Source organism: Chelon labrosus (assembly GCF_963514085.1).
Source record: "Chelon labrosus genome assembly, chromosome: 22".
Classification (NCBI taxonomy): domain Eukaryota; kingdom Metazoa; phylum Chordata; class Actinopteri; order Mugiliformes; family Mugilidae; genus Chelon; species Chelon labrosus.
In genome coordinates, this window is record NC_140355.1 from 6809881 (window position 1) to 6934851 (window position 124971).

At 41.6% G+C, this 124971-nt stretch overlaps 4 protein-coding genes across 5 annotated transcripts; 2 read left to right on the plus strand and 2 right to left on the minus strand.

Annotated features, from left to right (window-relative positions):
• Positions 1-30181: 30181 nt before the first annotated feature.
• On the minus strand, positions 30182-41482 carry pigo (phosphatidylinositol glycan anchor biosynthesis, class O). Of its 2 annotated transcripts, XM_084572739.1 has the most exons (11): positions 41285-41482; positions 40536-41014; positions 38417-38560; positions 38175-38298; positions 37680-37839; positions 35709-35891; positions 33992-35588; positions 33708-33911; positions 33050-33234; positions 32739-32809; positions 30182-31975 (listed from the first exon to the last, which is right to left on the minus strand). In XM_084572739.1, the coding sequence occupies exons 2-11, from the start codon at positions 41011-41013 to the stop codon at positions 31846-31848; spliced, it is 3276 nt and encodes a 1091-aa protein (XP_084428865.1). In that variant the 5' UTR covers position 41014; positions 41285-41482; the 3' UTR covers positions 30182-31845. The 2 variants fall into 2 exon arrangements, with proteins under 2 accessions (XP_084428865.1, XP_084428866.1); XM_084572740.1 differs by lacking the exon at positions 41285-41482 and having other exon boundaries at positions 40536-41198.
• A 790-nt stretch (positions 41483-42272) lies between these two features.
• LOC311508175 (stomatin-like protein 2, mitochondrial) lies at positions 42273-49905 on the minus strand. The gene is made up of 10 exons (XM_084572859.1): positions 49641-49905; positions 48747-48899; positions 48425-48524; positions 48226-48284; positions 48036-48137; positions 47811-47945; positions 44359-44503; positions 44085-44164; positions 43846-43974; positions 42273-43648 (listed from the first exon to the last, which is right to left on the minus strand). The coding sequence occupies exons 1-10, from the start codon at positions 49680-49682 to the stop codon at positions 43529-43531; spliced, it is 1065 nt and encodes a 354-aa protein (XP_084428985.1). The 5' UTR covers positions 49683-49905; the 3' UTR covers positions 42273-43528.
• Positions 49906-51184: 1279 nt separating this feature from the next.
• unc13bb (unc-13 homolog Bb (C. elegans)) lies at positions 51185-121655 on the plus strand. Its single transcript, XM_084572564.1, has 39 exons — positions 51185-51278; positions 62672-62701; positions 70752-70851; positions 73498-73615; positions 73805-73928; positions 77226-77299; positions 77471-77528; positions 79672-79885; positions 92409-92702; positions 92813-92903; positions 100162-100208; positions 100405-100483; positions 101341-101415; positions 101561-101780; positions 102050-102277; positions 102381-102522; positions 102796-102965; positions 104455-104570; positions 104992-105155; positions 105672-105822; positions 106021-106089; positions 106236-106325; positions 106483-106620; positions 107179-107309; positions 107534-107619; positions 109709-109835; positions 110019-110115; positions 110528-110671; positions 111191-111268; positions 111494-111571; positions 115747-115835; positions 115925-116071; positions 116264-116387; positions 116470-116523; positions 116689-116766; positions 117179-117326; positions 117824-117916; positions 118008-118167; positions 119089-121655. Exons 1-39 carry the CDS (start codon positions 51257-51259, stop codon positions 119372-119374), a joined length of 4734 nt encoding a protein of 1577 aa, XP_084428690.1. The 5' UTR covers positions 51185-51256; the 3' UTR covers positions 119375-121655.
• LOC311507454 (uncharacterized protein) lies at positions 96930-99240 on the plus strand (the record flags this gene model as incomplete). The annotated part of the gene is made up of 1 exon (XM_084571791.1): positions 96930-99240. The coding sequence occupies one exon, from the start codon at positions 96930-96932 to the stop codon at positions 99129-99131; it is 2202 nt and encodes a 733-aa protein (XP_084427917.1). The 3' UTR covers positions 99132-99240.
• Positions 121656-124971: the final 3316 nt, after the last annotated feature.

A 124971-nucleotide genomic window follows, 5' to 3' on the forward strand; every position in this document is an offset into this window, starting at 1 on the left:
TTTCTCTCCCACTTGATTTCCCTGCATTTCTCTTTTTCTTCCATCTCTCCCTGTCTTTTTCCAAATTTCATGGTCAAATTTCATGGTCAACATTTTGCCGTATCCTGTATTGCTGTTGCCTTTCTGCTGCCGACACCTTCATCTTCATCTATCTAGAAAATAATAACATTTTCTTGACCTGGAAAGCGATATCAGAAATCTTGCCTAAATAGCCCAGAACCCACAGTAAATGTCTAAACTAAATCAAAATGCTTAGAAGTGATTGGGAACATCTGACTCTGTTAGTCACTGTCAACTCTGTTATCATTAAAATTTTGACACATGTAACAGAGTTGACATTTTCCACCATTTTGTGCGTTAACTCCACGTGCTAGCTTAAAACCAGATACCACATGTCATGAATAAAACCATAATTTTATGAATTTTCATCATATAATTGTTTAAAAAAAATGATGGACAGACTCACTAGAATATCATAGTAACAGAGTTGACATATAATTAATCTACTGTTGGTGTATTCTCAACATTTTGTACAAATTCATGAGAGAGAAAGTTTAACATACCATAGTTCCCTCCAAATCTTTTCTGCAAGACGAAGTGACATCACTGGGTGCAGGTCACATGTTTTTATTTGAATGCTGTAGGGTTTTTTATGTGGTTTTATAACAGAGATAACAGAGTTGACCGGATCATAGGGACAGATAAAAAATATATATTTTTAATGTTGAAATCCCAGGTATTACAGAAAATAAATACTCTGTGCAACTGACTGTATAAGTATTTATAGAATTAGCACATAAAAACTGCAAATTATATTGAATTATTTCATGTTAATTCACTATGAATGTGTGAATCACAAGCTGAAGACAGTCAATAATTGGGGGGGTGGGAATCATTTAATGAATATTTTACATATAAATTGTGCCTAAAATACACACTAAACATTATTATTGGTGAAAATTCAATATAATTAGCAATATTATTTAAAACAGATCCCGTAAAGGCTTTTTTAGGGGGAAATAACCAACGGTTTTTCTGGGAGACGCGAAATGTACCCGCAATTCTGAAATGACCCGGCTGCAGGGATTGCTCCATTCAGCCATAAGGCCGTAAGCGAGGTGATGCTGAGTTGAGTCCAGGGAGTTATAGGAGAAACTTGAAAATATGAAGACAGAGGTATCTGTAGCAATTAGCTTAGCTTACCTCAAGGATTCTTGAACCTGTCCAAAACCTCTTGGGGGAAAGCTGGCCTGGAGTGGCTCCGCTGGGAACTGATCATGTTCTGCCAAAGATCTCCGGGGCCAATGAAACAGTTTGAGCGGACTTTAGAAGAGTAAGAGCAACGCAATTTTGCAGCAATCTGTACTTTAATCTGAATTTGTTTTCTAATAAATGGATCTGATTGTTTGGAAAATTGTGCGCAAAGGTCTCATATACTGAGAAGAACTGAGTGTGGCCATGCCAGGCTACCAGTCTTAAAACCATTTTGAGCAAATGTATAAAGATGTTCAGTTTACATGTACATGTACATAGAACCACTATAGCTGCCTTTTAGCTCAATTAATAACACTGGAGTGACTATAAATATACTTCAGAAAAGAAGGCGTACTTATCTACTCTACCATCAGTACTTTCTGCTTACAGCAGCGTGTATTGTGATCAGCGGCTACCAAGGTAACCTGCTTCTGCTGCTGGGGACTCTGACAGGACCCGGCAGGCTTAATTAATTAGACATGAAGTGACAGAAACAGAACAACGTCTGAGACCACCCGAGACAACAGGCAGAGTCGGGTTCACTCTTCTAATTTCTGGGAAGTTTTCCACAGAGTTTTTCTTCCTGCCTTTTATTTAGACTTTTAACATGTGGAGGTTAATTTCTGTGCACTCAAGGAAGGCAGTAATGAAAGGAAAAGCCATTAGCTGTGCATATAAGAACCAACTCCCTCACTCTTTCACGAGCAGACAATCGGCCTGAAATCAGAAGTGGATAATGTTTGGAGCACAAATGCACAAATGACAGTCCATATTTCCATGGCATCAGCCCAACAGAGCATTTTAGCACAATTTAATATTTATAGTACCCCTCCCTGTAATGGAAACACCATGTTTCAGATCCAAGTGATGGGAGAGGATACCAATAACATGAAGAATGTGATCAGCACTCAGCACATCAAAAAAAAAAAAAAAAAAGATAAATCTGTCATCTGTAATTTGCTGGTGGGTGAAATTCATCATCACCTTAACCTTCTCTTAATATGAATTCAATTTTGCTTATTTGAGTCAAAAACAACCCCCGGGGGGTCATCGTGTACGATCCATTGCCGTGAACAGCCATCATTCAATGCCCAAATAATCACGCACAAATAAAAACGTAATTGGACTTCTGTACTGACGAAGAAGGAGGGATCTGACAAACTCATTTAGGAAAAATTAATGAAAAACAGACAGCTGCAGGCAAAACACAGCGTCACAATGATCTAATTACTTTCTTCCGCACATCCTCCACAATTACAGTACAGCTGCCTCCCCAAATCACTGGGTATGTTAATAAGTAAAATATCACATGCAACAAGTCTATTACAGTGAAACAAACAGAGGTCACTGCTTGAGCAGCCTTGGTAATTGAAACTCAACGTGAAGGTGTTTATCTCAGTCTGTCAGGTGTTTAGTTAAGAAAAATATTAAATCTGCAGAGATTAGAAAAAGTGGGAGCGAGTCCCTGCAGCAGGTAGAAATTGATATTTAGTCAGATATGCAGGGCTTTCAGTGCCACTGGTGGTGGCCAGTCACTGCCCATCTCCTCCTGGCCCCTTGCTCAACTCCTCCCTCCTATTCCAAAGCCAACAAGATGCTCTTTCTGCTGCCTCCCCTAATCTACGGACATGCTGCCTTCCTCTCCGTTCCTGCTATTTCCAGAGCTGTGAGCGTCTTCCACGCGCAGTGTGCCGGGAAACCCCTGCAACCAACCTCAGCAGGTCTGCCATCCCTTGTCCCTGCACTGTTCGACGAGGTCCTGATACTTGGAGGTTTTCCTCTTGTGGGCCTCCTTGCATCAGTTGGAATTAGGATGATCTTCTTAGCTTCCTCAGACCACATGAACAAGACTGGCCTCTGTGATGTTTGCACGACGTGGGGGAAGAGTAATTTCCTTCCATTGCTATTGCAATAAAGACTGATAGGCTGTGTCCAAAAATCTGAAATTTGTGAGAGATGCTGTCACAGTTACTAGAGCCCAAAGTAACACCTTCATAATGCTTGATTCGTGAAACCATGTGTCATCAAAATTATCAGCAAGGAAGAACAGGTGTTTCAGTAGAAAGTGGACTGAAAAGAAAACATTACAATATAATACAAGTACCTCAAAATCATACTTCGATACGAGACACCAAATAGTGAATAATCAAAGTTCAAGATTCACTCAAAAACTAATAATCTGCCTCATCAGGGGCACCGTGGGGATGTAGCTTGATTAGGTTTGACTGGCAGCGTCAACATAAGCAGGCTGATTGTTTTTGTCTAAATGAGCCCCGCTCGCTACGAGCCAGTGACAAGACAACAGAAACACTCTGCCACAAAATGCAGGGAATTAAATTTGAAAAAAAAAAAGTGTGTTTATTCCATGTAGAAGCCACTCACTTACTGTGAGGAGCTAATTGTGAAAGGAGGCTTTCAGGGCTTTTAACGTCGCCATTAAGTCTCAGATATACGACGGCACTCGGTTTATAAATCCCTTTGCAGCAGTCTTTTCAGCCTCAGCGAACATGGCTTTTTACACTTCGAATTTTGCGGCTTAAACGCATCCAAAATGTCAAGCGGCTGAACAAACCGCGAACTTCCGTGGCGGACGCGCGTATGAGCCGAAGGCGTAGCCACAGGCAGCGGCCGGTGACACCCTGTTCACAGCACGCGAACACCTTGGCGCCCGCCGCATCACCATATCAGCCGTGAAGCTCCCATGTACTTGAGTAAGAAAGGCTGCATGCATAATTGATCAACTCTCCGGGCTGATGAAAGACGGATATGCTGTTGTGCACAATGAGAAGACGGAGGGAAAAAAAAAAAAAGGAAAAAAAAAAAATAAAAACACGTTTCCCTTTGGCCGAGTCCTAATGTGAAGGGAAATGGACTGCCACTTATCTCAAATGCACTGTTATGGATGTCTTGTTTCTTGAGCGAAGCCGTTCTGGCTGTTGCCAAAATGGATGCGCAATGGGCAAAAGGTTAAGGGGCTGGATTTATAAATAGGACTGTATATCAAGTCATATGCAGAGGATCTGAGCACTTATTTGATTATGGAGAGAGCTTACTGGGCCGGGGACATGTTTCCATAAAGCATCTTTGAATCCGGTTCCTCCATCTGTCCTGGATCAGTCCCCTTTAAGAAACTGCAACATTTTTTTTTAAATATACTGGAGGTTTATGACAGTAATCAAAATCCTGTGATGACTTTTTTTTTATAATTACTACAGCAATTTCAAGTCAGACTTGCAACATAGCTTTCTTTAAATGTACGAATCTGCATATGTGGAAAAGCTGACATTGCCATTTTTCCTGGTAAATCTGTCACATTACGCCGATTAATGAGTGACTTGGAATATTTAATGGGGTTTTGTAGCGTAGCCTGTGTCCATGGCGATCACAGTGGGGACACACTGGGCTTTCCTTTCCATCTGCGGCATTTCGGTTTCACGATATCTCGGCCATCTGCGAATGCCCTGTGTCGTTCTAAGAAAAGGCTTCTAGCGGCAATCAAGGACTGCTCATTTTTTTTTCTCCCGAAGTTTCATTTGATACGTTATTGAAGCTGCTTTATAACTACTCGGAGGAATCTGTCATCTTCTGTCCCCGCTGGCTCCGCGTAATCTGTCCGTGTAATGCTGAAAAATGGATTGTGGAGGAGAGTTCGATAGGCATCTTAGCTGAAGAAAAATCTCAAAGACATCAAAAGTTGGAGAGCTACAGTTTCCACCATCCTTTTTCTCTGTCTATATTTTCTTGTTCAGTTGACACTAGACTGATGTTTACTCTTTTTTTCTGCAGACATGTGCAACGATCTATTGTTTGCAGGCCTAAATGTACAAATAGAAAAGTGGCATCCATCACACAATTTCACCATGTTGTTTTACTGCTGCTAACTGATGATCTTCAGATAGAAAATAGATGCACAATGGCATTTGGTGACAAAAGAGAACATGGTCCACCTGCTGGGTGGCCTTTAAGTTAAAATGGTCCCCTTATTTGATTCCTCCCACACTTTCACCTTTTATGTGGATCAGCTTAAAACATTCTGGGGTAGATTACACAAAGCAGAATAGACAGGAGGCAGCTTAATCAGATTTATTGACCCCATCAGTTATCTGTCTATTTAGGGGATATAAGTAGAATAGATATGTATTAACAAATGATTGTGAAACTGTCTGTTTCGCCGGTTCCACCTGTCCCTCGTTCACTCCCTGATATACCTGTTGTGTCAGTGTTGTTCCCTAAACAAGTTTTGGGTTTTTGGTTTTTGGATTATTTGGGTTACTCATCGAATCTTGCTTCCTTTGTGTGTCCTACCTTTGGGTCCTACCCCTTGCAATGCATCTTGGTTTTGGTGTTTTCATGCAATTTCTTGATAATAATACAAAAATATAGTTCCCTAAATACACAGTTGTCATGAATTGGCTAACGGAGTGATCTTCGTTTCCACGTATTTGTGAGCCAGCACCACTGAAAACCAGCACTGTCAAGTATCATGACCGGTTTCAAGCGGGACTGGTATTCCCGCCAATAGATGTGTATCACCATGGTTGTGTTGCATTTGGGTGCACGAATCGGTCCAAGAAGGGGCTCGACCCGACCAACTTGAGAAACAGAAGTGTGTTTTACTGCCATGTCATATAATACCTGGCTGCAATAAAATTGTAATTGACAGTTATGAAATAGTATCTGGAATGTGTGACAATTAATCTTAGTCTGCAGGCACATTTTACCAGAACTATTTCAACAAAAAAAGGGCACACTGCAATTGAGGGCAGATGGTGCTGCAACCATATCTATGCATACCCTGGAAACAAAGAGGAGGGTGTACCACAGATCCTCCAGTACATCCTCATGCAATAGCCAGCCAAATTGTGCTAAATTTATGTAGCGAGCGATTTATCAATATGAAAAATGTGTAGCCATCATGTATACAGTATTTCACATATTAAGCCACCAAATAGAGTGACAACACAGTTAAAAGGGCCACAAAACTGTTCTGCCACAGGCTCACAGCTGCAGCCTGCTTCACGACACGGAGATTCCTCTGCCTGACATCAGCACCCTGAAAAGCAGGCTGCATAATATATAGAAGGAACTGGGAGTATAAGTGTTCGACATGCTGAAGCTGAAGGTGCAAGAGAGGTGCAGAGATAGAAAGAGAGCATATGCCAACTCTGATCATTGAGATACACTTGGAAACAGGGAATCTTCATGGTGACGGAAGCAGCAGCACACCACTACAGCGAAAGTGGTCCAAGTACAAGACAATCACTCTCCGGCAATCACTTTCTTGTGGTAAACGCCACCGTCATGGGCATATGGAAGGTCTTTGGAGTGGGCCACAGAAAAAAACTTGTGTTCCACGTACAGCAAGACTACACAGGAGGTTATGCTTCGTACCCCATGCACCGCGTTCTGGGAAGAACTTGAAGAGCGCCCTGGTTTGTGGACAGACGTTTATGACTCCAGATATAGGAGAGAAGAAAATCCAGATAGGTTTGAGCTGGTCCCATGAAAGCTTCGTTGTACTTACAACACAATTAGAGCATACAAATAAATAGTACGTTATACAAAGGTAGGGCAATATATGGAAATATATTTCTTCCACTTCCTCCAAATTTCATCGAGTTTAGCCTCCTTCAACTTGATGGAGAAAGTGATTCTTTCATGGATCATTTTATACCAGTCATGTAAAGATGGCCAGCCCGGTTTAAACCACTTCTTAGTGTATACAAACTGGTATTTTTATATTATATTATACCGGGTTTCTATATTATTTAGAAACCAGGTATAAAGCATCTTGTCTTTGTTTTCCTTACATCAATCTTTTCCTTTTCATTTCAGAATACCTGCTTTTCCCACCAGCAGAGTCACCTAACCAGCCTCCCCCAACCCTCTCACCTGGTTCCACTTCCCCAATCAGCCCCTGCAGTATTTATACCACCATCTTACCATGCCCAGGTAGTTACTTAAAGATCTGTCGTAGCTTTCTAGCATTTTGTGTCCTGTGTGTAGTCTGCTCATTTTCTTAATTTCACCTGAATCTGGTTGCTGCTTCTCCTTGCTCTCTCTAGTTTCATTTGCCTGCCTGTTTCTTTCAACCTTTTAAACCCACTTTTTTCATCTAGAGCTTGTTAAGGCTTTTATCATCTTGCCTTTCACGCTGAACTATCACGCTTTTGGTTCCCAGGTTTCAAGTGGCATTATCCGCCCGCATCGCAAAAATCACACATTGTAACCCCTCATTAGGAAAGTGTCCTCTACCCAGTGTGCTCTTTCTCCTCTCTTCAGAGGTGGATTTAACAGCTCCGCTAATTGGCAGCGTGTTTGTTTCAGTGTGGAGAGTCTTTTTAGTAGTCGAATGTTTCAAAAGCTGCCGCTGAAAATGAAGTGGCCGGTAAACAGCTGAGAAAACCTCCAAAAGCAGATGTGCCTCTATGATAATTATACAGTACAAATGTAAATCATGAAAAGCTGTGGATAGCTTCATCGTTACTTAAGCTGCCATCTTTAACGTTTTGCACTGATATTAATGAGCACAGATGTAATGTACAGTTGATATTTGTCTGGAGAAAATGAAATGCCTCTGCATGCAAATAGATAGTCCTACAACCAGTCAAAGACATTTTGTTGTAAACTATTTCGTCCCAATGGTGCTCAGATGATGTGTATAATAAACAATCGGCATCAGTTTTTCAAAAGAGACGGCTTACACCCAAACTCATATGGGTCACGCTTCCTAGCTTCCAACATCGAACTGACCCTCCGTTCCTGTGACTCCTGACTCGCATTGCCTCCGTATGGCTCCCCCTGTCGGCGCAGCGGTCTCACTGCACCGAAAAGCATCCCAGTAAATGTGACAAATAAACCATATAGATCACTTCACATCACATTCATTGGAACATCCGCAGTCTCCTCAGCCGTCAGAAATTGGATCATGTAAACGTATTAATTGCCCAGTCCCAGCCTGATGTCTTAGTTCTCACTGAAACCTGGCTTAAAAAATCTGTCCCTGACTCTTCCATATCCATCAATGGTTTCAATGTTTTTAGAAGTGATAGAGCTGGTCGTGGTGGTGGTGTCGCCATTCTCACCAGATCCTTTCTCTCTGTTTCTACTCTATGTGCCATAACCATACCCAAATCCCTTGAGTTTATTGCTTTAAAAATTCAACTTGGACCACATAATACTATCATTGTTGCTGGAGTGTATAGACCCCCTTCCGCAGATGCTGCCTCTTTTGATCATCTTGCAGAATTAATATCCCTCCACTGTACAACCGAATCCATTATTCTTGGTGATTTGAATTCAGACTGGCTAAATAGTTCATCTAATTATTTAAAGCAGATTTCTGCCAGCCTAAATTTCTCCCAGTTAATCAATGAACCGACACGTCCCAATCTAGACAACCCCCTCAAATCCACAGTCATCGATCTGATTTTCTCAAATCGTCCAGATCGAATCTCCTCAGCTAGTGTCTTTGATTTGGGAATCAGTGATCACTGCCCCATTGCCTGTGTCAGGTCATGTCATTTAAAAAGAACCTCTTGTAAAATTATTTTAAAAAGAAATTTTAGAAATTTTAACGAGCAAGCCTTCCTTGGTGATCTTTCCCACAGTGACATCCATCGCACCTCTGATATTCCTGATGTTGAATCAGCATTAGATTTTTTTACAAAATCGTTCCTCTCAATTATCAATAAACATGCTCCACTGAAAAAAGCCAGAGTAAAAGATAGATCCAGTCCCTGGTTCACTTCTGAGCTTTCAGACCTACTCATTAAGCGTAAAAAAGCCTGGTCCTTAGCCAGACGTACTAATTCATTGTGTGACTGGACCGCTTTCAGACAATTACGCAATAAATGTACTGCTTTAGTCCGCAATACTAAGTCTAATTACTACATTAACCTGATTTCCAGCTCTCGATCAGACCCCAAGAAATTTTGGAAAGCAGTAAAAAGCATTAATAATTCTACCACACCTGTACCTATGCAGCTTAAGCTTAATGACCTTATTCTTAAAGATCAACCTGATATCTGTGATGCATTTAACAGACATTTTTCTGCTGTTGGCAACCTCTCTGATAGTGAGACTGGGCTTTCTCCAGCTGTACCACCTCAATCTCTGGTTAATGAACCCTTTTTATCCCTACCTTCCTCCGATCGTCCTCAGTTCAATTTAAACCCTGTTGACATAAACTTTGTATTGAGGTCTCTTCGCACATTGGATACAAAGAAAGCTACTGGTGCTGATGAATTAGACCCTTTTTTTCTCCGTCTTTCAGCTAATTTGATTGCTAAGCCAATAACTTACATACTCAATCTCTCCATCTCATCAGGTTCCATTCCGAGTATCTGGAAAATAGCAAGCGTAGTCCCCCTTCACAAGGGTGGTGATTCCTGTAATCCAGATAACTACAGACCCATCTCTAAATTGTCTTGCTTGGCCAAACTACTAGAGTCCTCAATAAACCTTCAACTCAAAAAATTTCTATCTACTAATCTCATTTTGAATCCACACCAATCTGGCTTTAGGCCACAGCACAGTACTCTCACTGCCACCACTCTGGTCTTGAACGATATTATAACTGCCCTGGATAAAAAAAGTCATTGTGCTGCCATTTTCGTTGACCTCTCCAAAGCCTTCGACTCAGTCGATCACACTCTGCTCCTGGAAATATTAATTAAGACAGGCTTTGGCCCCGTGACTTGCACCTGGTTCAAAAATTATCTATCAGATCGACAACAGTTTGTTTCACTTGGCTCTACTCATTCCCACCTCTTACCCATTACTAAGGGTGTGCCGCAAGGATCAATTCTGGGCCCAGTCCTCTTCACATTATACATAAATAACATATCTTCATCATTATCAAACTGCTATACTCATTTATACGCAGATGATACAATCTTATACTGCATCGCAAACTCACCTGAAATAGCCATAAAAAATCTGCAAACTTCCTTCAATATTCTACAGACAGCATTTTTTAATCTTAAACTTACCCTGAATGCACAAAAAACTAAATGGATGTTCTTTTCAAATTCTTACAACACATGCTCTAATCTTCACATCCGCACTCAACATGGTTCCCATATAGAAAGAGTCTCTGTGTATAAATATCTTGGCATTTGGATTGATGATAAACTTACATTCAACTCTCATATCGATCATCTTGTAAAAAAACTAGGTCAAAAAATTGGTTTTCTTTATCGAAAAAAAATCTAATTTTCCATTGGCATGCAGAAAGAAATTAGTTGAAGCTGTTTTCATGTCCGTTTTAGACTATGGTGACATCATTTACATGCATGCCTCTGCCTCCACTCTTAAACCCCTAGATACCATTTACCATGCTGCCCTTAGATTCATTACTGGTGCCACCTACTCCACCCATCACTGTACTCTGTATGGCGTAGTAGGGTGGACCTCCCTAGCTCAAAGACGTGACTCCCACATGTTTCTGTTCATTTATAAAGCCCTCATCGGCAAACTTCCCATCTACATCTCTTCATTACTTGTTGAGTCCACAATCACTTACAATACCCGCTCTAGCAACTGGTTGCAATTGTATATTCCCAAAATTCGGACTGAGCTGGGGAGGTCTGCCCTCTCAGCTTATGCCCCACACATCTGGAATCATCTACAGCTAACTCTTAAGTTAAACTCACTCGTCCCATTCAATCACTTCAAATCATTAATTACTAATTCCCTGTCCACCGTTTGCAATTGTTTCCTCTGATCCTTTTTTTTCATTCTGTTCTTTATGGTATTTTATTGTGAATATCTGTTGTGTATTTTGTCTGTTTTGCTCTGTACTCTCGTCTGCACTGTAAATGAGGCTCGCCTCAGTGTACAAACGAGTTTAAATAAAGGTAAAAGAAAGAAAGAAAGAATAACTACGTTGCTGTTTCTCTTCCGTCCATCACTACAAAGTCCACCAAAATCATTTGATTGGCCCGACAGATCTTTATCGAGGCAAAATCTGTTCCCAGCGGAGTGACTCCAGACCAACATTCTCCAGCTTCCGTGGAACTACAGATGATGGATTTTCAGTCACGGAGGCCCGAGACGGTCAGAATCCACGGCAACATTTTCTCAGATTTCTTTTGCTTCACTCTCACCACCGGGAATCCCCCAAGGCTGTGTCCTGAGCCCTCTTCTCTACTCACTGTTGAATTATGACTGCTCAGCCAGACATCTAGGCAATTACATTGTCAGGTTTGCAGATGCCACGACAGTGGCGGGACTCATCACTCACAGTGATGAATCTGCATGTAGGCTGCATGCGGAGGCAAAAGGAACCAACCGCTCCATCAATACGGACAAGACAAATTAGATGGTCATAAACTTGATGAGACCACACGCCACTACTCATTGCAGGGATCAAGCATTCAGGCCTGTATTGTTTTCTTAGTATGCGCCACTCATGTACTTTGTACTCATTTGTTGAGAACATGGTGACAGATGACTCATTTCACCATTCCTTCCCATTTCCCAATTCCCATTCACTTTTCCTGCCCTTTTTTAGTCCAGTGCCCAAGGGTTTTGCACCACGGAATTCTTAAATGTGCAGCTGTCTTTGTAAAGAGGGGTTTACGTACTGCAACCTGACTATAATGTCGCTATGTAATTGTCAGTCTGATCACTTCCTGCATTGAGTAGGAGGAGAGCTGCTCTGTCTAACCCTGTTTACTTAACTCTTCAGATCCAATTGCAGATGTCACTTCATTCACAGGTCCCAGTGAAGCACTAATGAGCCCTTTCTTTGCCAAGTCTTCACCAAGTTGTGTATGTACTCTGCTCTACCAAATGGAACAGTGATCAGTCCTCGGTGGGAATCCACTAGTTTAGGTTTCGAACTAGCCTAATTGTTCATGATGCCTGGAACTGCAGTTGAGAAATCAAACCAAAACAACTGCCTGTCGGTCAAAGAGCCTTGCAAGGGACTGAAGCTCCTGCTTTCCATGCCTCTACAATGAACCCAAAGTCACACAGATCTTTTCATCTTGCCAGCTTGATACAAAATCACGACAGCTGGCAATGATATGCTTTTTTATACATTCTACAGAGCGTGATTGGATGTTAATTGCTCTGTTAATCCAGGCTGCGCACCTGTATGGAAGCATCTGCATTTGTTGTGTTTGTTCCCGCATTCCCTTTGTATCATTTTTCAAAATGTATGCACTTTCTTTCAAATGACTATAAAGTTTCTTGTTCTTGAAGTGACTAAGAATAAAACAACACTAAGTACGAAACCCCAAAATAAAATGAGTGACAATTTTTGCGTGGCCCAACAACATTTTTAATGGCTTTTGCAATTTTAGAGACAGCAACAAGACGGACTAAAAGAAGAAAACACTGTCCTCCTCCCACTGCAAATGGTCTTTCTCCTCCTAGCTGTAGTAAATCTCACTAACTCTATTGATCTTCCCTCCATCTGGAAATAAGTGGCTGAGACGAGAGAGCGCCTACACTGTGTTGTTTTGCTCCACCGTCGGCTGCCTACAGCTGCAGTAATAATATGAATGTGACAGACCCCCTTCCCCAGTGCATGGACTTCGTCATGATTATAGTCCCCCGAGGTCGTGTGAGACTCAGATTGGCTCTGCCAAAACCATGTCATGACTTCTCAAGAGCACTTAAAGGAGGTAGGAGGAAATAAGTGACTAAGTACCCATTTTCTTCCGAACCCTGACCTGTAATTTACTGACCAGCAACATGAAGGAATTTGTTGCGGTCCAGTGCCACCGTGACTTTTGACTCCTAAGTGTAAGACATTCTAGTGGTTCTTAAGAAACACTTTTAAAGCCAAGGAACTTGGCTGCTAACAACATACAAGCGGGTTGAGGGAAAGTGCACTCTTGGAATGTTGACATAAGCGACGACAGCCTGTAATCACAACGGGAAACGAAAGCAGAATGTGATGATTGTGTCTAACTGTGGCGTTGCAAACAGCGAGACGCGTATATTCCTGCTGACGAGCATAGTCATCAATTTAAAAACCCTGTTTCGGTATGTCAGTGTGGATGTTATCCTTTCCGCAACTGCTGCCCAAACAGGTTAACCACTGCAAGTGAAAGCTGTTCCAAGTCTTTGAAAGTGAGGAGCTGTCACAAAATGAGCTCAACACAAAACCTCGCATCAAAGTCTGGCTGCAAATGTTGTTTGCCTTCCATAAACCTGTGACTCTTTTTCATGGCAACAGCTTTTTGAGAGGAACCCCTTCGGTGGAGTATTTGTTGCACGAGCAGCTGTCAGACCACCTTGAATCAAGGTGAATTTAGCAGTGCTTTCCCTTTGGTATGTCACCAAAACTAACCGCGTATCAATATTTCTACTCGGTTTACAGAATCCCGAAGGGGCTCGGCTGTCGCTTAGCTCTGAAACAATCTGATGTCTCGTGATTCCGCCTTTGTCCTTGTCTTCACTGAGGAGGATTTTGTTTTCTGTTCCCTTATTGGAAAGCTTTATTCTGTATATATGGTAGGCTTGAAAGCCTGGCGCTGATGTTCTTTCAGTGTGGAGAGCTTCAGTCAACTCGCAACAGCTGCACGGGATTCTGAAAGTACAACGAAAAAATGTCATCAACTTTTCAAGTGACTCCTGCAGCATAACCCAATTCTCTGATCATGTTTTGTACATTGAGTCTAGAGTCCCACCACACAGCCCTGTGATCTTTTGCAGTAGCTTCAAAGCTAGCAGGCAACTTTTTCCTCGGGGAAAAAAACGTTGGTTCTCGAACCCGAATATCCTAGAAAGGTGTTGGGCAACAATTACAGCTGCACCTCCAGGTATGAGGTACTTCCAGGTATGAGGAAATCACATGCTTGGCTCTGCGACTCAAATTTAACGTGTGAGGCCCAAACTGGGGCAAACTCATTTTGACATGTGATTTGTCAAAGTGACCGATATTCTAAAAATAGGAAATGGATCCACTGACATCTGTGTTCTCCTTCTAATAATGAGCTCATTTGCGGCTGACGTGAACCTTTCTCAGACTTGTTTAGGAGAGGATTCTCTTCAAAAATGCTTCCATAGAAAGCATCCCCCTATAGGATAGCCATTGTCCAGCCCGCCTTGAATGGGTTGATGCATTAGTGGCGGAGGTTACAGATGGAGTTTGGAGACTCTGAGGGTTGAAGAGCATTCCATCGGCTTCATCCATTAGCTTAATGTGCTCTTTTCCACTCAATACCCAATCCCCTCAATGCCCCAATGACTACTTTGTCATGCTTTTCTCTTTTCACCTCTCTGTTGTGTTTGGGGAGATGGAAAAAAAAAAATATATCACACTGCGTTATGTAGTTATCCCTACCCTTGTGTTGTTTCCTTCCTTCCTTCAGCCTCCGAGTACTCAGGAGATGAAAGATTCTGTGGCCGACTAAGATGCTAATGTGTCCAGCTCTGATATCATTATTCTCTTTCACGCAACACATGTTTACCTCTTTGCACTGGCTGATGTTTTCCCCAGACATGGCTGGTTCATCACCAAGGAAATCCAAATATTGAAGGAAAATATACACATCTCATAGTGTTTGAAAGTAGAAGTAAAGTTACAGAAAGATATGAGCATAAATGAGTCAGGGTGCTGCTATTAGCCAAAATGAAGACTAACAGTAATATTAATATTTGTTGCACAAAAAGCTTTCAGGAGCTGATGTAGCATCACAACTAAGTTACAAATCCCCTTTTTTTTTTTTTTTTTTTTTGAGAACAAAATAACGTCCCTAATTCTGATCCCACCTTCATTCATGGCCGTTTGAGAGTCTTCATCTACCATCATCCAAATGATACGTCGCTGTGTGTCCTGGCATCTGCTACAGCCACGGCAGCATATGCCCTGCAGCTGCCTGTGCAGATGAAGAGTCCAGAGCTCGCTGCTCCAGGTTGTAAATATGCAAACATGTGATGATTAGCCATGCAAAGCAGAGACATCACACATTTAATGATACAAGTGTGAATACCCTGCCAACTCCTGAAATGTTCAGGCACCACCACTAGAAACTGTAATGTCAGATCCTTGTGTTTTTTTTTTTTTTTTGTTTGTTTTTTTTGATGACGTATGCAGTTTCTGTGCACAGTTGCATGACATTTTCTCCAGACATCCATGGTGCCGATCTCATGACTTTAGTGATCCCTTGACTCAATTTCACCGCATGACATTCCGAGCAGCCTCATTTGTAATTTGTGTTTAGTGCCAGTTTGATTAGTATTGTCTAAATGGTGAACATGAAACTTACGCCTGATAATCATCCAAATGTTAGCACCGTAACGGTGCCTGTTGCCATGGAAGCGTTAAAAATTTAGCTCATCCTGCTGCTGTCACAACTTGAAAAAGCAATACAGGTGACACACACACCACCTGCAGCCACACACACACATGCTGTAGACGCCAGCCGCCAAGTGCATATGTCTGAAAGTAATGAGTGCCATTAGTTCAGCCGACAATTACAACCCGCTCGTCCAGGTGGGCAAGAGACGAGCCCCAAACATTTGGATCTCTCCGGGGAATTTATTCTCAGGAACCTCATTAAACCGGTTCTCGTGTCCGTAACTGTTGGCACCTGAGGAAATGTGAGGCGAGGAAGATTTTTCTTGGCTGAGCTTTAAAGATGTTAGGTGTATGTTAGATCCAAACAGCTGTTACAATAAGGCGTCTGCAATACCACCTGGGTGTCTATCGAGCTTTCCGTTTGATTAGATATGAGGAAGTAATTGAGCCAAAGAACAGTTTTAATTGCTCTTTAATAATTGAGGTCTGTCAAACTAGTGATATTGGCGCGTTAATCACTCTAGGCTGTGGTTCTGGGACACGCGGGAGCCATATATTCCCCCAGAGAAGAAGAAGGAACAGCTGAGACTAATGCTTCGGATTAGCTAGCAGTTGGGTGGGTGTGGGGGTGTGTGGGGTGTGTGTGTGTGTGTGGGGGGGGGGGGGGGGGTGACACACCACCACCCAAGAGTTTTACTGTGGAATTACTTTAATTTGCAATTCATATTTGCATGTGCTGTGTCAGTTGAAAAACATCATTATTTCAGTTTCAGGGCACGTCTCTTTACTTTGCAAAGTGAAGGGGGTTTTGGGATATACAGTATATATATATATATATATATATATTTTTTATTTTTTTTTTTCTCCTGCCAGCACGATAGACAGTCAAATAAAACAAATGCAATGGCATGCTACTGAATGAGATAAAAGGTTGTTGTTTTTTTGCAGAAGAATAAAAGATAGGCCACTTGCATTAACCATAGATTCATAGATTTCCAAGCACTGGGAGAACTCAGTTTTTAAAGACATTAGGATAGTTTAAGTAAAAAAAAAAAAAAAAAAGGTACCATTGAATTTAGTTTTCTTGGCCAGTCATTAAAATAAGCTATACATTTTGACTATATGCTGTTTGGTCCCAGTTTCGCTGCACAAAAAGCTGTCTGTGATGTATCCGGTTTGATGCGCACGTGCATTTATATCACAGTCTGAGCTTAGAGGAGTCTAACATCGAGGATCGACTGTGCAATCCATTGCATATTGAATTCCTGGACGAGCACAAACGTCTGTGCATGTAACACTGGCAGTGTTGTTATAGTAACTGATGAAAACTTCTCGGATTCGTTCAGACGGCTTGTCGGCATCGAACCCTCGGTGAAACGGCAAGTTCAGCTAATTTGTTGGCCTGATCAGACGGGAGTTCAGGCTTTTATGTGCAGCAGTACTGATGAATAAATGCAACAACATGTTTTAAATGTTTTATATTTATGGTTGTACATCAACCCCTTGGTCTAAATGTTGCCTAAACTTAACTAAACAGCAACCCCAAGCGAGTGAAAACGGGGACATAGATTGAAAGCACATGGAGAGTGAAAGTGTAATGGCAAAACCGGGGCTGAAATGCTTGCCTGTGCGACACTCCTAAGCCAACTTTTGTTGGTGTCCCCACCTCAAAACTACAACTTACATACAATAGAACAGATTGCCTTTATTGTCATTGTACAAGGCAATTGAAAACGCAGCCCTTGGCAGTGTAAACGTGTTGTGGTCAGTGTCATGAAAAAAAGAAACCACTTGGAAAACCTGGTAATTGAATTTTGTGGCAAGATTTTGTGTAAGACTGTGTGACATGGAGGAGGCACCAAATGAAGAAAGCTGTTTTGTAGTTCATTCGTTCAGTCAGTCGGTGAGCCTTCAGCAGTCGTCGTCTTGAAATGTTACTTGAACACTCATAAGAAACGCACACTGTAATAATCATGTCAATCACGTCAAGACGGATGAATAAAAGATTTTAAGTTTAAATTAAAAGTATGAAAAATGTCAAAGGCTGGTTTACTCATTCTTTGTACAACCTCAAAACACTGCCTGTTTGTTGCCAGAAAATTAAATGTGTGAGAGACAAATATACACCAATCAGCCACAACATTAAAACCACTGACAGGAGAAGTGAATAACATTGACCATCTTGTGACAATACAATGTTCTGCTGGGAAACTTTTGGACCTGGCATTCATGTGGATGTTACTTAGACATGTACCACCCACCTAGACAAGACCAGGCACCCCCACCCCATAGCAATGACACTCCTTGATGGCAGCAGCCATCCCCAGCAGGATGCAGCCTGACACAGACACACACACGGAAACGGTTTAGGAACAACTCAAAAAACATGAAGAACAGCACAAGGTGTTGACCTGGCCTCCAAATTCACTAGATCCCAAACTGATCAAGAATCTGTGGGATGATCCACAGAGGCCCCTCCCCTCAACCCATAGGACCCAAAGGCCCCCACTAACGAGATTCTGTTGCCAGACACAACAGGACACCCTCAGAAGGCCCGTGTCCATTCTCTGATGAGTCACAACTGTTTTGGAGGCACAAGGGAGACCAACACAATATTAGGAAGGTGGTCATAATGTTATGACTGATCGTGTATGTATCGGGATGCCTCTCACTCATTTAATTTGTCTGGCTTTAATCGTCTGTCTTTCGTAATGCTCGTATTCACAGGTCAGAGTTTCTTTACAGCTCCACACCTTCTCTCAAGGTCCATCTACACTGCAGTTAAAATGAGGTCCCTGATCTGTAAACGCTTTGCTAACATGTTCTCAAGTCCTTTACCACCTCTCCACTGATCCATCCCAGCTCTGTTCCAGCCCTTTTCAGTTGTTCTTCCTGCCTCGCTCGTTTCCCATCCTTTACCCGCCCTTTTGGGTTTCTGTATTTTTATCTCTGCTCTTTCGGACCAAATTGACTGTTCTGACTGCCTGCCCTTTTGCAGACCTTCTCTTCTTTCTTGACCGTTAAGCCCTCGCTTTTACCTTTACTGCCTGTGACTCATACGGCAGTGTATTACGCCGTGTGCTGCTGAGCTTCTAGACGGAGACTTTTAAATCTGGACCGTGGTGAGCTTAACAGCAGAGCCGCAGTGGTTTGTGTTTTTGAATGCATTTATTTAAATGCCTGCAATACAGCCGGTCAGTTCAGTCTCCACCCAAACAAAACAAAATGCAGCATTAGCTTTAATTGTAACCCTGAGCCCACTTTCTTCTGACTGGCAGGCTTTGTAGAAGCCTTTGATTCTGAGCAGCATCTCTTCCTCTCGGCCTTGTGGACAAACAAACGGTAAACTTGCCAAGAAAACTAAATTCCTGTTTTTGATTGGAGATGGCAACTTCTCCAGTCCATATTAATGTTATTGAGCCCGAATCCAACACAGAGTATGAGAAGACAGGCAAGGACGTCTTATTTTGGATCTGGAGTACAATAAATGCATACAGAACTATTCAGGTTAGTGAGAAGTCCATACATTTACCTAGCAGATTGGATTTGGGTGTGTGCCATGCCTTAGGGAGATGACTGAACGAAAGAGAATCGAGGCACAAATAAGTTGGATATCGAGTGTTCAGAGTCTGATGACTGTGATTTTGAATTGCAGCCACTTTTACATACGTTTGTTTGACACTTTGGCCAAAATTCATGTTAATATAACCCTCCTACATTGTAACATTATAAGGCATACAACCATGATAAGACCCCTTTTGTGATGAACTGAAACACTCTGCGGCGCATGCATCATTGTGCTCTTTAAGATTACCTCGATAACAGACTCCGAGATCGGCACTGACCAACTTAATGCACAGAAGTACTGACGATTTATCACCATTAAACCACTACCAGCTTTCTCTGAGCTCTGGCTCAACACCAAATTTAGGCCCATCTGTGTGCCCCGATGGAAGCAAGCAAGCAGCTCAATACTTCTATCCAAGCTGTGAGAGAGTACCCCGAGAGCATTCTGAATCATCCCTGACGAAGACTGTGGTTTGTTTTTAGGGTGGAAGCGCTTTGATATCACCTGAGAAACGCTACGTTTAGAGGAAGCTGAATCTACTTGACTGCTCTGAAACACAAGGCCCCTGAAAAGTTTCATTAGTCATACGAAAATCAGGTCTGAAAATAACTTTGCTGCGGTGCTGGGTATGGATTTTTAGCTCGTTTCATAAAACCAGAGGCATCGATTCTACTTTTAGGAGTAGTTAAACTTTCAACTTCTTGGATAGTTTTGAATACTAAAGAAGAGACCATGAATAGTCAGATGTGTGTACCCTGTGAGATTTTACTACAGGTGTACCCTGAAAGCCAGATCACCTTCCCAGACATAAATTATTTTTTGTGGCGGAACCTTGGTCTGGAACCCCTCCAGTGGGAACCGATTATGCTGTGGCAAAGGTCTGCTGGGCCAGACGGGCTTTATGCGGTGATAGACAGTGATACATGCCATCTGTGCACCGTTGAATTAGTTTATTCACAGCAAGCTAACTGTAAAAGATGTAGAATTAACAGCGATTGATAGTCGAAAATAATGTCACATACTTCATCGCTGTGATATGTTGTAGGATCATCCAATTGCATCGGATAGGTTGAAAAAACACGCCACATACTGAAATCCAAATGGTGTTATCAGCTATACCAGGCTGCTACAGGTGTACTTGATGACTTCTCTGAAACTCTCTAATTTGGCCTGATTCAGTGAACTCGTTCGGTTCGGTGCATCATGCCGGCGCTTTAAGCTTAGAGGCTTACTCTGAGGCTGCTGGACCTCAACTCGTCGCCTTTTGTCCTCAAGGGTATCGACAGAAAACCACCAGGTCGCTGTTATGCCGGCATCTGATATAACCGGCCTTTCTTCCTCTCCACACACTGGTTAAGGAAAGCTGTCTCCCCGGTGGATTTAAGCAGCAGTTCCGGAGCTCTGTAACCTTTTAAAAAGTAGGGCAGAGGCAGAAGACAAGCTGAGGACTCCCACAAGCACGGGGACCTTTACCATCTTTTAAAAGCAGCAGTGAAACCCTCCTTTCGTATTTACACCAGGAACCTGGACGAGACTGCAGTCTTATCACAGCCAGTACTTCTCTTTCGCACCTCAGACGCCCACAGGCGCAGACAGAACCATAAGCGCTTGCCCAGTCTTAAACCTTTTGTCTATTGTAAGTCTGTTTGTGTTTTGTTTTTGTGCCCTCTCCCGAGACAGTCAATTTATAGAGACAAACTGGATCTTGTGCACAGTGCATGATAACGCGGTTCATAAATATACTGGACCTTTAGAACAAAAACTACGGGAAAACCCTTGAGATGTGGAAGGATTGCATACACAGAATGCTGGCAATAACTTTCCCCTCTCACAGTGGCAGTAAGGGGTTGATTTTGGCATTCAAGCATCAAGGGAGTACAGAAGCTGTTCATTCTCAAGCTGCAGCAGACAGCCTTGTGTGCGTTTGGAGTCAAATGGGCAATCAAGAGCATGGGTATTATGTAGTTTCCGCCCATCTGTGTTCACCATCTGTAACATCAAATTCACAATGCAGTAGTATTCCTACTCCAGTCTTGGCCTCCCTGTTTCGGTTTTCTTCTGGAACCTAGGGCTCCTGGGCTTTACAACAGTGTTAGCATACTAAACGGACAATTATGTAGGATTTAGGTGGATCTATTAACAAAAATGACCTTAGAATTAGCTCTTATATACACAAGGAGTGGGTCTTCTTCCACAGATTCTGCAGCGTTGCACCACAGTGGACAAATCAAGCACTAGCTCTACAGAGGGAAGCTAACGCGTGTTGTCCCTGGTCAAATATCCAAATGTAGGTAACAGGCCGCTATATTTCTGTATGTCAACCAAAAGCTTTCTGACAATATGTTACAGAAACATCTTCTGATGCACATCATCAGTGTTGTCTCCTGGGCCCATGGGGTGTGTCGGGTCTTGCAACACACACCCTCCTCCAGACACCATCCCCTCTTCAACCAGAGCCATCTGGATGCTTTCTCTGCTGCCTCCACGTTGTTGCTTATGGCTCTTCTTCGGCTGGCACCTGTTATGCCCCGTGTACCGTAGGCCTTGCTCAGGGTGTAGCTAGCAAATCCCCGACTGCCCACTTCCACTGGCATACACCTGGTCCTCCACCCATTCGTCCGACACTGCTCCACCAGCTCCTGGTATTTCTCCCTCTTTCTCTCTTGAGCCTCCTCCGTCCTCTCCTCCCAGGGCTGCGGCTGTTGTTGTGTTTGGAAGAAGCTGCAAACATATGGCGAACGCACAATGAACTTACCTATTTACAGGTCCAGCAGACAAGGTGCTACATCGACATCGATTTGGTGCCTTCTTTGTGCCCAGCTGGCAAATGTAAGTCCGACGTTAACCCTCCTTTTAGCTGTTTCTGGACTCCTGAAACCGCTGAAAACCGCCGCCTGCTTTGAAAAAAGGCTGATGAGAGCAGTAAACAAAACACTGAAGTTGCGGGGCACAAAGTCAGATCGATGAGCTGAAAGATACTAACTGCGTAGGAGAACGAGCCTGTAAGCCAGACCAACTTTCAACTTGCTACAAAACATTCGTGGGCGGGGGAATTGGTCTGGAACCCCTCAGTTGGGAGCTGATTATGCCCCGGCAAAGTTCTGCAGGGCACAATCGCATTGTTCAGGTTTGCTCAATGTGGCGACAGACAGAATTGTAAATAGCGGCATATTCATTCATGTCTTCTGATTGCCAAGGTGTTGGATTTATTCACAACTAAATGGCTCTTCGTTGTAAGGCTATCCAAGTGTGTTAGGGTGACTCACCCAAATCTACTCTCTTTATTTCCCTAGACACTCTTTATCAACTTTTTTAATTCTTTTTCTGGCTTGGCTATACAGTATATTCTATAATAAAAAAGCTATAAAGATAGACATGACTGAACTTGACTTTGGATAATGTGTTTTTCTACTCAGATCATTCGAGAAAAAAAATAGTTTTCCTTAGCGGTTGTACACATACTCCATTTTGTGGAGAAAGCCTCGCCTTAAATCACCGAGATAGAGCTCACCTTCAGATAAATGCACAGAACAGAAGTGGAAATACATCATGTCTTATAGCTCCTCTGTGGATTTATCTGTTGCTTATGTGCGGCTGCTGTAATCCAGCTGATTGGCCGGGTCTCGGCCCACTGCTATATATCCCTTCAGCCGTAAGACTCACTCATTCTGGTGAGTCAGGTTCCGAGTTGGAGCAAGTGAAAGGCCATTAACACTCAGCTGGAATGTGTCCAGACTTCGTTTTACGTTGATCATTCTGTGTGGCTGCTGCAGACAGAATAAATAAATTAAAAAAAAAAAAAAAAAAGAAGAAAAGTTAATGTTGATTTGTACGCTGAGAGGAAAGGGCACATTCCTCCCACTCATCTGATCAACATGTACAGTATAAGAGCCTTGAACTGATGTTTTAGAAATACATGGCTACTTGTGTCTATATTAACTGTGTGAATATTTGTCCTTTTTGGGTTATTTATTTATTTTTTTAAATCAAAGCCTGTATTCTTCTTCTTTCTTCTTCTTTCTCAGTCACATTGTGCAACAGAAAAACTCCCACACGGTGATTAAAAACACTGAACAATCTAAGGTCAAATGTTTCACAAGCCTCCAGTACAGTCTAGTGTTGCATGTATTTAGCAATCCCTACAAGACGAGGACTGGGCTGGGTTGACGTGAACATCGTTTCTCTGCATCCTTTGTGACGTGATTTTTGAATAATATATAAATGGTCCTAGTAACAGTGTCCCATTGCGCTCTCAGAGGATAATCCAGAGCATCACTACTGAGCTGATGTTTTTCTAATAGAATCGTTCAGCCACTTTCAGACAAGCGCCATACTCTACTCACTCAGGGTGACCTGCATAATTTCGGCGAGTGTGACTTTGATATTGCTCCTGTCGCTACATTTCATCGCCAGGACTGCACAAGTCAGAGGATGGCAGCACCTTTGATCCTCGCCCCCCCCCCCCCCCTCCTTTCCAAAGTCTGAACGGAGACAACAAAGGACGGAGCAGTGTCATGAAAAGTTTTCACACAATCAGTACACATGGATTAGATGCTGCCTTGGACTATCAGCCTACTTAGGTATATTCCACATGTTCCGTAGTATTCCTGTGTTCTTTCAAGGCCTGTGCCATAGCTGAAAGGAGTGAACAATGTGACCTCCAGTAGATAAGAAGTACTGTATATAATAGATCTACTCTGTGTGTTCTTTGCTCATTTGCTACTCTAAATTATCTGTGCTTTCTTCTGTGCTGTGAGCCCATCTGCAGATGCTGAATTAAACACACATAAACCCCAGAGTGTTCTGACTTCCTTATTTCCCAGCAGATATTTCCACTACACTAGCAATGCTAGTTAAATATAATGCACACACCAAGGCGGGGGTGCACGCTAAGAGGAGGGGAACTTTGACCTTTCTGGACAAGGAAGATCTTTGTTTCAAGACAAGTGTGATTGAATAAAAGAATGATCTCTATTGAAATTCAGTTTAGCTACTCTCTGGTCATCAACAAAAGACTGTATCTTTAACTTCAGAAGACTGTGTATAGTGCTGTCCCGCTGTGACACAACGACCCCTGCCAGTGTTGGCTGTTTCATTTAAATAGAGTAACTCCTGCAGTGTTATGAGGATTTAGATGCTCTGAGGCAAAGTTCAGTATCGATATCAGGGTCCAATGCTGGCAAAATGTCTGAATTACATATCTGAAAAAATAAATAGTTTAATCTGATTCAGTCTATTAGCCTAAACTATTACGTAACAGCTTAGTTGTTTAAGAGCAGAGACTGGATCAAACTGGTACCGGCAGATACACATAATTATTATATCAAACATGAAAAACTGGTATAGAGGCATCCCTAGCTGAGACATTCAAGCATTAATCAAATCACTGCTTCAATACCGCATGGTCCAGAGTGCGTAGGAAAAAATAAAAATGGTCATTAGTGGATGATGGTGATGAAGAGTGACATGTATAAACCGGGCACAACCTTATGAATGCAGATGTAAACCCCGCTGGGGTCTTAACATGTTCAGCAATCGCAGAGTAAATTCTGCACTAATGTGTTCCTGTGGGGTGTCAGTTTGTACCGACAGATGACAAGGCCACACAAATGAAAATATGCAGCAAAAATTGCAGTCGACACTAGTTTGTGTGCAATTGACCCAGTGAAGTAATTCATTGAGGATTTGATTAAAGACTGTCAGTTTGTCTTATTAAGTATAACATATTTAATACCCTGCTCTCTGTGGAGGTATATTTGGCCCGTCTAATAACAGCAGTTTGGCCGATGACACATAGTAACGCAGCATCTCCCTGCCTCATCATAATTTTTCCTGTTTACAACAATGGGAGTCTCTTTCATGCGTTGATGCAGAATGCCCAGCTTTACTGTGCTGTCCTCGATTCTTCGACTCTGTCTGCATTCGGGCGCGCTTTCTCCTTCCTCTCTGCATCAGTCAGACGAGCAGCAGATTCCCGTCTTGTGGGTTGTAGCTGGTAGTTCACCGACAGTTCAGGAGGTTTATTTCCTCCCAGAGGTGACATGCACTGCAGTGTTCTGTCCAAACCCCCATTTCCTCGTGTTGATGAGTTTCCATCTAAACCTGCAGCAGGATATCCGAGGACAACATCCCTACACGTGTCCTTGTCCGAGCCTGGGTTAAACCATTTGACTCAGTTTGTATTTAACCTGACATTTGATTGTCAAAGATAAGGATGATTTAATCATGACCTCTCAAAAAACAAGTCCTACACAAATAATAATGTAGTAGTTGTAGCACATAAAAAGCTTTACTGAACTCTTGGCAAAAGGTACACTTTCCTGTGATTGGAATTTGATACTGTTTGATACTGTCACCTTGTATGTGATCCTCATGTGTGAGGAGAAAACCACAGATTTATACAAAGAGTTAAACCTGAGAGTTGTCTTCTCCCATCCATTTGTATTTGTGTATTGCTTTCAATACTCAGCCCATAATCTTTCCTTTTTACAGCAGTTTTGTGCAGCATTGACGCAATAAGGCACATCACACTATGTCCAAGTAGTCACAGGACTGATAGCATGAGGAGAAATATTATGTGATGAACCAGAACTTAAGGCATTTTGCAACCTGCTATTACCATCCCTACAGTAAGGCACGGCGGTGGCAGCATCATGCTATGACGGTAATTTTCAGCAGCAGGGATGGGGAGACTGCTCAGAGAACAAACATAAATGTTAAGAGGGACACAGAAGAAGGAAAAAAAACAAAACATTCAAGAGTGTAGCAACATGACGGCGGGCTACGGTTCATCAGTGACTCGAAGCGCACAGCCAACGGTCCGGAGTCTCTGACTGTCCTTGAATGGCCCAGCCTAAGCTAAGACTGAAACCCTACAGAACATCTGTTTGCTCGGACCAGACGGTGGCAGTTCCCAGACACATCTCCTTCAATCTGAGGGAGTTTAATTTAGAGGATCTAAAGGAAGAGTGCGATAAATGTGGCCAAATCTTGGTGTGAAAAGACTTATCAGGGAGACTCAAATCTGGAATTGCTACCAACAAGGCTTCTGTTTGTTTTCACATTGTCATTGTAAGTTCTATGGTGTAGAGTCTGTTTGTCTGTTTGTCCATGTTTGATTGATTGAACTGAATACAATACCTGTAGAGTTTTCAGTAGTGTACTGTATTGTTGCTGTGTCCGCCTGTGTATAGATTGAGACTATAGTAGGAAAAACAGATTAGCAGCTTTATTCCACCTATTTACTAAACTAATCTGATCAGCATTTTCCGAAGCAAAGTAGATCAACCCAGTGAGCCTTCATCAGAGGCCTAATGGCTCAAAAGGCTCCTACATTAAATTCAGTGAGTCCAGAAACTCGACTTCCTCTTTCATCCTCATCGAATCAGCGCCAGAAAGTGGTGATGGATATCATCAAAACATTTTTATGTTGGATCCCCCGTGTAAAGCTCAAGGCCTGCTTACCAAACATCAGAGAGCAGCCATTTTTATTTTTTTTCCCCTCCACACGATAGAAATTGGTCTGACTTGATTGTTGTCCAAAGAGTTGATAATGATGAGCAATTAGAGCAGCAGTGACGCTCGGAATGAAAGCTTGGCCGCCTGCTCGGCAGCTCCGCAGTCATAATGGCGTTTCACATCCGAAATAATAGGAGCTTCAGGCGGCAGACAGCAGCATTATCGGGGGATGTTGCTGTGAAGTTGCTTTTATGCCCAGGACCACTTATCGGTTGGTTGATGATTACAGATGGTGGCGTTTTTCCCTCTGGTCACTGTAACCAATCACACCACAATGACACAATGTGTCCAGTGAGCCACTGACCTCACTTTTAATGTGACAAAACAGCATAAATCACGACAACTGAATTAGAAGCATCTTTATCTTTCATGTGGTTTGAATTCATGTTGGACTGGCGACCTGTCCAGGCTGTACCCCGCCTCTCATCCAATGACAGCAGAGATAGGCTCCAGCCCCTCCGCGACCCTCCAGAGGACAAGTGGTTACAGAAGATGAATGAATGAATGAATTCATGTTGGGTGATCCTTCGATATCATTACACTTGGTCTGAGCAACGCTCAAATCCTTGTAAAGAGATATTTATACTGTGCCTTTGACTGAACAGCCATAATAAAACACCACTCCAAGAATGTCTCTAGTCAACTTTTTTTCTTTAGTTTATGTTCTGCCTGAATTTCTCTCAGTAATTTTAGCATTTGTTGAAATGACACACATTTATCTGGTGGCAACACAGAAGTTGTTTACCTGAGAGGAAAACTGCAGAACCTCCAAAAGGTCACAAAGGAGTTTTTTATTTTCCTACTTTTATGTTCCGCACATTGAGCGATTGTTTTCACCTGTAATATATATATATATATATATATATTTCCTCCTCTCATATGTGTGCTACTCCAGTCCATTTATAATACACTTGTATTTTATGGAAACGCTCTGCAGATACGAGCCCGCGTGGTGACTTTATTGCTCATTTTTCATGTTAATAAGAAAAACCCATCAAACTGCAACAGTATACAGCCACTTTCCTTTTTTTTCCCCCTCAGCTGTAACTGCCCTACCTGACAGTGCAGGATGAGGCTTCGGCCGGCGACTGGATGTATTTTCTGCCCATGCTGCCGCTGACATGTCCAGCTGTACTCCAACTGGCCCAATTGAACCTGCAGTGACATATGTGTTACCAGTGCACTGCAGGAGATCAGGAATACGTGGCTCCAAACGGCACCTCCGTCACTCCACACATGCAATTGCTGCATGCAGCTGGTGTTGTGCCTCTTAGACAACAATGTGTCACAGCCAGAAACATAACCAAAGCACCATGTAGTTTTAAATCTCCGATGTGTAGGGTTGAGAGGGATCTGTTGGTAGAAATGGAATAGTTTTCATAAATATGGGTTCATTAGTGTGTATGATCTGACAATCAAAATTGTCAGTTTAAGCCCCGTCCACATATAAAATGACTCGCTTGTCATTCACTTTGATCACTTTGTAGCTGAAAGTTGGTTGGTGCACGATATTCTAGGATCTGGTTGCCTGGGTAACCTTCGAATACATTTCCCACCCCAATAGTTTTGGGGTAAAACAAGAAGAACACAAAGACGCACCGATCAGGCATAACATTACAACCACCTGCCTAATATTGTGTAGGTCTCCCTTGTGTTTCCAAAACAGCCGTGACTCATCAGAGAATGGACATGGACTTTCGGGTCCTATGGGTTTAGGGGAGGGGCCTCTGTGGATCAGGTTTGTTCCAGTGCATCCCACAGATACTTGATCAGTTTGGGATCTAGTGAATTTGGAGGCCAGGTAAACACCTTGTGCTGTTTCTCAGTCTGACACAGGCACACACACATTGTTATGAGGTGGGGGTGTCTGGTCTGGTCTAGGTGGGTGGTACATGTCTAAGTAACATCCACATGAATACCAGGTCCAAAAGTTTCCCAGCAGAACATTGTATTGTCACAAGATGGTCAATGTTATTCACTTCACCTGTCAGTGGTTTTAATGTTGACGTTCAGTGATGTTCAATGACCCGCTCCATGGGTTTACTTGACTATCAGCATGGTGGACTTGATGACCGGCGTCATGTCCTTCAGCAGCTTCCCAAAGTTGAGACCAGATCCCTATGCTCAAAAATCAATTCTCAAATCAAAATATTGATACTTTTGATACTTCAGTCATTTGAAGTAATCTATATCATTAATAGGTACACAGTGGAAAGTAACAAAACTATTGAGATCTTGTCTAAAGATATGTGGTTGGTGAGGACTACTTTTTCTTCCACCTGGGTAAGTGCGCAATGTGTAAGCGCAGCAGCACGCTGCTCAATCAGTCAATCACTCAGTTTATAGACACAATGACAGACTGAAACGGAGTCATGTGTGGAGCTATTTCAGCATTCTGTATTCTTTATGAAGCAATGATTTGAAATACACTATTTATTTATTTTTTTTAGATTAACCAGATACATTAGGTGTATTTGCACAAAGTATCGGATCGGTATCGCCGATACCAACCTGAATTTTACTCAGTATTGGATCAGAAAGGAAATTGATGGTATCGAACATCACTAGAGCCTGTCTACTGTACACAGGGAGCAAGTTCTCTTGACAGAGTCCGCCATGTTGCACAACCCTAGAATGGACAAACCAAACACTGACTGTTAGGGAGGAGATTGAGTACAGGTCTTTCAATTGGTTGTACTCTGCATCTTCATTGCTGGATGTCACTAAATTCTACAGTTTCCCAGATTCCCAGAACATAAAAGAAAGTTTCTCAACAAAAAAATCATTAAGAATTGCCCAACCCCCCATATCCACCCACTGCTCCAAACGAATTCTGCAGGAAACCGACCCACACTGACCCCACCTGGTTTCCCAACAATGCAAAAGACAGTTTTCATCCATCATCCATGCATCCATGCTCCCATATCACATAATGACCTTAATATATGACCTTAAAAAGTGTTGCGGGTCCATACCAATCGCTTGGCTATTGCCATTGAAAGGTTGTTTTAATTTCTGTCTTTGCGAATGTGATTTCATTTTATCTCCAGCATTCTCTCGTTGTTTTCTTTTTCTCCAAAGCTCGAGGTCTTATTGATGCTGTACCGAAGCCAAGCCTTGCGTTACTTCATTTCCTTTCAGCTACACTTTGTGAGCACAATCCAATGAGGGAACATTCAATACTGTAATTTATGAAGTTTCACTATGTGTCTGGTGGTATACAGCAATAACAGCAGTCACTGAGAGGAGACCCATTTTAACCGGAACAACTGTCAGAAGCTTTTTATATATTTTGCCATTAAATATTACTTTTCAATTTACTTTTTTCTTTTCTTTTATAAGTTAAGGCAAGCTGATTGACAATAGATAACTTCATGTGGAAAAAAAAAAAAAGAGACTTTCAAGGACTCAAGAGTTATGGGCGCTGGAAATGTAGAAAGCCCTGGTAAATAATGAATGAAGGAGCTTTAGTGATGGGCAGTAAAGTCTTATGACAGCACCCATCTCCTCCACCGAAGCCTCTGGTCAATAAACAAAACATTAAATACTACTTTTATGTCCCAAATAAATGGTTTCCACTGCGACCATAAATAATTATAAAGCTGTAAGTGGACGCAGGCTCTTTAATTCGACCTATCATCTAATCCTCGCCATCTGAATTACCATCAAGCCAAGACATCAAGTAGAAAAGTTTTATTACAGTTTCCAGAGAATGTAAAATCATTTTTAATTAACCGGTTATTTATATATTAAACATTTTCAAACTGAAACAAATGTGCCCCATCATCATCATCATCATCATCACACAACCAATCCAAACCCTCACTACAGCAGCAGAGCGACTGATCACGCCCATACAGCAGCCTGAGGAATTCAGTACAATTGCACTGCAGCTAATTCAACCTGAGCTAAACATCCCTTCGATATCCTGCATTAGCTAATTGAGCTGCTGACTACAGCTGCAGTGCGGTAACATATCTACACATGCCGGACACGGACTCAGACGTGCCGCAGAAATAAATTAACGGACAGTGTTTCTAATAATCCCGCCAACTTTGTGACATAAAAAAAAAAAAGGCGTCTGTTAAAGCTAGGCATCTATACTTGTCAACGGTGTATGGGATCTAATTAGAACAAAAGTTTGATTTGAAATTAGAATCTGTCGTTAAAAAAAAAAAAAATCTTCATTATAAACATGCGTTAAGGGTTAGGAATTAAATCCTACAAAAATTAAAGACAGATTAACTGTGTAAAAACTCTAATAACTACACAGCAATAGGAGTTGGCAGTAACCAGACACACTGGTTAGTTCAGTATATTGAGTGATACAAAAAAAAATAAAATAACTGTTCTCTTCCAGCGGAGGAGAAATGACAGACATGCTGTAATGCACTTTGATGGATTTAACCAAAGAGACAAGAGCACCTTGTGCACCGATGATGAAGTAGCTCCAAACCCTGGGAGGCAGCTTCGCTTTAGTGTTCTGTCTGGAGCTGAAAAGCCAGTTGCAGATTCTGCAGTAAGACACTTAACCTCCACCTGCTCATACGGGTGGAAAACTGAAATTTAAATGTTGTTTTACCAGATTTAGATAGAATTTATTTATCTTTTATCAAATCGTCAATAAAGCTGTTGTGTTGCACATAAGTAGTAAACAGTCTCAATTATGAATTGGGAAAATGTCAAATATCACAGGCCAAATCTATTTAAATGCTATGAAAATGTCTTAACTATTTGTGGCAGACAAGTGGAGTCTGTAAACTGTACGTTGTCAACAAAGCTTTTGTCTCCAGCACGATGAACCCCTTCCAAGACTGACTGGCTTGGAAGGGTTCATTCATAAGTTAGAAAACATGACTTCAGGAGGAACATTCAGAAAAGGCTGTTATTTCTTTAAACACAAGCAGGACTGGACCTCAAAGGCCTTTAACCTCATCACACATATTATTTTTTTTATGAAAAACACTGTATAAAAAGTCCCAACGCTCACAGTTCGGTTAGACCGAGATTCAAAGTCTCTCACTAATGCCCTCAAGAGTTACAGCAAGAGGCCACCTCACATATCTGTCGGATCTTTATCACCAATGGCAATGTTTGTTTTTTTTTTTGTTTTTTTTTAAAATTTTATTTAGAAAAATCCTTTCTAGTGACCACCATGGCAATTTTCTCTGTGGCACAGTGAGCTCTGGTGGGCTCCGGTGGAAAAGCAGAAGAAGCAGCAGCAGCAGCAGCAGCAGCGCCGTCGCTACCTGGATACATCTGGGATGAGTCTCTTAAACCAGCGGCCCACGGCCACGTCCACTCTCAGCACTAACGTGACCCCGATCAGTAGGAACACGCTGCTCACCAGGAACCCTGAAGCCTCGAACATTAACCTGCAGGGACAAAACAAAAACAAAATGCAAACGTTCAAACTATTCTAAATGAATTCTTACTTTAACCTTTAACTGAAAAACAGAACCTGTTAATGCTTATTTAAAACAGATGAAGTCTATATTTTCTAAATGTGAACAGTAAACAGAACAAATAAGAAAAATTGTTTCAGTATGCAAATATCAACTTAAAGTTCATTTACTCAGAAGTTACTGCACATTAACATTAACTAATATAGAATTATTACATAGCAGTAACACACACTAACTGGCCAATTTACAGTTCACATCCCTGTCTGTCCAGACTCAAACGATAATTGTAATAAAGACAATGAAACTGTGCTTTTACAGACCTTCAAGAAAGACTATGTCACAGTGATGCAGACCTTTTGGGTATAAAATGTCATCACTTCATTATATCTTATGACATTTCAGTGATTCTTTTGTCACAATTAGAGAGCGCCTTGTTTAGTTTTGACCAAAATCAAGGTTTGAGTCTCAAGAAGCTTGACTTCTGATATCTAAAATGTATTCAGTTCAATGTGAACTAAATTACTGTGCCAAATTTGATGAAATTCCCTCAAGGCACTCCTGAGCTATTAAGTTCACAGGAATAAGACGGATGGACAACCCGGCACAAGACAAAGAGTAAACTTGTAGATTTTTCAGAGCTGTGATAACAAGAGAGAGGCAGTGCGTCCATATTCTCAAAAGCCTTTACTGTCAGTGAGTTTGTGTGAGCTAGGAAATCCATTCAGGCACTTACTTGGGTGCAAAAACCTTCCACACCATTAGGTGTCTCCTGAGGATAGCAGCCGCACAGACTGATGCAAAGACCTGTGAAGAGAACCGAGACTCGAGAGTGGTGTGATGTGATACTGATACACATTTAAAAGTGGATCTGAGCCAAAGAACTGGAAGAAAATGTGCCAAAACCTGACCACAACACTAAGAAATTAGAAATGAGTTAATGTCAGCTAGTTGATTCCTCAGTTCAGTGCGATTATTCATTTATGAACGACAGTATGTGAAGCTATAGAGACTGAGACGAGAGCATTTCTCGGGCTGAGGACGAACCTGTGCTCCGTGAATAAAGAGGTAGCGTGTTGTGAGTTGTAGAAGAGCAGCGCTGAACTGCTGAGGGTTTTCTCTCAGTCTCATCTCCATCACAGCGTCCTCCCCGTCTTCGCCGCAAGCTCGTCCTCCTCTGCTCCCACGCACTTCACACACCAGTGGCCAGAACAGTAACAGCGGGCATCCCACTGAAGACAATGAGACAGGGACACGAAAAGGAATCAGCAAGCTGCAGGTTCACAATTCATTCCGAGCAGTGAGGAGACAAGGAGTTGCTTGACTTGATTTCTTTTGGTATTCGATAGCTCTGGGATACAATATTTTTCCTGTATACTATGAGTCTGATAACAGAGAGTGTTTTATTATTCAATAAAAAAAATGTTATTTAAAACTAAATGCATGATCTGGCAAGACTAATCTACTTTACTAAACAAGCTTAACTGTGTTAGTGATCAAGCTGCTATGTGGCTTTACTGACTTTTTATGCATTTGTAACTGAATTGTTTTAGCTTCTGGGAACCAAACATGAATTCGAACAATAGGCTTATTTGTCATTCAGTGCGCCAAAAGACAACGATAATTTGATTTGAATGTTTTTCTGGAATTACTTGTACATTTTACTTCCTAGAAACAGCCTAGTTCCATGAACAAGTATCTCTACCTGCAAACAGGATGTGTGAGGCAAAGGTGTTGAGGGTAACCAGGGAGGCAGGCAGTAGCGTGCCTGTGTGCCCATCAGGAAATCCCACAAAGGCAGCGCCCCACTGGATAGAGGGGAAGGTGGGCAGGTGACCTGTGGCATGGAAGAACTGGGTGGCTGCCAGGGACCACAGCACTATTGGAGTCCAGGGCACGTTAAACCCACCTGAGGGAAACAATGAGAGCAAAATTGCAGAAAGAGAACGTGTCGTGACCGGAAACGAAATGCGATTCTGAACATCTTACCCGAATATGATCCATACAGGCCACGGAGTGTTGTGGAGGAGGCGTGAATGTGCAGCAGAGCTCCCATTTCCAGCAGCAGCAGGAGGAAAGACACAGCCATGCCCTCTGGGTGCAGCAGCAGCAGACCAATTCCCAGCAGGCCGCAAAACAACAGCACAGGGGCAGAGTAGACTGTTCCCAGTCCGTAGGCCTCCACAGCGGGCCTGTTGTCCACCTCACCGCTCCCACTCAGCTCTCCGTCGTCCAGGGAACGACGCATGCGCTGGTAGATCTGGGGGATGAGATGGTGCAGCTCGGCCTGGGGGCTGATGCCGGTGCTTGCTCGGTAGCGGGGCGGGGGTAGAGCCGAGCTTCTGGCTGAAGCTGCGGCCCTGGTCTTCACGAACACAGTCAGAGGGTCGAGCCAGATCAGGGACAGCCCCAGTCCCAGGAGACAGAAGGCGGCCCTGGGGAGGGCCAGCTGTGCCAGGCGGATGAGCTCAGCTAGATTCCTGAAGCTGTCCTCGGGAGTGGCACTAACTGCCCAGTGGAGACCCAGGCATACAGACAGCAGTGGCAGAATCCAGCGGGCTGTGAACACAGTCCCACCAGAAGAGTTGAGATTACCATAGTGGCAGAGCCAGCGTCTCAGCAGAAACGTCCACAAGCCAAGAGAGATGACAGAGAGGAAGTAGTGGATGTTCTTCAGCTTGCTGTCCTGCAGCCGGGAAAGAGGAGCGAGGAACGCTGAAGGCTGGCAGGAGCCTTGCTCTTCTCGACAGCCGTGGAAGGAGAGGGAGAAGAAGAGGCTCCCAACAAGGAGTCCTAAGCAGGCCAGGAGGGTGCCGCTTTCTTTCCTCACAGCTGACGGGGACATGGCCGGGGAGGGCAGAAGACCAGCGGGCTTCAGAGGGTCATGGCTTGGGGGCAGAAGCAGGCCATCCCAGTTGAGATGGATGGGAATATAAAGGGCCAGGGAGAACACCAGAAAAGTCACAACCCGGCCTTCAGCGATCACATAGCTGTCCGAGAGCAGGGAGGCACAACGAAGGAGGAGCACCACAAGAGAGGGGACGAGGAGGCGGCGCGGTGTCAGCCAGCTAGCACTCTTTAGGGCTTTGGTTCCATTCTTCGACACGGCCGGCGTACTGATTCGACGAGCCCTCCAGAGGAAGAGAAGTTCAGAGCTGAAGGCACCAGCTGCCAGGCACCACACTCCCTCGACGTAGCCCTGTGTGAGCAGCTGAGCAGCGGCCACACTAACCCCCGCCATGAGTGCCACAGCAACCGGGGCCTTCAGTCCTGCACCATTCTCCCTGATCAACACCAGAGACAGTTCAGAGAGGAGGAAACACGTCAGGCAAGCGAATAGCAGGATGCCCAAACCGGCTGCCATCTTAAGTGGGTTGAACCGGGCCCAGGTGGCTCGGCAGGTTTCTCTGACGGAGGTGAGGTAGGCCTGCAGAGAGGAGGCCAGCAGGGGGGAGGGTGGCCGACCCTCTTTAGCGGTGGCGAGGTACTCGGAGGAGAGGCGTGCAAATTCCTGCTTCAGCTGAGAGAGGCTCTCTGGTGGGATGTCTTTGGCCATGCCAGAGTAGGTCTCCAGGAAACGGTTGACCTTCAGAAATATACGTAAAATCGAACCCGTAAAAAAAAAAAAAAACAGAATTACCAAACATGCTCTAGGATACGTGAACCACTAAACCTTTTGTGGGTTTAGAAAAACTGAACGGACTACCTGTTTTGCGTTGATCCACAGTGCCTCCAGCTGGCTGAGACCTCTAACTGCACCTTCTGTTTGTGCATGTGAAGGGAATAAAGGCAAGAGAACCTGTCCCACGCTGCTGTATGGGATGGGAATGCCCAGAAGCAGAGCAAGGGTGGGCACCAGGTCAGTTTGGGGCACCACGTCGGGTTCATTCTGTAAATAAAAAAAAATAAAAAAAATGCAGCAATAGTTTAGTGCTCCATGTTGCTGCAACCTCTGCAATGATTTTTCAGCACTGTCAAAAATCAGAATTGATGTGACATCTCGGTAACGCAGCGTAAAATCATCGTCTCTCATAATTTCCGCTTCCTTTATCGTCGTGACATTTCTTTCTTGTGATTCTTAATATCCACAATATATTGCAGAACTCGGGCAATTATGGAAATCAGCGGTGGAGTTCACTGCTTTAGTGCGAGATCCACTTTTATCTCTGACCACCTGCCAGCATCAGTGTAATGGATTCCGGGAATTGCACAGTCTACCATGAATAGAAATGTGCACGCATCAGTAGCTTGATAGTTTTAATACAGAAAACATTCAGGTGATTCACAGAGATGGGACAAAAGACAAACGTACATTAAGATAAAATAGTGTGAAATGTTCTGTTCTCTGAAACGGTCTAAAGATCACATGTTAATGCCTACCAAGCAGAAACCTCTGGGGTGGAAACATGAAAACACGAAGCCAATGTGGAAGTAGCAAAAGAGTGAATCTTCCTAGTCCTCCATGTTAAAATGCAACAATTTAAGAGCAAAAATAAAATGTTTACAGTCTGGTACAGTCCAGCTAATTTCATTAGTTCATGACATCTGTATGTGGGGGGGGGTTGTGTAACTTATCAGCTTGCATTAATATCAAGGCTTAAAGTTATGCATAATTAAGGGCGTGGTTGCTTTGAGTGACAAGGCGTGTGCAGTCACAGGTCATTTGTTGTCTGCTTGGACTTCAGCAGCTCTACTCAGCTCCACTCAAGCTCCCCTTTTCTGTTCATTTTTGAAATAGAGGCTCTTTTAGAGTACAACTTTCAGAGAACATACGCACACAGCCTATGCTGGGGCGAGCCATTTATACTTGTGCGCCCTTCAGTCTGGCTCGCTCTGTAATAAAGGCATCTGAATGCTAGTCTGCACTGTGTCTTTTTTGCCAGTTGGGTTAATTTGTCTTTCTACTTCCTACTTCACTTTCATGGCGACCGAAACTTTGACAAAATTTCGAGCATGAGTCATACAAATGATTTTTTTTTTTTTTTTTATCTCTGAACCTCCTCAGTTAACCTTTCCTCAATGTGTTCCATCTTTATTCATCCAAAACAATCTATTCTAAAATTGCAGAGATTGAGAAGCAGCCAGAAATACTAAAGGAAAAAAAAACACTACTACCAAGCGGACCAATCACAGCTCTTGTGGTCTGTGGTGCCGTGGCGCATAGTTACATTTCTGAGGAGGTACACGTCAGCTACGGTGCTAGGGTCTACGAAGCGTCGCCGTAGCTTCAACTTAACGCAGAAGTCTAAACACCCAATAAGTGTGGAGTGTGGAGAGTAGGGCACTGCCGAGATGACGAGGGCCGGTGCCACCCACACTAAGCTTCAAATCTATTCTTCAGGAAACTATAGTTGACATCACAGAGAGTTCATCTATCTTTATAGTACAGTCCATGCCTCCCATCAGTGAGTTTCACTCTGACTTGTAGAGTGACTATTACAGTAGATAATCGACTCTACTACCTGTGACTATATGCTTAAAAATATGCTTAACTGTTTGTAAAGTCTAAATGGACCTTGAAATGAGCACTACTAATGTAGTATTCAAAAGTGTTATTTACACTGGCACTACTGTTTTTACCAATAATATAGATACCATTCTACTGTTTTCCATTTTAAATAGGAATTCATTCTGCAGACATGCTTTGATCACCTCGGGTTAAAACTGACAGACCCACCTGTGCAGGGGGTCCTGGAAAGATGGGCGAAGGACTGTAGAGGAAGAGAGCAGCATCGGTCTCTTTCTGACTTTCTCCACCGTGATCCCCTGTGTCTGTCATCCCGTGATCTCCCATCACCACCAAGAGGGTGTCATCTTGTAGACGGTCCATCACGGACCTGAAGGAAAAGAACAGATGTGGTCAGAGGGATTCAATCAATACAGCCATTTGGGTTCTTAAACATTTCTTCCTGTAAATCCATGAAACTAGTTTTGATGTTTAACTGACCAGCAGTCTCAACAATAGAACATTTGAAACATTTAAACACCTTGTCATTTATGTCTGAATTTAGATCACATTTATACAAAAATCTAATTAACTTGATTTACCCTGCCTTAAAATAACAGTGTCAGTAAATGATATATCCGCAGCATTACAGGTGTAATATGACAGCACCTGACGGGGACTGCAGCCGAAAAAATAAATTATGCAGCAGCTGCACTACAGACTGACCTGATGACTCCATCCATCTGCGTGAGCTTGTCAGCCATCGCCGGGTGGTCGGGGCCAAACCTGTGACCGCAGTGATCCACCCCGAGGAAATGAGCAACCAGGACATCCCAATCACCACCCACCACTGTTAAAACCAACAGCAAGAGACACATGGACAGATGTGCTAGTAGTCTTCTATTATTAAACACGTAAGTTGAGGTTTGTTTTTCCACACATGACATGCACATCAAGTAAATGCCTACTGGTTGTGTAGAGATGCTGCAGGATCCCGTTATCCACAGTGTGCAGATCCTTGACGTTGAAAGAGGGGAAAGGCAGAGAGCGGTAGAACTTCTTCGGGAAAAGGCTCTCCCACGTGTCGTCACCCATGAAAACAACCCGTTTACCTGGGGGGGGGGGGGAGACATGCACATTTTAAATCAGACAGCACAGGTGGTTTATTTCAACACTTTTCAGTTTTAATAATCGATTTTGTGGCATTAAATAGACTGGGGAAAACAGGTATGTGTGTCCTGTATATTTCTCTGGTAAATGGAAACTATGATATAAACCACTGACCTGTGTCAGTCTGCAGAGAATTTACTGTTGGGCCTTTGAAAAAACAATGTGATATATATTTCAAATAAATATATATATATATATATATATATATATATACATATACATATACATATAAATAAATGAAATAAAATATAAATAATAATCATGTCGTATTAAAGGCTATTTGGAAGATAATTACTGTGAATTTAGCCGAGCATGTCTGTTCTGCACCTTAATCCACCACAAGGGGGAGCATATTGGCCAGGGTTTTTCAGCCCCTACAGGGAATTCTTTCAGAGAAAAAGTCACAGCTGGCAACAAAACTTGCTTATTTGTGTGTGACATATTCAACTTTCTCAGCAGAGTCAAATTTGTCACTTCAGGGGAGGACGACGACTGTCTCTAAACTAGCAGATTAAGCGTCTGCAGTTACAGTCAAACTGGAATTATGAGGACGATGATCGAACAGGAGCATATTTGACATGTTCCTAACGTTAGTTGTGATTCTGAGAAGAGACTGAGGCTGGACTGTCTTTGGCCCAGCTGGGGCAGCAGGCTTCACTTTTGACAGAATTCGAACACAGATAACCCGAGACATGCAAAGAAATGGAATTGTGATCGACTTGTGAATGTCAAACACAGACTCCTTGAGATTATAAATGCAAATAATGATGGGCTGAATTTATTTATTTTATATATATATATATATATATTTCAGCTGGGATTCTGGATCAAGATCAAGACTGAATACCCCCACAGCCACAAAAAACATATCTCTTTGAAGTGAAGTTTTCTACAATGAACACAATCTAAACTGAAGAACAGACCGAATGTAATGAGACGTTTTGGATGAGGTCGCCTCCCAAGGACAGTGCCATGGGGTCGTCTGGATGCAGGATCATAGAGGCGTGGCTCAGACAATATTTCTATTTGTTAATCCGAGTAAAATGTGACTTCAGCATCCAAACTAACTGGTATGGTGCTCGTCACTTTACAAATTCAATACATACCGACTCATGAGAACATCGTCGATATTAACTGGTCTCTGATACAAAAAAGGTTGGGCACCCTTGCGCTAGATGAGCGAGTACCACGATATAAAATGTGCGATAACAATGGACGATCATCATTTATAAAAATATGGTTAGTGAGTTACTACTGTACGTAGTTAACAGAATACAAAAGTTGTTCTTGCATCCTAAGTCATTACTGTCACTTGCTGATATGTGTCCTTATCTCATCTGTCGGGATGTGGTTAGATGCTCAATGCACTTAACCAACAGTGCAGCGGCAGTGCTCTCAGACAGCTGGTAATTTCATCAAAGCTTTAAATTAAACTCTTTGAAAACCTATTTCTTCAGTTCCTCCACAAATGATGTCATGCATCATAATATATCACAGCTGCCTTTGCTGGATACCATCTACGTACATGTCCTGAAGGCGTGGAGCGTTTCCTACCACCTCGCATACAAATTGTTTTAACTGCTCACCTCATGGAAGAGATGCTGGTCCATCAGAGCATGGACCACAAGACTGATGAATAGCTTTTACCCCCAAACAATCATGACAGTGAACTCTGCACTAAAATCTGACACCTGGTTATATTTAATTACTGAATCTATTTATTATTTAATCAGAGCAATACAATTCCAATCTGTGCGACACACACTAAAACGATTCCATGATTTTCATACTGTGTATGTGTGAAATTAGTGTGCACGTGTGTATGCTAGTCAGGTAGTGCACCTGGATTTCCTCGTATGTACCGTGCCGTTACAATAAAATGAATCTCAGCAGATGTACGTCTGTGTAACAACTCACCCACTTGCACAAACTGGTGGATCAGATTGTCTTCCAAGATGGCACTGGACGCAAAGTTATTACCAACATCCACAAAGGTCGGCAGGGACCCCGTGGTGAAGCCCTTGATCCTCTGCATGGTGGTCGTGGGCGGGTCAGCACGGAAGGGGTACAGGCGGCTCTGGAGAGGCCTGGCTGAGAGAGTCTCCCCCAGCACGGGGAGCTTGTTCTCGTAAGGCCGCGGCGCCGTGTTGTTGGAGTCGTACCGGGCGAAGTCGACCTTCAGGGCGTCGATGATGAGCAGGACGACCCTGAGGAAACGCGGCTGGGCGCGGCAGAAGTCCGCCGGCTCCGCTGCGGGCTCCAGCGCGTCTCCGCAGGTGCTGGTCCTGTTCACCTCCAGCCGCACCAGCAGGAAGCCACCCACGAACAGGTAGATGCCCACGAAGTACACCGCACACGTCCAGAGAAGCAGGGACAGCACCGGCAGCCCCTTCATCCTACGAGCACGGGCAACACAGGTACAGGTAACATTCAGGGACTTATATTACGACAAAAGTCAAAGGAGCAGCGGCTTTAGTCTTTAAGCGACACTCTCTTTACGACACACACCTATAAATGTAACTTGACAGAAACTTTAAGCGCCGTAAGAACCAGACAAGGTGCTGAGACGGACGGATACAACGAGCTAACGTTAAAAGGAGGAGACGTTAACGTTAGTAAGTTAACGCTGTTAGCAGCGGCTAGCTCGCCTCGCTTCTGTCACTGACCTTGCAGCAGCTGGGGTTTTTGTCCTCTCTCGGCCGGAGGGCGGACGTCAGTGTGTGTGTTAACAACACAGCGGTACAGGTGCCTCAGGTAAACAGAGAACGAGGCGACGCGCTCACCTTCATTGGGACTCGGGTGCAACGAGATTAGATGGCTGGTGACAGATAGGAACTCCAGCGTGCACGGAACCCGGCGGAAATTCCTGGCGGACGCTTTTCTTTGTAACACCGTCAGACTGTTCGGTGTGTCCCGAATTTATACTTTCAGGTACACGTTTTTGCTCCTGAGACGCGAATAACATAACATGCTAGTGCCTCTTTTCTGCACATAATGCAAAATAACCATTGGAAAGAAACAGGCACAAAATTAACTTAATTCGTCTTTCAATAAAATACATTACAATCACTATACGTTCCTGTAAGACAAGGTAAAGGGCGTAAAAACATGGGTAGGCGGAAGGAGGGATGCGTCACTATGTAACCTTTCAAGAAAACTCATTCTGTATAATACATTTATTTTATTGTATTGTATTTAAGTCAAATTCTTCTGAATTGACCTTGAATGTGCCTTTAATGCTCTCTGTGGCGTCAGACATTTTATTTTCTTATTAAATATTATTTTATATGAAGTTTTACATCCATAAATGCAAATGGTCTAAGAGAAAACCTAATATCAATTCAAAAATGAAATGACTATATATTTAGAAACACTAAAACACTAAAAGTTCTCTTTACATTTAACCCTAACCCTTACCCTAACAATTGTATTAAATGATTTCTTTGTGTTTGGAACTCTTATAATATGCTGCATATCTATTTTCTTTATTACATTACCTGATTGTTTTCTGTATTTTCCTATTTAATGAATAAAGATTTTTTTTTAATCATTCCGTATTATGTGGATTTTAACCTTTAACCAGTGAAGAAAATGGAGAAAATAATTCGTTAAACCATATCTTATAACTGATAAATACATTTGCAAATACAAAGGCGGAGTTAACCAACTTTTTATTTATTATTTGGTCATTTGAGACACATTTCTGCACAAAAAAATAGTTACTCCACATATGGACAACTTCAAAATGTTCAAATCATAATGTAGGATCGGTTTCACCCACATTCAACATATTTGTATATTCTTAAACAAGTGCTTCTCAAGTTTGTTTTTCTGTGACTGGCGACCTGCTCCAGTCCCCCATGACACTCCAGAGGACGAGTGGTTACAAAAAATGAATGAATGAATGAATGAATGAATGAATGAATGAAGTGCTTCTTAACTTGTCATCATAAGCCTTCCAGTGTCTCACTAACACTTGCTCAGATGTGCCAAGATCATGTTGTGTTATTTTCTATTAAAATTAGTGAAACATATAAAATTAAAAACTTGCCAAATTGTGCAGAGAATTTTTTAATTTAATAAATATTACTAATAATACACAAGAGGTGACTACAAAGAAGGAACTTAAAAAACACTTGATTTGACTTTGTACCTATCTTATCAAGAGGGAAATATTTACCTATTTTCAAAACAAGTGCTAAAGTAGGCTGGGAGATTAATTTTTAACATAGCGTAGGTTGAGAATTGTGAATTAACCACACTTTTGGCAGCTCTCCACCATTTAGAGGCATTCAGCCAGAAGTGCAGCAAGTAACTGGTTCCATTGATACTGAAGGGAGCTAAAGAATTGTCACCGATTACTGCAAACAAGGTGGCTCGTCTCAGCTAAGTATGATTGCCACATAAATATTAACAATCCCACACAAACTAAGTACAGCTATTTGGGCCCGCTTCAGAAAAAAAAAAGTTTCAAAAGAAAGAAAATAAACACACTTAACACAAATGTATGTTTCACTTAAACTTAAGGTAGCATGTTCAAGTAGTTTATGCAACAATACATATCTTAACAGATACAGTGTATAAAATAAACTGCTAAGGACAATGTTTTTGCATCCACTTCAGCCTGCCGGAGTTTGAGTAGATTTGCCTGGAGGCTGGTGTTAATTTCCCAATTAGACAAAAACCAAACATAGAAAATAGTAGGAGCAGATTACAAGTCCTCTTACAAAAGATTTTTTCCCAGGGCTCCAGGCCAAGACATCTAGAGTTTATAAAGTTGGAGGCTTTTCCTTCTGTCTTGTTAGTAGAGGGTTTGTGATCGGCAGTCACGAAGAGATGCCTTGAAATCCCAATAACATAACGAAAAATGGTTTCTTCTGTTTCTATGTCATTTAGTATTTAGAGTTCATTCACTGAGTCCTCTCCTCTTGAGATGATGGCGACTGGCTCGCATGCTCCTCGATCTTCTCCTCGGACGCTTGCAGCGATTTCGGGGTCGTCTTTGCCAGCGTACTGTAAATGGTCATGGCCTGGGTGGCGGGAAAATGAGATGAGAAGCATTAATGACGGGAATGAAGATGACGTAAAATAAACGTAGGCCAGCATTATCAGATCATTTGGAATCTCTAATTAGAATAATTTCAATCGTGTAGAAGAAATATTGTTCACGTAACTGTAGTCACAGCCACTACATGGAACCTTTGTCATTGCCGTGTTATATACATACCTGTGAGACCATTCCGCTAATGTCACCAGTATTGGAGGGCAGGAGGATGGTGTTGGATTCTTTGGCAAGGTTGGAGAAAGCAGACACGTACTGTTCGGCCACACTTAGGGAAGCTGCAGCATTTCCATTCTGTACAATGCACGCAGAAAAAAATAAATAAATAATCACAATTAACCAAAAAATCTCTTTGATATATCTGAAATTACGCTGAGCCCATTAAAATAGAAAAGCACATTTACCTGCTCAGTCAGAGCGTCTGACAGCATACGGATGGCCCTGGCTTTTGCCTCGGCTTTGGCTATGACTGCCTGTGCCTCACCTGCAAGCAGACATATAATCACTATGATCATACAATCTGTAGATCACTAGATTTTATACCAACGGGGTGCAACGTAAAACATCACCAAGAAAAACATATATATGCGAGAAAGCCAGGGCTGTCTCTCCAAGCGCAGGAGCTGGATCAATACCGCAGAGATAAAACAACTGAACTGGCTCAGTGAATGCACCCACCAGCCGCTTGATTGATCTGCTCCGCTTTTTCTCCCTCCGAGGCCAGAATCTGGGCTTGTTTACGACCCTCGGCGACGTTGATGGCCGCTTCCCTCATCCCTTCAGACTCCAGCACGGTGGCTCTCTTTTTACGCTCGGCTTCCACCTAGGCAGAGTGAATAAAATGTGTTAAAACTGTGATTAGGGGTTACAGGACAATTCAGGTGCGAGCAGTGGTCCGGCCGCTCACAGTCGTAGTGTATACTCTGTATGATTCCCGTCATACAGATAAATCGGTGCCTCCCCAGCCACAAACCTCAGCGCACGTCACTGATATATAGTATATAGAGAGTGAAAAAAACTGACCACACAGCAAAACTCTTAATTCAGATCATGTGCCTGCTGTGAAGCTCTGCACAGTTTCCCGTCAAAAAGAAACCAGGTTTCGTGGTTGAGTTTAACTTGAACTCAACCCACAAGCAACTGAAATCTAAACTAAATAAAAAAAATTAAAAAAAAAACACTCCAACACCTGATGCTGAATTTCTTTCATCTCCCGTCATTTTTTATTTATTTATTTTTTTAAACAAACTCATCGTGTTCGTCTCACTTGCATCTGCATGGACTCTTTGACCCGAGGCGGAACGTGTATATCTTTGATTTCATAACGGAGGCAGCGGATCCCCCACTCGTCCGAGGCTTGGTTGATGGAGTGGACGATGTTAGCTTGTGTCCTTGGTGCGTGCGTGCCGACATACCACCGCGAGCTAATGCTAAGTTAGCGCTGGAGGAGCTGTACTGCCTGATTAGCATCCAAATGAACGCTAATCCAGAGGCGGCTGTGATCGTGGCTGGGGACTTTAACCATGTGGAATTAAAAGCTGTTCTCCCCAAATTCCACACATTCATAAGCTTTCCGACCAGAGACAACAACATACTGGACCAGGTTTACTGCAACATCCCAGGAGCATACAAGGCTGCAGCAGCTCCTCACTTTGGAATGTCAGAACACATCTCTGTGGAACTGATCCCTGCATACAGACCTCTGATCTGCAGGACCAAACCCACCATCAGAACCATCCAGGTTTGGACTGAGGAGGCTTCCTCAGCTTTACAGGACTGCTTTGAGCACACAGACTGGGGAGTGTTCAAAGTAGACGCCGATCTAGAGGAATACACGTCATCTGTGCTGTCCTATATTCATTTCTGTACTGATGCTGTCCTACCCACAAAGACAATCATGGTCTTTCCTAACCAGAAGCCATGGGTGGACGGCACAGTGAGGCCCATGGCATCAGGACCATCACCGACTACAAGCGCAGCGACCAGCAGGTCAGCCATGACCCCACTCTGCCTGACACCTTAAACAGCTTCTTCGCACGCTTCGACTCTCCGAGCAGCAGAAGGACTGTACACCTTCCTGAGCCAGAGGCGCAACATCAGCCTCTCGTCCTGCAGCGGCACCAAGTGACCTCCACCTTCAGGAGGATCAACACCAACAAGGCTGCAGGTCCAGATAAGCTGTCGGGTCGGACCCTGAAATCATGTGCTGACCAAGTGGCAGAAGTTTTTCTGGACATCTTTAACCTGTCCATGCAGCTTTCCTCGGTCCCCGTCTGCCTAAAGTCCTCCATCATTGTGCCTGTGCCCAAAAAAACCACCACCACCTGCCTCAATGATTGCCGCCCCGTCGCTCTGACCCCAATCATCATGAAGTACTTCGAGAGGATCCTCCTAAAGTACATCAAGGACGCCATCCCTGCTGGCCTGGACAGCCTGCAGTTCGCCTACAGACCCCAAGTGGTGAGGATGGGGGCGTCCACATCTGCCTCACTGATCCTCAACACAGGCACGCCACAAGGTTGTGTGCTCAGCCCTGCCCTCTTCACCCTCTTCACTCACGACTGCTCTGCCACCCACCCCACAAATATGGTTGTGAAGTTTGCGGATGACACCACCGTGGTGGGTCTCATATCCAACAACGATGAGACCCAATATAGAGGAGAGGTCCAGAATTTGACTCAGTGGTGCTCCAGGAATAATCTCATCCTGAACATCAGCAAGACCAAGGAGGTCATAGTGGACTACAGGAGGACCAGAAAGACTGAACACGCTCCTCTCTGCTTACATGGGGAGGCAGTGGAGCATCAAGTTCCTGGGCATCCACATTTCCTCCGACCTCTCCTGGACCGTGAACACTTCACACCTGGTGAAGAAGGCTCAGCAACGGCTCTTCTTTCTCAGGAAGTTGAAGCGGAGTGGACTCTCTTCACAGCTGCTCATTAACTTCTACAGAGCCACCATCGAAAGCATCCCGTGCCTCAGTGTGACAGTGTGGTACGGCAGCTGCACAGCACAGAACAGGAAGGACTTAGCTCGGGTGGTGAGGACAACACAGGGGATTGTGGCCTGTCGTCTACCAGATCTGGACTCTGTGTATGCTGCCCGAGTCCAGAAGAGGGCCAGACGCATCGCAACAGACCCCGCCCACCCGGGCCATGGACTGTTTGTACCTCTTCCTTCACGGAAAAGGTACAGAAACATCAAAACCACAACCAACAGACTGAGAGACAGCTTCTTCCCCAGAGCTGTGAAGTCAATCACCCCCCCTCCCGTCCTGCACACACACACACACTTAACCCTCCCCCCTGACCCCACCCACCCCCCCGCCATGGACACTTTACAATCATTGCAATGTTTGCACTGTTATGTTTACAAGGTTTGCTGCTAACTACTCATTCCTATGTATATATTTGTACAGTTGTATTTTTACTTTTTTATCTTATTTTATTCTTATAGTTAAAAACTTTGCCTATTCCATATCTTTTGTATTGCACTATTTAAGCCAGGAGCTACCGTGCAAAATTTCGTTATGTTCTCACATAATGACAATAAAGGATTCTTGATTCTTGATTCTTGTGGCTACCTCTCTGTATGTAGATCGATATACTGGTTGTGCACATTTTTATCGACGGCAAACGCGTCCTCTCGCTTATTCTCTCTTAACCGCTATAGATTTGACATTGTTCCTTTGGCCAGATATGTACTTTATACCTATATGTGTGTAAAGAATGCTCATTTGAGATATGAAATGTAACCAGTTAGTGTGGAAGCAGCCAACTGAATGGTGAATTTAAGCTATTCCATTGGGTTCATAATTGTAAATCGGTGCCTCCCCAGCCACAAACCTCACCGCACGTCACTGATATACAGTATATAGAGAGGGAAAAAACACTGACCACACAGCAAAACTCTTAATTTAGATCATGTGCCTGCTGTGAAGCGCTGCACAGTTTCCTGTCAAAAAGAAACCAGGTTTCGTGGTTGAGTTTAACTTGAACTCAACCCACAAGCAACTTAAATCTAAACTAAATTAAAAAAAAAAAAAACACGCCAACACCTGATGCTGAATTTCCTTCATCTACCGTCATTTTTTTTTTTTTTTTGGAACAAACTCATCGTGTTCGTCTCACCTGCATCTGCATGGACTCTTTGACCCGAGGTGGAACGTGTATATCTTTGATTTCATAACGGAGGCAGCGGATCCCCCACTCGTCCGAGGCTTGGTTGATGGAGTGGACGATGTTAGAATTGAGAGACTCCCTTTCCTTGGAGACAAATATGTCAATAAATACATGAAATTCCATTCATGAAGACAGAGGGGAAAAAAAAGAGACAAAACAGTGTGCTGTCATTACCCGGAACACTTTGTCCAGCGTGAGTTTGCCCAGCTCTGAACGCATGGTGGTCTGTGCCAGCTGTGTGACTGCATATTCTGGATCCTCAACGCCGTAGCTGGCCTAGAAAGTAAGCAAAGTGACAGAAGCCATTTTAAACAGAGCACGACATTCTCAGTCTTTTAAGCTGTTCTAATTGTTGTCTGCATACCTTAAAAGGGTCCAGGATTCTTAAGTAAAGCACCCCATCAATCTGTAGCGTTACATTGTCTGTAAAAAAACAATGAAAGTAAATGAGCATCCCCAGAGATTAGATCTTTTATGGAACTGTATTAAAATGACAAATTCTTTCCTAAGAGATATTACCTTTATTCTCATCCTCCTGAATAAAAATAAAAAACGATTCTTACCAAGGGACACGGCAGACTGCTCTGGGACATCAATCACAATTTCCTTGAGGCTTTGAACATAGCGAATTCTGTCAAGTAGGGGGATGAGGAAGTTTAAACCCTACAAGCAGTAAAAGAGAAACGTGTTAGTGAGTTTATTTTATGCTAAGTTTATGCCCACTAAAATATTTGTAATGATGCTAAAAGTTGTTCTAAAAGACGCTCTATTGTAAGTCTGTTGTACTTTTTGTACGTTTTGGTAAGTGTGCCAAATAAACTGACAATAGAATCTTTTACTTTTCCTGGCTTTTGTTTTGTATCTAATAGAATTATGAGATGATACCGGCTCTAGGATCCGGTGGAAGCGACCCATCCTCTCCACCACCCAGGCTTCCTGCTGGGGCACGAACAGGACCACTGTGTTCATGGGAAGGCTGGAGGCCCACCGCTGCTGGGCCGGTGTAACCCACAACTTCGGCGCAGTCCGCTGGGTTTGCTACGGACACATGATTACAGCAAAACAGTTTGATCAGTTAACAAGGTGCACGGTGGTGCAGAAATTCATGCGAAGCACTTCCACTTGCTGACCGATCAGAACATATGTTAATCGTAAAACAAATCAACCGCTTATTTTTTTATTGATTCACAAATTAACTGTTGAGGCTGGGGTCAAAATGCAAGTATGGATCATTTGTTAAGTCTCAACAAAATAAAGGATTTCTTAAAACTTCGATCTTGAAAACGTTTTAACAAGAAAACCTTGTTCTTGGGTGGGGTGTAACACTACAAACACTAAAAATACTTAACAAAATAGTCATTACAGGGAAACAAACATACACAACTGCCGCACATTTTAAAAGGTTTACATGTTTTTTGTGGTTTTTTTTTTGCTTTAGTTATGTCTTAAATTGCTAAATATAATTCTCTAAATTGTAACATCACGTTAAAATGCGTATGCATCTATAAATAGTAACAATAACACTTAATTTTTCCAATTTTCTCATTTTTCTTTTTTTTCTATCTAGAAAAATAAATTAGCATGCCAGTAAGTTTTCAGATACAATAGGCCCTCCCTTAGTTAACTCAATGATACTTCTATTAGGGCGAAGAGTGTCATTTCGTGGATTATTAACACACGGATGCTCTCTGAATGACACCTAGCCTACTTCAACAAACAACTCTGGCAGGTTTGTCCACAATAACAAGCCGGAAATGGCAACGGAACACTTTAACTTACCTGCAAAATTGCCCCGCCGGCCCGACACAGCGTCCGCAGCATGATGAAACACTATAAAGTGGTTGTATAAAGAAGAGGGAGCTTCGTGGGATAGACTCTATCCAAACTCAGCACTCATGTGAGTGACCCTTGCCGATGAGGAAATGAAAGTTACATCATTGGTGCAATGCTAGAAAAGTCCGCCGGTGCGGGCAGCAAAAACCGTACGGCTATGGTTCCGCATGCTTTACTTCAACAGCTATAACTACTATCATTCACAGACATTAATTTTTAAATTTTTATAGGCCAACCCCCATATTAATAGATGAAATAATTAACTACATTCATTTTCGAAAACCTTTTGCATGACAGACCCCATTATATTCCGCACAATTACCAATTGCCACATAATATTCAGCCGAGATTTTCATAAAAATATACAATGCAAATATGGATTTTTATACTTCCATATTTTGAATCCATATTTGATTATAATACATATTATATGTGTATATTAATAGCAGCTATTAAAACAGCGACGTTAAACGCTGACTCCTGTGTAATCAATGTAATGACCAACACATTCCACGGGGTGGTGCTGTTCGTTTTGTTTGTCGTTTTGTTTTCTCTGATTTATTGATTTTTTTAGTGCGGTTAAAGATGCTGGATATTGTGGGGTGCGGGGTGTGTCAGCTATGAAATATATTTACGCAGAAAACCCCCGTGATGATGATGAGGATGATGATGGTGGATGGAGACCTGGTAGATAGTGGAGAGCAACATAATAGGCTACATATGAATTTATGATGTCTTAAAAATGGGGATTTATTATCAGGTGGGGTGAGTTCTGTTACGGTCCAACCTGACTTGAAACTTCTGCAAAAGCATCAAAGCAACAACAACAACAAAAAAAGCATTTAACTTATAGTTTACATGAATCAAAACATAGTTAAAACATAGTTAGTAAAATGCATATAAATAAGATAAGAGAAAAATACACATGTAGCCTATTAATTACATCGGGAATGTATAAATAAATAAATAGATAAATAGAAATAATCTGGCTAAAAACAGGTGTTATCATGTAAAACAGATTAAAGCCACAATAAATAAAACATGGGGAAAGTATTTAAAACACACAGTAGTCCTCATTAAATCATACGAAATAAGTGGGAAAAAATCAATATGTCATAAAAAGTTCAAGGTGTTTGGTTTGTTTGGGATTTGTGTGCGTCACCTGTATCTTCCTCCAACTTATCCCTCTCAGTCATTGGTCAGATTTCTCAAAGAGGCTCCGCCCTTCAGTGCAGGAGTGGCTTCTCATTGGTCACATCAGACGCCAGTAACAGGTGTCTCGGCCCCGCCTTCCCCTCCCTCCGTGTCTCGGTGCTCCCGGGCTGTCCGTCACACCGAGAACCTGTGATGAGAGTTTTAATAATGGCGTGGCCGTGGCGGGGGGCTGCTGCTCTCTGCCCAGCATGAGGAAACCACCTGTAAACACCGAGACGGAGTTTCCCAGCGATTCGAAAAGTGATTTAACGGAGGTTGTAATGTCACATCACATAGTAAATCTCCGCTGAGAGCCTGCTCTTCAAACTGTGTGAAACTACTCGCTTTGGGGCTGGACGCGCTTTGTCATGTCGTTACTGTGTGTCAGAGGTACGTTTTTTTTTTTCCTTTTTAATTTGTATTTAACACGGTTAGAAGCGACATAAGTTGTCACTTTGTTTCAAATAGTTGTCCCCTTTGAAGAATTAAACATGTTAATGTGAATGTAATCCTACAGAACAGGTTTCTAGCATACATGTTCCTTCAGGGAGTAACTAAAACAAAGTAATTAGCATTGTCTCTTACTTGTCCTGATTTGAACAACACAGACTCGTCATGAAACACATTAATTTAAGAAGTTGCTTTACTATCAAGGGTATATTTCCTGTTATGTTGCTGGAGGAAAGCACCCAGACCATGCCAGCTGTTTTAGAATGACAGATCCGCCGCTAATCTCAGTGTGGTGTTGACTCTGGGATATTACAAAAAAAATATGAACAAACAGTAGCCCTGAACATAATTTAATATCAGACCTCACTTCAGAACTGGATACAAATACAAATGATAAACTGATGTAATATGTTAAAATAAACAGTAATTATCTTGTAAGTTGATTCTGACATTCAAAACAGAAACAGTAGTGAAAATGAGTGAAAAGCAGCAACAGAATTTGAGTTCCTTGTGAAAGTAAAAAAAATACACAAATGTAATATTATTTTTAACCAAATAAGGATCTGGTTTTCTTTTAATGGATGCATGTCAGCATCCGAAGCAGCCAGGGATGGGTTAATACGGGGAAAAAGTTGGTGAATCCCGCTCTAGCATCCTGGAGCGTCCTTTACAGCTGCAAAGCACATTATGCAATATCCAATTCTGTGATAACAAGGCCGATGCCCAGTAATTCAGTTCTGTTCTGCCAAAAGGAGGGGGGGGGGGGGGTGGAGGACAGAGGAAGGAGGGGAAAAACGTCCTGCTAGCTGGGAAACACAGATGCAGGCTTATTTTATTTTACCTACACTTGCATGCAGTCTGTAATGTCGGATCTTTCCCCCCAGTACTACTTCACATTCACGCTCATGTGTTGCTGATTTAGACTGTCACTTAGAGGCTGCTATACTATGTATGGACAACAAATGTGTGTTTTCTTTGACAGCCTGAGGCCCAAGCAGACAAAAGCAAAAATGTGACATTGAAATGTTATCTTTTTTTTTTTTTTTAAATTAAGATGCTTCAAAGAGGCAGTGTGCTGGGTGCTCACAAAGTTACGGGAGAAGGTTTCACCTTAGTGATCCAACCAATCAGTGATCTTAGAGGACGTACTGGTAGCTACATGTGTGATGACAATTTATGGTGACAACAATCAAAAACAACATTGATGTGTGCCTTTTATGTGCAAAAGTGTCCTTGGAAAGGAGGCAGGATGCTAACTACATAGCTACTGTACCTACACAGACTGCTTGCTAGCTTTTAAAGCTCCTCAGACTGCAGCTTGCATCAGTTTAGCCTGTGGCAGGAGGTGATAGACGGACCATAGTATCAGTGTATTTTCTACTTCTCTGACCTATAAAACACTTTCCCTTTGTAGTTTCTTTACCGTCTGTGTCCACATTGATGTCGTCTGTTACAGAAGTGGTCTGTGAAATATCATTGACCTTTTGTGGATTTAAGGAGCTGAGATCAAATTGGACTTCAGGTTGAAACTGCTGCTGAACTCACAGTAGGGTTTACAACTTTTTAGCATTCTTGGTTTCTATCTGTCTTCCTGAAATAACATTGATCCTGAAGCCAGCAACTACCGTACAAGTCAAATTGATGGAGACAGTGAATACGAATAAAATCTGTTTCTTTCCATTTCTGTTTCCTTATATGTCCCAAGCATTTATGAAAACAACAATTACGTTCACAGCTTCAGACTGAAAGATTAGTTTAGTCTAATTGTTGTTTGGATCTCAAAAGCTCCAAATTATATCTGCAAGAAATCTTTACCAGGTTTTTCGTGGCTGGAATATTTTAGTGATTCACAGTTTCCTATCCACGTATTTGTTTGGTTGTTTGGTTATTTGATGGAGGGGACAGACAGGACTTCAAGCCTCAGGTCTTATCACATACTCTTGCAATCCTGTTCAAATATTCATCAGATCCTCCCACGTTGTGATTGCTCAATCAAGCAAACACCTTTCTTTAATGCCCTTGCAAATGCATCCTTGTCGCTGTTGACTGTCATGATCCTCATCAGAAACACAGATCAGGATGAACAATATCATGACACATCAGACGGTTTCATACAGACTCTGTCATTGCAAACTGTTTGGAAAAGGCAGGAACTATCAAATAATGCTTGTGACATGTGATTGTACAAACCATTTATCTGCGTCTTCCCGAAAATAAGCACAACAAGCCGCAGTCTGAGGAGCTCGGAATGCTAGCAAGCAGTCACTTTAGGAAAGCTTGCGCGTAAAATGACCTTTTAGGTGATAACAATGACAGTAGTCCCCTTTTACTGCTCCTTTTACTTCCTTAGGCTCACATCTTGACGCCCGGTGCGCTACATTTATTTAGGTTTCTTGATCTCATGACAAGATTTTGTTTAGTAATGTCAAACTGGTGGTCAGTATAATCATAATAAGCATAATAATGGAGAGATTTTCTCACACATCAGAAGCTGATTTGACTGTTTCTATGTCGTTTCAACTCTGGTTTATAACTGTAAAGCAAATGAAGGATTGATCGGTGCATCAAAACTTTTCTTCGCCGATAAAATGCAGCAGCTCATTTTCATTGATTTCTGGTAATAACAGAAATGACTTAAAAGTGATATGAAGCACGGTAATCTCTGCAAATATAAGTTTGCACTGTTTTATGATACAAAAACAGGCATCCCACAGAAAGAAAAATCCCCCCCAAAAATCATTATAAACCTGTCTGCTACTTCCAAAGTAAAAGACAAAAGAAAGCAAGCTAAAAAAAGAAGGTATTTCTTTCATTTCAGCGAAAACAATGAGCCTCGGGAGCGATTCAAACATCAATGGAACAAGCTGAGAGAGAGAAAAGCTCCTGGGCGGGGGAAATGTCACCAAGAAGCGAATCAGTTTGGTGGCACTCACTCGACAAAGTTTAGCTCAATGGTTCTGGCAATCAAGAGTTATTTTACTAAACGGGGGCTTTTCAGTGCGGAGCTTTCAAAGGGTTCAAGTATTGATCGGTGAAATTAAAGCTAGTTGGATTTATGCAACCAATAGATAACAGAGCAAAGGGTGCTTGGGCAGGGGTTGTGTGATTAGCTGATGTTGTGACTCATCCCGTGACAGCGCAGCTTGACAGCGTTGCCTATTTATTGCTAGTTGAGATGCTTCATCTCCATGGCGATGTCTTTACACAACAGATAAGTGGTCGCCCTTAAGAGTGGACATGTGGGGGAGACTCCTGCTGTGGATCAAGGCAGGGCTGAGTGGACACATCTCACATGGACGCCACGATGCCGCTGTATTGGAGGTTCACAGATGCTATTCGAGACGTGTGATCAGTTTAGTCATGTAATGCTTAGCTACTTCTGAGAGTAGTAGTTGGTACCAGACCAGTCTTTATTGTTTTGAAGGAGGAGGAGGAGTCCATAAGAGCTTTTACGTGCTCAACCTTATATATGAAGAAAGCTTTTGTGGTGACGGCAGGTTGTACGGTCTCCCACAAGTTTCTGAGGAAAGTGGTTGCGGACAGTGTTAATGGCGCTGTTTCCTTTGCTGTCCATCACCCGGTGTCATCCAGCGACTTGATGGTAGGTGTGACGATGATCTGTGCAGAACGGAAATCATCCTGTAGGTCATTGGAATAGAGTAGGCAGACAAACTGTGCTGGACAGTGTTGGGATGTACAACATTTAAGCAATACAGAGTATATGTGTGTTACATAAAGTTAATGTATTCCCATTCAAAACAGGTTTTTTTTTTTTTATGCAGGTCAGTATTGCAAATGGCAAACTCAGCAATATCACTCTTTACAGAATGCATCGATCAGGCATAACATTATGACCACTGACAGGAGAAGTAAATAACATTGATCATCTTGTGACAATTCAAAGTTCTACTGGTTCTGTTGTTACTTAGACATATACCACCCATCTAGACCAGACCAGGCACCCCCACCCCATAGCAACGATGCTCCTTGTTGGCAGCAGCCATCCCCAGCAGGATGCAGCCAGACACAGACACACACACAAAAACAGTTTAGGAAGAGCTAAAAAAAAAACATGAAAAACAGCACAAAGTGTTGATCTGGCCTCCAAATTCACTAGATCCCAAACTGATCAAGTAACTGTGGGATGCACTGGAACAAACCTGATCCACAGAGACCCCTCCCCTCAACCCATAGGACTCAAAAGCCCCCACTAACAACATTCTGTTGCCAGACACCACAGGACACGCTCATAAGGTCCATGTCCATTCTCTGATGAGTCACAAGGTGGTCATAATGTCATGCCTGATCAGTGTATGACACTCTCTATAGATAGATCCTTTATTTGAATAAGAAAAAATATTGAACTGAATCATTTGTAGAAGCCTTGTGAAGTAGGGTGTTATCCTTATTTCTAGCAAGCAATACATGATAAAATACTACATTTATAGACGCTAGATTTATAGATATCCCAATGCCTGTCAGTGGATCACCTCTAGTTATTCTGTAGTTGATTAAATGCCAGTCCAATACATTATTACAAAGTGCAAACTCAAAAATTTGCGAACTAGGAGTCATAACTTTTTGGCGACCGTGGATCAACTCTGCGCCAATCGACCAATTAATCAACTAGTCACCGTAGCGCTCATGAACAGCTGATCGTTTTGTGCTGGTGAATTGACTCCGTGCCTCCTCCTTTGGAAGTTCTGTTGTGTTGCCAGCCGAACAGTGTCCACACAGGATGTGGACACACAGAATCTTGTTTCATGCATGGCTGCTCCTTTTGTACGCCGACACCTCTGTTTATCTTGAGTCATATTGGTAGAAAACAGCGATGCGGCAGCTTATCGCGCACAACAAAGGCGTTCTTTAAACCACAGAGCTCTGAATCTGCTTTTGCCTCTGCAGAATCAGTGGCTGAGGAGGTATTACAAGAAAATAATTTTAGAAAGGATGAGAGGGGCCGTGATGGAGCGAGCAGCAGAGTAGTGGAATTATTAGAGAAAGAGGCAGAGTGAGACAGAGAGAGAGCGCTTAGAGATTGTGGGAGTAATCCTCTGGCCATCTGTTGCTCTCTCTCCCCCTCTCTCTGGCTCTCTCTCTCTCTCTTTCCCTCTTACACTGGCTCCACCTGATCAGATCCAGCACGAAGCGGAAGTACGCAACTGCTTGCAGCAGTTGTAGATTCTGGTGTCACTTCCTGTTCCTACCTCCCAGCTTTCTGGCTGACCTTCCATTAATCATGTCCTGTTATTTGGAACTATGAAATGCTCTGCTTGGTTTTGCACAAGTTGTTTTTTCTCCCCTGGGTGCCTGAAAGAGTGGCAGCAGGTCGCCAAATCATAAATTTTTTCTTATTCATATGCTAATTTGTACATTTTTGCTTATACTATTTTTATTTTATTTTACTAGATTTTATTTTACTTATTTTTATTTTATTTTATCTTTCTTTTATCTGTGGTTCTTAACAGGCACTCCCGTTGAAGACCTGCACTCAGTCTTAGTTTCATGACTGTTCCAATGCTCGATTCATGCTGATTTACACGAGAAAGGCATTGGTAATTCCAATGTATGATCGTTTTGGAGGATGTAGTTTGTGATGCTGTGAAGCTGTATTGAGTTAACTTTTTAAAGTTTTTCTGATATAGACTTCAACTTAGACAGACTTTATTCATCCACAAGGGAAATTGCTTGATTATTTAGCCCAGCCCACCGTCAATGAAAACACAGGACTGTTACATTAGAATGCATTTGTTTTCACTACTCTACCAAATTTACTGCCATACACTACTGATGTATCAGATTAACCAAATGTTTGACTGTTAAACTCTCAGTGCTATTTGCTTAATTAGACATAAACTCCCTAATAAACACAATAGAATTCAACTATTCAATCCCTGGTTTCCTGGGCTTCTGTGTTATTTGACACAAGAACTCTACACAAGGAGTAGATTAGGGTTGCATATTTTTAATACAACAAGCTTTTATGAGACTATACGCACATCTATTTTATACACTGCCTGGCCAAAAAAATGTCACCACCAAAAAAATATTCTAATATTTCAGTGGACCGCCTTTAGCTCTGATTACAGCACGCATTCGCTGTGGCATTGTTTCGATAAGCTTCTGCAATGTCACAAGATTTATTTCCAATGGGGTTAAGGTCTGGACTCTGTGGTGGCCAATCCATATGTGTAAATGATGTCTCATGCTCCCTGAACCACTCTTTCACAATTTGAGCCTGATGAATCCTGGCATTGTCATCTTGGAATATGCCCGTGCCATCAGCGAAGAAAAAATTATCAACTGCAGCAACCCCAGATCATAGCACTGCCCCCACAGGCTTGTACAGTAGGCACTAGGTATGGGTTAGGGTTAGGGTGCATCACTTCATCTGCCTCTCTTCTTACCCTGATGCGCCCATCACTCTAGAACAGGGTAAATCTGGACTCATCAGACCACATGACCTTCTTCCATTGCTCCAGAGTCCAATCTTTACGCTCCCTAGCAAATTGAAACCTTTTTTTTCCTGTTAGCCTCACTGATTAGTGGTTTTCTTAAGGCTACACAGCTGTTCAGTCCCAATTCCTTGAGTTCCCTTTGCACTGTATGTGTGGAAATACTCTTACTTTCACTATTTAACATAGCCCCGAGTTATACTGTTATTTTTCTTCCATTTGATTTCACCAAACGTTTAAGTAATCACCAATTACGATCAATCAGGATTTTTTTCCGACCACATTTCTTCCTCAAATACGATGGTTCCTCACTATCCTTCCAATTTTTAATAAAACGTTGGACAGTTCTTAACCCAATTTTAGTAGTTGCAATCTCCTTTGATGTTTTCTCTGCTTGCCAGTGCTTTGACCCTTCTCAAACAGACTAACATATTTTCCATGACCATAGGATGTGTCTTTCAGCATGGTTGTTTAAGAAATGAGAAGCTACTCATTGCATCAGTTGGGGTTAAATAACTTGTTGTCAGCTGAAAGATAATCACAAGTGCAGTAATTATCAAATAGGAGGCTTGTACCAATTTGCTTAGTTAAATCCAGGTGGTGACTTTTTTTTGGCCAGGCTGTGTGTTTTATCTATTTGTAGAATAATGATTTTATCTACATGACTCCATATCCAATGGTATTTTGACTTAGATAGAGTAGATAAAGTAGTAGTAGTAGATAAAAACTCCACTGCACTCAAGTTTCAAGTCGTGACACAGTGACAATATACCACACCAGAAACAGAAGTAAATCATTAGTGTGGCTGTTACCTAAAAACTAAAAGGAATGTGTTGAACATAAAAAATAATAATAATTAATTAATCTGAAATATATAGGGAAAAAAGTTGGTTGCTTGCATAGAGGAGAGGCCCAAGAGTCCACTGACATGAGTACATGCACCAGCTTTAATATGAAACGAGTTGGACCCCTGGTCAGAAGGAAAGAACGAACTCAGCGACTACCCTTACCACGTAGTTACTAGCTCAGCTAAATGGCCCCTAAAGCCACGGACATAAAGTGATAACATCAGTTTCCACCATAATGGCCCCTTTGTTTATTGCCCTCTACTCCGTGTACCACAGCCCTAAATAACATCATGTAAATGAGGACATTAGGCCGCTGTGCCAGCTCATTTGCCTTAGTGGAAAGCAGAAAACCAAATCACATTGCACTCCTTCTTTTCCTCTTCACACTAAGACAGGAAGCGTTCAGGAAGAAGTGAGGAATCAGTTGCTTTTTTCTACATTTTTTTTTCCTAACACATTTTTTTTGTTCCCTTTTGTCCTAAAATATAACACAGGAAACTCTTTGGATTATCTGTGCTCTACTCCTTGAGTTCAGTTTCCATTTGTGACTACAATTGTAAAGTTTCTAATATACAAACTACCATACACTACTACTATGACCACTTCTGTTTTGGGTTTTGCAGCTGTATTTCCATATAAATTAGGATGTTGTGTAGCATGTAATTGAAGCAGAATTAAATAGTTTGCAAAGACAGTTTATCCAATATCAAAACTGAGAAATGCTATCGTTTTTCAAAAAAGGTGTACTTATTTTGTGATGGAAGCAAACCAGCAACATAAGACTTGAAAAATACTATTGGTAGGACATCACACAATCTCAGAGAGGCAGGGTCACTGCGTGGGTAGTTCAACAATTTAAGAATAACATTGTTTCACAGAAAATGTCAAAGATTGTAGGGATTTCATGATCATCAGAAGATTCAGAGAAATCTCTGTACGCAAGGGACAGTCTGACCAACCAGTAATGAAGGCCGTGATCTCCAAACCCTCAGGCAGCAGTGCATTAAAATCTGTCGTGGAAATTACTGCTTGGGCTCAGGAACAGTTTGTCAGTTAACACAGCTCACTGCTGTATCCAGAAAATGTAAGTTAAAATGTCTGAGCTCATCTACGATGGGTAGTAGGACGTCATGAACGTCTTCTGGACGTGGTTATTATTAGATGAAAAAACTGCTTTTGTGATGGTATGCACTTGCGCATTCATGAAGGTGACATTAATACAGAACACTGTATGCAGGCCTTAGAGCGACATATGCTGCACTCTACCTCATGGCCTCGCTTATTTCAGCAAGATAATGCCAGACAGCAATCTGCACGCATTACATCTGCATGGCTCTGGAGTTAAAGACTGCAGGCGTTGAGCTGGTTTGCCTACTGTCCACACCTGCCACTCATTGAAAACATTATTTTCTATGGGTGCATTAATTATTGCATTATGAAAGGAAAACTGATAAAGGAGGAGCTGAACTGTTGAGCAATTTAAATCCTATAACTAACAAGAAACTACAGCAGTTGGTATCCTCAGTTCCCAAGCCTTTGCAAAATGTTGCTGACATCAAAATCAAAAATGTTTGTTCTCTGTTTCAACATTTGACGCATTGTCTTTGTATTTTTAGGTTTTTCAAACCTTTGCATTCAGTTACTATTAACAGTGCCTCATTTTTTATTTTTTTTTGTTGTTGTAGATCATATAATTAAGAATGATTATGTTTTTGATTGGGAAAACAACAAACTTCTCCTACACAGTTGTTTTTATGTGCAAATATAGAAGACAAGGACGTAACATGAAAATATGAAAACGTCCATTTATGCCTCCATCATCCCGTCCTGCCCATCTGCCATCTCGGGCTCCAGAGGTTTAGTAGGTTATACGCCTGAACACATAACCCTGCCACAGCAATCACGGTTAATCCCCTCCAAATCGCTTCACAATCCCATAAACGTTATTGTATAGATGCATCCAGGGCCAGAAGATGGTGGGTCTAAAAATAAACCAAAATACAGCAGCAAGTATCCTTTCCCCGTTTAAATAAATTTTGAAGGTTTTAAAGACAACATGTTGTTGTCGGAGAGTTTTTTTGTTTTGTTTTGTAGGTATCTTGACGCCCATCTGCTTCACTTTTTCCATTGTGTGTCTGTTTGCCGTCTGTTGTGTTTTGTGATGCAGCTGTCTGCGCTTATGCTTCATGATTATATTAAAATGAATATTTTGCCATCAGATAGAATGTATTTGGCAGCTCTAATCATAATAATAATAATTAGGATAATAATAATCAACAATTAATCAATCATTAATTAATTACAAAAGTGATTTTTGGCTTAACTAAACTGTGAAGCATCTTGAGAGGAAGATGAAATATTTACATTAAAAAACTAATGAAAACCTTGAGGAAATACGCTGAATGAAAGAGGAGCTGGCGCAAAAAGCTGGGACTAAAGGGACACTTTTCAATTGGTAAAATTATTTTAGAAGATAATTTTACCGGTGAAATCTTTAGTGTGATTTATCAATATCACATGTAGTAAAAAACATAGAATTACTTAATTTGATGCTAAAGTATTCCATAATTAATAAAAAACTGTAATAATTCAAACTGATACCTTTGCGTTACTTTGACCAACCCTCTGATACCCCGACCGTTAGTAGTAAGATTTAGTTTTTTACTAAAAATGATTGATGGTGTCATTGTAAATATGCAACTACACACAACTTTTCATGTTTTATGCTTTTCCTGGAGCATAAACCAGTGGCTAGGTTTACATGGACAACATTTTTTCAGCCCGACTGATATCAGAGATTCTAACTGGACGCCAAATATAATAATCTGATTTACCCTCACTCGCCAGTTCAATAGGTACACTAGTAAAAACTAGTACGTTATAATATACCGTGATGGTATTCAGCATATGTTTAACATAACTGAGAGAGCTGTTGATTCAACTGTGTTTTCATTTCAGAGGCTGTGGTTTGTAGTACTATTGAATTGTATTGTGTTCTAATGACAAATGTTTCTTTTGTTTTGACAACCACATTTTAGTCGGTGGACTAGGCTAGATAACAGGAATCAGCGACAGTCGGATCAAGTGTTGACATGGTTATTGCAAAATATTCCTTTTTAATGGATTTGCTTACGTATCTTCTGCAAATCAAATGAGTGATTTACAGTTTAATAGCATTTACTTTAAGATAAGGCATTCACCTGGCACTGATGTTTAGAGAAAAACCCGTCTCATGAGTGCTGGACGTGCATGAGATTTGTCATTGTTGCGTGCTACATGTGTTGATGAAGTTGGGCGCAGCAGAGCTGAATGTGTTCTGAGAAAATCGTTGTGTTCATTTTGACCCACTTCTTCCCTACCTATTCAACCTCTACGCTCTAGAAAAGGTTAAGCTTATTGTTCTGGGGTTGGGAGTGTTTTCTCCCAGGTTTGTGTTTGAATAAGAATGGACTGTGTGTCAGGAAATTGAATAAAGATTAGTTGTCCTTTAGTGATACTTGACATGGAAGAGTAAAAGTGACAATAAAGAAATAGGGACATAAAAATGAGGTAATTTACACAACATTATCTTTGTCCCATTACATGACCGCCCAGTCGTGCACAAATTCAACTATGCATTTGCGATGCGTTTGTTTTTCCAATAACAGTCTGTTGCAAGGGAGCACACCAAAACATATTGCTCATCTGTTTTGGTCAATCTGATCATTAAGTGTTCCTGCTGTCGTACGCGGCAACACGATGCGTGATTCAAGTGCCGCGAGTCACGCCAACTCGTGGCTCACTTGTCTGCATATTAATGAGTTTAAGAGGCTTCAATAACATGGGATCCGGCCTCTTTTTCACGGCGAGCGTGTTTACATTTCCGCCTTTTTTTGTTTTTTAATTGTCCTCCAGTACAACGGTGTGTTGGCAAGATTTGAATTAACGTCACACTTCCATTCACTATCACGTTACAGTCAGTAGATTCTAATTAAGTGAAATGTGAGATGTTCTAACTGGCCTAAACTTTTTTTTTTTTTGTGTGTTGCAGTGAAGAAAGCCAAGCTCCAGGGACCACCAGGTAATCTCTTCCTTTATTTGTTTTCAGTCTACATTTACTGCTTTTGTTCAGTCTGGTCATACACTCTCCCTTTGCTCAAAGGTTTTTCTTCTTTAAGACCCACTTGCTTTCAGTTGAAGCTGTACACCTGCAGGAAGAATGACAATACAACTTTGGGGATTGGTAATGTTGCATTTGATGGCAATGGCATAATCTTAAAGGCTGACAGCCAAATTAACTCAGGGATCCAGTATCTCACTGATCAGACCGTCAAACGTGCAGTGCCCAGGACTTCAGCACAGTTCACCTAACACTTACAAGCTTTCTTTGTAGTTGTTGGAAATCTGCCACATGCTTCTCATGTAGGCCAACCTCTTCAATTCTGGCAGGTCACTAAAAGCAAGCGTCGATTCTGCATTATGTAATCCTGTGTCCTTCCATGAAAGGCCGTGCACAGGTGAGCTTAGATCAGTGGCTGCTAAGTCCAAATCCCTACACTCTCTGCCTATGCAAATCCGTCTAGAGTTCAGGCTCACGCCTATCTTACACCCCTGTGACATTTCTGGCGAGAGCAGACGGGAGCACCGTTAGAAAGTCGCCTCAGCTTCGGACATGCCGCTGATACTTATTCCGTTCCCACCTGACCCCTGTAAAAGGTAATTATCCAGCAGGTCTCTGCATTTGAGTAGCCTGTTAAGGCCCTCTACCCTCACCTGTGCTCACAGAGTTGCAGGGTTTCCGCATTGTGTCACGATTGCCCCGTGGCTCTGCTGCTCTGAGATATTGGATTTTGATTGCGAGGCTTTGCCGGCCTTCCCTGTGGCCCCCTCCCTCCTCTGGGCCGCACATGTGACACCTGTCCCAGAGCAAACATCAGGGATAATTCACTTAAGCCAGTCGTCTCCCTGAAGCGAAATGTAAACATCAGTCCTTTTTTTTTTTTTCTCTCTCTCTGCAGGGCAAAGAAAGATTTGTCAGCTACTGTCCTGCAAGAGATTTACAACACCAAATATATGTACTCCAGATATGAATTTATTATGGATATCCTATCATAGAATGGACTGAGAGGAGCCAGTCTGTCTTTTAATAAATGCTAAATGACTCTAAGTTGGCATGCTTAGATCATAATGCACCGCACCTAATGTTTATATGGTTGTTCACTTTGCAGGAAATATCACTCTGCAGTTTCTTTTGGTATCTCTAAAAATCTAAAAATATAGGTGTGAATTTTTCAGTATTTAGCAGGACATACTTATATAGCTTCAGTGCATATGCAATTTTTATTTTACAGATGTCTGCTCTCTAAACGAACAGCGAGAATCTAACTGAGACATTGAGGTCTTTGTTGTGTTGAATTATGCACGTGTGAGAGCTGTAATGTTTAACGGCGTTGAACATTCATTTGCTAATGTGATACACAGGTACTTTTATTAATACATTAATGTCAGAGTACAGATTTTACTGTGGCTTTTGCAGAAAAACGTCACCGAGTTAAAATCTCCTCTTCCAAACACAACTTCATGTGTCGTATTTACTCAGAAGTCCTGAAACAACATGAACTTAGCAAACAACCGAATGGATGATATTAACAAATGAAGAGTCAGCTAACTGCGCATATACGTTTCTGTGTGTTACATAGCTCATACCATTCACTGTCCAGAGCAAACACTCCCATCTCGCCGCTGAAATTGTGCATCAAAGCTTCATATAATTCTGTGCTGAGCTGCACTTTATATTCTCCTAACTCATAGAAATGCCATTTTGAGGTCAGGTTTCTGCATTTTAAGGCCATTATGTCACCATACCGCCCACTCTGTGTGAATTGCAGGAAGGAACAGGCTTGGTTCTATCTGGTTCCTTGTGTTTATTCAGGTTGAAGAAATCAATTACTTATCATCACTCTTTCCTCATGATAATACTAACCCGCTCTGCTTAGGGAGGTGTGTGACTTACTGGAAGAGGATTGAAAGTTTACATAAGGCTGGTCTGGAAAAAGTGTTTGTATTGTGCTTTCACCACACCTGCAGCTGGATAGCTTTCAGGCCTTATTTTAGAATGAAGTGTTTCTCTGGATTACGATATAAAACTAAAGGTGCCCTTAGATGGCCCAGAGGCCAGCTGACTTACTTTCCACTGATAATGAAACATGCGCTCCAAATTTGTGTGTGTTAAATCTCTGCATGTGTGCCTTCCTGCAAGGTTTTTTTGTTTTTGGTACTCAAAATAATTGTTTTCTTTTTCAATAATATTCAGAGTCATTAAGTGCAGAACTCTGTGTTGAATAAGGAACTTTCCATGAGCTAATCTCAGTAAAAGTCGTCCAATTGGTAAATGTCTTCTGTTGCATGAAACATTGATGTCTGAATCTGAAATGTCAACCTTCCAACTGCCTGCCTTTTTGTGACTAATTTATTGAAAAAACTCATATTCAATCAATAATGAATGAAGACATTTGACTGAGAGCTCAGGGGTGAGTGGGTGGTTTACAGGCAGGAGCCGCATGTGCTGCCTCAAAACATCAGCCCACAATTCACCTCATCTGATTCTTCCTCTTGACAGTACGCTGAGTGACAGGCTTGTTTGTTTGTCTTGTGTTTCTGTGTGTGTGTGTGTGTGTGTGTTAGCATATATGTGTTCGCACTGTGTGTTGCCAGTAAGTGTCCAGCCCACATGGACTGACATAATAGTGTTGCAGTGGTGATACATGTGTCAGATATTTAAACTAAACTTGACGTTTGCTTTTCAATCAGCAATCCAAACTCCAGATAGACAGATCAAGATTGTTAAATCGTAGTTTATTGAACAATAAACCAGAAAATAACCCGCATAGCAGACCAGTAAACATACCTGTTTATACAGTGGATGGTAATAAAGGTAACAATGCAAGATATTTGACTTTTGGTTCAGTTCTGCTTCATATCCCTTCATACATTTTGTTTGATTTTAGGCAGTATGTTTGCACTAAACACAATGGTTAACGGTAGTGTTATACAAATTGATAATACATTGAAACCGGTCTGGAAATTAATATTTAAAAAAGTCATGTAAAATAAGGATCTTCCCAATTAGTAAAGCTGTGTCCACGCCAAATGTCCCAATTAAAAGTATTTCTCAAGGCTTGTGTTACGTATTATGTGTAAGATTTGAGGGCTAGCAAGATTACTTCTGGTTTAACCGTGAATTTACAGTGTCGCAAAGGTGGCACACTTCTTTCTAGACTGCATCACCATGGTAACTACAAAAATGCAAACATAACCTCCTCCAGTAGGTTTGCATTCGACTGACCCTTTGTATAACGTGCAAAAGAGACTGATTAAAGCACTAAAGCATTGTACTTGTTTAACTTTAAATTGTAATTTGAAGAATTAAGGCGTATTTGTGCGCTATTATTGTTGGCTCCTCTGGTGAAGAATATGCGTGTCAGTCCTTGTTTGTGATTAGTCATATATTTTCAAACCCGTTTTATTTGAGCATACTCACGGCTAGACAGGCTTGACCTAGCTGATAACCACCGTTGTGACATAGCTTATCGAGACTGCGGTTGTTCATAAAGATAACGTGTAGATATCCCGGGCATGCTGAACTTGCTTTCTAGTACAGGCCCTTGAATGTGCCCATCTCATATCTCAATGGCTAAAACTGAAATTTTAGTTTACGATTTTCCACCCAAAATGTACGAGCATCTCTGTGATGGATTGCTTGTAAAATTGTGTACAGAATAACGCATCTTTCAGTTTGACTTTGTTTGACCAATATCTTTTATCCAGGTTTTGCAGGAGTTTCTTTTTCCAGCACCATGTTCTTCCAAAAACATAAAAAGCCCGTCAACTCAGTTTGAAAAACTATACCATCAACTTAAACAGACTCAGGGTTCCCACGCGTCCTGGAAAACCTGGAAAACCTGGAAAATGATTGACCAATTTTCCAGTCATGGAAAACATATGGAAAATGAGAAAAAAGGTCAAATGTCCTGGAAATTATTAAGTTATCCTGGAAAATTATTTATCCTGAATGCATACGGGTTAAAAAGTTATGCGCATGCATGTCTTCTGGGCAACATAAGGCACAGAGCTTCTCTGCCTCTAGCCAGTGCAGCGCCCCCACGTGAAACTACCAGCAAATCAAATTTGATTTTGTCGCTAGCTTCAGCAGAGAGTTTCTGGCTTTAGTGACTTTTCAGACCCCGCGCTGAGAGACAAAACTCGGGACTGCGGTAAATTGAAAAGTGCCAGTGTCACTAGTATCATTCCAAAGAATGAGCGGGGAATGTATTGGTGTATGACATGATAACTTGTCTCTGTAGCAGCTGAAAAAATGTCCTGGAAAAGTCCTGGAAAATAATTTCAGGTCAGAAGTGGGAACCCTGAGACTTGTTATTATGTGTTGTAAAACACTGCAACGCTGCTGTTGCAGTTTCACACCAACTGGTTCTCAAAACCACCCCTACCTAAACTCCAAACTTCTAAACTGACGCAACAGGTGCTTGATAAGGAGAGTGAACAATGTTGTAGAACGTTCCAGCACCTATATTTAGAGAGCTGCATTTTAACTTTACTTATTTGTACCAGTTCTCCTTAATTTGAAGAAAATCTTACATATTGAAAATCTTGTCTGTTTGTATGTGTGTGCTGGACCCTGATCAGAATGTCGAGATAACTGATATTTCCTGTTGCTGTTGCCTTATGATGAATATATCACTACTCTCTACAGTATGTATATGTTGGAAAAAACAGAGAATTGCGGAGCATGCGGTTTCATTTTTTTTTAATGGGTTACATAAAATGTAAATATACTGTATATTTTTCTATATTTACTTTTTTTTTTTAGTTTTTAATGACTCTCATGTGGTCGTGACTGTTACGGTCACTAATACTGACTTTAAAAAAAGTAATTTTGAGTTTAGATACTTATGCAACATACACTGACCAGGCATAACAGTTGTGACTCCTCAGAGAATGGGTCTTCTGAGGGTGTCCTGTGGTGTCTGGCAACAGAATGTTGTCAGTGGGGGTCTTTGGGTCCTGTGGGTTGAGGGGAGGGGCCTCTGTGGATCATCCCATAGATACTTGATCAGTTTGGGATCTAGTGAATTTGGAGGCCAGGTCAACACCTTGTGCTGTTCTTCATGTTTTTTGAGTTGTTCCTAAACCATTTTTGTGTGTGTGTGTGCCTGTGTCAGGCTGCATCCTGCTGGGGATGGCTGCTGCCATCAATGAGTGTCATTGATATGGGGTGGGGGTGCCTGGTCTGGTCTAGGTGGGTGGTACATGTCTAAGTAACATCCACATGAATGCTAGGTCCAAAAGATTTCCAGCAGAACATTGAACTGTCACAAGATGAATGTTTTTTACTTCTCCTGTCAGTGGTTTTAATGTTTTGGCTGATCGGTGTACATGCTGTATATATTTTTCTACATTTTAATAAATTTTTATTATTAGTTGGTAATAATAAAACTGAAGTGAACTGTTAAAAATGGCTAGTATTTGGTAGTGACTGTTAAGGTCACTAATAATGACTTTATAAAAGTGGTTTTGAGTTTGAAGAATCTACTACAATATATTGTGCAATGGTGTTTTTATTTTTACATAAAAAACAAACTGTGATGGGATCCTCTTTTGCTTGTTTAATTGTAACCAAGATACATGCAAAGCAGGAATGTTTACACATGGCAAATCCGTCTGACATTTCTGTAGGTCATTCTGTTACTTACCAGCCTTATCACACCATTGTGCATTTACTGTCTCTGTACTATGCTAATAAAGGCTGACATATATATTGACTTAAGTCATTTATCAGTCTAGCTATAATATAAATGTTATGTGTGCGTGATGTATTCATGTAAAAAGGAATCTTGACTGAGACATTGTCATCGGATTTTAATCATCCTTAAACAACGGTATTGGTTTTGGCCTCACAGATCCTTTATTGATCAGGCACTGGTGTGCAGACGCATTCTTTGTGTTTTTCCAGGCAGTTATTGTCGTTTCCTCCTCAACAGAGTAGATTGTATCAGCAGTATAGCCGACAGCACCTGCTGTAAAGGGCCCACAGTCCCTAAGTGGCTCTTATCTAATCCATACATCCGCTTTCCTTATCTCATCTCATCTATTCATGGGAGACGGCCCAAGTGTGGCAAAAGGCAGGGACTATCTAATTAGGGAAAGGCTTGAGCATCCCCCAGGCTCCTTTGTAATAATGCCTGTGTTTTTTCTGCTACTGTCCTCTCAAGACACTAATTAGGTTTGCGACCCGTCACTCATGGCAGGACAGGGTTTTTGATGTCTCCCAGGTTCTCCAGGTGCAGCTTTTTGTTTTGGAGCTTTGAGTATCTTGATTTATGCCGTCTGTCAGTGGAGCGTTGTTTAAGAACACCTGTGTCAACAGTTTGTGTCTCATTGTGTCAAGATTTAAGTTGGCTTATCTGGCTGTTCCCTTAAAGGCTGCGTGCAGGGCAAATGTTTCAGTGGGTTGCTGGGGTAACCAGGAAAATCTTTGTTCAGTGGGGTCAGGTGATCAGTCTGTAAAAGGAACATCTGATTCCTAGCTTTTGTTTCCCATGGGCCAAAATTTGTATATGTGTGTGTTTCTTTGCTGGACTATATGTGTTGTGTTTGGGGGCCAACGTCAGGGATCAACTCGGATAACATCAGTAGTGCTACCAGTTTAAAAAGGGGGTATTAATATATTAATGGCATCACCATTTATTTTATAAAGGCTAAACAATCCACCATCTTTATATTTTGGTTTATTTTACATTTGATCACATAACTTATTATATTTTTAACTGCACCTTATAAATGGGTCTTCTGTTTAGTATCGTAAGTGATACTAAAGTAGATTTTGATCTTGCAGTGTTCAGTTCTTTCTCAAATCAAGAGTAGCATTGCATCAGTGTGATTAAGTATATATTTTTTTAATATAACAACATAAAGAAACAATCTTTCGGGCCCGGGTCAGTTATACAACCTTTACTTCTGGCATTTCATCTTCTTCCAACTCCTTCATCAGCTCTCGTGCACGGGAGGGTTGGTGGTCACATTCGTGTTGCTTGACACAGGTGAGTTGTAGGAAGGACCACCAGCTGTGCAGGGCTGATGACTACTCGAGCGAAACTGAGCACATCAGCAGGCACGTGTTTACACTCCCTGGCTCTGCTGCAGGATATGAAAAGCTGGTGGTTGTGACACGGGCTGTCTAATCCCCACCCGCATCCCTCACCCCACCCAGCGCTGACAGCTGGTGCAGACAGTTGTTGTGACCCTGCTGCCCGGCACTACTGGCTGCGAGGAGGCTGACCGAGGGTGTGAAAGCTGTACACACAGACCGACGGATAGGCGCTTGAATCCGTGTCAGTTTCAACAGCCGGCGTGTTCAGCAGCGATTGCTTACGGAACTACAAAAATGGCCACTTTTAGTGCACATTTAGAGATTGCTTGTGGATCCTCAGACAGGAAAATTCTGTTCAGCTGACACCATCACATTTGACCCAAGTGTATTTAGTGAATTGATGGTATCAGGGCTGACACAGACCTTTTCTGCAACAGTACCAGGTCAAGAGTGAATTCCGCTTAATTACATCATCTGCAGACATGCTGCTCCTGTGTTTCATACAATATGTTTAGAGGGTTAAAGTGTAATTCAGAGCAGGAGAGTCATAGCAGTCAGCTGGATCCTGTAGCTGTATATGCCTTATGGGGGTTGGCTCTTATTAGAGATTAACAGGGTCAGTTTGCTGGCCTGGCTTGGCCTGGCCTGGCTTGGCTTGGCTTGACATAGTTGGGGGGAGGAGACTTATCTGCTTTCACTCTCACTGGTTCTCCTGATGTCTTTTTCTCCCGCACAAATAGAACTGGCCTGGTTATTATTACTTCAAACGCCTGATCTGCTGCCCTTTTCTGTCCAACAACAGACCCTGCACAGTGTTATCTCTGTACTATGAGTGTGCATCATATCTTTGCTTGTCACTCATTGATTCATCCATTTTTTTTTGTTTTGTAATAGCCTTTCATAAAACTCTGTCCCCTCAATACATTGTGTGTGTTGCGTGTAACCCTTTTTCCTTTCCTTTCAGATAAGTTCAACACCTATGTGACACTGAAGGTGCAGAATGTCAAAAGCACAACTATCACTGTGCGGGGGGACCAGCCTTGCTGGGAACAGGATTTCATGTTGTAAGTTATTAAAAGCAGACACTCCACAATTACACTACAAGAGGAACTCACAGGGTATTCATAGCCTAAAGCTTTACACGTTGTACTAGACTGAGATCTGCACTAAAACTGATGCTTTACACACCTTTTCAGTATTTATCATGTGGGTTTTACAAACTGTCATCCAATAAAAAAATAAAGCACAGAGACCTTGCACGCTGAGTTCAGTGCACTTTTGTTTTGGGTCTATTTGTCGCCAAAATTTGCAACAAAAGACACCTTTGTATAGAGTTCTTTTGCTCAGTTCAAGGAGGGTTTCACCAGCAGATAAAGGAGCTGCTGGATTATCCAGAGAGTTTTCAGGTCTATTTCAGGATGTCTGGGGTCCAGTTTGATTGATTGCTCGCATCACTGGAACCAGATATTAGAACGAAAACCACCAATTTCTGTGATGAAATTTATTCTCATCAGCAGCTAGCGGTATATACACCGTTTATCATGAGGCCGTTTTGAATGATGATGTTAGCATGTCTAGCGTGTCTCTGAGTGGTCAAAAAGTCAAAAAAGACCTTCGAGACCTTCAGCTGTTTTGAGAAACACAATCTTTCTGACATCCAAACTGTTCAATGCTGGCAAAATGCCATTTTTTCAAGTTGCGCAACTCCTTCTAAGAAACCGTTCATTTCCTTTTTATAATGAATTGGTTTAATGCCCCCATTTTCCTTTTCCAGTTAAAGGTATCTATGGTGACACGGGAGCCAACACGTTGTCACGTGTGTGTCATTGTTTGTCTTTTGTGAACTCCCTCATTGCAACTGTGTTTGTTTTTCCAGACCTTCATCCTTCTGCTGTCCATTAATGATGTGTCGGCTAGGTGCGGTTCGACATAAAACCTAATTATTTGTCAGCGTTTCCAGAAAACGCTCAGTACCACCTGTCACAATGACTCATCTCAAGGGAAATCTAAAAATGGGAATTCCAAATTTCCTGACGGTGAATCTCAGCAGCTAGGTTACAGTTGATTTGCTTGGATTGTGGATATGATAAAACATATATGAAATATTATCTGATCTACGCCTATTAGTCTGTGACTTGTAGTAGTTCAATAGCTCAAGAAATTTAGTCATTTGATTTCTTGCCTGCCAGAGTTAGATGGTAGTGCAGCAGCTGAAACAATGCTGACAATGAAAATGAATTAGACCTTTACTACGTCCTAAAAATAAAGTTAAAACAAAGGCAGCTGGATGTTTGTTACTCTTTTGTTGATGGATTAGTTGAACTAAATTGAATGTGTTAATTAGGGAGCTTTAGAGCTAGTGTTAGGTGGATTTTGTTATCTCCCTAGCATTTTCAGTATACTGCTAAGCTCTTTTCAGTAAATTTGTGTTCGTACATAGTAGACTTGAGATATAGATCTTGTCATCTATCATGAGACCAGATGCAAATGTGTCCGTCAAACTTTTGAGTACATTTAAAAACATTTCTGGAGCAAAAGAAGGAGGGAAAACTGTCTATATGTGTTAAAGGTATTCATTCATTCATTCATCTTCTGTAACCGCTTGTCCTGTGAAGGGTTGCAGGTCGGCTGGAGCCTATCCCAGCTGTCATCGGGCGAGAGGCGGGGTATAGGTACACCTATGCAAACTCCACACAGAAAGGCCCAGTCTGCCCATTGATTCGAACCCGGAACCTTCTTGCTGTGAGGCATCAGTGCTGACACACATGGAAATGACAATATTTAAAGGGCTTAATCCACTATAGTCCTTAAATACTATATATTAAACTGACTTTAACTGAGAGCCTCTGTTAAACTTAACATGTTTCTGTAATTGCATGAAATGGTTTGAAAGTGACAAGTGATCGGGAAGTCTTACCACATCTTGTCAGGGATAAGTGCTTTCGTACGACTTACCACACACGCAAACAAAGTGGAGTTTGCAGCCTTATTTTGTTTTAAAAAGGAGTGAACGATACACAGTTATATAATAAAAATGATTGGATGACGGAATATAAATAGCAGCATGAACAGCCGAGGTCTCCTTGTTATATTTAGCCCTAGTTTGGTCGCTTGCTACCTGTATTTATTTTGTGCCGTTTTGTCTGAGCAAATGATTTAGGAAGGCTTTATCTCTGCACCTGGACACCCTGAATACTCAGCGCCCCCCCTGCACTTCTCTCAATTATCTGCTCTCTTTGATTATCTTTTCTCTCATCTTCCTTTTGTTCGGTCCGTCGATAGTTGCGAACTGCCACAGATGAGAATATGCAAATGCCCTCATCATGCGGCTCCTTTTCAGAATTGATCTGCCATATTTATTGCTGTCATCAAGCTGTTTTTGAGCCCTTTCAATGGCCTGTTGAATGACAAAACAAGGCTGGAATGGATTATGACAGCAAAAGCACAACAAAAAGAGGAAGTAGCTTTTGTTATCAGGGCTGCAGTAGGGCTGTAGACAGTAATTATGTAGAAATTTCTGGTGCATTTAATATGAATTCAATGTCACATCGGAAAGTTGCTAAAAATAAACCCGATAACAAAGCTGCAAAGTATACAGTTATCGTTTTGCTCTTGTATCCACTGACATTTTCCACGACGCTTATCGGGAAGGATTTTGGTTTTACTGTATTGCTTAATACCTGAATATTTTATTTTCTCTATTCCCTCAGTGAGATCAACCGGCTGGACCTCGGCCTCATTGTTGAGGTGTGGAACAAAGGCCTCATCTGGGACACCATGGTGGGAACCGCCTGGATTCCTCTAAAGAGTGTTCGACAGTCAGAAGAGGTTAGAATAGATACTCACACAGAAACATGTGGTTTGTCCTGTTTTTAACTTTACAGTTGTTTGCAATTAAACTAATAAAACTACTTGATTGCAAATACTTCTAATGCCGTTTAGTAGGTAGAAAAATACGTGCCATAAATCTGAGACACTGTCTTGCAGATAAATATGCATCTTCATATGTAATTACAGGAGGGCTCTGGTGAGTGGCTTTTTCTGGATGCAGAGGTCCTGATGAAAGCGGATGAGATATATGGCACCAAGAACCCAACGCCACATCGAGTCCTGCTGGATACTCGCTTCGAGCTGCCTTTTGGTGAGACACCATCCAACACATATTTAGGCCCGCAATGAACGTCCGAAATCTAAATCAAATCTCAAATGAATAAACCACACACAGAAATTCAGGTAGTTATGTAATGCTGTAAGGTTCCAGATCTGACCGCAGTGGGTGTATTAGTGATCTAGTTACCTTCAGGCAAATCAGACCTTGGTTCCCTGAGTTACACAGGGGCCACAGATGTTTCCTGTTGGAAAATGTCAGCAGTCGATTTCTGAGGCTTCACAAGAGGAACTGACCACCCTGGGGCAATGTGTAAGAAATCATTGACACGGTGTAACCTGGTGTCCCGTGGTCTTATGCAAGCATACTCTATCTGCTATTGATCACATACAGTAGTTACAGTAAGCTTTATTCATTTAGCATATTTCTGTACTTTTACACAGAAGAATACAAAAAACAAATAATTTCAATGAAAACAACTGAAATTCGCACAGAAACTGAGGATTTTTTTCAAAGGGTCACAGACCTTAAAAGCTTTTCAGCCAACAGAGAACCAGTTCAGTTTCACCAGTTCTGTTTTGGAACCACAGAACCGATAGCCCTGTGGCGAACCGGCAAATTTCGATCGTGCACCGGGCCAGTAATTTGCTACACCTCTATTAATGCCAGCCTTCAGCGACTCTTCGTCAAGTTCTGCATATATTTTGCATTTCCCAGTAGAGCTTTCAAACTATCACTGCAAACAAACACAAAGCACATTTCTTCTCTTATTTGCATGTTTGCTTTCATGGGTTTAGGACACACCCACTGAGGACACAGGTGGTATCTTATGGTTGTCACGGAAAAAACAATAATTTAGTTTCCTGACCAGCATAGTTTAGTTTGAAATGCATGGGACTTTGCAAATGAGAACAAAACCAGTTTTCTGTTGGTTGAAAAGCCCCATGAGCGACCAACAGGCTCTGGGAACGACAAGAAGATGACCAGGTGATATAAGATGGTCCCCACATATATTCGGGGTTGGTAGATCATTTAGAGAGAGTGGCTGTGGCTTGGCTGTGTAGAGCCTTGAAAGTAAACAATGACGTGTTCTAACCAAAGCATAAATGAACAGGAAGCCAATGAGGGAGCATGAAAATGATAGAAACTACTTAATAGTTTTAGTCTAAAAAAATAAAGGCATGACTAAGCATCCTTCTTTACCAAGTCATAAGATCAATGGCCAGAATAAAAAATAAAATAAACAAAAAACAAACACCCATATTTCAACCAGTTGACTTAATGCTTTGTGATGGGGCTTCTGAATTAGACACTAGTATGAGGTCACATTTCTCCTAAATTAAGTTAAACTGTGGCATACATACCATTATCTCAGTGCATTATGTGGAGATGGATCCTTATGTTATACAACTAATGGCATAGAATCAGTGCACTCTTAGATATTTGTCTTAGATATTCGCTCTACTCTGTAACGTCCTCTATCTGGTTCCGCTGGAGATCAGGAGCCTGTTTCTGTCCCACATAAATCGAGGGCTCTGACTCATCAATGGCAGGTCTTCCTTTATTAACTTAGGTTCAGTAAATATAATTTACTCTTTGCCAGGTTGTTCCATTGCATTGTGGCCAGCAAGATTAAGAAGCCATTAAGAATGCCTTTGTGTGGCGTATTGCTAACGTGAAGAAGAGAAACGTGAGTTTAGGTCCATTAACCGTTTGCTGTATTTAGAAAAAAAAAAAAAAACATTTTTGGCCAAAACTTTCACAATGACAGGTTGTTTGTGACCTTGTAAAGCAGTAACATCTTCTCACTGACAGCAACATGAACTTGGTGTCGGTGGTCATTTGTGTATATTTACCAATACAACACACCATTGAATCCAGCGGCATTCATGGACTGTAGATGGTAACATTGTTGAAGACCAGGCACTTATATCCACTTCCCATTCACTATGTATAAAAATGGACAAACACATCTGTAATGTCACCCATATGTTTCCCAAAGAGCACTTTCGAAGCTCAGTGAGGTTGCCTCTGGCTATTGCCAGATTGCCAGTGCCTGACTCCGCCTACCTCCTCGACTAATTCAAAACGGTGGAGAGGAAGTGGCACTGAGGCAAGCAGGTAACTGCTAGGCAGACGGCTAGCGACCTGTATGGAATTACACAATGTTAGGTTATAATGTTGCGGCAGATCTGTGTAAGTTGAATACTCTGTCCGCCATTCGGTGCTACACTGGTAGCATTACCTCATTAATGTGATGTTAATTAATGTTTTTCAATATAAGGTCTCATTACACTTACAAACATGAGTCAGCTAAAGCAAAAAAATCTCGTTTAATGTAATGCTCTTCAAGGTTGAAAGGTGACAGATCCTATGTGCCCCTTATGCCTCCTCAGCACTTGACCATGGCTTTACCTACACTATTTCTTTGCCGAGGTATACCACTATATATACACGGCTTAAGCTTTGTGATCAAAAGGCATCAAAGTTAAAGCAGGGTGTTTCTCTGCTGAATGGGAGAGAGCCTCTTTCTCTGTTTTAAGAGGAGACCTTTCAAGGTTGAGGGGCCCGTGATGACTCTGCACCACCAAAGCCGTTCATTAAAGCTGTGGGCCGGTGTGCCTTTGAAGCCCTGGCCTTTGTGCGCGTGGCCTTTAATGTGCATCTGTCTGCTGTGCAGCTCAAATCCCCCGTAAAAGTGGCAATACCTGATCTAATACGGAGCAGTAATCATGGCTCAAGTGAAAGATGCAGTTGCTGGGATTGGGATAAGACAGAATGAAAAGAAAGAGGCTGCTGCATTCCACTGTTTTATACATGCACAATAGCTCCGCTTGTGTTTATTCCTATTTGGCAATCGTATCATTGTGTTATCTTGTTTTTGTAACTTGCATATTCTATTGTGGTAACTTGCATAATATGACTCATATATTACAGTATAATAAGAGATACGTCTGTTTGTTTTTTTGCATTTATGTTAATGTCACATACAGTATATTTGCAATACTAAAAAAAAGAGTGGAAAGCAAAATGTGGACAAGCAGAAAATAGCACAAAGCAGCTACATTCCTTGCAACGTTGACGACAACAAGATTGCTCCATTCACATAGGCTTAAGTAGATATTTCACATCAGTTCTAGAGAGCTAGCTCGGTAAAGTCCATTTACTTGTCTGATTTGTCTTCTGACGAATCCTTGGAAAATGGTAGGACTGAAGTGCATGCGGGAAAGGGGCTGTCAACTAACTTCCTCCCCAAGCAGACTGCTAGTAATTTAAAAGGTATCATTGTAGAAGATCGTGCTGATTGTTGCATGCATATTTTGGTACCAGACATCCCAGATGATGAGGCGCAGTATTGGACCGGCAAGCTGAAGCACATCAACACCATGGAAATCCATGATGAGGTAAAGTGCAATTTAATAAGGCTTTCATTTTACACTCCTACATTTATTTTTGTTCTAATAGACTGGTCAAAGTCAATGACTACTAATAAGAATGAAATGAAACATGTGAACCATGAAATACATACTTGAAACCTGCTGAGTTTTTCCTCTCTCTCTGTCTGTCCTTTTTAGTACTCCCTGCAAGTTGATGTTCAGAGTCGCCAGCTGCCGTTTGCGGCCTCCCAGTGCTGTGAGTGCGCCTCCCCATGCAATACTCCATTCCGTCTCTAGATGGAGCCAATTCTCTACACTCTAAGCTCTCAAGCTTATATCTTTTTCACTTCCTTGACCCTTTGCCCCAGCTGCAACATAGTACCAGTTAAATCAGAGTTCAAAATGAAAGACGTTAACAATTCAAATTCAGTCTGTCAATAATTTTACAATTTAACAGCGTTAAAGCTTTTTTTTTTTTTTATCACTGTTGTGAAGTTTGTCCACTTTGTTTTCTACTCTGACTGATGGGGATCACTCATTCTCCCATTGTTACAACACAGGGACACTTTATTTTATTTGTTAGCACAGACCCAACCTCCTCTTACTTACCTCTCACTTGTAACATCTGCACTTTCACCAGGCAACTATTTCGGATGGGCTGACCCACTGAGTATGTAACACTTTGATGAAATTTCCCCCCTGGCCAACCCTCAGTTCCCTCTGCATGTCGTTATGCCCCATTCTCCCAAGTAACATATTCTATGAAGTTTCCATTCATTTTATTCACATTATTTCATCGTTTCTTGACACTTGATTTTCCTCAGTGTTTTCCTTGATTCCCTTTTTACTTACCTTATCATGCTCTTGTTGTTTTCTTATGTTCTGCAATATCACATTTACAGAAATGGCAGATAGCAGTCTTTGCCAAACTATCTTTATTCACCAACTTAATGGTTAGAACTAGAGAAATATTTTCTGAGAAGACTTGTGGGCATAGGCGCCGAAACCGTGGGTGCTCCGGTGCTCGAGCACCCACGGAAAATACTGAGCACCCACGTGTGCCAGACCATAGACTTAATAGATGTTTGATGTTTGATGTTTGACTATGATCCTATCTGTATTTTTGAAGAGTGGGCTGTCCTGAAAAATAGCCTACTTTACGGCTTTAGTATCGAGTCTATATGCGTGTGTGTTCGTGTCGGCCGCTGTCCATTTGCTAAGGTTCTGAAATGCGAAACGGCTGTTTGTTTGTTTTTTAAAGGGCGTGTGCTCATGAGCACCCACGGAGGAACACATAAATCGGCGCCTATGCTTGTGGGGTTGGTCATATTAAAAAAAAATTGGTTCATTTTGGTGCTATATGTATGAGACAACATTATCTATTCTCTTCGGTGAGCCGAAGAAGTAGCCCAAACAAAATTGCAATTCTTTGGAACTATTATGTACTACTAATACAGATACTTTTGATTCCTTAAAATGATTAATAGCAGTTTCTGAATGAGTTACTCCTCATCCAGGGCATCAAGTTCGATGTAATACTGTTCAACTCGTCTGTCAGATCAAATTTATATGAAGACAAAGGCTTACCTGTATTTAATTGTTCTGTCCAATATGTGACCTTAATTTTTCTTGTAGACAGTTAGCTCATGTTAGCTTATTGCCTTCCATTTATCTGGATAACTGGCAGGTACCAGGACAATAGGGTCCCATTTTCTTAGTGGTGTCACAACCATTGCAAACAGTGCTTGCTGTGTTGGTAAACTTGCACAAGTCGAAGGTATATTTAAATGAATCGGTGTAAAACAAGCTGTTAGTATTTTAGTGGGCTGCATTCGAATGCAGTGCATTTATACATGGCAATACAACATCCAGGTGTCATATTTTACTATATAATGTGACCATTTATATCATTCATTTTTTATCATTTATGCTGCTCTGCATTGTCCAGACAGGGGAAGCTCTTTGCATTTCTTGAGCTATTCATGGGATTAGCAGAGCTGTTTCAAAAAGTGAACCCTCCAGGTTCCTATTTCACATTTTGCCTTTTTGCATGTTGAAGTGCAGATGCACCTGGAGACACTCATGCAGTGTCTGTGTGCCCAAGACATACACTGCTTTGAACTTGTTGCACGGTTCAAATAGGACCCTCAGTCTTTTTAAAAAGTGCATGATGTTTGCAGTCTTAAACTCCCTATCAACCTGGCATTGGCTGACCATAGTTTATTCGTTTTTCCAGCTCTTAACATTTTGTCCTGATAAGGAAAATTCACACTAAAATGCATCCTTTGCTTTCCCATGGATAATAAACGAGAATGAATTTTCATACAAAACACTTACTACTACAATGTGTACAATGAAGGAAAGATTATTTATTCAGCGGGTGTTGGTGCCTCTTGCAGCTTTGGACGACCAGGACAGTGCTGTAGATGACCGGGATAGTGACTACCGCAGTGAGACCAGTAACAGTTTGCCTTCACGTTACCACACAACAGCTCAACCCAACTCCTCTATACACCAGTACCCCATGGGGCCTCGACCACAACACCCCCCAGACTGTTGTACAGACTCTGTCCACAGTTTTGACCTGGACTACCGGGACCAGAGAGGAAGCAGGTACACAGAGTATATACTGTATATTCACCCATACACCCTTTCATCAAAGTTTCTCACAGTTACACACATTTAGGCAGTCTAGTCTCAGAAGTGTATTCCCGCTGCAACAGTCTTAGATGATTGGGTGCAACCATAATTCAATGCAGCACAATAGCCATGTTAACAGAATGCTCCCTTCACTCTTTACACTTGGGAGTTTATAAATGCTTCTTAGTATAATGTAACGACCAATAATTTCTGGCCTCAAAAGTTGAATCAGGAAAAAAAAACTGAACTTAAACATGGTCCTGGTTGTGTTCTGTACATCTGGAGGCATTTAGTGTGGCAGAAGGTAGCATATTGTCTCCAAACTCATGTTTGTGTGGCGATTATTACTATAATTATATATTTACATAATAACATTTATAATATGTGAGGCAGAGATCATTAATTCTTTTGTTATGAAAATTGCAAATTTTTGTGATTATTGTAATTGTCACTTCACTGCTGTCTAGAAGCCATATTTGGTAAAACAAATTGTCTTGGTGCATGGAATTTAATCATGTGCCTCGTCATAGAGTGCATGCACACCAGTGAGACTGCTACAAATCTGCCTGTGCTGACTGATAGTGAGTTGATCCGGATAATTCCACATCAGAAAAAAGTGGGATTACAGCCACAGAAAGCTCATGTTTCTCTTTGTCTTGAGGGTCTGTTTTCTTGGTTAAAGTTCCTGGTGGTTTGTAAGGCTCGGGAACTTGGTTTAGCCATATCACAGAGAGGATCCCTCTTTCACACCTCCGTAGAGAGTTGGTCCATGACAGAATCCTTTTGTAATTAAAACCTTCAACTAACGCCACATGGTGTATGCATTTCCTAAGAACACTATTGTAGGCTGAGTGTTGAAGTGTTGATAAGCATGGCTGTTGCTGTGGGTATTTACAAAGATCTAAGTTAGCTGAGGCACATGCAAACATAGGGGTGCATGCGCGCAATCTCTCACCAACACATGCACATATAGTTTTATTACTCGTGCCACTGAAATGTAAAAAGGGTTGTTTTTGTTTTATTTTAGTCTTCAGAGCATTTTATCTTTCTGATGACAGTGTAATCAAGCTCTCTTCAAAATTTATAATACCATCAAAACACAGATTAAACTGTATAGCCTGTAATCTCTGTTATGAATGTTGTCTTTTATGTATACTTTTGCTTGAGCCTGTATTTGTCTAAATTTCACAATTTTTCACACTGCTTAACTTTTTATTTGCATTTCTGCATTTTGTTTGCTCTTTTTCCGTTCCTATACCCATTCCCATACCTTTGTTAAATATATTCTTATCCTAAACCTAACCTAAATAAGATCTTTAAATCAGAAAGGAAGAGTCAGAATTATACCTGTAGATTCTGGCATGGGGGTTGAAGATTGGGAAAACAAATACAAAGGGCAGAGCAAGCCTCAGCTGAGTGACTTTTTAGATGATGAGGAGGACAGTGTTATCTTTCGAATGGGAAGACCCTACCCTGAGCCATCTCACACACCTGTCCGTCAGAATCCAAAGCGCAGTGGTTTTCTGCCTGCCACCTACCCAGAAAGCTATGACACTATTGACCGGCGGCGAAAGAAAAAGATACTGGACCCAGGAGGGTTTGTCAGTAAAGAGGCAGACAAGATGAGAGAAGATACTTTTACCTCTGACTTTGCACTTCTGCGTGAGAAGAGAGGGGAGCTGTTCATGCGGCAGGTAGCAGAGATGCAGGAAGAGGAGGAGCGAATGACTTCATGCCTCAGGCCATACAAGAATGGGCTTCTCTACAAGACAAGGATGTGGGCTAAAAATGAGCTGGACAACACTTTAGAGAATTATGTGGCTTACAAAAAAGAAGAAGATGCTAAAATAAGGGCACGGTTTGATTTTGAGAGTCCTCTTGATCGGCAGTATCCCATTGGGGCAGAGGAAGATGTCGATGACATTGCCTTTATGGCTGAGGACTATCACTCAGAGCACGAAAGACATTACGAAGACAGGTATTGCGTGTCCTATGAAGGCCACATAGAAAATTCTCAGGGTCTGCGAGAGAAGAAGTGTGGAAAATCTAAAACTGGAGGATGGATTGCTGAGACAATACTCTCTCCTGTGGAGGAACCAAGTGATGAATATGTTGACCCCATGGATGAGCTCCAGTGTCTAGTTGAAACTGTTTCTGAATATCTTGCTGAAAAAGAAGAGGAAATCAGCAAATACGGTTCCCTTCCTAAGTCAAACAAATCTAGATTATCTTCTCTAGGTAGCAATAGAACTGATTCTTTTGGAGAGGACCAAAATGCTTCATCAAAGGATCCTAGAGGAGAATCCCAGTCAAACACACCTCCTGATCAGGGTATTTCAGGAGTAAAAAATGCTGTGAGTTCATTATTTAGCTCTCTCTCTGAGAAAGTTGGAGGAAGCCCCAAACAGCCAGTCCCATCTCCCCAAGCACCATCTCCACAGCCCTCACAATCTGGACTAACAAAACTGTTGTCCTTTATTCCTAAATCAAATACCTCAGCTCCTGTAGCAGTTGTGTCTCCAGTGGAAACCTCCCCTGAAAAATCACTCAGTTCTTTGCCTTCTCAGCCATTACGCGATGCCAAAACCGTAGGTCATTATCAAGAATCAAAAATTCCCATAAGGAGCCAGACTCAAACAGGTACAACAAAAGATGTGCCTGAATTTGTAACAAAACCCCAAAGTGCTCAAGGAAACGCAGTCTTCGGAAAATTGAATCCTTTAAAGCTTTTTTCAGGAGATAACGAAAACTCCACTGAATGCAAACAGGCACCAGAGTCCACATATGCTCATGACCATACACAGTGGAATGAAAAGTGGGTTGATAATTGTGTACATAAAGGCAATCAGCCGATGACAACAGAAGGGGCTAGGAAATGTGAAAAATTAAGAAGTTCATCACAAGAGAAACCTCTGGCACAAAATCACAATGAAAATGTACATGAGAGACAGAATCCGCTGATTTACAAACACGAAAATGTGCCTGTTCCGGGGCCAGAAAGGTCGACTGGCCAGACACAATCCACTGGATTTTTTAGCCCTTTTAAGAAATCATTAAGTTCATTGATTACACCAGCAGCCCCAATTCCACCTCAGGGACCTCCTCCAGTGACAGTTTATCCAGTGTTTAGAACCACTGAGGCTCCCCAACCACAGAAACTAGTAGAGGACCCCTCAGTGTGTAACAAGCCTAAACTACCTTTCTCCTCCTCTGAAAATGTGTCCACTCAGCAACGGCCCAAGGCAGAAGGAGGACTGCTTTCTGGTTTTCTAAAGTTTGCATCCAGTGAAGATGTTAGTGCCTCCACAAAAACACAGAACCCGTTGCCAACATATCATGACTCATCTGTAACATCCTCTACTAGCTTTACACAGAATTCTGCTGTGCCCCAGGAAAACAATGAGAAAGGGTGGTTTTCCAGCATTTTTAACCCTGCCTCTGCTCCCTCTGGTTCAGGTCAGAATTTAATCAGTAACCAGCAATCTCAGAATAGCAAAGTGCCGTCTGGCTCCCACTTACAACATGCATCAAGTCAGAAATCAACAGCAGCCCCTCATGGAATGCAACATCAAGTTCCCAATCAGCCTGAGTCACAAAGTTTTTTGACAGGTCTTTTTAAAGGTAGCACGGCTGAGGAAATCGCTCATGTGGGTTCTAATCAACCCAAACAAGGAGGACTGCTGTCTGGACTTCTTAAATTTGGGTCTACCAGTGACCTGTCTGGCAGTGCGCCTTCTCATAACAATCAACAACCCAAGAGCAATAATCCATCACAGCTTCCCAATAACCCTCCTCCTCAACAAAATTCTGCAGCTCCACAGGTGGGGGGGCTTCTCTCAGGGCTATTGAAATTTTCATCAACAGAAAACATACAACAAAATGCACAACCCCCTGAAGGTGAAAAGCAGAGGAACATCCCTGGCAATTACTCGGGTCAGCATCGGACATCAGATGAAACTCTGCAGACACAGCCTCAGCAAAAGGGCCTGTTATCTGGCTTCCTTAAATTTGCTTCATCTGAGAGTATTTCTAGCAGTCAAACAATTCACCAACAAAGTAGTGTTCAATGTAACCAACAAAATTTCCATCAACAGAATACTCAAGTTCCAAACCGGGGTCCTCCTCTCAGGGACAGAACTTTGAATCCGCAAGTTGGCCAACGGGAGACAAGTAAACCAGGCTTTACTAGACAACAAACTGTTCCACTTCAGCAAAAAACATCCCAACAAGGTGGTGTTTTAACTGGTCTTTTTAAATTTGCTTCAGCAGACAACATAAACACACCAAATCAACCATCCCTTCAACAGCAGGGCATTACACTAAGCAAATCTAACAATGAGCAAGCACAGCCAAAGCATATCCCAATTTCCAACCAAAATCAACCACAAAGTAGCACAACACAAAATACAACTCAAGCAAGTGGGCTTTTTTCTGGACTATTCAAGTCCTCTTCAGAACATATGGCTGAACCACAACAGCCCAGTCAACAACATATCAAGGTGTCATGTAGCCAGACTGGTCAAACACAAATGGAGACCCCAAGTCAGCCTGGGAGGCTCTCAGGATTGTTTAACAAGTTAACTAAATCACCTGAAAGTACTGACACAACCTGCCAGCCATCAACGGGACAATCACCACAACAAAAGGACAATACAGCTGCAATAAAAAAACCACCAAACCTGCAAAAACAGTCATGCACTAATTTAACACAGTCTACACAAGAACATACAGAGAAAGAGAAGAGGATTCCACAAACTTCCCAGCAAGGTTTTTTGTCTGGGTTGTTCAGTAAAAATGTAACTGAGGACCCTTGTACTAAACAAGTCGAACAACAGACTGCCCCAACTAAATCCACTGATTCAAATTCAAGCATATTAAAAGGTGCTACCTCAGACTTTGGGAGGGAAAGTTTGCAAAGTGTTGTTCCAGGTTCTCCCAATCCAGGGCAGAGTAGACATGCTATAATCTGTCCACCTGTGTCAATTGATACTGATAGTTTGGACTTGCGGACATCTGCTACTTTTGCAAGATCTCTTCAGAGTCAGGCATCATACTCCTCAATTAGCACAGGTAATTTAGCCCGGTTATACTATTCTGGTTCACTTCAGTCAATTAAACCACTGGCTTATAGTACAGGAAATATTGATTCAGTCATGACCACGCAACCATATATAAGTGGAAGCACTCCTTCTTTGTATGGAGCTACAAGTCAAAACCTTTACCAAGGTCAGCTATCCCCATATGGAATAAGTCCCTCTTATGATGAAAACCAGTGGATCCGGGAAAGTACTCTATGGCAGCAGTTTCAGAATGAGTCATTGAATTATCATTTTCAGGAAGAACAACAAGGTTATAGACAGAGCTGTGAAAATACGTCATTATCAGCATCTGCTCTTCATTGCACATCCTCAAATATCAATCAGCCAGTTAACCCTACACCATGGCAAGGTGTTGTTTGTCACCAAGAGCAAACTGAACCATATCTGTTTGAGGGACACAGAAGTGATGATCCATATCCCAAGAGAAAATTGTGGAATAGTTATGAAGATTTGGTAAACAAAGGATATTCACCTAATGAGGAAGGAGTTTTGAACCTGGCTACTAAACAGAGTAATGCGAAGTTTGAAAAATGGCATTCATGTAATGATGGTAGCACTTACAGCTTGAATGGCATTTCATATCATGAAGGCTATTATGAGGAGACTGCACCAAGCTTATCTTATTCGGCTAACTGGCAATATGGAATGGATAATGCAGGCCTACAAAATTTTCATACTGATGGCATGAACTATCAGTGTCAGTATAATTTGAATAGACCAGAATCAAACTGTATTCCAAATGCCAATACTGAGACAGAAGATGCCCTGTACCTGGAAGACACTGAGTGGTATCAGCAGTGGCTTGCACTTTTGGAGCAAGGAATGTGGTGGCCAGCAGAAGATGGTGACTGTGGCTACTTTGTTTACACAGATCATGAATACATTTATGCCTTGCTTACAGATGCAGCAGGTGAATATGTGTATGCGTGTACGCCCGAGGGTGAATCTTGGGGAGATGGGCAGAAATTAGATGGTTTTCCCAGCGCTTGGCTGCACAATGAAATGGTTTTAGTCTGTGGCTTTAAAATTCCACTTTACAATGAAGATGAGCTTCTTTGGCTTCCTGGTCAAAATCACAGTGACTCAAAACTTCTTAATGGCCCCCTAGATTTGTCAGCTGCCTATAGGAAAGGAAATGAGATAATGAATTTGAATCTTGAGCAGTTCTCTCAAATGTTTGAAAACTCATTTCTGTCACAAGGGCAACAAGGTGTGGATATCACATCTTACAGATTGAACAAAGTCAGGATGGATCCAAGACACCCTAGTTATGTTTATGACAATTACTGCAAAGATGTCATTGACCTTTCGTGTCGTAACAAAGACCACATCAGCCCTTATTGGAACAACCAGGAAATTAAGACATTTCTTTCTCAAAAGGTTGCTGTTTCCTTGAACTCTACTCCTACTGCAAATTCAAATCAGCAGCTACTTTACAACTGTTACCAACCTTGCCAAAGGAGGCGCTCATCTACTGCTGTTACAGTAAAACATGTTGATGAAGTTTCAGAGGAAGAATGGAGGAAAAGAGTGTCTCCGGGAGAAGAGCAGCCTAATCGTCAAGTCAAAAAGATTACTTCTCTAATATCATCTTTTGTCAGCAAAACATCACAGGTGGAACTGAACAAAACCAGTATGCCTTCTTCTGAACAAAGTTCTGACAAACCTTCTAAGAATATTCTTTCATCAGGTTTCCAAAGTTTGAAGTCTAAGATCATCAAAGAAGAATCCTCTTCTGCTGTGACCCAGCCAGAAAGTGTTAAACAACAAATGCAGAGGCCAGCTACCACACAGGGAAGAATATTACCCACAATACCAACAACAGCTCAAGTTACTCACCCCTCAACACAATCACATACTTTACAGAAACCCACACTTTCACGTCAGACTACCATGGTTCAGCAACCAGTCCCGCAGACAAAACCCAGTGCCACGGTGCCTTTAGGATCAAAAGAATCTCTCACGAAATCTGTGCCACCTGGACACCTTGCATCTGATAAGCCAGTGGCTATACCAGTGGAGAAACCCTCTGAACCACCACAGGCTGGGTTCGTGAACCTTCTTAAATCAGCAGTTGGAATGGAGGAAACCAAACCTGAACCCCAGAAAATTTCTCAGACATTGCCCAATCAGCAAACTAAAACTGGCAGCACTGCATCCTTACCAGGCAGTGCCACTGAAAATAAAGAAGCTCCAGGAGTATCAAATCTCTTTGGATCAATAAGCAGCCTATTTAGTAGTGAGCCATCAGCACCACAAAACCAGCAGATTAAATCTAGTGTTACAGAGGGTTCTCTGGCATCAGCATCTAGATCAATGGGTATACAGAGACAGCAAACTATGGATCAAACTGGCACGCCTCGGCATTCACAGAACCAACCCATCCAACCCCCAAACAAAAGTATCTCCCAAGAGTCAACTTCCAAATTTTCCACAGGTCCTGCAGCAAGCCATGCACCAACTGTGCCACCTGAAGCACAGACAAAGCAGGAAGCATCAAATAAACAATCTGGTGGGCTCTTTGGATTTTCAATTGGAGAAATGCTTACAGGGTCAACGGCCACTCCACAATCTGGCCCCAGTCCTCAAATACCTGCATCAACTACAGCTCCACAGGAGGAATCTCTTGGTAAAAGTATATTTTCAATTTTCACTGGGCCAAGTCCTCAGCAGGCTGCTCCTAAACCTGGGACACTGCCTCAGACACATCCACCAAGTGCAGCTCCTGCAGCTCCGCAACCTCCTCAACAGGAAACACTAGGTAAAAGTTTGCTATCAATGTTTGGGGGATCAAGTCCTCCCCAACCTCCTAGTCAGAGCAGACCTTCTGCTGAGGCACCACAACAGGGAGTTGTTCCACCAAAAGATCCTCCATCTACAGGATTCCTTTCCATGTTTAGTGGCCCTAGCAGCCAACCATCTCAAGCCCAAACAGGATCTTTTCTAGGGGGAATTCTGCCTGGGTCATCAGGTTCATCTGAAAGCCCAATGAAAGGATTGTTTTCAGTGTTTAGTGATCCCAGTTCTCCCCAACCTCGGCCACCAACAATGCCATCTCAACAAGGAGTAGCTCAGTCACAAACTCAACAACAAAGGGAACCTCAGACTCAGTCTAAGCCACAAGAACATCCACAACCACAGGGACAGACAGCCACATCTGTTCTTGGGGGTATATTGGGTGGCTTGTCTGCTTCTAGTGAAACTCCAAGAAAAAATTTGTTCTCCATGTTTAGTGGCCCCAGTACTCCTGAAACTCCAGGAGCCGGTGTAGGTGCAAATATGTCTTCTGTGCCAGGGACCGCAACCCCCAAGGTATCTGCCATGAGTATACTCTCTGCTTTTAATGACGCTGTGTCACCTCCACAACAAACTCCCAAAGATCCATCAACTACTCATTTACAACAAAGTTTTTCCCAGATGTCATCTGTTTCCAGCAGCCATTTCCCAGAGGCAGCAACTGCCAGTGAAATATCAAATGAACTCTCCAGCAGCAAAGCTAATAGTAATTCTAGTGAAGTGCATGCTGGCCCACCCACTGACACTGCTGAAGCTACTTCAAATTCTTCTGAAGAGAGTTCACAAACGAAAGGCCTTGGTCTTGCATCTAAGGAACCAAACTCAGAATGTGCGCCCAAGGAAACAAAAACTGAAGGTGTACCCCTGGGTCCCACTCCTCCTAAAGAACCACCTGGGTTGTTATCATCGATCAGTGGATCAGGTCCCCATCCTCCATCTTCAGCTGGGTTTATGTCAGATGGTCCTGGGAAAGGTTTGCTATCTTTATTTTCTGCTTCCACCCCTGAGCCACCTACAGCGTCTGCACCAGGATCATCAGGCCCCAAGGATGCACCGGCCAAAGGTTTGTTCTCTGTGTTTGGAGGTTCTGCCCCTCAGCCTTCTTCCCAGCCTGGGAGTTCTCTATTAGGGGCAATGTTTGGAGGGTCTTCACCTCAAACTCCAGCATCTCAAACTGGTGGATCGTTACTTGGTGGTTTATTTGGAGGGTCTGCGCCTCAAACTACTCCGCAAGTTAGTTCCACTAAGACTGGAGGCTCTGTTCCTCAAACTGCAGGACCTCAAGCAGCATCATCGTTACTTGGAGGATTATTTGGTGGGTCTTCTCCACAGGGGGCTGGATCTCAGACTGGAGGGTCTATTTTGGGTGGACTTTTTGGCGGATCAGCCGCTTCATCTACAGTGCCTCAGACTAGTGGGTCCATGAGTGGTCCTGCCACCCAAACGTCAACAGCCCAAAATAATAGTTCTATATTTGGAGGGTTTTTGGGTGGATCATCTTCTCAGGCCACTACTATACAGACTGGTGCATCTCTTCTGGGTGGTATTTTACCTGGAGCTTCTGGTCCTAATGAGGCATCTAATAAAAGTTTGCTTTCAATCTTTGGAGAATCTGCTCAAGCTCCAACACCAACTGGAACTTCTACACCAACATCTAATGATGATAAGAAAACATTAACTACTGATCTTAGCAGCTGTACATCAGGTATACCAAAACCGACTGATGACAGTACAGCTGGTTCAGTTGGTGAAGGAACAAGTGTGAGTGATGCTGCTACCAAAAGCAATGAACAGGTGGGAACATTACAGCAACCTGATGGTACAGTTCAGTGTATTGAGACAAGCTTGTTCAAAACTGATGGAAGTCTCAGTGTAGAGGTTAGTTCTAAAGATGCAGACAAGCCAACTGCTTTAACTGGAGAAATTCAATCTAAAGACTCCAGCACAACAGAAATATGTACACCAGCACAACAGCCTGAAGGACCAGAGCTTGTTGGTGGTAGTTTGAGTCAAGATAAAACACCACCTAAATTAGATGAGGCAACACCCCACACTCAGTCAACAAGTCCTGTTGTCCAGCTTCCACAGAAGCCTCCAGAGCCAGACAAATCTGCTAGCGATTCAGCAGTAGATACAGTTTCAAACTTCATGTCTTCCCTTTTCAAACCAACACCTGTTCCCACTGAAATTCCTCAACAACAGCAAAGAAATTCATTGTTAGGGCTAGGAGGAACAGCACCCCAAGTTGATACCAGTCAGACTGGAGCATCACTATTAGGGGGAATATTTGGAGGGTCTAATGCTCAGACAGCATCTCCCCAGACAGGGGCATCATTAATAGGAGGTTTATTCAAAGGATCTGCTCCACAGTCTGGACCTCAGACCACTGCCACTGGAGGTTCAGTATTAGGTGGAATGTTTGGAGGAGGTTCCTCTGCCAAACCCTCAGGCCCCCAGAGTGCTGGATCGTTACTGGGTGGAATGTTTGGAGGGGCTGGAGTAACATCACAGCCTGGTAGTTCTTTACTTGGAGGAATGTTTGGAGGATCCACTGGTCAGACTGCAGGATCACAGACTGGAGCATCCTTACTTGGCGGCATTGGTGGATCTTTATTTGGGGGTATTGGACAAACCGCTAAGCCTCCTGAATCAGTGCCAGCTGAGCCAAAACCTGCACCTAGTACCACTAAACAGCCACAGCCTAAGAATGACAAAATACCTCCACCTGAATGTGAGAATGTGAGTACATGTAAAACAGTGGACTCAACACTACCAGATAATGATCAAGTAAAATCTGCCAGTCCAACAAATATCAGTGCCATGTCACCTGAGACAGGTAGTCCAAAAACCTCTGCCATCACAAATGCACCCTTAAGCACTTCAGATAACCCCACCCATCAGACAGATAATATTGAAAAACAGGAGTCAGCTCTTGAGGGAGAAGTAATACATGAGAAGCCCATGGTCATTAAAGAAGGCCCTGAGAGTAAAGAATGTGACAAATCCGCCCCACCAGATACCAGGGAAGCAGCTCCTTCTATAGATTCCCAAGCGGATCAGTTGCCCAGCAGTGCAGAGCCACCTCAAGCTAAGTCTCTGTTTGGTTTTGTATCAGCACAGAGTGATGCAGGAAAATCTCTTGGATCCCTTTTTTCATCAACAATGCCATCAGTTGCTTCGTCATTGCCTCAAACAGAAGGAGGAAGTGGTCTGTTTTCTGGATTGAAAACCCTCTCTGGAGGCCTATTTCAAGAGGATAAACCAGTTGCTGGAAAACAAGAGCCACCTACTACTTCATTATTTGGGGCAAAAATAAGTTTCCCTTGGCAGGCAGACCCACCCAAACCACAAGCTACCCCAGTTATAACATCTCAACCCAAAACCAACAAGCCAACAAGTAGTCAAACACATAATGTAGAAAAGGTTGCAATGTCTGACGCCCAAAAGACTGAACCGGTAGGTTCCACAGATGATATAGAAAACCCCCAGATATGCATCTCCACTCCTGAAGTAGATCCTTCAGCTTCCCTGACCCCAAAGGACAAGGAAAGGCTTGTAGAAACGTATCCCTCTGCAGGCCCAACCTCTGGAGTGCAGCTGGACAACCAGTCCGAGAAGGATCTATTGAATGCAAAAAGGCTAGTAAAAGCATAATAAATGGCATCCCCTACTCACCATTTATGATGCATTGAAAGTTTGGAAAAAATGTATTTCCTGTCCAGCCCTGCAGTCCATTCTCATTAGTTCAGCACATGTATGTATATGTGTGTGTGTGTGTGTGTGTGTGTGTGTATTGTCTATTGTGGGCTTTTGTGTTTAGTATCTTTGCCAATCCACATGTCACTTCAAAACAGAATTCCAAAACAAATTGTATTAATCATGACCTATTCACTGGCGCTTTTTACCTCTTTTTTACAGGGAGATAACTTTTTCACTACTCCTCTGCCAGGCCATGATTTATTGTTATTACCTCTTACCAGAACTTACACTCTACAGTCATATTCAATTTAATTCTAGTGTAGCATGTACTGTAGGTTTGCGATATTATAAATAATGGTGATTTTTTAAGAATGGAATTCTGATTTGATTTGCACATTTTAAATGGTGAATATTATTCTACTTTTACATGTATCTAGTAATGAAATGCAGTTGGTCTGTATCCTGGCCATAAAATGATCTTTATTACAATTTTCAAAAACACAGACCAACCCTGCATATTTTATGGCCCACATCTAGCTATGCTTCAATAACATATCTAGCAATGCTTCAGTAGCATAGCTAGATGTGTGCTTAAATAATAAATACTTTTTATTATTGGTAGACTATTTAAATACTTAAATAGAACATGCAGGTAATTTCTCACAGATGGGTGGTGTTTATCACAGCTCCAAGAATTATAAATTCGGAAATGAAACTGCTTCTTGGTAAATTTGAGTGGCTGTACCTGTTGGTTTGAAGCAGTATTTAACACTAGTTTTATGTCACAATACCCAGTTATCTGACATATCTAGTTATTTAGTTAATTACAGCTATATTTAGAGCTTGTTTTTCACCCATTTCTGATACTGAATATTTTCCTTACTCCTCTCTCACCATTGTAGTCCAGTCGAAAGTAGTCGTTTTGGATCATCAGGAAACCTAAGCCAGATCAGCTCCCAGCTTAGTGAAACTGGCCACGAGAGCACTGGAGGTTCAGAACTGGAGGAGTCCTTCCACTCCTACCATAGTACTGGCTTTCACCCATCTACCAATGGGCAGCTGCGCACAAATGGACATCTTCACACCAATGGACTCTCTAAGGTCGATGAGCAGGAGATACATGGGCTGTCCCCTGAGGTAGGACCGGGCTTGAAAAATGACGTTCCAGTCGAGAGAGTATCGTCCAAACTCCAAAGGTAAGGTTTTTGCTTAGAAATTCCAACATGTGCTATAATAAAGACACATGGGAACTGTGAGATTGCTTCAATCTGTTTTTGTTCATTTTGTCCTAAATTATGTAACCCAGATTCCATGACGATGGGCCACCATTACCCTTTTCTCCATCGAGAGTTCGTTGGTTGAAGGCTATCAATAAAGTCAGGGTCCAACTCCGGGAGGTAGGCAGTGTTTCTCTTCCGCTGTTTTACCGGTGTTCGATTTCTCAGCACCTTTTAAGGTTGACTTTGTTTTCTTCTTCTTGTCCTACCATGCATAACACAAAGACAACTTATAAAGTATATGCATACATAGATATGTACCACTCTTTCAATACTGCCACTGGTTGAGTTTAATCTCTCTGAATGTCTAAAGAGATCCACTAAAATGTACTACAGATACTATATAAAATAAACGCTGTTTTGCACTTGTAGAGATTTTTTTCAAAAGCAACTTTGTAGGTTGCTTTTGAAAAAAAGTAGTAAAGTAAATGGTTAAATTAAGGGTGAGTATATTTGATTTAGTCCTTGGTATTGTAATCGCTCGCAGTAGGTCATAAACTTACTCCCCAACAAAATATGCCACTCAAACAGCATATTTTAAATTCCGCAGTAATTTTCTGCCTTTTCTCTCTGTATGTCTCAGTCTTCAGTGACTGATTTTATTTCTTCACATGACACTGTGAGGCTGTATGCAGTATACAGTAAGTATACAATCACTCTATTGAGTATACAGTCACTCTTACTTTAGGGACCTGTAATATATATGTGAATGGATGATTCACTCATGGTAGTCCTTTTCATTTTCTTCAGTAAATTATGTCTGCAGTGTCTGATTCATTTATCACGTTTTGTCTTTGGTACATAAAGTTAGTCATTGGATTTGATCAGTATCTGATCGACAAACAGAAGTCTCTGTGACGATTTGAAAAATATACACTGGGGCAGCGCGTTGTCCTTGGTTTTTTATTTTCAGAACCAAATTAAAAACTATTTCAGTCACAAGAGAATATGTAACCTATCTCATGTAAACAGATTTAGAGTTTAACCTTGCAGTCAGAACAACTGGACTTCACAGGGTGATCATAATGAGAACATGGGGATCTCTCAGCCCTAACTGGGGTTCATTCCCTTGATTAAGCTTTTACAGCATGGCAATAAAGGAGTAGTACAGATAGCCCTCACGTGGTTCCATTATAATGATTGTCTTGCTTGGACTGTAAATGGCTGATTGAAGACATGAGTATAAATGGAAGGTGAAAGCTGTCTTAAGTGCCATTTATTATAGGACATGAGGAAACACTTATGACATGAGGCAGAATGCTGACTGTAATGAATTAGAATTGGCTGTTAATCTGCCAAGCAACACCACGGTGACCAGCCTAAGAAAGCTCGACTGAATACTGTAAAACATCTTTGTGTGCCGGTTTGCTTTCAAAGAAAAGAAGTGACATGAGATGTGTGGTTGTTTCCTTGAAAACTTTTGGCAGCAGTAGCATGCAGACAAATCGAGAGCTTTTATTTGACATTTATTAGATGCAAGCCTTGAGTGGAAATTCTTCCACTTTGCACTTCTCCATTCACAAGGTAAAAGCATAAATAAACACAGAATGGTACTTTAATTCACAGCAATTGGCAGATCTTGAAGCACGGGAAAAAAAAATAACTGAATGAGACTGAAATCTGGGAGTCAGTAGTTACAGCCACAGATTAGCTTTGTGCCGGAACATATTGCCAGAGGATAGAAAGAGAGAGAGAGAGAGAGAGAGAGAGAGGGAGAGAAAGCAGAGAAAGCATGGAAGAGGGTGGGAGGAAAGTAGGGACGGCTACTTAACCGAGGATGAACTGCTGTGTGATTGTGGTCTGCTCCGGTCGTGTTTGCCGTTCCAGTAGCAGAAATGGGAGATTTAGCACTTTTTTGTCAGTTAAAGGAAGGTCTGCTTTTTTTTGACTGACACACAGCAAAACAGTCAATATTGATTTAAAAAACTGGGAAATTACCATCGGTGAGTTACCGTCTATGCGGATTTAATCACTCTTGCAAGATGATATCTACAGGTCGCTCATTTGCTCCTATATGGTAAGTCTTGCACCTGGATAATTTGGTTACATTTGATTAAAAATTAATGTTTAACAGAAGTTGTAATGTAATAAACTTGTAGTATTGCATAAATACAGTAGAACATGTTTAATACACATATAGAATACATTCAATACTATAATAAGTAATAGGGCTTGTTATAGTCCTCTTTAGATCAAAATTTTAACTGAGAATATTTTATGATGAAAGGCAACTTAAAAACTTCAAAAGCAATATGTCATTTTTTCTAGGCCACAGACAGTTTAATATGGAGAGAAAAAAAGAAAGAGATTGCTGCAGATTATTTCTAGGAATGTCCTGGAAAATGGGCCCCTCTGCAACCAGCTCCTCAACCTTTCTTAATAAATTCTGGGCAGTTAACGAACAAATCACTTACTATTACTTTTCAAATAGCTAAATGTACTTTTATTTGGTGTTATACGTCAGTTGGGTTTAAACCAGATATCCCTGTTAATATTTACATCGGCATAGTTCTGTGAGTTAATTTCAGATAGGTTGATTCAGCTGCCACGTTCATCATGTTAATGTCAAATCCAGAGTATTGGTGGGAAAAAAAAAAAAATTCAAATTGGATTGATTTTACTTTTCTGCCTACCAAATCCTTGTCAGGCTAGCACATACCTTGTGTTGCTTATTGGAGACCTCTAGAACAGGGGTGGTTAATGTAGTTTTCAATTATATCCTGTCCTGTAATTGGCTTTATGGAATGGGGACTCTATTTTTGCAAATGCAAAGTCGAATTTCTGTAATACTACTTCATGATATAAATGTACAAAGTCATTTTCACAGAAAGAAAAATAACCATTCTTTAGCCTGAGGACATTATGATTGTCTATCTATTTTCTTTTGGCTTTAATTAAAACTTTATGTAGCAACCAGTAACATTTCTAAGACACATTGCTCTTAAAAAAGGCCAATGCTCTAGGGACATATTTAGTTGTAGACATAAGGTCAGAAAGAATATAGAGAGATATTTTATTTTATACATGGTGGTCAAGAATTTAGTAGTAGTACATAGTCTTGAGTTGAGAACCGTTACATTTAAAGCATCAATCAATTTTCTGATGCAATTATTTAAATGGCAATGTTCAGTGGACAAATATGTTATCATTGAGCTGCATCAAGTATGTTCTGTGACTAAAAGGAAGGAGCATAGAGACATGTCTGGTAATGTTAACAATAGATGTACAGTATGTTGCAATTTCTGGGGCTATTGTAGGCGATGGATCAGAAGTATCACGCCTTGCAGCTGGTATGGGTGTGAAAGAATGACATGGCCTCAGAGGAGAGAATTGACCTGTCATCTAATTACAGTGCTGTCTTTTTAAATACTCCTAATTACAGAGATCTAAGCCGATGCATGGTTTTCATTCTGCAAGTTGCCACTCTGACTGAGAGGGGGTCAGTTCAGACAACACTGTCTATCTGACTTCTGTGCTGTACAGTAGTGTAGTCTCTCACAGTGGCCTTAAACTGAAGGATTTTATGTGTGCCCAAATGTATTTAAGCTCCCTATTGTCCTCTATTGTACTACTTTAACAATTGATTGATGAACCATCTTGCAGCCACAATGTTAGAATTTAAATAGTTTTTGTTTTTTCTCTCTGTATTATCTAGTCTGATGGTGATTAAAATATATATAAAATACAATCCATACTAAACTAACTAGAAATATAAAACTGAGCAAGTGTCGTTCTGTTCTTGGATGTGAAAAAATAAATGAAATTCAGCTCACAGTTGCATTAGTGGCGGTTTTCAGAATGCATCTTTACCTTGCTTTTTAAAGCATTTCCTCTACATCCTTTTATTTAGTTGTTCTCCAGATAGTTACCAGACGGAGGATTAGATACCATTTTTATAGTTTTTAGCAGTTTGATGGTTTTGATTAGTTGTTCTGCAACCACAGAAATAAAAGTACATGTACTAACCACATGGGTTGTTTCTACTTTTTCAACAAAATTATTTTTCCCTCTCAGTCATGGCACAGGTACTTACAGGTGTGCAGTTTAAGATGCTGGCTTATGCATAAACTATTCTAAGAAGAAATCAAAGAGGCGGTGGTTTGTCCATGTGTGGGAATAGCTGATTACAAGCGTCACATCTCAGGGATGTTCCCCAGAGGACAACTGAGCGGACAGGATGAACCCAACAACACTGAATTACCCAAAAGGCAAGATCTGCAGAAGAGATCACAGAGCCCCAACGGTGGGCAAAGCCTGTACAAAAAGCTGCCGAAGGAGGCAAAAGAAAAGTATGACCTGCCATCAGTCACCACTTCTGGCACCAAAGCTGGCCTTGCCTCACCCGAGGAAAACAGAAGTTCTCATTGCCAGGATGGCAGTGGCATTATGGAGAATGCTACACCCAGGGCCCTTGAAAAGATCCAAAATGATGAAGAGAAGGAGAAGACGGAGGATCAGGAAGGAGAACAAGGCTCTGGTAACATAGTGGAACATATCCTGAAAGAGCTGAAAGGCATCAACAAGATCCAGGAGGAAATTTCTGACCTTAGGCAATATCTGTCATCTGTGCGAGGCTCAGTGGACGAAGTATCCTGCTGTGTTGATGCAGTACTCAGTGAAATAGGTGAGCTGTACTCGGGGGCTTCAGCTGCACCTCATCCTAGCCCTGTTTCTCAAGCACCACGCATCAGGCGAGGAAGCCTGGGCAGACAGAACGCCATCACATCTCCTAACAATCCCAGTCCACTGTTGGATCACAAAGATTTTGGAAGTGATTCAGGGTGTATGTCATCCCACAGATCAACCAAACAATGGCAAGTTGATCAAGCCAATCTCAGATCAGTCCAACAAACAGACCAAGAGAACTCGGAGCAAAATTCAAACATGCACATGCTGAGCCCTGCAAATCCTGACCTCTGCTACCTGGAGTTTCATAGTGGCCGCAACTACCAAAGCACCAGCTCTTTGTCCTCATGTCTCAGCTCCAACTGTCTGGATGCGGGCTTTCTTTCTGGGGACACAGAATATGAAAGGTGGTCCTCTGCTGATATCCAGCACAGTATAAGCAGAGAAGGAGGCTGGAGTGAGGAGGACGTCTCCTCTTATGCAAACAGTAGAGAGGAGCTACAAAATTATCTACGTGTTTGGAACAGGTGTGCCACTGAAGAGACACAAAGCAGCACACCGGGTCATTCATCACACAACAGTTCTGAGCACCTCTCATTATTGTTTGGACGACATTACAATTCTCCCTCACATTCTTCCAATATGGCAGACTGGAGGCCTCTCAGAAATCAAACTGAGGAAGAAAACCTGGAGTGTGACTGTGCTGCAGACTGCCCATTTTCACGTAGTTCTGGTTACCACACCATGGAGGCCTGCGCAAATGAACTTGGAAGTGGGCCCTCCAGGAGCCTGAGCTGCTCCACAGTGCTTTTGACAGACTGTGATGATGGTAACCTAGAGCCACATTCACCATGTGATGATTGTCCATCCTCTGGGGACACGCTTGATCTGGGGTCTGTTGAGAGTTTGGACAGAGAGTGGACAGATCATAGCGTTTCCAGGGAGGATGCAGAGGAATCTTTGTCACAGGAGTCGTCTGAAATCGATTCTGAGAGCGCACCCAAGAACTCCAATGTAGGTTTTGATGTAACAACTTTTAGCAAGGCTGTACTCTCTTTCAGGTCAGCTTTGAAAGGGGCACTGAAAAAGCTAGAAGGATCCAACCCTGAAGGTGTGGAAGACGATAGTGGAACTGAGGCATCTTTATCTCTGGTCAGACAACCTAGCAAATCTAAGGAGGAGCAGGGCAGTCAAGAGTATACAGAGGAAGAGGCTAGTCTCACAGAGAATCAGACCCAATTTGCCACTCCAAAGGAGGAGAGTGACAATTCAGTCTACATGGATTGTGAGACACATGAGACTCTGTCAGACTCTCTTCAGGCTTCTTCCCACGAGGAAACCTGTTCTCCCTGCACCCCAACTGAGCATCACACTTTACAGATTTCACAGGGTAAAGTAGAGTATCCAACACATGTGGAGCTGTCCAGCCTTGACCACTCTCCAGCAAGGCGGGCCGAAAGTCCGCTGGGTCCTATGCCCAGCACAGATGAGTCGCGGTTAAGTCCAATTCGGGAAAACCATGTTCTTGATCAAGCAAATCAAGAAAAGCCGACTGATGCCAGTCACAAAGAACGTATAGCTAATTTCCAGCGTATTCTGAGGGAAAAGAGACAAACCCGTCACAGACTGTCTAGATCTACTCAAGGATCTGTCGGTTCCCACGGCTCTCAAGGGTCTCAGGGATCCCAATCTCAAGACGAGTTCATCCCAGGTATTTATTAGAAACTGCTCCTTTTGTTTTAATCACTGGTAAACCCAGTCGTAAAAGCAAAAAAAAAATAATCTTACACCTAATGATATAATTCATTGTACAATATTGCATTGCACAGTTATAATGAACACACCCTCTTTGGCTTTAGAATCATTAGATGATCTGTGGTCTCTCTTGAATGCAGTGCTTTTATTAGTTGGCTCAGTTACATCAGTTCCGTGTTATTTCTAATTCTTCCGTGATTTGTTTTTCTCCGCAGAGTTTGGGAAAGAAGATTATCAGGTTACTCGTGATATTGGCCATATGTTTAAGCTACAGTTTATTTTTTTGTTTCTCATTACCATTCAGAATGCTTTAGTTTACTCCAAAACATAATACAAAAATATAATGCAATTAAAACACGTTATTAGGTGGGTAGATGATAAGCAATACTTACTGAACACTGTCAGTTCACAAAGGGACCAATTTGGGATCAATTTGTCCTATCACCTAATTTGTCTCATCTAGAAACATCTAGTCATGTTTCTAGATCTCTAGTGATCAAGTGCAGCTACTTTATGTGTCACCCAAGACACACTTTAAACTTGTTCAGTGAGAGTGAATCCCAGAGCAATATCTACTCTTATCTCTATGACACAAATGAAAGACTTTAAGGAAGAAGTTAACGACCTTGTGTACATGTGTTGTCTCCCGGCTCTGTGATATCCTTGCTTTCATTGGCTTCTCCTAAGTTAGCTCAAACATTCCCTGTCCCATGTAAACATATTTTGCTTTGGTTTTGTATCGATACATAATGTAATCTTTGGCTCTCTTTTCATTTCCGATTTTGTAAAATTAAAGAGTTTGCTCACTATTTATTTGATCCTGTCTTTTAAACGTGTCATTACATGTTTTTTATTTGACCTTGCATGTTCTGTGACATCAGAGAGGTGAAACTCAACCAGATATGTTTCCATTACCCCTTGTCTTTTTATAATACAGCCTATGTCAGCCTTTGTATGTAAGCTATCAGTCTAAATTCTCACCTTTGGGTATGTATAGGTTCGAGATGAGGAACCCAATGCTAGACAGGCCTGGGACAAACCAGGGTAAGTCATACATAGTTAACCACTGTGTTTTATTATTAACATAACACAATTTTACTAACTGTTAATGTATTAGCAGTGATCATTTTGTATATTCCCACTAGCATGGCTAAAGTCATGTGACCACTTTGTGATCTTTGTTGCATTTTTGCATGTAAACCCATAATATTCACTTCTCTACTATTTTGTTGGTGCATAGTGGTGGATCTGGTCTGTATGGAATTGACAGCATGCCAGACCTGCGTAAAAAGAAGCCTATCCCCTTGGTCAGCGATGTGGTCAGTACTAACCTGTCATTGTTTTGCTACATATACTGTATGTCAACTTGTTCGTTTTGTTTTCTTTTGTTGCGAGTTTATGTCTTTCTGTTTGTGAGACCACCACAGAAGCCATTCTTTTACCTTTAAGTTGAATTTGGGATTGTTATCAACAAATAGAGACAAATATGAAATCAGACTGCTAATTTCTCTCTCCCTCCTCTCTTAAACCCGAAACTATTCCTCACAACTGTCTTGAATGCATTCACTCTCCTTGGTCAGGCTATGGTAAGTTATAGAATCCAGTTGCCGCTACCTTTCCTACTAGAGTAAAAAAAATATCAAGTAGGACAAAAAAAGCAACATCAGACTTAAAGTATCTTTGTAGCATATTGATCCTGTTGAATAAAATTAACGCATTTGCTTGCATCCTTTTGATCATGGGTAGCTTTTCCTCCTACTTGATATTACAATTATAAAATTATGACCAGAAAATCATTCCCCCATCTTTTGGTAACACTTTTCCTTACTTGCTGAGTTATTACAAAAAAAAAAATGATGCTCAAAAACAATACACTACTAACAAAGTCCTTCTTTTCCTTGATAATATGGACATTTGGTATAACTTGATATTTTTAGTAATCTGCTCTTCAACTAATACTACTCACATGGGTTTATTGATCATCAGGTAAGGGTTTACCAACAGGTAAAATAAACTAACAAAGCTTACTGACCTCCCTTATAGCTACCTCAGTCACCCTTTTAACCTCATTGACCTTCACTGTTCTTGCAATATTTTGGTGTGTGTTTGGTTGTGGGTTGTACATACATGTGTTTCCTAAAGTAAAATTGTTGTTCTTTTCTCACCTCTTGTCCAGTCTCTTATCCAAGCCAGGAAGGCAGGAATCACATCTGCTATGGCTGCACGGTCCTCAATCAAGGATGAGGAGCTGGTGGGTAGAACACCTTCAGCTTTCTCTGCCTAGATTTTCTTTGTTTTAAATAATATCATCATTTCCCAAAAAACAAAAGGTTTGTTGCACTTAACATGTCCTAATGACATACTTGCCATGCTTGTCAATCTTCTTCCATCTGTAGAAAAACCATGTGTACAAGAAGACCCTGCAGGCTCTCATCTATCCCATATCCTGCACTACACCACACAACTTCGAAGTCTGGACGGCCACTACTCCCACATACTGCTATGAATGCGAGGGGCTGCTATGGGGAATTGCCCGCCAAGGCATGCGATGTTCCGAATGTGGGGTCAAGTGCCATGAAAAGTGCCAAGAGCTACTGAATGCTGACTGCCTTCAGCGTGAGTATTGTCCAGGAAATATTTAAAGGAAGCTCTTGTGAAAAATGTTTTACTTATGACAAATGCTTGACTCATTTTCTGAGTTTTCAAGCCTCAAGTGGCCATTTGAGGAACTGCAGTTTTTGTTACATCCCGACTTTATTTGTTCCCGTTTCATTCATAGTGTCTCACATTGCCAAGCTTTAACTTCATGTCTGCTGCTACCAAAAGATATTTTTCTACTGAATATTATTTCAATCGGCTTACATTTTTGTTAAATGTTAAATTAGGTGCTGCGGAGAAAAGCTCAAAGCATGGCGCTGAAGACCGGACTCAAAATATCATCATGGCCATGAAGGACAGGATGAAGATCAGGGAAAGGAACAAGCCAGAAATCTTTGAGCTCATCAGAGAAGTGTTTGTCATCAGCAAAGCCATTCATGCACAGCAGATGAAGACCATCAAGCAGAGTGTGTTGGACGGTACCTCAAAGTGGTCGGCCAAAATCACCATCACAGGTGCCCCGCTGTTCAAAACTAACAAAAAAATTATGAATTCACCAACTGAACTGTCTTAACCTTGGTTGTTCTTTATGTCTTATTCTCTCTCTCATGGGGTCAGTTGTTTGTGCCCAAGGGCTTCAGGCAAAAGACAAGACAGGATCCAGTGATCCCTATGTTACAGTTCAAGTGGGCAAGACCAAGAAGAGAACCAAGACTATTTATGGAAATCTCAATCCAGTCTGGGAGGAGAAGTTCCACTTGTAAGCCACCAACATTTGCTAGTTATAAAATGTAACTTCTTTGTGTAGGGTTCTGTGTGAGAGTGTGACATACCAAAATAGCATAAACCAATGAATTGTTCACAGATTAAATTGAATTAAATAAGGTCATGTAATGTCAAAAACATTCACACATTGACTTTATTCTTGTTGTTCATTCAGGCTGCACCTGCCCCACTGTTTTATATCAAATCTGCACATCTTATATTATTCTTCTGTTCATGTTTCTATTTTTCATGTCCTCTTCTTCATTAGCGAATGCCACAATTCTTCAGACCGAATTAAAGTGCGCGTGTGGGATGAAGATGATGACATCAAGTCCAGGGTGAAGCAGCGTCTGAAGAGGGAGTCCGATGATTTCCTAGGCCAGAGCATCATTGAAGTCCGAACGCTGAGTGGAGAAATGGACGTCTGGTACAACCTCGGTCAGTATCTTGTCTGATCTTGTTAATAGGTTTTCTAAGTATATGGCATATGAGGAGAGAGCTGAGACATGGTGTGTTTCATTTTTGTACTTCAACCTCACAATGTTATGACACAGTTACAAACTGGCTCATCCATATTTACAATGTTAACACTGGCAGGCAATGAGAATGAAAGCTGCAGCGTATTATATACTGCAAAGATCATTTATCCTGTCTGTCAGATTTACCTCAGGCGTTTTTCCATAATGCTTCCACTCCAGCCTGCAAGGGAATCAAGGACAACAAAACGGATGTCATTTGCTCGTTACATTAATTTCACATCTGTATGTTTTTCTGTGGTGCTAAGCGTTCTGTTTTCACCAGTCCAGTCAGTGATTTATTCAAACTTCATTAGTCACATCTCCATTGCTTGCAGCCATTTTTTCACACAGGCATGAAGCAGCCCCAAGGCTTGTATTGGTCTGCATGACAATACTGGCTTTCCCTGGCAAGCTTGTTCCATTACATTTTGAGTCGCATTGCATTCACAGAGAAAAAAAAACCCAGTCCCCAGTTCTATTCCCCAGTGTATAGTGTTTCATTAGAAGCAGGCCTGAATACAATACTTTACAAATACACAAGAGCTGTCTCGTGCTAATTTGTTTGAGCACTGGTTGTACATCATGAATAAATGTAGCTTTAACACCTCACAGGATAAAATCTCTTCCTGATCTTGCAGACGAACATTATTGTCTTTGGAATGAATCTCTGGATATCTCTTCATAATATGTCATACGTAAGAATGAGGCACTATTGTTGCTGATTGATTAAAGTGCTGAATTTTTTATCGCCCACATAGCAGCAATAAATCTCCCAATGTAACTGCATGTTGCTGAATATGAAGTTGCCTATAAATCTACTGTGGTTTCTTTTAAACTGAGAGAATATGTTCCTACGGTTAGGATTTATTAGGCCTTGGTGTTAAAGTCATATAATATTCCCAGTTAATTTCAAGCATTTTCTGTTCCTTATCGTCTCGTGTTCCTAAGCCTCCCTCCCCTTTGCTCCCAGTTTCTCTTACCGTGTGATTATCAAGTAGCAGCCCTCCAGTAGGAAATGGACTGCTCTTCCGACATGTACAAATTACCCCTAATGATGCTCCTGTCAGGGCAAATAGTAGGGCAGAGCCGCCAAGCACTCCACCTCCAGAGAAGCTCCAGCTCAAATGTCTTCGACAATCAGGCCCAGATCCATGCAGCCCACTGCCATTGTCTCGCTCACTATCAGCTGGAGGACTTCTATTAACGTTGCCGGCTCTGTACTGCCATCAAACTCCAGAAACAGAACCCCCTGCAATAGAACTGCCATGTTAATAGTCTGTAATTAGTGTTGCGTTAACAGACCTGGCTCCATGTGCCTCTAGGCCACAGATTTCAATTGGAGTTATGAATCAAGAAGGTGCCGATGTGTGTTTGTGTAGCTGAGTGTCTGTGTTTGTGTTTAACTACAGAAAAGAGGACGGACAAGTCGGCCGTGTCAGGCGCCATTCGCCTCCAGATCAACGTGGAGATCAAAGGAGAGGAGAAAGTGGCTGCATATCATGTCCAGTACACTTGTTTGCATGAGGTATATGGTTTGACTGAGTTGCCGTTGTGTCAGTGACTTCCAGGATAGTTAGCAGGTTCAGCATACAGACGTTTTCACGACAGCGTTTGTAAAGTCACAGCTCTCACTAGAGATTTGTATTATGAGACACAGATTGTCTGCAGATGTGAATGATTTTGACAGGATTAAATACACAGAGAGAGTTTTTCAACAATTGCATAATCCCACCTCTTCCCTGGAAAAAAAAATATCCAAATCATTTTTTAAATCGGACTTAAAGTGAAACAGACAATCCCATTATAAGAAAAGCCCAAATGTTTTAGCCTCTTTGTGTCCTCAACAAACTATTGAGCATGAATTTCCACGTGCTCTTCTTTTTTCCTTTTTTTCAGATTGTAAAACTCATTTTGCCATAATTTCTCTTTGGCTTTGTCCATCACAGAACCTGTTCCATCATTCAACTGATGTGCTCGGCCAAGGTGTGGTGAAAATCCCAGAGCCTCGTGGAGACGATTCATGGAAGGTCTACTTTGACGATGTGGCACAGGAAATAGTGGACGAGTTTGCCATGCGCTACGGGATTGAGTCAATCTACCAGGCCATGACGTGAGTCTGCGATATCATAGCAGATAAAAGGACTTTCTCCCAACCTGTCAATGTGTTTGTTACCTCTTCATCCCCCTGGTTTCTTGCTACCGCCACAAAAGTGTCTCTTCGTGCAATGCTCCTTCCGCGTTGGCCTTCAAATGAAGGAAAGTCGATTATAAGTGGGCGGAAGATTGATTTGTCTCTATGAAATGTCATGATCCATGTGTGTAAGCTGGGCTCATCATTCACAGAAAGCACACTCTAGTGGGCCATCCTTCAGCCTAAACATGTCAGCCAGCTGATAGACAGGTGAAATGACCATTCCTAATAGGAATGATTAGGTGAAAACGAGACCCCTGAGACAGCACCAGCTGTCCAGATAGGCCCAGCTATACACGCACTGACGCTGCTTCGACAAAAGCTCAGTTCCCTCGCAATGAAATGGGTTTGTAAGTGCAAAGAGGTACAGACTGGAGACAGAGGAGGCCTGCTTCCCAGGTCTTTACTAATCTTTGCTTGTGCTTTGTTTTCCAGGCACTTTGCCTGTCTGTCATCGAAGTACATGTGCCCTGGAGTTCCTGCAGTGATGAGCACCCTGCTGGCCAATATCAATGCCTTCTACGCCCACACAACCGCCTCCACCAATGTGTCCGCCTCCGACCGCTTTGCTGCTTCCAATTTTGGGGTTTGTACTACTGCTGCACACATATGCAAACAATTAAGATGTCTTGTGTTATTTATCTCTACCTCTCTTTTACCACTGTACCTCTGCACACACACACAGCCGCTTCTCTTAGCCTTGTTGTGTATATGTTATTGTTATAAATGTGTTATTTCTGTGTCACTATATTACACAATATATGTTCTTTTTCTCACCATGCAGAAAGAACGCTTTGTCAAGCTCTTAGACCAGTTGCACAACTCCCTGCGCATTGACCTTTCAACTTATAGGGTAAGATTTTTATAGCTGTCACTGCCACGTACAAAGTCTTAACATTTCAATGCTGCGCTAACAGAGACATAATATAAAACACACCAGTAGTGATTATCAATTTTGTTGAATTTACTAGTACATTAAAGTTGTTTTCCCCCTTGTAGAACCACTTCCCTGCAAGCAACAAGGATCGCCTTCAAGATTTGAAATCCACTGTGGACCTTCTAACCAGTATCACCTTCTTCAGGATGAAGGTAGCTAACAGCTGTTAATGTGATGTATGGTTATTACTTTTCGATAGTGTTGATAGTGTTGAGTTCAGCTTCTTTATTGCAGATGATGCTGTTGTCAGATACTGCTGATTGTTTGCAGTCATTCACTGCCATGTTGCTCTCTCCATCCGGTGTTCAGGTGCAGGAGTTGCAGTCTCCGCCCAGAGCAAGCCAGGTTGTGAGGGACTGTGTCAAGGCCTGTCTCAACTCTACATACGACTACATCTTCAATAATTGCCACGAGCTGTACAGCAGACAGTACCAACCTTCGGACACAGTGAGTCCCTACAACTATAATGTAATGCATCCCTTTCTTTATTAAATTAATTGTATAAGCAAGGAAGCGAGAACTTTGTTCTCATTCCCAGGGCTGTGAGAACAAGAAAAAAGTTTGTTTTAGCCTGGTAATTTATACTTCACGAAAAACTCTAGTGCTGAACTCAGGGTAAATCCGCATAGGACCCACACTCTACACAGCAGAGATTAGCGGTCACACTGCGAATATTAGCATCTGGGAGCTCACAGCTAGTGGCCGCCAGCATTTCAGCTTTTTCACAATAACCACACCCACTCTAATTTCTGACCAATCACAGAATAGGAACCGGACACTACACGAGAAAAAAGTTCTGTGCAGTTGATGTGTCGAGAACAAGCTGCGAGAGCTCCCAAATGAGGGCTGTGAGAACAAAATGTCTTTTTGTGACGCACAACATGCAGCAAGAACAAATTTCTTGCTTCTCGCGGAGTATGTAACAGCCTATAGAGGCGACAGTAATGGATTCAGTAACTCTAATCAACACCTGCCTTGAAATTGTGTTTTATTTTTCTAATCCAGAACAAGGAGGAGCTACCTTTGGAAGAGCAGGGTCCAAGCATCAAGAACCTGGACTTCTGGCCCAAACTCATCATGCTGATCGTCTCCATCATCGAAGAAGACAGGAACTCCTACACGCCTGTGCTCAACCAGTTAGTAGTCCCACCCTTCTATCTCCTATATTTTTTTAGCAGTGACTTAAATAAATCTTGAACAGTTTCCTTGTCAGTTTCTGCTTCATTGAGATTCGGGGATGTTTTATTTAGTGCTTCATCCGTGCTGTTCCGAACTCTTAATGTGGATGCTTAAATTATACTCCAGTATTTGTTCCAAAAAGATTTAATTCATTGACCGAACACTGTTTCCCCTCTCTCAGGTTCCCTCAAGAGCTGAATGTAGGAAAGGTGTCAGCAGAGGTCATGTGGACGTTGTTTGCTCAGGACATGAAGTATGCATTGGAAGGTAGGACTTGGTGTCAGGTGCAGGTATATTTTGTCATCAAAAGTATGTGTAGATGAGAAGAGAATTTCTGAATCTGGAAATGACCAGAAGAGAAGTTCTGGGTTTGAAATGATACAATTGAACTGAAGAAGTCAGAGAGTGGAATAATAACTGTGCAGGGTTTGAAAGCTGCTTATGTCTCCCTGGAGCCTTTCTGCACTTTCTCTCTGTTGTACTGTACAGTACAGCACCACTGGACCCCAGAGGCAGTCAGCTTTTATTCAAGCTCTTGTCCTCGAGATGAATCCCCCACAGAGACTCTCAATGTGAAATATACTTTTCACAGCACAAAACAGAAGTGGCAGACCCCGCATGTTCATTTGCAATCAAAATTAAAAGTGATCAGAAATGTGCTGACAGTTGAGGTTATGCTCCAGAGGCGCCAATAGGGAGTGCTTAAAATGTAAGAGTTGTGTTTTTTAGAAGTCACCCACAAAGAGAGAACTATCTGCTAACACTTCAAATACTTTCCACTCTCTGTGAGTAAACTCATATGAGTATTGCTGCAGTTACGGCAGGGAAAGCCTCTGTTTGACTTTAATATAGGATTTTGTTTCACTTGAAATAAATTAAAAATTGGAATTTCCAAGGGGAGCATCATCATAAAGCCACATTAATCTGAGTTGAAACATAAAAATGGGATTAGTGTGTGATTTGAGTATTAGTCCAGTCAGAGGACATGACAATTGGATTAGTTCTATTTTTTACAGGGATATATCTTTGAAGCCGGTACTCAACCAATAACCAATCAGAGATGCCTTAGATTTAGAGAGAACTTCACTGTAGTGTTCTCATTTTTATGGTCAATAATCAGGTGCAACAATATTAAATTCACGGTTGACTGCTTCGATTCCTCTTTCTGTCCACACTGGCTTGGCTGAAAACTGCACTTACAGCTTTTTTGCTGAATTGCAGTTGAGGGATTGTAGCAAAAAGCATGACTGTGAGGGGGAAAAAAACGCTTATCACCCACTTGATTTGTCAGACTCTGAAGACCGCCAAAGGCATACATTGTACTTGGCTTCGGCTAAACTGACTGGGTTAATCACTAGCATTGATAATCGCTTTAAGTGATCTCCCTGCTTCCAGTATGGACAAGAAAATCAATTAAAGTACCCTATGGCTCTTTAAATTTGCATACTGGCATGTTTTAAGACTTAAATTTATGCAGTGAAGTTGGGAGCAAAGGTCAAGATTTCTTACACTTCCCATAATGCAGGGGTGTCAAACATTTCATTTTAGTTCAGGGGCCACATACAGCCCAATTTGATCTCAGGGGGGCCAGACCAGTAACACAATAGCGTATTAACCTATAAATAACGACAACTCCAAATGTTTTCCTTTTGCTTTACGTACATAAATCTTCTTATGTTAGTTGTAAATTATATTAATAATACTCGTACAAAGACATTTTGATATTAATGCATTTGTGCTTAAATGCTAAGCTAATAACAGACAGAGATTTGTTGGGGGGGGTTTAGCTGCTGGTTTATTTGGTAATATTGAATATCTAACTGAGTTACCACCAAGTCAGTAGTTATGAATAATTTTCTTTTTCAGCAATATCTCTTTTTTTGTTTTGCTTTACGTACATGAAAATGCTTACACTTGATCAACTTGATACAAAACATGCAACAAACAACTAGAAATTTCTTAAGACAATAAGTGTAATTTCTGTATACTGTAGTTCTTGGTCTCAGTGTTACTAAAACTGTGTGAACCCTAAGAGCAGCAGTAACTTTTATTAGAAAAATTGCAGTTAATATCTTCAGTATCATTTTTGAACTTTTCAAAATTCTTCCCGCAGGCCAGATTGGACCCTCTAGCGGGCCGGTTTTGGCCCACAAACCATATGTACACCACTGGCATAATGCATCCTGATTCCAAAGGGTTTCTATGATAAATTTCTCTGAGGCATAAACAGAGAGAACCATAAAGATGTTGCACGGCTGTGTCACAAGTTATCTAGTAATCTGCACTAGCTATATTGCATTACAACACGTGTGTGTGTTCACACACCCTCACTGCTCTTTTATCTTTGTACCCGCAGAGCACGAGAAGCACAGACTGTGTAAAAGTACGGACTACATGAACCTGCACTTCAAAGTCAAGTGGCTCTACAATGAATATGTCAAGGAGCTGCCAATCTTTAAGGATGTTGTTCCCGACTACGCATCGTAAGTACATGTGATTTCTTCCTTCAGCCTTTGAAACACTATGTTTCTATGTGAAACATTTTTAACTTTGATGATCCAGTTATTTGGGAATTAAAGTACCAGTTGGTTAGGGCCCTAACATCATCAACAAATAAACAGACACACTGCATAAAACAACTATACTAATCTTTATTTTCCTTTTAGGTGGTTTGTACAGTTTGTGCTGCAGTGGTTGGATGAAAATGAGGATGTATCGATGGAGTTTATGCATGGAGCCCTGGAGAGAGACAAAAAAGATGGAGTAAGATTATAAGAATTGGCTTCTTCTTCTCCTTGTTATTATCTACAGTACCATATTAGAACCATTGTAGGTTTCATTAAAAACTCAGCAGTAGGAGGCTGATACTACTTTTTCCTTATGACTTCCATTTTCCATTATGACTCATGACTCAAACAGTATCCAAGGTTTTTTTTTTTTTACAATGGCCCTAATAAGATGTCTGTTGTATCTCTCCCTATGAAGTTTTAATGGTATTGGATTCAATCGCAGTACTTCCTGTTCATAGACACACTGATTTTATTGACATGTTGGCATCAGGACGTTGTTTCATAGCATGTCGAGATTCTTTTTTTTTTTTTAATCGTACTGCCTGCACTTTTAGTTCTAAATGCAGCATGAGCTTTAACAGAACCTGTTGATGTGCTTGTCTCAGTTCCAGCAGACCTCTGAGCATGCTCTGTTCTCGTGCTCTGTGGTGGACATCTTCACCCAGCTCAACCAGAGCTTTGAAATCATCAAGAAACTAGAATGTCCCGATCCAAAAGTCATGGCTCAGTACAGTCGTCGCTTCTCAAAGGTAACATCCAGCAACTGGAGGGCAAAACCGAAACCTAAAAGTCAGTGCAACAGCGCAACAGTCAGCGGTTTGTAACTCACAAGTGCACTGTGTGCTTAGGTGTAACATTTCTATATTTAATAATGAATTAATTATATCTGACAACATCACAACATGTGAACACAATCATTAAATAGTTGCAGCATTTTCTTGAGAGAAGTTATGCTTCTTGGGAATTTGATAGTCCCTCATTAAAAAGTACTGGTTAATTGGACATAATATTTCCCTCCTGGGGAATGGACGGTCAGCATCGTTTTATGTTTTGGGAATCAGTTTTCCTGCTTACCAGAGATTACATCAAGGGTCATGTTAGAGTGTTTATAAAAATTTGTGAAATTCTTTTTTAGACACATTCCCCAGAAGTGTAGTATAAGCCCCTCTTTACACAAAGAACGGTTTCATTAGCAGTAAGGGATTGGATTTTAAACTACTTTTTATGTTGTGTGCAGAGCTGTAATGTCATCTTCTTTGTTTTTACAGACAATTGCCAAAGTTCTTCTGCAGTACAGTGCCATTCTGACTAAGAGTTTTCCTACTTATATCGACAAGGAGAAGATTGTAAGTTGTTGTTCTTGTTTTTAATATACCTTTTTTTTAACTACAGTCGGCCTTTATAAAGTCATTACTATAGTTTACCTACCCCACTGTGGATCCTGCACAGTACACTATCCAATCGAATTCTTGGAATTTATCTCAAAATAAAGCTGAGATACCACATAAATTGTATGTATTCTGGGTGTAAATATAATTCAACCTAACTCTGTGTATTCCCTCTTCTTGTAGCCATGTGTCCTGATGAATAATGTGCAGCAGTTAAGGATCCAGCTGGAGAAGATGTTTGAGTCGATGGGAGCCAAACAGGTGAGTCTATAGACAAAAGGTGTGGATGTGAGGACAATTGAGGGCGTCACACCGAGAGCGCCGGACTTTATCCATTATCGTTAGCAACTGAGTAGATAAGTTCATATGAAAGAAAATTCTTGGTCAGTCATGCATAGTAGAGACTACAGAGGTGTCTTTGGGTACAACAGTTGTGTTTGTGTCTCTGACGTGTCAGATTGCAACAGAGGAAGCACGGGTATGTACAGTAGTGGTTGTTTAGCTCACTGCAAGTAGATGGTTGCTGTCACTGAATTAGGTCATAGTGGAAGTTTTTTTGTTACATTTAAAGTGTAGACTTGGAGTAGTTGTAGATTCAGCCCTGTGGTGTCTGAAAGATTAGACAATACTGAGGCACTCATGTCCTTTGTATCAGTGTTGTAGCTAGAGTAAGAACCACCAGTAGCTTCTCTGTCAGCTGTGACTCCCTGCTGCAGAACTGTAGCTGACAGATGTGTAAATTTCAACCGGTGTGTTCACTTTGCAATTAAAGCTAAATGAAATTGTGGAAGAAGAAGAAGAGGAGGAAGAAGCAGGAGAGGAGGTAGGCTCCCATCATGGTCTGTCAGGGAAGATATTTGTCCATATGAACATCTTTCTGTTGTTTTAATCAGTTCAGTGGTCTCCATTGATTGTTTCTCTCTTTCTTTGGCTTGGATAGCAGGTTGCTACTAAGGATGAGGAAGCAAAGGCTCTGGTGGGTACTGTGTGGCAGTTAACGGTACTCAGTAGTTAGGCTCTAAGTATCTTGTAGCAGAAGTTGCTGTAGTGCGTCTTTAGCATACAAAGTAGCTTTGATGTTCTAGTTCCTTCCATAAAGCTTTAGCCTGCTATAGACGCAAATCTTATCAAAATTTAAGTATGATAACACGCCATTTGGATTTCATTATGGTGCATGTCTCAACCGATACAGAGAAAAGAAAATACCTGCTCATACAATAGGAGAGGCATGCAACCAATCAGAGCAATGGATTATGTGATGCATGTTTCAGCACCATTCTTCTGCAAACAAAATCAACTCAATGACATCCAGATGGCATGTATGTCAGTGTCAGTGTTAATCTTATGTCCAAACCTGCCTAAACTGTTTGCTTACTTGATGAATTCCAAATGGATTGACTCCAGACCAAAACTGCCCAACTATAATTTTTTGGGGTGGGACTTTGGGGCTGGTGCCAAAGCTGATAAAGCCCTATGGTGGTACTTAATGCCATACTTATTACAGCAATGGTTGAAAATGTAGCTTGCATTGTATGGCCAGTTTACTGTCATGTGTCGAACTATTATCTATCCAGAAAACTAAGAGGTTTGTGAACATTTTCCTGGCAGGGTCCAAAAGGAAAAGCTTTATTCTTAAATTAACAATCAGACAATAAAAAAAGAAAACACACAAGCTCAGAGAAAAAGTTCAAGCCCAGGAAACCATACAATGTGCCACAAAGTAGAACATTATTGTAGAATTTTCCTTGAGTGGCGAACAAGGTGGTCTATGTCATGCACCATTGCGATGTTTCTTCCAGTTTGAACCTTTAACTTTGAGGTTTGTTGTTTGTAGTTTTTTTGTTTTGTTTTGTTTTTGTCCTTCACTGTCGCATCAAATGATTTAAAGGATCATTTCATGATGCGGGGGAGGAGAAAGGGTGTTTTATCTGCGCATCTGTTGATGTCCAATTAGCAAGTTACCATAGAATAAAACTACTAGAGAGGATGTTCTAGTGATTGAAGATCAGATGACAGTATTGTCTTCAAATAAGTTGGTGGTGAAATAAGTCTTTTTTCCATTATGACTAAATACAATTAATGAAGTACTTCTAGAAAAGACCAGAATTGATGTGTTTGTTAACTAGATAGAAATGTATTCTTTCCATAATCATTCATTTTTTGTAACCTAGCAGCTGTGCGTAATCTTTAAGGTGCAGATAAAATATATGCTGCCCTACAATAGTAGAGACAGTTAACTATGGGAGAAGTGGGTGGCAAACTGATCAATATAGTTAATTATTTCCTATAGTTTTACCACCTGTATTTACCTGCAAAATGGGATCATTCAAAAATCTTGTCCACTTTAAACTTGATAGTAATAATATAGATTTACAGTCTCTGCCGTTAGGAATTAAATCTTCTTATGTTAGTTGTAAATTATATTAATAATACTCGTACAAAGACATTTTGATATTAATGCATTTGTGCTTAAATGCTAAGCTAATAACAGACAGAGATTTGTTGGGGGTGGGGGTTGTTAGCTGCTGGTTTGTTTAGTAATATTGAATATCTAACTGAGTTACCACCAAGTCAGTAGTTATGAATAATTTTCTTTTTCAGCAATATCTCTTTTTTTGTTTTGACTTAAGCTAAAGCTAGACATCGCTAGGTCAATGGACGGTTAGCATCCAATGGATATAGCTATGTTTTTTTATTGTGTAAAACAGATCTCAGAAAGTCCAAAAACTCTGTTTGTGACCAACTTTGGTTGGTGTACTTCCTTTCCTGGATATAAATGACAAAAATTTAATTTCATAAATCCCGGGAGAGTCATCGTCATGTTTTTCTTCTCTTTCTAGCTAAACAACAGTGTGCTAGCATGCCAGGCAAGTTCACTGTATATGCATACATGTGAAGTGATACATGGCTGCATATACTACACTAAATGTTCATTTCACTACTTTTGGAAATGAAACATTTCATTACTTGTTAATATTTTTACAAAATAGAGGCTTTAATGAATATGCTTTGTCAAATATGGTCGTGTTTAGCATCAATGAGACTTAAAATGTTGTATATTGTCTTTCACTGCTACTCCTAGTTTGAGGATAGTGAAGAAGAGGAAGAAGTAGGGGAGGAAGGGGAGAAAATAGAGGCTGAGGTTTGTTGCAGTCCAAAGTGGTTTTAACTTTGTCCAAGACTTTAGCCCAAGACTTTCCTTTTTGCTGTTTCCCTGTTCTACCTACTCCAAACAACACCACAATCACAACCAATCCTAGTGAAGCAATATCTTCCTCATGGTTTTCACGGTCGACGTCACTGTGTCTCGTTTTTATTGTCATCTGTGGAGATTTCCGCCTTGGGTTTCCTATCACTGACATTTTCCATGGCCTTCCTTTAAACTGCCCTCTCTTTCCCCTTAAACAGTGATTATAACAGTGGTTATTTCTGATGATCTGCTGTACATCTTCTTTAATTTGTGTTTTCTTTGTAATTTGCCATTGTCTGCAAAAGACTGACAAGGAGGAGGTGGGTGCCAGTGATACAATGTTCAATATGAAAGCATTAAGATTTCCATTTCAAATAAAACAGGCCTTTTGACAGTATTTCATTTTTATTTATTTCTGCAAAAAAATAATTTCCATCACACAAAGATGGATGAGCCAGTAGAGAAGGTGGGTGTCGGTTTTATGTGCACTTTATTTCATAGTTTCTCAATAAATACAAATAAAAATAAGTTCCAAATGGGACGTGATATTTTGATTCAGTTTGTCCTCTGTTACCCTCCGTCTTTCTTGCTGTCGTAGACTGAAAATACATTTGAAAGCAAAAAGGTGAGTGTTAGGTGCTGAGATGCATGCATAATAAGCCAATGCACTCCTAAAAGCAGCACATTAAGAATGGAACACACTCCATTCCTAGATTCCATTTCTCCCCTGAAAATTTCCCTTTGTGCTACATAGCACAGACTCCTCAGTTTCTCCTCACTAATGGTGATACATATCTGTGATAGGCAATGAATCAAAACCCCATTGGATCATTGACTTAATGAGCCACACCGTGGCTTCATCCATATGGCTTAGCTCCCCTCCAGGCAGTACTTATTTAGATGATGCCTCAGTGTACCTCATAGATCTTTCCTACTTGTTCCCTCACCTTTTGCTTGCAAGACACACATCTATAATATTTAACTATTTATTTTTTTCAATGTGCTCCCTTTGAAAGTTGGACACTGCTGGGGAAAAGGTGGGTTTGCGTTCAAATTTAGGAGTATTTCTACTTTGATTTGAAAGTAGAAATACCTGATATGTCTGCCATTCTTGACGGGAAAGTGGCGCAGCATTTTAAAAAGATGTTTTTATCGACATGTTTCAAATTGAATTCGGACTCTTCTGCATCACGCACACTGGACTATCCCTCTCTAAAACCCTCTGGGTCACCTGTCTTTTCTACAGATGGATACAGAGGCCAGTGACCTGCTGAACGACCTGCAGGTGAGGCTGAACAACGTGCTGGATGACCTCAGCAGTACATTTGGGAACAGGTACGTATACAGTGCATTCGCTCATCTACAGTTAAGTCTGTAACTTTGAATGCATTCTGCGGATTGATCACTTTTTTTTTTCATTTTAGTTTCCAGAGCCGTATCAACGATTGCATGCGACAGATGGCGTCTTTGCTGTACCAGATCAAAGGGCCGCTCAACGCAAACACTAAAAACCAGGTGGATGCCGACTCTGATAACATGCTACGGCCGCTCATGGATTTCCTGGATGGAAAGTGAGTCCCGTCATTAAACTTTTAAGGTTTTTCTTTCCCAAATTATGAAGTATGTATTGATAGTACCATATAATGACCTCCTGGGGTACAGTTATCTTTCTAGAACCAACTTGCAGATCATTCCTACTAATTTTTTTGGTCCATTGTTTCTCAGTATTTGTATTTATGTGTGTTCCTGCATGTTTTTTGCAGACTAACACTGTTTGCCACTGTATGTGAGAAGACTGTTTTGAAGCGTGTGCTCAAGGAGCTGTGGAGGATTGTAATGAGCAGCCTGGAAAGGACTATTGTCTTACCACAGGGGAATGACACCTTTGTAAGTTTACCTCTATATTTTATGATATTGAAAACTAATTTAACGGAGGATGGTGACTTTCAACTTTTTTTCTTTTCCATAGGGAGCACAGATCCTTTCAGCTGCAAAAGAACTGGGTCAGCTCTCCAAACTCAAGGTACCACAGTCCCTCCATATATTTTACGTCACTTTCAAACTCCCTAAAATGGGCTTCAGTGTTCTCAAACTTTTAAGAACTGACCACAAAAGTGCCCATTGAGAGGGAGCGTTTCTATTTTTATGAGACTAACTCATCTCTTTGCTCACCACTTTGGCTGTGCAGGATCACATGGCGGGGGAGGCTAAAAGCCTGTCTCCCAGGCAGTGCGCTGTCATGGATGTGGCACTGGACACTATCAAGGTCAGTTTGTACAGCAGGTTTTGGTTTCATTAGGATGCAGGGTAGACGGGTCAGATTATTCATCAGCTATTCATTCATTAATCAAGTACCCTGGCAGGATAAAGTGGATGGCATGAGGGGCTCGTTTTAAAATGCAGGATTAACAAAAAATGATGGAAAGGATGCTAAATTGAATCTTTTATTGTTAAATGCTCTGTTTCAAATGAAAATATGTCCCCTTCTAATGTTTAAATATTAATTCTGCCCAATTTAATCACTGATGCTATTTAATGTAATTTAAATAACTGTAAAAATGCTATAATAATGTTACTTCAGATTATATAAACCAAAGCAGCTTTCTGCCCAAACATTCTTCATAATATTCTGATCTAAATATTTGAAGCTTATATAATCATCCACCTTCTGTTTGCAGCAATACTTCCATGCAGGAGGGAACGGACTGAAGAAGGCGTTCCTGGAAAAGAGTCCTGAGCTGTCCTCACTACGCCACGCTCTGTCCCTCTACACTCAGACCACAGACACACTCATCAAGACCTTCGTGACCACACAACATGCTCAAGGTAGTTTATCACACTGCTTCATGGTATTTCTGAAGGATACAAAAAGAAAGCCTTTCCCAAAGTAGACCAGGAGAGGGCACTGTTTGAGCATTTCACTGAATGTTCACTATTCTCTCAGTTTTGCACTTGTATTTTGTGTATTTAGTGTTTTTGATGCTGGAATCTGTTGACATATTATTGCTGTCTTCTCTTTATCTCCTGTGCTGCCTCTGTGCCAGTGCACAATGGAAAGGGTATTAGGTTAACTCCTAATGAAAAAATACAGCCCAGCAGGGGTAGGTTTCATTGAAATCATCTGCCTGACAGCCTTCCTCTCTTTCCCCACCCGCCCTCCTTTTGTACAGTTTGTTTTTGTCATTCTGTCAAAGTGGGTAGGTCAAACCTAACTCAACATCTCCACCTATGTTCCCTTCTCATTCTGACTCTACATTAGAAATGTATCTGTACGTGGCCAAATGTAAACTCACTCTATGTTTCTCGATGTGCATTAAAAACAGGCTCCGGTGTTGACAAGCCAATCGGAGAGGTGTCTATCCAGATTGAACTGTACACTCATCCGGGGAATGGAGAGCGGAAAGTTACAGCCAAAGGTCAGTCTTAGTGTTTTTAAAATATATTTTTAAAATTAGGCATTCTATGCAACATGGTTACATGATGATGTTTGCACTTGTATTACTACAGTTGTGGGAGCCAATGATTTAAAATGGCAGACGTCTGGCATGTTCCGGCCTTTCGTGGAGATCACCATGATAGGACCTCACCTCAGCGACAAGAAACGCAGATTCCAGACCAAATCTAAGAACAACAGCTGGTCTCCCAAGTTCAACGAAACCTTCCATTTGTAAGTGTAGTAGCCTGCTTTTGTCAGTTTCTTTTTTTGTTTTTTTTTAACAGTATTGTTAGCTACAAAATTGTTGACAGCACATCCTAACTTTTTAGACTATACATGGGTAATTCATTAAAAAAAAAAAAAAAACTTTAACTTAAGCAAAACTGAGCACTTTAACATTATGACATTAGCGATGTTAACAAGTAAATTTAAAGTAAATCTTGAGCGTCTACAGCAGGGGTGCCCAGTACGTCAATCGCGATCGGCTGGTAGATCCCAAAGGCAGTGGGAAAAAAAATGCTTTAGATTTTAGTTTTGAAGGTGCAACACCTTCAAAACAAACAGAAAGACAAACGTTCATTTTTTTTTTATTTATTTATTTATTTTTTTTATATTATATTGCAACATGCCTTCAGTTCAGCGGCACACACCCACAGCCATGCACAACATCAACAACAACAGCTCAAGACTACCGTCTTTCTTAAAGGGACAGCGCTATTTTTTTAAAAGTGCACTGTACCAATTTTTCTTAATAAAAATAAAAGCAAAGATGGATAGAGCTTTTAACACTGTAGCACTGTAAAGAAAAGAAAAAAAATACCCTTTGAGGACAAAATTTAAATTATTAAAGGAAATATTTCTTTTTATTTCATATAAGGCTTATTTAATAAAAAACTTATAAAACTGTAGGTAAATTAAAAAATATATAAATTCATGCAATATATTATGACTTAATTTAAAATATTTTGTTGGTGCATTTTACAGCATATATAAGTGTTTATTAAGTTATTTATTTATCTTTTATTTGGACAGTTTTGGACTGTCGTAACAGATGGATGTATTTTGCAAATACATTTTTAATTCTGCAGCTTTAAACTGACTCATATGATGTTGTGTTGTTGGATAACTGAAAGCATTAAACTCTTCCCACAGTGTTCTTGGTAACCAGGACGGCTTTGAGTGCTACGAGCTCCAAGCCTGCGTCAAAGACTACTGTTTTGGCCGTGCCGACCGAGTGGTGGGTTTGGCCGTGATACAATTAAGAGATATCATGGAGAAGGGCAACTGCGCTTGCTGGTGTCCGCTGGGACAGCGCATCCACATGGACGACACGGGCCTGACCGCCATGCGGATCCTCTCGCAGCGCTCCAACGATGACGTGGCCAAGGAGTTCGTGAGGCTGAAGTCGGAGACCCGATCAGCGGAGGAGGGCAGATGAGGTCGCCTATTTCATGGATAACAGACGGAAGTCTTGTCAAAAAGCAGGGAATTCTCCCTGGATGGCCATGTGGACTCTTTGTTAGAACTTAGATGTGTCTTAGCTGCTGCTGTTGATTGTTTGGTGGCGCCTTGCCAAGCTCACCGACACACTGTCACATTCTCACTCTGGGGATTTTGGCCATCGCTCACTTTCTGTGTTCCTCAAACACATCATTTACCAAGCTACTGTCCAGCACATAGGCATCGGCTCACTCAAGCTTCACACTCACCAGCTGTTTCACTAGGTAGTGACCGCTTACTCTAGCCATTTACTCTTTTTGTTTACCCCTTCCCTCATCAGTCACAGTGGCACAGTCCACACTCCGTAGTCTCAAGGGAACAGAGGACGCCGGGCCCCGCTGGAGGGTCAAACAAGTCTGCACACCTCCCTGGTTTTGTTGTGCAATAACCCCACCTTACCCCTCAAACCGTGGCCAAGTGTTTCATGCCTTACACTTTGAAAACTGTGAATGTGTTTGTTCTTCAGCTCCACTGTGGTGGTTTGAGGTCAATGTGAACATACTATTATGGTTCATCTCAAGAAGGAGTCTTTTGTTTGATTAATGAATAGCTACTGTAAGAGACAGTGCTGGTCAATTATTGAAACATTTTACTAGTTAGTCATGTATAGCTCATTTTTCAAGAGAAGGTACTTAAATAACAACCCTTCGTTTTACCCCTTAATTTAAATCAGTTAAATGTGTGCCTTGGTAAATCAAGTTTCCGTTCCTGCTTCCCCAGGAAAGGCAACAGCTCATATGTAAGTAGTGCAACCATCAACATGATGGTTTAAGTCTAAAACCTCATTAAAATGTCACTCAGTGTGTTAAGGGAGAGTCCTGTTGGCCATACTTACATATAATCTTCATTCACAGCTCTTGCCTACGCCGTCATGTAACCATGACGGTGTAGGCATTTTATTTATTTTTTATACGTATTTATTTTATGTCAGTGATTTAAAATGTCGTTTACTGCCGGAGACTGATGTGTTTGTCAGAACCGTGCGTTTGAAACTTGGCACAGTGGTCTAGTCTGAACGAGCTGCTGAGATACACGCCCACAAAATGAAGTGACAACCTAGTCTCGTGGAATTAGTTGATGACATGTGTTTGACTTACAAAAGAGATAAATGTCTTGTTGAATTGTTCATTCGGAAGTAAACAAATATTACATGCTGAACTTTCAGGTAACATCTCTCTCTTCCATCCATATTTGTGGTTTACATATATCTTCCTGCTCTGTTTCTTCGTCTATTTGTATGAGTGGCCTTACTTTGGTGAAGAAAAAAAAACAAACAAACAAACTAAAAGTGTATCTTTTTATTCTTTTTTTATCCTTGTATTTCCAAATAATGATTGTCCACTTTTAACTGGTAATAATGGCAAATGAGTTTTCCAAGTGATGTTCCTTATCATTTTGTACATTTTATCTCCAATGATATTGCAATATTGGTAACTACATGTAGGTAGGCTGGGTTTTCTTTGCAATCTGTTTTATTTAGTGTTACATTCCTTCAGATGTTTTGTGAAGTTGTTTCATTTTATCCTCTTGAATAGTTTGGGATGATGTATCACTTGTTGTGGACAGTGTGATGTGTGAAGTGGTTCTTTACCGAGGAAGAAATAATAAAATGTTACTCTTAATGAAGGATGAATATTGCTATATTACGATAACCTCATTGTGTGCACATTTTTAAACTGATCACACTGTGTAGAAACCAGGAAATCAGACTCCTCTTTGTTACAGTATGTTATCCTCTGTGAATAATTAATGTTTATGAGGGCAAATGTTCCGTAGCCATCCTGTAAGATACACATTCCTTGTGCCAAGTGTTCACTTTCAGTCTTTTTTTTTTTTTTTAATATATTGTTGCTTATTTTCTAAATTTGTTAACCCTTGCACTAACTCACTAAATCACTGCAATAGTTAACAAGTATGTTGTGTCAGTCACAGAAACTGAATTTTTTTGGGTGTATTCTTTGTATTGTCACTACTCTGAAAAGTTGGTGTCACCATGTAAACATTCAGATTCATCAATTTTGTATAAAGTATTTGAGAAGTATCTATAAATGTGCCTGTGTGCATTTTTCCACTACAAAAGAGAGTCAAAGTCTTGCTGGTAGACACCTTATCTATAGGGGGAAAATATGTACATAGTCGTGGAGAGAGACAGCTCATTTATTGAATAACACATATCGCAGCTGGTCGTAAAAGTGTTGGCTTGATGACACAGCCAGAAGCTATCCAGAGCCATTGAGGATATAAATAGTTAGGTAGGTAGATGGGTAGTAGGTACGTAGTAGGTAGTCATATAGATAGGTAGGTCAATAGAAAGGTAGATAGATCGAAAGGTGGGTAGATTGGTTGGTTGGTTGGTTGGCTGGTAGGTAGGTAGGTAGGTAAACGAGTGGGTGTGTGGGTGGGTTGGTTGATTAGTTGGGTAAATGGGTGGGTTTGGGTGGGTTGGTTGATTAGTTGGGTAAATGGGTGGGTGGGTAGGTAGGTAAATGGGTAGGTGGATGGGTGGGTAGGTAGGTAAATGAGTAGGTAGATAGAAAAGTGGGTAGATAAGTATGTAGCTTTCTAGCTAGGTAGGTAGCTTGATTGAAGGGTAGGTTGATAGAAAGGTACATAGATATATAGGCAGGCCAATAGATAGATAGTGGTAAATAGGCAGGTTGGTATGTTGGTGGGTAGGTAGATGGAAAAGTGGGTAGATATGTAGCTACGTAGGTTGGTAGGTAGATAAATGGGTAGGTAGATAGAAAAGTGTGTAGATGATGGATAAAAAGGTAGGTAGGTAGATAAATGAGTAGGTAGATGATGGACGGAAAGGTAGGTCGGTAGATACACTATATTACCAAAAGTATTCGCTCACCCATTCAAATGATCAGAATCAGGTGTTCTAATCACTTGGCCTGGCCCCAGGTGTATAAATTCAAGCACTCAGGCATGCAGACTGTGAAACAAGACATTTGTGAAAGAATGGGCCGCTCTCAGGAGCTCAGTGAATTCCAGCGTGGAACTGTCATAGGATGCCACTTGTGCAACAAATCCAGTCGTGAAATTTCCTCGCTCCTAAATATTCCACAGTCAACTGTCAGCTCTATTATAACAAAATGGAAGCGTTTGGGAAAAACAGCAACTCAGCCACGAAGTGGTAGGCCACGTAAAGTGACGGAGAGGGGTCAGCGGATGCTGAAGCGCATAGTGCAAAGAGGTCGCCGACTTTCTGCACAGTCAATTGCTACAGAGCTACAAACTTCATGTGACCTTCAGATTAGCCCAAGTACAGTACGCAGAGAGCTTCATGGAATGGGTTTCCATGGCCGAGCAGCTGCAGCCAAGCCACACATCACCAAGTGCAATGCAAGGCGTCGGATGCAATGGTGTAAAGCACGCCGCCACTGGCCTCTAGAGCAGTGGAGACGCGTTCTCTGGAGTGATGAATCACGCTTTTCCATCTGGCAATCTGATGGACGAGTCTGGGTTTGGAGGTTGCCAGGAGAATGGTACATTTCAGATTGCATTGTGCCAACTGTGAAATTTGGTGGAGGAGGAATTATGGTATGGGGTTGTTTTTCAGGAGCTGGGCTTGGCCCCTTAGTTCCAGTGAAAGGAACATTGAATGCTTCAGGATACCAAAACATTTTGGACAATTCCATGCTCCCAACCTTGTGGGAACAGTTTGGAGCGGGCCCCTTCCTCTTCCAACATGACTGTGCACCAGTGCACAAAGCAAGGTCCATAAAGACGTGGATGACAGAGTCTGGTGTGGATGAACTTGACTGGCCTGCACAGAGTCCTGACCTGAACCCGATAGAACACCTTTGGGATGAATTAGAGCGGAGACTGAGAGCCAGGCCTTCTCGACCAACATCAGTGTGTGACCTCACCAATGCGCTTTTGGAAGAATGGTCAAAAATTCCTATAAACACTCTCCTCAACCTTGTGGACAGTCTTCCCAGAAGAGTTGAAGCTGTAATAGCTGCAAAAGGTGGACCGACATCATATTGAATTCTATGAGTTAGGAATGGGATGGCACTTCAGTTCATAGAATGAGTAAAGGCAGGTGAGCGAATACTTTTGGTAATATAGTGTATATAGGTTGGTAAGTAGGTAGATGGAATAGATAGCTAACCTTTCAAACACAATACAGTTCTCTAAAGCATGGTCACTTGTGCTACATCACCATCATTAAATATGAAAGTAAATTAAATTGCAGTGCAGTGCCACCATCTTGCACCTCACAAGATTAAACATGCTGATGACTTGATTTGCTATTCTGCAAGACATTCTGTTTGAGTTTTTGAGTAGGGCAGAAATTATCCCTTTGATCAAACATGTTTGCAGGGCCCACAGGGCCTTTCATCACTTTAAACCAACCACCAAGGTGGCCGCTCAGGCGTTTCTCCCAGCCTGAAAGTCATTCCAACTGATTGTCATTGTTGCTTCTCCTGCCCACCACCAGGACTGATTGGTCTGCTGGCCAGTCCATGCCCCAATCAAGCTGCAGGAATCTTTCCGCCTGTTTTTATAGGGACCATAATTTGTTAGTCAGAGGGGCTGTGAATGTCAGCAGCTTACCTTAGCTTCATTTCAGTATCTGCTCACTAGTTGTTACTTACATGATCTGTAGCTGCTTGCTTTAAACTGAGCTGTTCTGTTATACTGAGACACGAGTTAAACTATTTGGGGACTCATAGATTTGACAAATGCTGGGCAATGTTTGTTGGGTTTTATTTCTTTGACCGATTTAGTAGCACCTCTGCTGGCCCATGCGTCCTTGTAATTAGTTCTCTTTGTTGCTTTTAGTAATTTACCTAAAAGCAACAAAGAGAAACATGAGGTTTTATGTTGCTTCCCTTCGCCCTAGCTGTGCTGGGATGTAACACTTGCAAGTATGCTTGCACACATGTGTGTGTTTGCTAGCAGAGAGCGCACACACACGGACACAATAACTAATTTAGTATGCGGTTCATGTTGAGGTCCCCTGGACAACACGGCGTCCCTTTGTGTCCAAGCCTGGGTATTAAATTCCATTTCTGAAAGCACCTGGATCAGTCATCAACATTCATAACTCTCTTTGGAGAGTCATTAAAACTTTTTATGTTTTGACAATGCAACAAATACTTGTCTTTTCTTGGATCTATGAATGTGAAATTAAGGGTCTGGTATTGATGATTCCTCCGTCCGGTCATGCACACTCATTACAGGGTGTGTTTCACACCTGACCGCCCTGATCACAACCATAGGGTTGGTTCTGATTGGCTGAAGCCTGTTACCTTTATTGTTGTTTTACTGCCCTTCCACTCCTGCACCGTCTGACCAACCAGGTCCAAAGATCACTGCACTGTTTGCTCAAGCGAGCTGTTAGATGCAGGGGGATCCCAGCTCTTCCTGCACGAACCTGAAACCTCTACAGTAGACGCCTCTCTCGCCACTACAACACTTCACCTGTCGTCCATGCGGTCTTTCATCCAGTTAGAGGCCCCGGTCGAACCCCTTTTCTCCATCTGGGGCTAAAATAGTGCCTGGCTGTCCACTCGGAGGACA

Bases quoted from the DNA above. Each gene is read 5' to 3' on its own strand.
- unc13bb (XM_084572564.1), top strand. From the start codon at position 51,257: ATGTCGTTACTGTGTGTCAGAG. The intron at 100,484-101,340 runs GTCAGTACTAAC...CCTCTTGTCCAG, and splicing joins TCCCCTTGGTCAGCGATGTG to TCTCTTATCCAAGCCAGGAA. The intron at 106,326-106,482 runs GTAGCTAACAGC...TCCGGTGTTCAG, and splicing joins TCACCTTCTTCAGGATGAAG to GTGCAGGAGTTGCAGTCTCC.
- pigo (XM_084572739.1), bottom strand. From the start codon at position 41,013: ATGAAGGGGCTGCCGGTGCTGTCCCTGCTTCTCTGGACGTGTGCGGTG. The intron at 38,299-38,416 runs GTAGGCATTTAC...TGGTTTTAACAG, and splicing joins GCAGCATCTCTACACAACCA to TGGTGGGTGGTGATTGGGAT. The intron at 31,976-32,738 runs GTAAGTGCCTGA...TTGTCCCTGCAG, and splicing joins TGGAAGGTTTTTGCACCCAA to GTTAATGTTCGAGGCTTCAG.
- LOC311508175 (XM_084572859.1), bottom strand. From the start codon at position 49,682: ATGCTGCGGACGCTGTGTCGGGCCGGCGGGGCAATTTTGCAG. The intron at 48,525-48,746 runs GTATCATCTCAT...TACTGCTTGTAG, and splicing joins TCCACCGGATCCTAGAGCCG to GGTTTAAACTTCCTCATCCC. The intron at 43,649-43,845 runs GTATGTATATAA...CCCGCCACCCAG, and splicing joins TTAGCGGAATGGTCTCACAG to GCCATGACCATTTACAGTAC.